This window comes from Lacerta agilis, chromosome 15 (genome assembly GCF_009819535.1).
Source record: "Lacerta agilis isolate rLacAgi1 chromosome 15, rLacAgi1.pri, whole genome shotgun sequence".
NCBI lineage: Eukaryota > Metazoa > Chordata > Lepidosauria > Squamata > Lacertidae > Lacerta > Lacerta agilis.
Window position 1 is genome coordinate 16,636,333 of NC_046326.1, and position 144,179 is coordinate 16,780,511.

General features: G+C 44.3%; 1 protein-coding gene across 1 annotated transcript; it reads left to right on the forward strand.

Moving 5' to 3' along the window:
* Positions 1-17,970: 17,970 nt before the first annotated feature.
* Positions 17,971-85,099, forward strand: CADM1 (cell adhesion molecule 1; the record flags this gene model as incomplete). The annotated part of the gene is made up of 11 exons (XM_033171471.1): positions 17,971-18,118; positions 19,906-20,058; positions 24,522-24,659; positions 26,360-26,515; positions 39,288-39,387; positions 40,881-41,053; positions 46,587-46,652; positions 58,563-58,595; positions 69,504-69,557; positions 82,748-82,879; positions 83,886-85,099. Coding segments are annotated over 11 exons (1,272 nt in total), but the record flags the coding sequence as incomplete, so codon positions are not given.
* Between the last annotated feature and the right edge of the window lie 59,080 nt (positions 85,100-144,179).

Sequence of the window (144,179 nt, forward strand, 5' to 3'; positions counted from 1 at the left end):
TCCTTTCAGCCTTGTGGCCTTGGGAGCTCTGCAGCCATCAATTTTATTGCCTGCGTTTAGCTAACAGTTTGAGGTCACATCTGAAAAGAAAGTTGCAAGAATTGGCCCTTCCTATTAACAGTTTCTGCATTTTTGAGTGGCAGCTGGTGGAATGAGTAAGCCATCACAATAGACTTGCAGGACTGAGTCACAGAAACCTAATTTTCAGGTAAGAAATTGCCCCTTCACATAATAATCCAGACCCACTCGGCTTCTTCATGAGAAGTGTGAGTAATTTTCACCTTGCAGTATTATTCAGCATGATTATTATCATCTGTTTACAACTGTCTTGTGAACGAAATGTATTCTTTTCTGCCCCCTCAGAGTGTTTTCGTTCTCTCTCTCTCATACACACAGTGTGAGTGCTTGTTGAGTATCCCTTTCCTATTTTCCTCCCCTCCCCCCACTTCTCTAGCAATGTCAATGGATGGTGACACACTCTCCAAGAGCGTATCTGATGTGTTCCAACACAGATCCTTCCTGCTCATCATGTCAGATCTAAGCTTCAATTTGGAAGGCTTTCAGCATCTCTCGTTGGCAGGAGAAATGAATTGGGAGATGCAGAGAGACTGCTCTTGCAGCCAAATTTCAGTCACGCAGGCTGTCGGTCCTAATGAATGCCCTTGAAGCAGGTACGGTAAACATCTGAGGCTGGGGTTTTGCTGCTTTCAGAAGGCAAAATCATTGAGCTGAATGCAGCCCTTTCTGACTCCACTGAAAACATTGAAGACCCCACCCCTCCCCCAACACATCTACTTTATTACTAGTGCTTATTAGGGGGACTCTTGAATGCTAACATGCAGAGAGCCTTTAGTGGTCTGCACTTGAAGTAGCTGCTGTATATTTATTATGGTTCATAAAATACATTCTGCATTGTTTAGTAGTCCCTTCCCTATATTTTACCCTTTGACGAACACTTCTGACTTCACACATTTCCAGTTTTAAAATGGGTTTTCCCCCCAAATATCTGCAAGGCACTGGTGCAAAAATTTGCAACACTTGAGGCAGACACAAAAGCCATGTTTGACACAGTTTCCAAGACCATCTCAGGAGCTCAAATGTCACGACAAACTGGGTTACCAAATGTTGTTTTTATGAGTGGTTCTTGGCTCACTCTGTCTGTTTTTGTACTGCTTGGTTCTCAGGCTCAGATGAAACGAGGGTGGGAGGAACAATTGAGGTATATGTTGCACCTCTTAAATCAAGGGTCACCCAACATGGTGGTCATGGGTGCAGTGGCCTTCCTCTGCTGCCTACAAAGCCTTTGAGTCCCCTCGCTTCCTGCCGCATTGGTCATGAGGGTAGTGAGGGTGGTTCTTTTTCAAGGGAGAAAATTTTATACTGCTACTACACAACTCTATATCTGTGTGGCATGTGACCATACATGTCCTGCCTAGATGCAGTCATGGGCTGTGTGGGGTTCAGTAAGATAAAGTGTAATCCTTAGAACAGGGGTCAGTAAACCTTTTCAGCAGGGGGCCGGTCCACTGTCCCTCAGACCTTGTGGGGGGCCGGACTATATTTTGAAGGGGGGAAAAGGAACAAATTTCTATGCCCCACAAATAACCCAGAGATGCATTTTAAATAAAAGCACACATTCTACCCATGTAAAAACACCAGGCAGGCCCCACAAATAACCCAGAGATGCATTTTAAATAAAAGGACACATTCTACTCATGTAAAAACAGCGCTGATTCCCAGACTTTCTGCGGGCTGGATTTAGAACACGATTGGGCCGGATCTGGCCCCCTGGCCTTAGTTTGCCTACCCATGCCTTAGAAGGTGGAGGTCTTGTGAATGGGTGGGTTCCAGGAGATGCAGAATCTATCTGTTTTCTTCTAGAAAGGGTTGTACTTCCTGCAAGGGAGCAGCTGTGTAGTCTGGGGGTACTGCTTGGGACTTCAGTGTCAGATGGGTGAAGTGGCTAGGAACACCTTTTACCAGCTATGACTGTTCCAGAACAGAAACAGCCTTGCCAATGTGGCCAATGCATTGGTCACATCATGATTGAATTATTGTAATGTGCTCTGTGTGGGGTTGCCCTTAAGTCAGGTCCAGAAACTGCAGCTGGTGCAGAATGCAGCAGTTGGGATGTTGTGCAGGGCATCCTTCTTCCCACATGCAATAATACCACTCTGCAAAGAACTGTACTGGTTGCCAGTATGATGCTGGGCCAGGTTGAAGGTATTAATTTTGCACTGTAAAGCGTTAAGTGGTTTGTGACAGGGCTACGTGAAGGAGCACCTTTTCTGTTGTGGCCACCTCTCAGTGGAATCAACTCCCCTCTGAACTGCAGTAAGCACCAGCAGTTATGTCATTCCGACACATGCTAAAAAATTTCCCATCCTTTATTTTCCCAGGCCTTTGTTGGAAACTGTTGCCAGTTGCTTTGAATTAATTAATGTTATTGCTCTGCTGGCTTTTGTATGCTGCTGTTTCATTTTGTGGCTACAGTTTTAACGTATTGTTTATTGTATGCTGCCTTGCAATTTCAATGCATTATAAAAAAAATCTTTTCAATAAACAAGTATTTTGGACTTTCCATGCTGCACACTTTTCCTCCTGGCCCTCAGTCACCACCCCTTTTTATCCAGCCTTGTGCCTCCTCCTCCTTTCTGTGCTGACAAAAGTTCCATCTTGTGTAAAGGCAACCAATATAGATTATATACAGTATGTGAGTGTATGCTGAAAATATTGGGGTTAATTGCCTTGCAGAACTTGGAAGACCAGCACAGCATTTTGATTCCAGAAACATCCTGTCTTTCTTCGTATTCTTACTGCTGCGTGTTTGAAAAGGCTGCTGTCATGTGCAAGGCGTGTTTGTTCCCCTTTTCTTAGTATATTGCAATGATTTTGGCCGGAAGAGGCTAATCGAAGCCACCCAGTGTTGATGTTTTCTTGCTGACAGCCTCATCTTAAATAGTCCCTTTTATTCTCTTGGCCATGAACAGATGTCACTAAATTAACTCCATTGAAAGTAAATGTCTTACATTGTCAGCACAATTAACATACATTGTCCATTCTTCTCAAAAGTTTCTAGCGTGTTTTTTTTTCTAATTGAGCATCTTTTTAAAAGAGTCTGACAATTTTCCATCCAGATGTGGAGTGTTCCAGCATCTTGTCGTGATAATATTAAACAAAACTCACAAGAGTAAAATGGTGCTGGCCTTATTCTGCTTTGGAAGCAATGCTTTCTTTCCCCTCACTCTTTTCTCTGTTCAGTCTGTTGGATCAGTCCCATTTGATCATCTCATGAATAAAGGCTGCAAAGGAAACACTACTTGAGTTGATTGCTGTATTTTGGCACTACAGAGACCATGGAATTACAAAGATTCAGGGGAGGTTTAAAAAGTTAGAGCCTCTAGTTTTAACAAACAAACATATGCATGAATATTTGGGGAAAGAAAGTGGTGGAAACTTGAACTTGAAGTAGCTTTTCCACTGGTTGTGTGTGTATACTTGGAGGACTAAATAGAGCTCATAACTCAGTAGTAAAATTACTGTCATTCTGATCCCATTAGTGATCAGTACTAACTGTTGTGGACTTTCTTCCGAACCATGATAAGCAAATTGGCACATCATCATTGGCTACTGGGTGTGTATATGAAAAGCTGTCATGCATAATGAAAGACCACTCCTTTGAGGGACACATGCTTTTTCTTTCTCATTCCTGCCCATCTAAGATCAAATGTGAGATCTCTGAGAAAGGGTTGTGTAGCAAGTCTTTCTTGGTTTTCTTCTAACACTGACGTTCCATATTGGGGTAAGACATTATTTTCATTGCATAGAGACCTATTAGTGTAAGCAACAGGTCAGAAGGGCTAAAATGTTTAATGTAAAAATACCTCTTCATACACAGAGAAATATGGATTCCTCTCTGTTACAAGGAGAAGAACTGATTGATTTATGAGCTGGGATTCGGTAATTTCCAAGAGTTGTTTCCCCTTTCTTTTACCATGGGTGAGTGTGAGTGGTATATCTGCATTTTGCCAGAGCATCAAAAACCTCAAATGTGTTTCTTTGTTTTATAATTGTATTGGGAAGGAGGAACATTTGGTTAGAAGAGGAACTGAAAGCAAGAAAGGTTACATTGCTTTCAGTAATGGTGGATGATGAGTGCCTAAAATAGTGGTTTTCAATCAGTGTGCCGTGTCACCCTGGGGTGCCTTGAATGATGGTCAGGGGTGCCGCGGGCAACACTGACCTGTCCTTCTTTCCTTCCCTCCCTCCTCTGATACCTTCTCATGTCTGCCTCCTAAGGGCTTGCACAACTGTTTGTTGCAGCAGCCCTGGCTACAAGCTCCTCAGGCAAATGGTGCCTCTGGGTCTGGCCAGGGGGTGCTTCCCAGGCCCCTATGGAGCAGTGTGGGGAGGCACCTCTCTGAGACCAGGGATGGCAGCTGCGGCTGCCCAAAGGACTCTCAAGGAGAGGGGAGAGGAGAGGAGGCTGAGGGAATACTCCACAAGGGAGGGTGTTTGAATAAAGTTGAGAGACTGCCAGCTCTGCAGGCAAGGGGTGACATAACTGGCTCCTGAGCTCCACAGGGGTACCACTGAAAGAATGTAGTTGGTCAAGGGAGTCGTGGACCCAAAAAAGGTTGAAAACCTCTGGCCTAAGAAATCTTCTCCTCAGTCATCCTGAGGTAGCTCCCCTTCCACTGCTCTCTTCTTAATTGGTAAGTCCAGTGTCTTAACTGCTGTAACTCATAAAACTTGGAAAACAAAACTTTTGCAATTGCTTCAACACTTCCTGGCTGTATTTTATAAAAGCCTGTCTCATTGACTCATATTTCAACAACAACATACTGCAATTGCAGATGTGTATCCTTCTTTTCCGTTTCTTCAGTATTTGGGGATGGTGGGAGAGGAAGGCCATACAAAATGTTGAAACCATGCATAGAAAAAGGAGTACTGAGGTGGTTCATGTAACTCCTACTTTCCTTCTGCTCTCATTACCCTGTGGGCATTTTGGTGGTCGGAGATTTTCCACACCTCTAACTTTATATAGCCATGCCTATAATTCTGATTTTGAATAAAGGCATTATATAAAACAATATATGAATAGGTAAATGCATTTGCTACATGAAGTCTCCCCAGCAGTGCATTGTCACATTGCCCACTGGTAATAGCTTTGCAAGCTACCCTCAAACTTGCCATTGATTTATCCCATGATTTGAGAACCTGCAGAGCTATTCAAGAGAAACGGGAGCCATGGAGTTTGAGGATCAGTTCAGGTGCATCAAAAGCCATTGGTCTCCCAGCAGCCAATAAAGAAGGGTTGTAAATCACTTGAGGCTCTATTTTTAGTTCTGCTATATAAACAAAACCTTTAGTTTCTCCAACTGTTTAAGTTCGCAACCCATCTCAGTCATAATATGCCAAGCAAGATAAGTGCACAGGCCTTTTAAAACATAGCAGCTATACTGCATTTGACAGTAATTTACATTAATTTATTTCATTTAGTGATTAGAGTTTCTGGAATATAAACTGCATCGTTTTACCAAATAGTGCTTTGGAATACATAGGGCTTCTCTTCTGAAACTAATGGGATTAGATTAGAATGGGATTCTTGCAGCTCAAAGTACATAAAACGAATACTTTTGAAGTGTTCGATACCTCACAATTCAGCATTTGATGGACTAATTAAGCATCTAAACATGTCTTTGCCATTTTTCTTGGCTCTAAAAATATCTTCTTTTTACTGCTGAAACTGAAACGTCTCTCAGTAAAATTGCATAAAATAGACTTAAATACATGAACCATCTGCCAAATAAATTCCATCTTCCCAGGGTGTGCTGGCATGTAAGGCACAGGAGCAAAATAGACTTATTTATTTAGCATATGTGTACCCCAGTCTTTGGCCCAAGGGCGCTCAGAGCAGCTAGTAGTCATTAAAACACAATAAAACAATATACTAAAACAGCAGAAGGGCATAACATGACATGAAAGAAACAACAAACCTAAAACCAGAAGATTAAAAAAAAAAAAGACCAGGGCAGATAAAGAGTTGCCCAGTGCTGAAAAGACATCAGATGGGGTGGCAGCGATTCTCTCTGGGGAGGACATCACCTGGCTCAGGTTGCTGCCCTCCTCACCTCTGAATGCACAGGGTCTCATTCTTAACTTCTGGGCATGATCATGGGGGAGAATGCTGCCTTTAAGTTACATGAGTCCCAAGCCATGTTGAGATTTAAAGTGAGGTCCAGCACTTTGAATTTTACCCAGAAAAGAACTAGAAGCCAGTGCTTCCTGGGAACATATGTTTCACACACCTGGTCGCAGTCAGTAACCCAGCTGTATTTGGAATCAGCTGTAGTCTGCAAAGCCTTCAAAGGCAAACCCAGGTACGTTGCATACCAGGGAAACTGTTTCCCTTTGAAACATCTCCCATAGTACGGAGTTTATGCTGAACAAACAGGTATTCCAGGACCCATTGTTCTCATTTTTTAAAGAAACGTTAGAAAGAAGGCGTGCATTTGTCTTGCATTGAGGCCGAACCATGAGTGCAGCCCGCATTGCCAGCTACTGATTGATGGTAGCAATCCAAAATCTTAAGACTATCTCTCTTAGCTATGTCTAAGATCCTTTGTGTCTATGCCAAGGACCGAGTCTGGCACCTTCTGTATGTAAAACAGAGGTGAATAGATAAACAGCTCTGTTCTACTTTTGATAAGATGTCATTCTGGTTTCTAGAATTTGATGTTGTGAATGGTCTGAAAGTTGCATGTGTAGATTGCTCTTTAAAGCTAAGCAGATCTAGTTGTGATTTTAATTTGTTTTAAACTGTTTTTATTGCTATCGTTTATATTGTTGCAATCCACACTGGAACCTTCTGTTGCAGGGCAGGTAATAAATTTAACCATAGTAATAGTAGTCATTGTTGTTGCCATCTTGACCCTTCCCAAACTAATGAAGGATTGCTTGGAGCTCTCATATTCTCTGAGCTTCTTGGGAAACACATAAGCATAATAACAAAATCCTTGATTTCCTGTCACTCTGACACTATGAATTTTGAGTCGTGTTTGATTTGAAGCAATCTGTATCGGTGTAAACTCTCCATACCAGTCAGGTGTGCCATAACTTGCTGGGCAGACATAGAGTATACAAATTATTTTTCCCATTGATGGAGCCAAATGCTTTTGAAACCCCCTTGTTGATGCTTTAGCTAGGATGCTTTAGCTATGGTGATGCTACCGTAAAGGGAAATTTATAAGAAGAAAAAACCTATGTTAAATTTCAATTTGATTATGAGCAACTGAAGAAGCATCAAGGATCAGCATTTGTCCCTGAAATGAAAAGTTTTAGAAGGCCCTAAGAAGTGTCGAGAGGAGACTTTCTCATTGGTTTTCCCCAGCATTTTGTGTGCATTATAGAATAAGGAGTGGTATTTCATCCACTCAGTGCTGAGTTCTCCAAGATTTGGCAGCTTCCTGCGTTTATTTTAACATCACTTATTTTGTATTATTTTGTCCCATTGTTTTGAGCACCATACCCAACCAAGAAGATTCCTGAGCCAATAAATTGAGACAATAGACCTTAACTGTTGTCAAGGAGATATTATTATGATCTATATGTAAGTGCCCATTTAGCAGATAGAATGCAAAGTATCCACTTGTTACAAAGCTATCATCTGAGTGTGTATTTAAACTATTGTCATTCTGCATCGTATTTACTATGTGTTCTAATGATTCCAAAGGAGCCATTATGGTCTATTATGTGGCTTACATATTTAAACTGCATAGTTAAAAAGCTTTTGGAATTTAAAACTAATCAGAAAGCCTATATAGTGGATATCTAAGCTTGCAAGATAGGATTCTAACTTAACATTAAACATCACAATAGCAGATTAATAATAAAAAAGAAGAAAGCACACAGATTATTATGTGTTCCATTTGTGGGTAATTAACTTTAATTGAGGAAAAATCTGTGCATCATGAATATCAATCAGAAACATTTCAGTTCTCTCCCCAAATTTGCTTCTCTTACAAGTTTGTTATAATTCTCTAGAGACACCAAGACATTTCATGCTCCCATTTCTTCTCTTCCTCTTTTGCCCACAGTTACTCTCTAGCTCAGGTTAGATGTTGCAGGTATGGACTAAAGACCATCTAAAAGGCTTTGGTTCAATGCTACAGCTCCTTCTTTGTATGCAAAAAGTCCCAGTGCTCTGAATCTCTGGCGAGCTGCTGCTGGTCAGTGTAGAGTAGAGGATATGGAGCTAGATGACCCAATGGTATCATTCAGTACAAGACAGGCGCTTCTGTTCCTGAATCATTAGGCTGAGAGGCAAGAGCAGGGGTCAGCAACCTTTTTCAGCCATGGGCCGGTCCACCATCCCTCAGGCCATGTGGTGGGCTGGACTATATTGGGGGGGGGGATGAACAAATTCCTATGCCCCACAGATAACCCAGAGATGCATTTTAAATAAAAGCACACATTCTACTCATATAAAAACATGCTGATTCCTGGACAGTCCGTGGGCCGGATTGAGAAGGCGATTGGGCCGCATCCGGCCCACAGGCCTTAGGTTGCCTACCCCTGGGCAAGAGTTTAGAAACCTTTAGCTGGCAATCAAGATGGTTTACCAAGCTGGATCGCAGAACCTAGAAAATGCTGGTACAGAATTCCATGTTGGTTAATTAGACTCTTTCTGACACACTGACTTTACATGTTTATTGCCAGCTCTTCCTCTAATTGCTCCCATACCCTTGACTGAATGTGTGAAATCTGCTCACGTGAATGCCTTTGATGTGCTTAGCAAACACAGATGCTAAATGCTACATCAAAGATACCAGTTTGGGCAGAAGACTTTGCATGTTTCCTTATGGCACAGAAGTGTTAGTCTGCTAGTGGGAGAGGATAGAGGACAAACAAGAGTCAGTAGTAGACTGGTGGTTGTGGTTTTAAGAAAGAAGGGTGGGTAAAAATCATGCCAAGCAGTCTGCTGTGTGGAATTATTGTTCATAGTATGGCTGCAAATGTTATTGTGTGTTGTTGTCTGAATCTACTCAGTTCCAGCTATTTTAGCTGAAGGCCAAGTCTACATCTGGGAACTATGAAGTGTTGGGAATTACCTTTAGACTTCAAATCCCTTGAGTTTCCTCTGATCCAGCAAATATTTACTTGTGAATTTATTCGCTGCAGGTAGGTAAATTCTGAAGTGCAGGAGCTCATTATGATGTCCACCTTAGCCATTCCTCTAAGGTGATCCCAAAAATCCAAACAGCTGTGTTGAACTATATACAGCAAACATGCAATACCCCTCTTACAGAGCAGCAGTACCATGCATGAAACCCAGTTTATTAGGCTCACCTGACAATAGAAGAGTAAAATATTCACAGAATAAATTCAAGTTGTAAAACAGATTAAGCTTTAACAAAAGATCTTCAGTAAGCAGATATGCAATTTTCCCCTTTCAATTAAGAAGCCCAACAATCCTGCAGAAGGAGTGTTACCATTTGAAGTAGGGACCCCACCAAAGAAAAGAAGGGGAAGGATTTAGTCTTTCCTAAGCCATTTTTCACTCACTGGCATCCTCTCTCTTAATCTGTCATGTACAATAGGAATTCCAGAGCTCCAGAGAGCCAGTGTGGTGTAGTGGTTAAGAGCGGTAGTCTCGTAATCTGGTGAACTGGGTTCGTGTCTCCGCTCCTCCACATGCAGCTGCTGGGTGACCTTGGGCTAGTCACACTTCTCTGAATTCTCTCAGCCCCACTCACCTCACAGAGTGTTTGTTGTGGGGGAGGAAGGGAAAGGAGAATGTTAGCCGCTTTGAGACTCCTTCGGGTAGTGATAAAGCAGAATATCAAATCCAAACTCCTCCTCCTCCTCCTCCTCCTTCCCTCTTTCTCTTCCTCTTCCTTCACTGCACCACTAGCTACAGGTCCCAAAGGAAGTGGTGAAAAGGGCAGGGTTCCCTTGGCCTATCTACCCATATCCCAGCCCCTATCCCTCAGTGCCTGACACCTAGTCTTCAGGATATGAAACTCAATTTTCTGTTAGGTATGGTTTCTCTATATTGCAGTTAAGTGAAATGTTAACAGAGTTAAATGAAAATGTGGCCCAGTTGACAATATTATTTACCATGATTACATTGTCTGTTTAATAATACTGATTTTTCCTTTAGCAAGTAGCACCCATAAGAGAGTGCTGTTGGCTGTAATGTTGGCTGTCTGGTTCAGATCTGTCTAATACAATTTAATCATTTTTAATTTTGACAAAGTGGCTGCAGGTTTTAATTTGATGCTTAGAGTGCAGGCTGGGAACAACAGATTCCATGGAAGCAAGCAAGGCTTTTTAATTCCTATTCAGTTTCCCAGTGTACCTATGAAGGTAGAATGCTCTGCCTTTGTGGGCTAAATGAGAACCTGAAGACCTCTCCTGCATCCTGACATGTGCCATGCCATCGCATTGGTGATCCACATCTTTCATTGTGAGGGTCCTGCAGAAATCCTTTGGTTAGTTTTAACCGTACAGTATTTCATAATCAAAAGCTTCAGTGGTTTGAACCTCAGATCATTTATTTCTAAATTACTTTTCCCCATAATTCTTATTAATTCAAATAGGATTTTGATTTGATATAGAACTTCGTAAATGGGAGAATGAGCTTAATGAATTGAAAGATAGGATTGTCTTAAAGTAAATGTTAAAAAGAATATGCTGATAATTGCTGAGATGGAAATCAAATCTTAATGACTTTAATTTGTCGTGAGTGCCGTGTTTATGAAAAAAATATGGAATATGTTTCCAGCAGACATTTTCCTTCTGCAGTAGTCAGTATTTTTAATTTGATAGTGCTTGCTCTGCTCAAGAATGTGTCTATGGGTTCTGCAGCCTTATATTGAATAAATTATTTCCTCTCCATTTGTGAACAATAAGAGCATAAGTATTGCTGTAGTGGATCAGACCAAAGGTCAGTCTGGTTCAGCATTCTAACACTGACCAGCTAGTTCCCCCCGCCCCCCAAGTTCACAAATTAGGCAGATAATAGTGATTCCCATCTTTGGCCCCTGCCATCCGGTTATCAGTTCTGCGTTGCTTCCCAAAACAAATGTGATTTTCTTTTTAGGTTCTATGCAGCCCTACATATGTGAGAGTACTATGGAACTTGGTTAGTTTTGCCACAGCCTGAAAATCATTGGCTTGTGGGAACACAGAGGTGGGCTTTTTCACTGGGGACTTCAGTGCTGTGGAATGCTCCCCCTGCTGAAATAAAAGAGGTCCCATTATTGTTGGCATTCCACCAGCTCCTGAAGACACACCCATTTAGGCAAGCATTCCACTGAACCAAACTTGCAGTTTTGTTAACTGTTTTAATTGTTAAACTTTTTAATAGCTCCTTTTAATCATGCATTTTAATTAAGGATTGGTTTTAAAGTTGAAAAATGTTCTGATGCCATTTTGGCATATAAGCAATATATAAATGAATTATTGTTGTTGTTGAGTTGGCTACAGAGATAGGACATTTTAGAAAATTCTGTGTCATTATGAGTGCTGGCTTCCATTACATTAAGAGGCCTCCTGGGTCATGTCAGTGGCCCATCTAGTCCAGCTTCCTGTTCTCACAGTGACCACCCATTTTCCCCAGTGGGAAGCCTACAAGCAGGACCTTTCTCCTGTGGTTTCTAGCAACTGGCATTCAAGAGCATACTGACTCCAATTATGCAGGTAGTATCTTAACTAATAGGCTTCAGCAAACCTCTCTTCCATAAATTTGTGAAGTATTTTGTTTTGTTTAACAGTTATACTATTAAACCACACAAAATCCCATGACAGCAAATTCCATCAATTAATAGAAGCTTTGTGTGGAGTACTTCTTTTTATTAGCTCTAGACATTCGTGGCCTGGAATATTGATGGCATGCAGATTAATATCTGCTCACAGTAGTTTGGGTGCCTTTGCAAAGTCTTTCTGTACGTTTCAGTCTCCATACTACTTTGGCTTGGTTGATCTAAGAGAGATTGGCCTAAATCAAGTGTAGAATTAAAACTGGTGCTCTGCTTAAACGTTACATGATGTTTATTTTTATTTTTTTAAGCCAGAGGTTTGTTCTGGTTGACCAAACATTTGCCCTTAATGTATAAAATATGAGTCATTAAAATGTTTTCCTTGTTGACATGTAAAAGTCAACTGAAATGATACAGTCTTCTGTTTCCGAAAATGTTCTTAGCTTTTGGCGAGTCTCCAAGTGAAGGAAATCCCGCAAGTGTGAAACAGGTTCCAAAAACATACCAGGGCATTCATTAGTGGGCAGGTTGAGTTCTGTCTCTTCTTGATGACTTCAGGCCATTTGGCTCAAACCAATCCTCTACTGAGGCACAATATTTGAGGAGAGAGGGTTGTCCGTTCCCCGCCCCCATATAGCTGAAGAGGGTGCATTCATTTTGTTCTATTTCTTTCATCTGCCAATGTTGAGTTTGCAATGCTGCCAGTGCTTAACAGTATCTTTAACTGAAAAAAGTGTAGTAGGTGCTGCAAGACCAGGGGTCAGCAAAACTTTTTAGCCGCAGACCGGTCCACCCACTGTCCCTCATACCTTGTGGCAGGCTGGAAAAGCGGCACCAGGGAGGGAGCTGGAAGAAAAGGCGAGGGGGGCAAGTAGTCCTCCTCCCCAGCCCCAGCCACTGTACTTACCTTCCCAGGGGCTGCCACTACTGCCGCTGCTGCTGCTGCTGCTTCTTGTGGGTAGGCAGAGTGAGCTCGTCTACTCCGCTCTCTGGCCCACAGGAGCACCAGCAGGGAAGGTGAGCAGCGCGAAAGGGCTGGCTCCGGAGAGGGGCTGCTTAAAATGGCACCCAGCCAGCTCAGCCCAGCTGCCTTCCTCCTCTAGGCAGGGTGGGGAGAATCCAGGAGGAGGGAGGGAGGAGGTGCCGCCACGGTGTGTCTGTGTGTGGGGGGGGGGGAATGGCGCAGGGAAAAAATGGTGCAACCCAAATGAACAGAATCCCCACTCTGATCCACACACAGTCCGCGGGCCGGATCCTGAAGGCAGTTGGGCCTGATCCGGCCCGCGGACCTTAGTTTGCCGACCCCTGTGCAAGAGAAACACCAGCAAGGACTCAAATGCTTTCCTGTATAATCCTAAAACAAAGCTAGACAAAGGGTGAGAGCCCATAATCATAGAGGTTCCTTGTTGTTTTAAAAGTGGCCTGGGAGTGTGGGGAATTGGATTGGGGCTATGGCACTCGGAGAGTAGGCTTTTAACCTTTTCCTCTGCATTGTGTTCCTGATTTAAAATCGCTTTTTAAAGAGCAAAGCTGCCATTTGCTTCGTGGAAGGAGGGAATTAGAGGACACCTGTGAGAAGAAATTAGTGAAGACATAGTTTCCTCCTTTATATAGGCACAGGAATGGATGGATGGATGGATGGATGGATGGATGGATGGATGGATAGATGGTGTTTTCAGCCAAGTGTTGCCTTACTTTGTTTGAGGGACCTTTTATCTACTTTCCATCTCTCACCTGCCCCAATATAGTCATCACTCTGCTTACCTTTTCCCTCCTCAACTCCTAGTTGTTTATACTTTTTTTTTCTCTTCATGCCATGAACAAGTGAAAGACGATTGCACTTGGTGTGTTTGAACTGGCTCAAAAGCCACACTGGAGCGAGAGAAGCAGAAGCAACAGTATGCAGAACGTAGAATGCAGAGCTGTGCTTCTCTTCCCCCGCCCTACCCCCCATTTCTGCATTGTTTAATACTCTAACCTAGATATTGCTGCTGACACACTGGCTTCAGTTCATTAAAAGATGTAGGAGGGGGGAATTCAGAGCTTCTGACAGTAAAATATTACCTAGCTCACTGGGTAACTGAATGGAAGAATTTATTTTGTTCTCTGCTTTTGGACTATCAAAGCATCACCTGCTGATTTAAATATAGTAAGTAGAAGTTGGGCTCTGAAAACAAGTGCAATCAGATGGAGCTACCTTTTTTACTCTGTTTTAGGCAAATGTCTTGTGATAAGTTTTCCCTCAAATATTTTGCACGTTCTTCCTCGGTGCCCGCCTGCTGCCAGCAAAGTATAAATTTAATCTTGGTTCCTTTGATTTGAGAATTTGCTTGGCTTTGATGTACTGGGTAGCCTGGTACCAACTACACGCCAACCGTTGTGCTCAGTGCAATTGCTACATCGGTGGTGGTGATTCCTCAGCTGTGTACGGGGAGGGAGGCTGGAGTAGGGAAGTGCCTTGGAAAATTAAGCTGTCACATTGAATGTATCTATTGCACTTGGCCTCTAAGAGCAGGAAGACCCCGTGCTTTACTGATCCCACCCACTCCTTCCTGATAGTAAGTGCACCATAACACCTTTCCAAGTTGTCTTAAAAAAGCTTGGGGGTGTCCAGATTTTTACTTCTTGAAATACGGCAACTCTAGAAAACTCCACTGGGGTTATGCATCTCCCCCCAACTGCCTCCAGTGTTATAACCAATGTACGGGGAAATTAAGCTATCAAGGACTGTACGCCTCTTCTTGTGTCCTTAGCTGTTGCTTGGGATGATCGTTGAAAGAAAATTAAATGTTTCCGCTCTAGGGAATTCTTTGTAATCTTGGATTTTGCGGCATTGTTGCCATCGAAACTAGTAGCCATTATAGCTGTTTTCTCCATGAATTTGTCTGATCCTCTTCTAAAACCATCCAAGTTAGTGGCCATCATGGTCTCCTATGGGAAATTAGTTCCATAGTTTTAACTATGTGCTGCTTGGTGAGTAAAGGTAAAGGTAAAGGGACCCCTGACCATTAGGTCCAGTCGTGGACGACTCTGGGGTTGTGGCACTCATCTCGCTTTATTGGCCGAGGGAGCCGGCGTATAGCTTCCAGGTCATGTGGCCAGCATGACTAAGCCGCTTCTGGCAAACCAGAGCAGCGCATGGAAACGCTGTTTACCTTCCCGTAGCAGCGGTAACTATTTATCTATTTGCACTTCGTGCTTTCGAACTGCTATGTTTACAGGAACAGGGACCGAGCAACAGGAGCTCACCCCGTTGCAGGGATTCGAACTGCTGACCTTCTGATTGGCAAGCCCTAGGCCAGGGGTCCCTCAGACTGTCCCTCAGACCTTGTGGGGGGTCGGACTATATTTTGCAAAAAAAATGAACAAATTCTTATGCCCTACAAATAACCCAGAGATGCATTTGAAATAAAAGGACACATTCTACTCATGTAAAAACACCGGGCAGGCCCCACAAATAACCCAGAGATGCATTTGAAATAAAAGGACACATTCTACTCATGTAAAAACACCAGGCAGGCCCCACAAATAACCCAGAGATGCATTTGAAATAAAAGGACACATTCTACTCATGTAAAAACACGCTGATTCCCGGACCGTCCGCAGGCCGGATTTAGAAGGCGATTGGGCCGCATCCGGCCCCTGGGCCTTAGTTTGGGGACCCCTGCCCTAGGCTCTGTGGTTTAACCCACAGCGCCACCCGCATCCCTATTGATGAGTACTTCCTTTTGTTTGTCCTGCATCTTGCAATAATCAGCTTCATTGGATGCTAGTGTTAGGAGAGGGAGAAAAACGATCAACTTCCCCCATGCAGTTTCCTATGCATACCTGACCCCTTTTTATTTGAAAATCTTACTCAGTGACTACATAAGGCCCATTGCCAACAGGCAGGTGGTGGCTGTTGAGTTTTTTGACTTGACAGATTCCTGCCGTGAACACAGAGTTGGGCTTCTGCAGCAAAATGTGCAGAGCTTTCAGGAGAGAAGGGAGCCGTAAGCAGGGTACTTAATAGTCAGTGCAGTTTCTGCTAGGTCTAGAAGTGCATAATTGGGTCCTCGATAAACTGCTGGAATGAAAAAATAAAATAAAGGAATGTACCCAGTGTAAAAGCACATTTACATAAAGGTCTATGTTCCATAGTAAAGGAAATGAGGCACAGACAATGAAGACTGCGGTAACTAAAAGAGACCAACCAAAAATGCTTTGTGGGGTGCAACCTTCTGCCTTTTAGCCCATCGCTGAGACACACAGTTAAAAGCTGTGGCACCCTGGAAATGAGGTCTGTACTCTTCTGCCCCTTCCTTAGCCTTGATTTGTGTTTTGCTGCAACTTTGTTAATCAGTTTGTTTTAGATCTTTCAGTCTGTGGTGCTTGAGATATTTGTGTATGTGTGTGTGTGTGTGTGCAGATATGTGTTCTCATATGCATAGGAGCCAACTACTAGGGGCCAAGGTCCCTTGAACCCCCCAGTAAAATATTTGAGGGGGCTGGGCCCCCAAAAGTTGGTGGGCATTGCCATTCAAATGGTGTGTGCTTACCCATGCCCCCCTATTTTATTCAAGTTGGCACCCCTGCTCATATGCATGTATTGTTGGGTTTTTTTTGTTTTTATGTCTTAGAATCAAGAAGAGAACTATCCTCCTCACACCCACCCCTCTGAGGTCTCTCCCAGGGGTTATGTTTTCACAGCCAGATGGGATTACCTTTCAGGTGCTTCCAGATATAGCCTGTCTGCAGAAGCAGCATCTCCTATTTTTAGCAAAATAATTATGGTATCTGTGTCTGTCTTTCCACTCATCCTTCTAATGAAGCTTTTCCAGCTATATCTGCGGTGTCCAATGCATTTAATAGGTCTGTCCTTGAGAATATGGGTTTTATTAGAAAGGCCCATACATGCACATCCCCAGTTTTAACATGTTCATCTTTGATTTACTGAGCTGCTTTTCTGCTCAAACAGCAGGTGTTGCTCTGTCACAGGTGACTAGTGTGTCATCAGCGCCCCTGGCATGTGCAACAGGAGGGGTCCCAATTGCCCCCATCCTCTTTAAAGCAGAAGAGCTGCCTTGGGATGCTGTTGTTGCACACAAGGTACTTATCAGGTGTGTAATGTATGCATCTGCTGAAAGGAAAGTACCAAATAATAAACTGAATTTGTGTTCCGTGAGCTACTTTGAACTCCATTTTTGTGTGGTTAAGTGGTGTATAAATTAAATTTTTATCTAAAATCAATAGTGAATCAGAATATGAATCTTTAATCAGCAGTCTATTATGAAAGGGTGCTACTTGCTGTTTTAAGATTTCTAACTTCCAACGGATAAAATGGCTGTAATCATTTAGCTGGGAGAAGCTTTTAATATCCAAAATGTTGAAGGTGATAATCCTTATAGTAAGACACTATGATAATTTGTCCTTGGCGTGTTTAGGTTGTTTGGTATAATGCAAGAGATAATAAGTTTTCAATGAGTTTTGATTTACTGGCAGCCTTAAAATACCAATATGATAAAGTATTGCACAGTTCCACTACTTCCTTAGCATGTTGTTAGTCTAAGACCATTGCAGAGGGAATGGCTGCAGGGAGAGGTGGTGCCAGACGGGGCTGTCTTAAGCATATGCGGCACCGGGGTGCAAAGATCCCCCCCCCACAGGTTGCCCAGTCCCAGGCACGCAGGAGGGTGGAGCCAGCCGGCCGCCTCAGCGTCTCGCTGGCTCGGGCACCCCTGAACTCGCGGCACAGAGCTGCCCACAGCAGAAGAGCCCATCGCGGCACTCTGACTGACGGGCAGGCTCTTCCCCGGACTCAACTTTTGGGCCCCAGACTCTCGGCCTGGTGCCCCTGAAAGCCCGGCGCCCAGGTGCCCCACACCCCTAGCACCTATGGGTAAGACAGCCCTGGTGCCAGACATGAGAGGCAAGCATTCCTGCCACACATTTCCCTAAGGCACTTGCTGTTCACCCCATCCAGCAAAAGAGAGAGTGTGTGTGTGCGCATGTGTGCGCACGCACACATAAGGTTAAGAAATGCAACTGACAAATCAGTGTTAGTCAGGGGTACTGTGCACCAGGTCTTCATTTAACCACAGGTCTTCATGTGTCCAATTCACAACCAATTTGCTGCATTTGCGGGGGGTGAGCGGGTATTTGGCTTCCATATTGACTGAATGTGAGTTGACCTGTCCTGTCTTTTTCTTTTTCTTTAACATCTTAAGGTGATGGACAGAATTTGGTTACAGAAGATGTGACCGTCGTAGAGGGGGAAGTTGCCACCATCAGCTGCAAAGTCAGAAACAGTGATGACTCCGTGATTCAGCTCTTGAATCCCAATAGACAGACGATTTATTTCAGAGACTTCAGACGTGAGTTCCGTGTTGTTTGGCAAATCTTGATAAAGAGGTTGCTGAGGGCTCCTTTTAATTTAATGTCAGACATTTTAAAGGTTTAGTCAATTCTTCAGTAAGTAGGCAAAGGCAGGCAATCATAATCACTTGCTTTAATGGAAAGACTAGCTATAGACCTTTTTAAGAGTCAGACCATCTTGCAATGCAAGAGGAATTGACCACAGTAATTCACTCTGAATTGCAATTAAGTGCCAAAATATTTAGTTGACACAAACAAATCGAATAGGGCAAAGCAGGGTGTGCTTACCATTGGATAAGGAGATGTGTTTGGCTCAGTGGTTGGAATGTTCAAGCCAATCCTTCCTTAATCCAACAGAAGAATGATGTTAAGATGGTCTTGAACATGTGTTTAAAACCTTATCAATAAGAGACGCTGTTATAATTCAAATTGAGTGCTCTTGGAATCTTTGCCTACTCTCTAGGAAAATATAACTAAGATATGTGGAGTCGTTTATAATCCAAGGTTAGTAGACATGAGCCATCTTTCTCCTGGGACTGCTCTGTCTCCCATCCTTTTTAAAATGACATTTAAAGTTAGGAACAATATGGTCCCTAATATTTTGGTGCAAATTGACATGGATATGTCAGTAGGCCACAAAACTTGGTTCTTCTGAGTGCTTCTTTTTTCAGGGACACATTTTTTTCAAAATTGGAAATCATGCATTAGGTGAGGCCAGGAATAATGGGACAGAGATATCCTTCTGCAAACAGCCATGTGCCCTAAGCAAGGAGGGGAAATGTAGAGAAATTTTCGTAATTTGTCTGGAGACTAACGGAAGGGCTGATAGTGAAACATGGCATCATGGAAGAGCTGGTGAGGTATATTACCTAGTTCTTGGAATGAAGAGCTAAGGAACCAATGAATGGTGCTCTTCTCCCCCCCCCCCCTCTCTTTATTCTTTTGATATGTTGGAATAGGTGGGGGAGATGTAGGTAGTAGATCTGTTAGGGTTTAGTAGAAGTAGGAATGTTCCTGTGTTTGAACTGATGCATGTTCTTCTGGTCCAAGAAATTACTTGTTGTTGTATTTAAAAAATCAGAAAACTTCCAAGAATTTATTTGATTAATATTTTTTATCTAACTTTATAAACTTCTGGACCTCAGAAGAGGCTTCAATGCATCTCTCCAGATTTGTGTTGGTTGATTAAATGTTTCCAATGAATTGGCAAAACCAAAGATTTTAGGACTTCTGCTGGAAGTTGTTTGCTGAAACCTTCTCCCCACATGTCCTAAACCTTCTCAAGTTTATTTTGTGAAATCTCTGTTCATGGGATTTCCATCCATCTATCCTTTGCCAGCCTGGAACCCTCCAGATATTGCTCCCCACCCAATTTGACATTGGTCATGCTGGTTGGGGCAGATGGACCTTGCAGTCAAAGATATCTGGAGGGCATCAGATTGGGAATGCCTGGGATAAGGGGCCCTGTATGTTGTAGAAGCTCATTTGTTAAAGGCTTTCTGCAGCTTTGAGCAAGTAAACAGGAAGGGGGAGAGTAATTATCAGTACTTGATACGGGGCTTTTGTTTAGATTATTTGTACTGATTGATGAGTACTAGTATTGTTTATATCCAAATTGTAACATAATGAGCCAAAATAACAGGATGTGAAAAAGAGGGTGGTATTGCTACTGCATGTCAACACTGCTGCCACCTCTCCAGGCTTCTGGTTTTCACTGTTTTCTCTGGGAGGGAAGCACTGTATGCCTCATAACATTGCAGTTTCTAATTGTCACTTTGTTCCACAGCTTTGAAGGACAGCAGGTTTCAGTTAGTGAATTTCTCTAGCAGTGAGCTCAGAGTGTCACTGACGAATGTCTCCATTTCGGATGAAGGAAGATACTTCTGCCAACTCTACACGGACCCCCCACAGGAATACTTTATGACGATTACAGTGCTTGGTAAGGACCAGTCAGCCCCAGACTCCATCTTTAGTTCACTTGGGAGTGGCAAGGTGGTGGGAAGAAAAAGCAGATCCTTGGACATTTTTAAAACCTTCATTGTAGCCATCTCACCCTCAACACAGGCACTGAAATAAATGCTCCTTACTGGGGCTGTTTCTCATGCAATGTTCTGCACACAGTGGCACACATTTTCATGTCTTGGGATAGTGTCAGAAGGAGAAAAACCCACAAGATTTGTTTGTTAAAATCTTAGGGCCCTGATCCACAGAATTGTACGTGGGAAAGTCAGCATGTAGACACACATTAAGATTTCTTGGCTTCTCACCCCCAAAGTGTACTACTTCATCATGTGTTCCAAGTTTCCTTCATCTACCACACACTTGTATTGCCATGCATGCATGTACATAAGGCATTCTCCAGACATGTGGAGGAGAATGGCAGGAGGGGGGCAAACCCATAAATTCTGGAGGAAGCTGTTGCAAATAACTGTTCCCCTGGCAACAGCTGTCTGGAGTGTCATTTGTGGTTTCCCAGGCAATTACATTAGCTCATATTCTTCTGTGCTCCCCCAAACCCTTACATTTGCACCCATGAATCCAAGCTTCTATTAAAACCCATTACAGAAGTTAGAAATATTTGCCAATTAGGGTGCGAGTATTTAGTCCCTTGCCAAAACACTCTTGGCTGCACTCGTTGCTTTATTCCAAACCTCTCTGTTTATTTTAAGAGATCTGAGACTATCTAATAAAGGGCATGATGGGTAATATAACAGCTTCTGTGTTGCAGTCTGTGCTACAATGTGAAAATCGAGCATTGTGTGCATGTGCAGGAAGTTACACCTCTTGGCAGGGTGATGATGCTTCTAAGGATCTCTGTGTGCTTAATTGTAGTCCACAAATGCTGGACCATATTCTCAGTGTAAAATAATGGGCAATATTTATATTGTTCTTAGTTCTGTTTTTTCCCAACTGGGTATGAAATCATATTGCCCCCATATATACCATTGCACACTTCCATCTTTTGCCGAAGTGTTAAAATTATTAGATGCAAAATGTGTTTACTCAAAGCTGTTTTTCACTAAAGGTTGTATTTCATATTCTTGCTGAAATTAACAGGAAGGAAAACTGAGGTTGCAGTCATCTTGCTTGGAAGGGAATATCACTGAACACAGGCTCCTTACTTCTGAGTAAACGTGCATTGGATTGCACTGTAAATCTGTATTGTTACTAATTACAGTCGTACCTTGGAAGTCGAAAGGAATCTGTTCCGGAAGTTCGTTTGATTTCCAAAACATTCGAAAATCAAATTGTGGTTTCTGATTGGCTGCAGGAAGCTTCTGCAGCCAATCAGAAGCCGCAGAAGCCCTGTCGGACGTTTGGGTTCCAAAAGAACGTTTGCAAACTGGAACAATCACTTCCGGGTTTGCGCCGTTCGGGAGCCAAAACGTCCGAGTTCCAGGGCATTCGGAATCCAAGGTACGACTGTATAGTTATTATTAGTTTCATTTATGAATTGCTTCCTATAAGGCATCTTGAAGCAATTTACAATACAATAAAAATAGACTTATAACAATTGTATATATAAAAATAATTTTGAAAATCCAAATTACAAATGAAACGATCTCTGAAAACCAGCTATTGCAAATGTAAAATCATTTTCAAATCCAAAACTGATACCAAGTAGTATAACAATCACCACTTGTTTGTTGAAAGAGGAGAGTCTTAAGCAAGTGCCTAAAAGACAATAGAGATGGTTCCAAAGGGCAGAAATATCTATGTTACAACAATCTGGTTTCCTGCAGGTACTGTTGAACTGCAGTTCCCATAAGCTTCGGCCAGCATGGCCAGTAGTAAGGGTTGATGGGAGCTGTAGTCTAGCCACATCCAGATTCTGGAGGGTGCTTTAGCACATACCCATCTTAGGTGAGGATGCCAAACTCTGGTATGGATGGCAACCCCTTTGGGTGCTTCTTTGTATGCCTGGTACCCTAAACCCCCACCCTGTTTTGTTGTGTTCCCTGTTGCCCAGTTGGGGCTGGGATGGTAACAGGTTTGGCACTGAAGCTTTCAGTGTTATAAGGAGCTCAGTACAGATGTACATTTGTTTGGATGGATGGATAGAATCAAGCCCCATGTCTCCTCCATTCCTACTCTGTGTAATTCATGGAGCATCAACTCTCCAGCATATGAAGCAGGAAAGGGTTTTCCAGTCGAAGCTTTTGAAGATATTCAGGTGATAAAGTGGGATAAACCCAAATGCAGCCAAATTGTTGCTTCAACCCCTACTGCAAATTATACTTGAGAAACACCCCCCCTCCCCTCTTCTTTGTGGCATATGGCGTCTTTAAGTTTGGTGTGTGTGTGTGTGTGTGTGTGTGTGTGTGTCTCATTCCATTTCTCATAGTTCAGAAGATTACAGAACAGGCATAACTATGGGATTATCATATCCACTGATAATAGTTGCTAATACCATAACAGCCGTAGCTCCAGATTAATGCTGTCTCCTAACATTCCAGTAACGAACCTGAATTGCAACAAGCAATCACCAAGTGAGATCACACTTGCTGATTAGGTATATAGGTTCTCCGCTCTTACTCATCCATCTCCACCCTCCACCCCCACAATTTAATGAGTTCCAGTTTGTAGTATGTTAATATGTGTTGAAAAGGTATTTAAAATTAGCCTTTAATGTGAATTTCAAGTTCGGCTACCTTCACTCTTGAGAGTTGTTTCCTAACACCGCTGCATTAAGAGAGCTTTTTATTCTCATGTTTCCCAAACTAAGATAGCAAGTGTGTATGTGCATGTGTACACACACACACACACACACACACACACTCATTTCTGCTGAGGTGCTTCCAGGGATACTGTTGTGTTACTCCTTTCCTGTCTGAAAGACTCAGGCAGAGGGAGGAGCAACATGGCAGTGTATATATGTGTAGTGCACACACACATACACACTTGGGCTGACCTGTCCAGCATGTATCACATGGCTTTGAGTTTCACCTACATTCTTGGGGGTAGGAACTTATTTGCAAGTGGGGGGCAAGGGGGAGACCAGACATAACCTGATATTCCACAGGGGACTTGTATGTCTTGTTGACTTTTGTGCTTCCTCCTCCCTTTGTTTTTTGAAGACGCCCTGCCATTCACTTGTTTATGGACCAGAAACAACTAATTTATTATCCGCACAATTCATTTTGTGCACACTTCCTTACCTGCATTGGGGTGGGTGGGGAGAGAACAGAACATATTATTCACACCTGAATCGCACAATTGCTTTGTTAGTACAATAACAGCAAAAACAATGAAGAAAATGTGTCCACTCATTTATAAACAATATCAATTTAAATCTTTATTTTTATGCTTGATTTAATAAACACAATACCAGCAGGCAAGTGTGTTAACATTGTCTTTACTGATTATAAAATAGAAGGTGGGGGAAAACACCTATCCCATCCATTCCCACCCACCCATCCTGTTTGCAGGGAGGTGGGGAAGAGGATAATGGAAAAGTCTTCACATTTTGGTGGACTTTGTGAGGATCCTCAGGGGCAGCAGATCCAGCCTTCAATGAATGTTTTGCTCCCTGCTGCTCCCACTGCCACAGTGGCAGCAATGGCTGTGGTGTGCTTCTTGGAGGCCAGATCTGCCACCTCCTCAGTATTCCCCTCATACCACCTCTACAAGGGTCTCTCGATGAATAGGATATGCTGCTGGTCTACTCCCACCCTTGTTTCCGATGTAGATATTTATTCCCCCCTTCTTCCTGGTGTAGATCTCTTCTTCCCTGGCAGGGGTGGGGGTATCCATTTTGTGGTTCACCTCAGGTGCCAAAATGTCTTGGGCAGGCCCTGCTTATGCTTCAGATTCTCTTCTGCTCCAGACTCTACCGGATTATATTTCATTGATCAATTCAACCCCCTGGCTTTGGATTTCACACACACACACAAACTATATATGACAGAGCTGTGCTGAACACATGCCTGAAAGGAAGGAAAGATGCTCTCTGTAATAATGCTCTCTAATGCAAGAAGCTATTATTCGTGTCAAACCAACTTACTGGGTTGCATTTCATTTATTTTCTTTGGGAAACGACCCTCTTCTTTCCCTCTCTGTCTGAAAATCCTGAATCTCCCTTAGTTTGTTTTACTCTATTTTTTGCTAATTATTTTTGGAATAGCAAATGTGGAATTTAAATTCAAATGGAGGGTGAAAGCAGGGCGCTACTTCAAAGATGTGTTTATAATATGTTTGTTCTGTTAGAATTCTTGCAGATGGTGATGCATTTACAAAATGTTCCCTTAATCAAAATTGTATGTTGAAGAGGACCTTCTGTGAGGCAGATGACCCACCTCTAATCCGTCCAGCAGCTATCCCACATGTTCAGTTTCTTGGAGGTGTCATGAAAGACAACAACATGCTGAGATCTTTATATATCTGTATGCTGTTTCATTCTAGTCCCACCACGTAACTTGAGGATCGAAGCCCAGAAGGAGACCACAGTGGAAGGAGAAGAAATTGAGCTGAATTGCACATCGTTGGCCAGCAGACCACCCACAGTGATCAGATGGTTTAAAGGCAACAAGGAGCTATTTGGTAGACCCCATTCTCCCTCAATCAACTTAATCGTGTGGTTGTTGTTTTTAGAGATGGTTTTGCTGATAAGCAGGATACCCTCTTGATGATGTGAGAGAATAACTCAAAACAGCAGAAGGGAATCTTTTTCAGCCTGAGAGCTGCATTTCATTATGGGCAACCTTCTGCAGGCTGCATGCCAGAGGTGGGTGGGGCCAGAGACTGCAAGTGGGTGGAGCAACAGGTGCAACTCTTACCCCCCAGTAGGTCACATTCAAACCACACAAAAGCCAGAGATTCCTATGGCCCCCCTCCGCTAACACACATACACCATCTCCATCTTCCAGGCAAGCAAGAGGCACTGTCATAGCAAAGGACACATTCCAGCCAGGCAAAATCAGTTCAGAAGGGTGCAGAGCAGTGAATGGTGTGGTCTTTTTATAATGTGGAGTAGCTTTGTCAGTTGATCTGGAGCACGAGTTGAGGTTTCATGATAGACTCCTCCTTGACAAAATAAGCCAGGTGTCTCAAATTTTTGGGAAGCCTTTCCACTTCAATCCCAGGCATTTCCCTGCTCTCCCTTACCTTTCGCTGCCTGTTGAAATTGGCTTCCCTTTGGCAGGATGCCCCGCACAGGCTGCTTCTGCTTCTGTTTCAGCCCATTGCTGCTGTATTTTGCTGGGTCTTCAACAGTACCACTGTTTAAATATTTTAATTACTACTTTTAATTATGTAAATCCATGGAGTCACTTTCCCTCTTAATTATTGATGATGGCTTTTGGCAGTGGCATTGGAGGAAGAGGGTGGAGGATTTCTGGCTCCATTGACTTAAGTGTTTGGAAGGCATCCTGGAATTCCTAATCCTCGCTGCCGAGCACTGTAGATATTGTGTTTAATATCATGAGCTGGAGGTAGGGGCCCCCTTTAAATCTGGAAGCCAATAAGAGAATAAGGACTCACAGGCTTCCTTTCCTTGTGATTGACTTGCCAACCCTACTCCACTGCAAAATTGTTTGCTTAACTTTGATACCAGCCCTCCTCTTTTCCCTCTGTATCCCATTTATATACCAGATGTGGGAAACCTGTGGCCTTTCAGATGTTTCTGGAATCCAACGCCTATCAGCCCCAGCTAGCATGGCCAGTGATCTGGGATGATGGGAGTTTGCTATCTGTGGGACCATAGGTTCCCCTCTCCTGCTGTATATGGCAGGTAAACAACCACTCACCTGGACACCTTTGCCAACTAAGAATTTCCTCCTGACCACCAGGCAGAGAAGCTGCTTGTCAGCTAAAAAAGGAGTTGTTTCCCTTTATTTTGTGCAGGTCATCAGTGTGCCAAAAATTATTCCAATAAGTATGTAGGTAGGAAAGTAACAATGAAATGCAGGTGTGTCCACCTTACAAACACCCACAGATTATTGGAATGTGCAAATAAAAACAGAGAGAATAAAGTTGCAAGAATATGCCTGCTGAAGGGTTATGAATAGGTCAGCATATGCATAGTTGAACTATTTAAGAATTGTAGAAGTGGAGAGAAGCTCTGGAATAGATAAACTAAGCGTGGCAAGTCACTACTAGATAAGTACAGATTGCAGAAGTGACTTCAGTTGAAAATGACAACACGAATGCAGCAATGGAGCATTCTTGGATGGATATGGCATGGGTCTATTCATTTGCCATTTACCTGCTCTTTTTCCTCCCCTTTCACGTCCATTATGCAGGTAAAACAGAAGAGGAGCAGTGGTCAGACATGTTTACAGTGACCAGTCGCCTTTCATTGAAGGTCAAGCGAGAGGATGATGGGGTTGCTGTTGTCTGTCAGGTAGACCATCCTGCCGTCAAAGACTTGCAGACCAAGTACTACCTAGATGTAATGTGTGAGTACCAGAGTCACAACCCTCCCCCCCCCTTGCCCCACACATGGAAGTGGCTTGACCAAAGTGATTGATTAGACAATTATGGTTTATTGTAGCATACAAAAGTTGTTTATCTGATTTGATTAAATGAGAGGTTTAAAGTATTGAATTTGGGTTTAAGGCTTTCTTTCCCTGCTCTTTTTGAAGACAAAGTATTTCTCATCATCTGTTCTTGTGCTATCAGTGCAGAGCTGCTTCAAGACATGTGAACTAAGCATTTAAATATTAACATGGAAGTGTGTCAATGTTTATTATTATTATTATTATTATTATTATTATTATTACTACTACTACTACAAAAACCAAACCAACACACATATCAACGCCATCTACAAAGACATGGAATCCTAGAACAGATTGGAGTGCCGGTAGAGTCAGCAGGTCTAACCAGCAGAATAAGAGAACAAGAAGATAGAGTATATAAGGAGAATTGGAAAATGCATGTAGAGTATCTGAAAAATTACAGCAAACAGGTTAAAACGTTAGCAGGATTAGAATAAATTCAGCAGTATAAAATACGTGGAGATAAAGTGAGAAAGAAGAAGTATGGAGGGACTGCAATATGCAGGAATAAATAGAAAGCTAGAAGGAAACCATGGAAAGGTGGAAGGGAAGTCAAAGTTTAAATAATTTGTCAAATAATGTTATAGTGAATTGGAAAAAAATGTATTGATGAAAAATACAATTATTTTAAAAATGGAGTGCCTGTAGAGTGTAGTTACTATGGCTCAGTTCTGCACACTTCATCTACTCTAGAAGCTGTGAGGCAGAAACCCCTGTGTTTAGGTCTTACCTCAGCCATGAACTACCCAGGTGACATTTAGGTAAGCCATTGTGGTTCTGGTTATGAGCTGTGTCAAGCGTTGTGCAGCAGCAAGTACAAGTTAGCAACCAAATTATGCTGGAGTGGGACCAGCTGTCATTCCATCTGAGAAGATGAATATGTCTCCCTTTTTAGGTGTTCCACAGAACTCCACTTTTGGAAGCTCTGGGCATGTCAATCCTGCCCTATCTTACAGGGCTATCGTAGGGATTGTTGATAGTGTATGTGCCGTTATGTAAGAATTGTTACTACAGGAGGCTTTAAAGTAGATCCCACTGGCTGGATTGTTGATCTGCTTAAGCTGTGTTTTTCAGTTTCAGTAGGAGCGCCAGAGGTCTCTTACCGTTCCGGAGTGCCTTGGCATCTGCATATTCCTTGTTTGTTTCTTATGCTGAAGTAATGCTGAGAATTATGGCAGAAATGGCTGGCCTCTTTCTGGGATGGGAAGGGACCCATGCAGTGTGACATCATTCATTTGAAAACAAGGAAGAGCAGCAACCTGGCAGCAGTCCCCCAGAACCTCTTCTTGTTCACAGAGGAGCAGAAATGAAGCAGGGCGATCAGGAGATGGTGATTCAAAATGTCTTTTGTATATGCAGCTCAACCATAACATTACACAAAGAAGCCCCTGTGTTAATTTATTTCCTCTACTTCATTATGTTGTTCCATTATGAGCATTCTGCTTACAATTTTCATATCGCCCAAAAGTATTGGGGGAGTAATGTCCCCATAATGGGAAAACAAAAACCATCAGATACTGCCTAAATTGGCAGATTGTAGCTGTCTTGCTACTGTGCTAATGTGTAATTCATTTATGCAAACTTAATGTCCATTAACATTTCTTGTAGAGCTCCATTAGCTTTAATAATACATTAGCACCTTTGTTAGGTCTGATCAAAAAAGCTTAACCACACACACAGACAGAGACAGACGTACTTACCGGCGCGCACAGGCAAAAAAGGGAGATGGGCAAAGTTGCTTGAACTGTTGCAAGGTTGCCTGCTTGCTTAGGAACAAGGCTGGTGAGTTTTGTGAACAAATGTTATGACAAACCAGCTGCCCCAGGTGACAGCTTTTGGGTGCTACGGAGGCACCCAAGGGAGAGATACATAGATGTGATGCAAGCGACCAGGAGGGTGGACAGAGAAGGTATGTGATTGAACCATCTACCAATGGAGAATGTTCTGCCAGTTTCTGACACAACAAGAGAAGTTGACTCCCAATTTAGTCTGTTTAGAATCCCTGGTCTTATAATAACTCATGATGTAGGTTTTGTTTATGTAAGCCTATCCAGAGACATAGATGTCGGTGTATTTTTAATCCCTTTCACTGTTAATTTTAATTATTATTTTTAATATTTTGAATTGCTTTAGCGGTTTTATGCTGATAATTTTAACATCTCTTGTAAACCTCTTAAAGATCTCACTGCAGTTAGACGGTATATAGATTTAGTTAAATAGATCTTTTAAAATAAGATTTCTCTACCGCTTCTTATTTGCAGAAAGCAGTACCAAAGTGGTTCACGCAACAATAATAAAACACAATAAATCCAAACAAAATAAGCATCAAAATGACCAGTGTGAATCCTATTAAAGAAAGCCTGGATCAACAAGTATGTCTTCTGTTGCTGGTGAAACCTCTGCCCAGAGGGCGGCATATACCACTTGCATTTTCTAACTGTGGGATTAGAATATATTTGGCACCCCTGTTACCGAGGAAAGTGTGATCTTGGAGCATAGCAATACGTTCTCTTGTTTTCTTTTTCACAACCGACACTAAGCTTCGAGCCTTGGCTTAGGTTTCCCCCTCCTTTGGTACCGCCAGTGCAATGGGGCTACAGAAGAAATTGCACAGCCCACTCATCTGCTGCCTGATGTCCAGATTACAGCAGCCTTTTGAGTCCACGCCATGCCTTTCAGAGAAGTAGCACTTGTAAAATCAGGTGTAATTGTCTTACTCTCTCAATAGCTTTTTGGACTCGCAATCAGAACAAGGTGTAGCCCTCCCAATCACCGTTTCAAACACACCAGCTGACCGTTCTGTTAGGTTGCAGGCAGGCAGAGGCCTGAAGTGGTGCTGAGCAAGGGGTACCTAAGCATTGGCATCTCAGTGGTGTATCAGAGGCCACATCTCCTCCAATATGCCTCCGTGGAGAGGATGAGGAGAGGCAGTCCTCGAGGAAGGGGGACGTTAAAGAACTGGAATGTTATCCGCCGCTTCGCAGTTCACGCGTGACCTGACCCGGCCATTTCCTTTCCAGCACCTGCCTCTGTGATCAAGAGAGCCGCGCCAATGAATGCACAGTCACAGCGAACGATTTTCTCACTTTGGTGTACTTAGTATGAGATGGAATTCAGCAGGAAGTGGCTTGTAATAAAAGAGAAGGTATTAGCAGGAAAAATTCAAATTATCTACAGAGGTATTTCAAGGCAGTGAGCTAATTATTGTTTGCTCAAAGTCCTGAATATGCAGACACGCTAACGTTTCTACAAAAGAGAGGCGGGGGAAGGGGGAAAGCTAAATCGGGAAGAGACCTTTATTATGGCAACATAGCAAATTTGGCTCCCTTTTTTGGAGTCTCTCCCCACCCCCCGGCTTAGACACTATGAAGAGCAGAGGCCAGCCTTAGGCTCACCCCCCCCCTCCATGCAGGACGGCAGTGGCGTAGCGAAGGCGGGGCGTAGGGGGCGGGGCACCCCGGTTTCCAGGGGAGGGGGTGACACTTGGGCTGGCCTGGAAGCAGCAGAGCCGGCCCAGACGGAGCGCGCATGCGTGAAATCCGGCACATGCTCACTCCGCCGCCGGGCCGCCGCCGCTGCTCCCGCGGTGACCTTGCGAGCCGCTGAGCGATCGGCAGCTCGTGGGGCTGCTGTGCGCGAAAAGCAGCATGGCCTTACGCCCGCTGCTCATACTCAGCAGCCCCACGAGCCGCTGATCACTCACTGGTCACCACGGAAATACCGGCGGTGGAGCGCGCATGTGCCAGATTTTGCGCATGCGCACTCCGTCCTGACGTTGTGTTGTGACGTCACGATGCAACGTCATGGCGCCTGCCCCCAGGGGGTGCATCCGTTCGCCGCCCCGGGTAGCGAGGAGGCTTCCTCCGCGCCTGCATGACGGGGAGGAAATCAGAAGCTTCCATTTGGAGTTTGCAGCAATATAGCAGATGTTTGTTTTGACCCTACCATAGTTCTCCAACCAGGATAAATTGCATACCGGAAGTCGAAGCTCACAGTCTTCTTCCTTGCATATGAAGGAAATGGGAGGAAGGAGCACGCCAAGTTTCATGTCTGCTCATTCTCAAAACAGCCATCAAATCATCAGGACCCGTTGCCTTGTGTCACAGAGAACTGATCCCTTCCAACATGTCTTGTCATATCTGCAAAACGCTGCACTGCCACCTGTGGCTTGTTCCTCTCCAACTTTGCTATAATTTCAGGAATGCCTGTTTTGTGTTGAGAGACAAATAAGCCGCATATTAACTTTTCTGTGCAGGGTAAATTCCAGGCATCAGAGAAAAATCTACTGTAAGGGCAATGATCAAACAAGACAGGATAAGGAGAGGGAGGAAAGGAAAGTTATGTGCTGAATTTGCAAGCCAGTAAGGATGTTTCTAACTCATGCGCACATTGGGGAGCAAAGTGGGGGGGGGAGGGAACTTTAAATTGGTACAGTAAACCTTTCCTTAGATGACTGAGCTTTGTGTCTGCCACAGCCCCTTGAATGTGGTAATCGCAGTGTTGCAAGGAGAGATTTTGTCCGCATACCTGCCTTAGCTATTGTTCTGTACCCGTCAGTAATTCCATTAGAAGCAGAGCCTCCTGCTGCGCAATTTCACTTTGTTGGAAGTTAGCATGCGAGATCTCCGCCTGACAAGTCTGACCTATTTAACTTAAGGTTTTATGAGCATTTCATTTAAGCTGAGCTTTTTGTGCAGCTGCTCAACTGAAATTATGGATTTGGGTTTTGTTTTATTATTCGCATTGACGCCACTGTGAGAACTTTGAGAACTTAGTGAGTGGTTTCGTTGGCTGTTTCACTGAATTGCTGCCTAGTGGAAACCAAAAGATGGCTAAACATGCCCACTCCAGGCTGGGTGGTGGGTTGCTGGAACACGGTGCCAGCATGCCTGTGAAACTGAAGACAAATGTCTCTTACCAGCATAGTCGAAGCCTATGAGCATCTGGGTTGTTGTTGTTGTTGTTGTTGTTGTTGCTGCTGCTGCTGTTGGCCTTAACTAATCATGTCTAGGATATGGGAGGCGGGACATTGGCTTGTAAACAATCCTGAAGACACCTTTTCTGTATGCCCCTTAGAGGGGTTATTTTTAACAAGCGGTATAAAATGTTGTAATATGTAAGCTATACAATGCAAGGAAACCTGTGAGCTAAACGAATAGACCTGCAGTTATTTTTAATCTCCTCTTGCTCTCTTGTCTGGAAGCTGTTAAAATATGCCCTTCTCAGCAGCAAACTGTCTGGATGTTTGTGGGTTTCCCCTTTTGTCACGAGTTGCTTCACATAGAAGGAGAAGTGGGATGCAAATTACTTTAAAAAAAAAAAATGTGCCAAGACTGTCCTTACCTCATGAACAAGCCCCATCAAAGTCTGAGAATTGCACAGGCTGATGGTTCCCATCCAGTTCATCCAGACTTGTGCTGAAGATGTTCCTGGTTGAGTAGGCATACCTTGTCTCCCTGGTTTTGACCTCTGATGCTCCTAGGTAGGACCTCAGTCACACATTCCTAAACATGACTATCTTGCCATGGTTATGGATGGTACTTTGCTATGGTGGAAATCTGGCTTTCTCTTTTCTCTCTCTCTCTCTCTCTCTCTCTCTCTCTCTCTCTCTCTCTGTGTGTGTGTGTGTGTGTGTCACCAAGCACCCCTGTAATGTGAAATGGAATATCGCCTTAATACCAGGAGAACAAAGCTAAAACTGATGAGTGTCTACTGGAAGGGCACATAGCCCTAGCTGCCTTTACACTTGGGTGGCAGTCACAAGCCAGTTAGTTATGCCATGGGATTGGACTGGTGCAGCATATTGAAGAGATGGTTTGCCCCCAATGGTGGCTGATCCACTATATACTCCCAACTCCTTGTGTTGCTTGAGAAGGAAGCTGTGGGTAAATGTAATTTTAAAAGGGGAAATGGAGCATCAAAATACATTAAGGCATCATTAAGGGCTTGAGCTAAACAAACAGGAGAAGGGGAAAGCTCAGCCTTGCATGCTTGTGTGTGTGTGTGTGTGTGTGTGTGTGTGTGTGTGTGTAATCCCCTTCTCTTGCCTTTGTAGTACCTTCCTCCTTCCTTTGTTATGTAACACTAAGGGGAAGGCAGACAGGCACAGCTGAATTTTTAAGCCCCAGGAGAAGTAATGCAGAGTTAAGTCATAATTAATGGAACACAGATATTTATAATGTCTACATGCATGTTTATAAAAATATATACCCAGGGAAACTGCTGTAACCTCTGTTTGTTGTTCATAACCAAGAGAATTCCCTGTGCTCAATTATGTTTAACAAAAAAACAAAGAGAGAGAGAGAGAGAGAGAAATAGAGGGAGGGAGGAGGCTAGCCATATGCGGGTGCCTCGTGCTTTAATAATCTGTGTGCTTCTGGTGAGTGCAAATATTAATTGCAATAGTATGCAGTGAAGTGATTAACATCAATATAATTTATCATCTGGAGATTTCTGAACATAAATAAATGAGTTGTTTTGTTCAGCGAGGTGTTGACCCTTTCAGAATATGTGATTTAAAGGGGTTTTATATTATTATTACTATTATTGCAAATATGAAAGGCACTACGATCAGCCGAGTGTTCAGTTATTTGATTTTCTGGAGCATTAGCCACTCTTGTTTGTGACATTTCCCAGTTGGGTGCTCGTTTGCGAGCTCATTAATAAGGCTTTCTCTGAGGAATGTTGCTGCAAATGAAGAACAGTATAGCAGAGTCTGGCCCTGTGAGCATAACTCCCAGTCACAGCGAGTGTGCTGTTAAAGGGTTTAAAATGGGAAATAATTACACCCTGGCCCAAACCCAGAGGCCCCTGTTCTTTGCTGTGAATAAAAAGGCAAGCTTTTGTGCTTTGGAACAAAAAGAAAGAAAGAAAAAAGAAATAAACCTAACATTTTGGTGCAATCTTTTTTTCGGTACCAAAATGGATTCTTTCATGATTTGGGCCTCTCCCTTTGTTGGCTGTGTTTGGTTTCCCCCTTCTCTCAGCTATTTTACACCAAACTGTAATGCAAAGTATAATTGGTAGCAAAAGGCTATAAGATTTATAGTTCCTAACAGACTGTTTTAACAAGAACATCCAAACAAAAAGAGAGAACATGAAAACTCATTCTGTACATAGCGATTCAGGATTTACTCTTTTTTTTCATCTTGAAACGTGTATCACTGTGCGAGAGAATAAGAAAACGGTGCAATTGTGTAAGAGGGATGTGGTGCTTCCTAGCCTTTACGTTTCATACCTGAATAGTAATGCCAAGTTAAATTATTTTTATTTCCTTTTTCATCTACCCACTGCAGCCTGTTGTTCATTCTAGGTCTGAACTGGAAGCGGCACTAGCCCAAAGCATGCCTCTCTGTCAAGTGGTTGCAGTGAGTAATCTCTGGCCCCGCCACAGAGGACTTGGGAACACATCTCATGGCTCAAGTGACTAGTTGAGTTGCCTTTGCAGTCTGGCTGTCCTTCCTTGGGAGGTTCCATCCCAGGTTGGCACAGCTTCCTTGGCCACCGAGGAAATGGCACAACTTAGGGAAGGATTGTAGCTCAGTAGCAGAACATCTTGCATGCGGAAGGTCTCAAGTTCAGTCGCTGGCTTTCCCAAGTAGGACTGGGTCTGCCCCCGTCTGAAATCCTGGAGAGCCACCTGCCAGTCGGTTTGGGTCATCAGGTATCTGTTGCAAGCACCACATGGCACTTGAACCTCAGAATAATCAATCCAGCTGCCCGCATAGGATGAGAGGTCAGCCATGGTTCTATTTCCTGAGCAACTGCAGCATTGTTGTCCTTGCTTCCAAATGAATTTGTTACTTCTCATTGCTAAGTGACTTGCTGTGAGTGTCATGGAGTGTTGGGCATAGCATCCTGGCACAAGCAAGCTGCCTTGGGGCCCCATAGATTACTCTGAGATCCCATAGGTTGCTATGGGATCCTTGGTCTGCTAACATTCCATAAAAATCCGCGAGATCCACAGCTCGGTCTTTAGGTTCCACTGATTTCAGTGGGGCATTTGTGAGCCTGTTTTCTCTGGTTTTTTCCACTTCCCAGCGCTGTGTGCATTAGAAATTGTGCCTTTTCAGAAAAGCAGGCAGGCAACATGCTCATAACAGTGAAAGAAATGTCCTTAACAGGGTTCTGAGGGTAGCCAGAACTGCAAGACTGCCCACCGTCTGACACGCCTCCCCAGGAGTCATCAGATCCCAAGCATGCCTGCATGCAGAGCCAGTGTGGTATAGTGGTTAAGAGTGGTAGACTCATAATCTGGGGAACCGGGTTCGCTTCTCCGCTCCTCCACATGCAACTGCTGGGTGACCTTGGGCTAGTCATGCTTATTTGAAGTCTCTCAGCCCCACTCACCTCACAGAGTGTTTGTTGTGGGGGAGGAAGGGAAAGGAGAATGTTAGCCGCTTTGAGATTCCTTCGGGTAGTGATAAAGCGGGATATCAAATCCAAACTCTTCTAATTGAATAGGCTGCCATATTTCCTTATGGTATTGTACAGGCCTATGCAGCTGCATGGACATCGAAAGAAAGTCTGCACTGGGGCAGAGGCAAGAGAGAGACACAGAGAAAGCTGCAATGGGAGGCAGAGGCTTAGAGGACTGGTTAGGAGGCTGTGGTGCGTTCCTCTGGCCATCTATTGGAAGACGTGTTTCTGTAGCTTAATACAGTCAGCTGCCCCCTAGGCGGTACATGGGTTATTCACCTTGTCCTCTGTCCCACCCAAACAAAGCCCCTGGGAAAGAGAATATCCACTGAGGCAATTTTGATGTAGTGACATGTGCCATGGGTTGTTCTGTAATATGGGGCAAGGACTAAAGCCAGGAAATCACAGTGACTTTACCCCTTTCTGTAAAGAAACTTTTAATGTGCAATTCGAACTAGCCTTACCTGGGAGTAAGCCCCATTTAATTCAATAAGACTTGCTTCTTGCTAGGATTGTGCTGTAATTCACTGAAACCAATTTTCTCTGCCTAAAAAGCAGTAGCGATATTCAGTTTTCCTGATGTATCCTCATAGGAAAAACATCAGAAGTGCCCTTCTATTGAGTCAGACCATTGGTTCACCTAGTCCAGTAATGGGGGTCTGGGAGAGGATTTTCTCTGTGGCCTCCCGTAATTGTTGAATGCCCTCCCCATAGAGCTGTGTCTAGCTAGACTCTATCACTGTCATTATTCAGCTTCCATTATATGCTGAATATTGACCCTTTTTACCCTGGCATTGGACATATAACATATTTTTGTGGGAACAATCTCTTCTGTTTTGGTTGACCTGCACTGTGCTGCTTTGGTTGGGAATTGTTTGGCTTGGTTTTAATTGCATGAATATATTTGTTGTAATCCACTCTAGGACCTTCTGTTGAAAGGTAAGAAATCATATAAATAAGCAATATTGCCTGCACTGACTGGCAGCAACTGTCCTCTGCTTCAGACAGGGTCTCTCCCAACCCTACCTGGAGATGCTGGGCACTGAACCTGGGACCTTTTGCAGGTGCTCTAACCCTGAGCTATGGTGGTTCTGCTTTCGATTCCATTTATCACTCTCTTTCCCCTTGCCTTCCCCCAATGGTCTTGGTTTTCTTAGTTCTGTTCTTCCTTGGTTTCCCTCTTATTTTTTGAACTGTAGTTACCTTGTATTGGTTAATGGTTCTTTTTCTTTTTTTTCTTTCCCCAACTGGGGTTCCACGAGTTTCAGCGTTGGACCCTTTGCTTCTCATTCCCATTCCTTCATGGTCTCTTATTCAGTCCTTTGGTATGTTGCCATGTCTATGCTGATGATATTCAGTTATTCTTTACTATCTCTGATCTGTCGTCTTGTTTAAATCTTTGATCTTGTCTTGCTATTTCTTCACAGCTGTCTGCTTGTTCTTTAAAGCTAAATCTTTCAAGGACAAAATTTCTTATTTCTTTTTCCTCTGGACTCTTCCCTTCCCGTCTGTTTTTGTCAATGATGCAACAATTTTTCTTTCCTTTCAAATCAAAGATATTGCTCCTCTTTTTTTTCCTTCTGCGATCCCATCTTTAGCCAAGCCTTTTCAAGCCTTTTTCAGTTGTCTAATATTGATAAGATCCTCCCCCACCCCTGTTATTTCTGCCCATTGTTCCATCTGTGTTCTCATTTTGCCCAGATTGGGTGATTGTAAGACTCCTTAGGTAGTCTTCCCATTTTAAGCTTCTTGTTTCTTAATTTGATTTTTTCTTCCCCTGCCCCGTCTTATTTATTTTTTTCGACATGCAAATACGATCATGCATCTCCGCTTATGATGTTGCCTTTTTTCCCTTTTCACATTCAATTTAAGATTATGTTACTTCCCTCTAGCGCCTTTCATTTCTGATTTCTCTGTAGTCTCTTTTGGGGTCTTTGTTGCTTCTTACATCACATCTCTTCCTTTGATTCATGCTTTGGTTCTTCTTTTCCTTATCTACGAAACTCTTTACCAGCTGATATGTGATTAATTTATTCTCTTCTCTTTTTTTAGCAAATGCCTTAGGACTCGCTTATTTTTGCATTTGGCCTGCTCCGGTTTTTTAGGGTTTAAAAAGTACAGTACCAGTGCCTCTGTGTGTGTGGTGTGTGTGTGTGTGTGTTTTGGTTTGGGCGCGCCAGTTGAGCACTTCACAATTAATCAATATTATTTTCTCTCCTCTTCCTTTATTTGTGGTTGGTAACTGTGCAGGAGTAAAGGGCAACAGGACCAGCATGACATTCCTGTTGAAGGGGAAAGAGGGAGGGTTTGACTTTCATTTGCTCATGAAATTCAAATACGGGTTATAAGGCTATGAGGTACAGGGAAGGGGGGAAACCATTCCTCATCTAATATTCTGACATGAAACATGAAAAGTTTTATGTGGTCAAGCCAGCACAGGTTGATATTGACTGTTATCTCCCAAGAATGTGGAGAGAGCAGGCTTGTTCCTTGCCTCTGGAAATGTGTGCTGCACAGCCTTAGCCTATACTGTAAATATGTGCAATTTTATTTTGTGCTAAAAAAGAGAGGGAGAGTTCATCAAGCCCCCAGTGGGCTCTACCCTAACTCCCACCCCCCACCCCCCAAAAAACCTGGTTGTTGCTATTTAATCTTGTGTATGTCACTCTTTCTAGACCATATGAGAAAATAAAGGTACTATGTCAGATTGTGCTGTTAACTTTCTGGGTCTATGGATTTGTGTTTTGTCTTAACGTGTGTGGCTAACCCAAGACTCACGGGCATGCAAGGGAGAAAATCCAGATAGCATTCGTCTATGTCAGTAACCAACGGCCCACAAGTCGTGTCATTATTTCTTATCTGTGGGGATTGCATAATGATTGGCCCTATTGAACTCCCACTGCCTTCTAAGAAGGCAAATAAATTTTGTTTTCTGAAAGCATTCTATGAATTTTGTTTTCTGAAGGCAGCCCTGTATAGGGAAGTTTTAAATGTTTGATGACTTACTGTGTTTTTATATTTTGTTGGAAGCCACCAAGAGTGGCTGGGGAAACCCAATCAGATGGGCGGGTTGCTGTTGTTGTTGTTGTCATTATTTTCCAGTCTGTTCCCTCTGTCTTAATAATAAAATAATCAGTCATTCCTATTGTAAAATAATTCTAAACATTATAAAATAATACTTGTTGAGTATATAGTAATTATTGCATATATCTTCTTAACCTTGTTTATATCACAGGATGAGAAGCAATGGTAATATCACTAGCAAAATAGATAAATTAATAAGTAATATAAACATGTATTATTAGCCATTTATTTCAGATTTTTGAGGGTTTTGTTTTTTTGCCGTTAGATGTAACTAACTTCTCTTACCTGCCACCACCTTCAGATATTACAGTCTTGCATTGAGTTCTTTCATTTAGTGCAGATTTGCTGCCAATTCCAGGAATTGGATGTGGGATTGTGTGGAAATCAAAATGGATAAAGCGGCGCTCAATTGGCTGCCTTGAGCTGATAGCATTCTGGTTAGATTGTTTGTTGCTCCGCATGTGCCGTTGTTGAAGGCAATGGACTTTGTAACTGCGGACTTGGGCTCTTGTTCCTACAGGGTCTTTCCAAAGGATTTCTGAGCTGCCTCCCTGAGTGCAAAATGCCTTTAATCCCTCAGTGTGTTTGTGTTTGGGGATTTACGAGATTCATCGGCACGAGCAGAAGTCTCCGCTTTGTTCCAACAAAAGGCAGCGGCCTGGCATTTCTTCCCTTAAGCTTTTCCTAGCACAAATGCACCCACCGGAGCCTCGGCGTATTAATATGCCACGGCACAAAGTATTGTCAGCCCATAAAATATGATACATGATAAAATGTATCAATTCTGAGCGCCACAAATCTGCCGTTTCACCTCAGCATGAAGGCAAATGAGTTTCCTTTAGCTCGAGTGAGTTCAGAGATAAACTTCAATTTAACAAAATTTCATTTTGCAAGAACCAGTGGGGCTGCTGCCCTTGGTGTGCGGATTCCTTATCAGTGCGTTAGGCTTTGGAGGCTATTAGTCAACTTAATTTGGGAAAATGCCAGGATAATTTGCTGATTAGACGGGTGCAGTGGAGAGGGGCAGGAGGGTGAAGCCGTGTCAGTACAAAGTTTTTGTTTCACGATCTGTTTAAATGCACGCACACGCGGTTGCTTGATATCGTTCGTATGTTGTTTTGTATGCAGACGTATAAATTGATGTTTGTATTGTGTGTTTGATGTGCAGATAAGCCTGAAGTGCAAGTCCTGCAGAATTCCCCTGCTCAGCCTCTAACGAGAGAAGGAGACCTCCTCGACCTTCTGTGCCAAGTGAAGGGCAAACCAGAGTAAGTGGAGGATCTGAGACTCGGTCAGGACGTGTCCATCCACGTAACTGGGCTGTTCAAGGAGAGTGCTTGCCTCCTTCTGGTCTTTTTCTTGAGCATGTGCTGTGCAGCACCCGGTCCTGTTCTCCTGCGTTGGTATGCCGTTGCACGCCTGAAGCACAAGGCCACGAGAAAGCACCTGCAGCCATGGTGGGGAACCTGGGGTGGTGGGAACCTGTGGCTCTCTAGGCATTGTTGGACTCTCTCCAACTCCCATCAGCCCCAGCCCATGTGGCCAGTGGTGATGGGAGCTGGCATCCAGCCACACCTAGAGGGCTGCAGATTCCCCACCCCTGGTCCACTTCCACTCTTCAACTAGCAGATAGGGTTGTGGGGCTGCAGAAACTTGGAAGTGCCCAAAGGAAACATTGGCTGCAGTCAGACTGCAGATAAAATGCTAAGGAAAGTTATCTATTTGAAAATGCTTGGGGTAAGATTCTAGAAAATATAGGTCTCTCCCCACCAATACAAAATAAGAAGGGCTTTGCCCTTACATTTTCCCTCTCCTCTGATTTTGTTTTCCATGGTGAACACAGCTTAGATTTTGCTCAGTTTTAAGTTGACCTTCCCCTCCAGTATTTTCCTTCTTTGCTCCTGGGCCTTTTCTTCAGTGTCTGTGTTAATGAGTGAACCCTAACAGAGACATTTCTGATCAATATGCTACTGTTTTGAATTTTTTAGCTACAGAAGACTTTCTTTTCCTCTCACACCAGGCTCTGTCACTTTTTATCCATCATCTTTTACTATGAATTCAGATCTAGGGCTGAAATCCTAATGCTTGCTTACGTGAGAGTAACTCCCCTTGAACTTAGTTGAGCTGACTTCCAAGTAAATGCATAGGATTGAACTGTGCACTGCTTTCCCTGAGCTTTTCTGTTTAACTGATGTATCTTGCAGAGCCCTTTTATTCCTGTGTGTGGTATATTATCCTTCACTTGGTATGTGTAAAGCTTTGCATATTGTGGCTTTAAACTTGTTTTTTCTAAATCCTGTGTGAGAAGAGGAAGAGAGAGGGGATGATTGCTCAGTTGGAAATTATGTCTCTGGTGTTCTCAGCCAAAGGAAATGGAGGACATTATGGACTGATTTACCTTAGTTATGTCTCTCTCCAACAAATGTTTTGCGTTGCTTCCAGAAGATGCTAAGACTTTGATGGAATAGAATTTCAAAGCTGAGAAATAATACCCAAGCATCCTCCTGTGTGTGCCCCCACAAAGAAAATTCTGAGCCTTCCTGCTTTTCCAATTGCATATTCTCTCTCTCTCTCTCTCTCTCTCTCTCTCTCTCTCTCTTTCTTTCTTTCTCCCTGCCCATTAAAGTTGGGTATTTGTTACTGAACTCAACTATATCACAGGAAGAAAGAAATGCTACTTATGACAGTGACTTAACATGCAAGTAAAAGGGTTAGTAATGCATTTTGGGTTATTGTTTTGTTTTATCTTCTCCCTGCTTAGGCCTACAGATGTGTCATGGTTAAGAGTAGACGACGAGATGCCTCAACACGTTATAGTGTCAGGTTCAAACCTCCACATTAACAGCCTAAACAAAAGCGATAACGGCACGTACCGCTGCAAGGCTTCCAATGAAGTGGGGATGTCCTTTTCCGATTACACACTTTATGTATACGGTACGTGAGACAAACACACCCTTCTTCCAGGTGTCTTTATGCTGAATTGCTGTCAAATATTCTGGGCGGGGGATGGAATAAGCAAGCAGTTTGATGGAGAAAGCAGCCTCTGATAACTGTTCAAACTCGGCACATTAAGTGAGTGGGTTGTTTAAAACACACACAAAAAAACCCCCCAAAAACCAAGCCTATTTACTTCTGTCTTCTTTCCCCCATCTGATTCAGACTGTGTTTTCTTCCCATGTCAAGTAAGCCATTACTGCCTGCACTATCATTAAGTGCTGGTTTAGAGAATGGGAGTTGCCAGATGCAATGAGGGGCAGGGCAATAAACATCTTGGAGTCATCCTGTTTCATTTCACAATTCAGGACAGCTTCAGCCATATTTCCATTTGTATTCCAGTGAAGTCTTTTCAGAAGCATCTGAAAAAATGAGCACGGGAGTTTTTATTTTATTTTTATTTTAAGCCAGGCCTTCTTAGCAAGTTAAATAACTGAAGATGTGTGCAGATAATGTAACCCAGCACACAGTCTGGAAAGGCAAGTCTCATTCTGCCTGTCTTCAGCTGCCAAAGAGGCACTAAAACATTTGCAAAGGCATTTTCTTAAAAGTGCCGTTTATGTACTTGCTTTAATTCTGTTTTCCTGAGTTTCTTTTTACTGTTCCTTAAAATGTTGTGGCATAAATAGCAATAATCCTAGCCTGCAAAAAGAAAAATTAAATAATTTCCCACCCACCCTGGAGCTACCGTTCAGAATGCGGTCCTTTCAGCCTTGGGAAGACTGGTGTGTTCTGTGTGACATGAACGCATTGCTGCTCTGTAGGCTGTGGTGCAGACAGTGTGGACAGATAAATCAAGGCATCTAATAATGAGAGCCAGTTGTTTTCAGATCACTGTGTTCCTGAATCCCCTCGGTTCCAGAAGACTCTTTCTAGGAAAACTTTAGGGGGTGATTGTTGGTTGCAGTCCCATTCCATGAAATGTCACTTCACATGTGTAGGGCATTCAATTTATATAGCAGGCTCTGTCGTAAATGTTGCAGCTTCAGAATGTTTAATGGGTAAGTTGCCTTCAGTCATTCCTTTCCCATGCATCCTCTCTAACCTCCCCGCAGCCCCCCAGCCTCCAAGTCTGCCCTCTCCAGCAGCTTAGTGTTGCTCTGCATATTGATGCTTGTTATGCAGCAGCTCAGTCTGGGCTTCTGACCCTGTGCACTGTTCCAAGTTGTTATAATCTGCCAACCGTCACGGGCCTCCATCCTTAACATTAGTTTGCAAGTGCAGAGTTGGAGCAGAGCAGTAGATTTGTTTGCTCGGGGCACAAAGCATGAAACCCACCAATTGCAGTCTTCACCCAGGGAGAGGCATTGTGAGATTCCCCTCTGTACTTGTAAAGGTCAGCTAACTGCGTACTTTATTCTTCCCCTGCCCATCCATCAAAATTGTGCGTACTTAAACAGGTAGGAACCTTTTAATGGTGTAGAGTGGGAAGGTGCCTTCCTGATGATGTTACCTTTGTGTGGTTGCTCCAGAGAAGGTGTTTTGACTTCCTTGTGTGATTATATACACCATAGCTGCCCCTAAGTCTAGTGCAAGAGAAGTGAAACTTTGTGAATGAAAGTTAATTGGGCTGGAAAGATTAGGAGGACAGTGCATATCTGATGATGTGTACAAGTCTTAGGAAATATTTGGGGGGGGGGGAAATCTTTTTAAAGTTAGGATTTAGAAAAGTAACATTTCCAAACAATCTGATCCTTCCTACAGAACAGCTTCGCATGGGTGAGTTGAACAGACGGTTGTCCTTGCCATCGTTACACTGAAAAATGTTTAAATAGTAGGATTTTCACTGAAAACAACCAAATGCTTTCAAAGAGAAGAGGAGAGATAAAATTAATAATGGAATAAAGCCCATACCTGAGTCCCTCAAATTCAAATGCACCATTCCACATATGTGCCACCATTTCCTCTTGCCTTGTATCTGAAAAACTTTGGACTGATACTTTCTCCCCTCAACCAAAAACCAAGGCTTTCAATCAAAACTGAAATATTTTACCGCCTATGCCCATTTTCAATGGGAACACCTCAGGGGAGGCTGACATACCTGCCAAATCTTGCAAGTTTAGTTGGTGAAAAAAGTGGTGAAGCTAAAAATTGAGAAGGCTCAGGAGACAACACCACGACCCCACGTTGGTCACCAGATCACTCAAAACCTGTTAGGTGTTTGCTATTGCTAATCAGGTTTTCTGTTGCATGAGCCAATTAGAGGTCCATGGATTTGAAGATATTGTGCCCTGGAAATGCATCAAATCAAAGTTTCTTTCAGTACCTGCCTAATACAGCCAAATGCACTGGCAGTGGAAGCTGGATATCTGGCAATGTACTCTGCATTATTTCTCTGACCCGGGGGGGGGGGGTGTTACCCGGAATCTCCTCTCCTGTGGAAAGTTACAGCAGAGGTCAACTTTGCTGACATCATCTGAAGGAAGGAGCAGCCCTCATTTTCTTGATGATCTCCTTGACCTGAATTGTATGTCAGTCTTGGCTAAGTTCCTGGTCTCAGGCTGAGGCCCATCAAACCTCTGCTTAAAAATTAACATGCAAATATATCTAAGCAACAAAGGATCTAAGAAATTATCAGCAGCGTAGCCAACCTTCGGCACCAAACTTGCAAAGCCCAGCTAACAGCTACTCCTCTGGTGGCATCTTAATTGCATATGGGAGAATGCCATCTATAAACACGCACCAGGCAAAACTGGTTTCCAGCTTCTTCGCCTGCTTGGAATCACCCATTTCAACACAGTCTCTGGCAGCAGGAAAAATAGGTAGTAAACCAACCACGCATTGTTCCCAGTCAAACATGACTCTGCGTGTAGAGTAGCCCCTGCCATGTACAGCTGAGTGGGAGACACAGAATCTAATGTACCAGGCACAATTGACCAATAGATTCTTCTGCATCTACCTCAGTTGAATAAGTAGGATCTGCAGGTAGCACTCATAGAATCATAGAGTTGGAAGGGACCCAAGGGTCATCTAGTCCAACCCCCTGCAATGCAGGCATCTCAGCTAAAGCATCCGTGACAGGTGGCCATCTAACCTCTGCTTAAAAACCTCCAAGTAAAGTTTGTGTGAAAGGGAACTGCATCCTTCATAAATGTGTTAGCAACAGGATTGCGGAGGCACCCGACATGTTGCTGTACATAAGTGTAAATTCATTGATGACATTTTGAAGCAGATTCATGGGGGAAGGGAGAGGTCTACATCAAAATGGCACCTCTGTGACGAGAGACCACCTGTCTCTGAGTATCAGACCCTGGACACAGAGATTGGGCATCACCCTCAGCATCTGACTGGCCCCATTTGAAGGGTAAATGCAGGATTAGATCAGTTGTTGTTTTTTAAAAAAAAGATCGACAAAAATAACTAGACTGCAAAAATTGTACTGGCCTGCTAGGAGGCTACGTACCTTATGTTTTTCATGCGTGCAACAGAGGAGAGGAAGCTTAACCGTGCTGGCTTCTATTAAGCTTAGCATACTAGTTTTAAAATGCCTTGGGCCAGATCTTTCTACCCCCTTATTTGGTGGCCTTCTCTGGTGTTTCTGTGCTGCTTTCAAAGGAGATAGCTCAGAAACCAAGTGGTCTGGTAGAGGACCCTTCCTATCTCTGCCAGCTAGCTCACTCTCCTGTGTGTAATCCCTGGCCACATTTGGCTTTCACGGAAATACCGGTACTTAAATACTTGACTGGACTAGATGAACCTCCAGTCTGATCAAGCAAGGCAATTCTTATCAAGTGTCAGGTGTTGTAGGCAAAGTTTTTGTGTCAGTTCCCGTAGTTATCTTCCAAGTTTTCCAACCTGAACATGCATTGGGGGACCCATTTTTTTTCTATTTTACCATATATGTGTGCATTGGTGGTAGTGCTACTGTTGCCACTCATCTCAGATCAGGCTGCGACCCAGGAGCGGATACTGACCTACCAGATGAAGACCAGTGCCATAGGGAGCACCCAACCCTTCTGATTCCTATTCCTAGACCACCGGCTCCTTTGATTTCATCACTTAAGTGAGCGCTGAATTGAGTGCCTGGAGGTTTTCCCAAATGGAGCCCTTGACCCCTTTGGTATTGCAGTTGATCCAGACATCTGAGTGGTTGCAAACATTTGCTCACTCAGTGATGCTGCACCCAAGTGATGTTTCCTATCTCCTGAGGAAGTTGTGCCAAACACAATAAAGGTGAAGCACATAATTAAAGTTTGGATGTATTAATTAGAAAATCTGAGAGCTCACTCGGAGATGAAAGAGTAGCAGATGTGTCAATGATGAGAAGTTTGACATGCTCGAGATAAAATTTAAAATCAAAAGCTTCCGAACTGTTTCATGCTCCATTATTGTGGATTCATTCCTGAGTTCAAAGTCTGGTGCTCTACTTAACACATTCAGTTTGATCATTTGGGCACAGATATGTGGTGGGTTCCCCCCCCCCTTCTCCCTTTTTCTTCCCTCCACCCAGTAACTTTTTATGAAGTCGTGATGCTGTCTCTTCTGGATAAATATTTGATGCTTCTTGAGATTGTTTGCTGTTGGCTTTTGCAGGTCAAGCGTCTTCTATACATGGTGCTCCCCCACCTACCTTTTTTTTTTTTTAATGGCGGAGGGAGAAATCCCCTTCATCTTTATCTGTTGGGACCATTAAGGGATGTGATATATTAAACAGGAGGAAAATCTGTGAGCCCAGACAGAGCATTAATATTTATAAGTCACAAAGACATTGACTTTATTTTAAAAGAAATCTCACTAAAATCTTCCATGCATCCAACTTGATATTTAGTCGTGACATTCTCGTTCCCTTTTGTATTTATTACTGGCTTAGAAGTAGTTTTATATCCTGCTGGGATGTATTGATGGAGGGAGAATAATGAAGTTAACTGCTCTGGAGAAAGGCAGAGGGAGAGACGTACTCATCTGCTGTTGATATTTAGTCTGTTAAGCGCAGCAGGGTCTCTCTCGCCTGCCCCACTCCTAGCCCCTAATTTTTAGATTATTATTTTTTTAAGACAGAATAAAGCATTATTGTTCTTAATACATTGCAAACCGTCCTCTTAGCCATAGAAAACATGCAACTTTTTTTTTACTTGCTTTGTGTTGTTGTTGTTTTTCATTTGTATTGGTTTTCCCCCCACCAGGCTTTTCCCATACCATGTCACTGGAGTATCAATGACTAATTTTGTGTTGTGTGTTGCTTCTCCCCACCCCACTGCCACCAATTTGTCCTTATGTTTGAGGGCAGGAAAATGTGTTGCTTTGCTTCAGTCATCCTAATCCAGAGCTTCTCCACCAAATTAATGGAGTCCCATCCTCACATTTTAGCCTGCCCTCTTCTCCCGATACTTAAGACCTACTTCATAAGGGTGGGCAAGAGGGTATAACCGCCATCCTTTATTTTTGCTTCTTTGTTAATTTATTGACCAGTTTTATGTTCTGCTCATATTTTTTAATTTGCTTTTTTCTGTTTCCCTTTTTATGTTTTATCTAGATCCCCCCACAACTCTCCCTCCACCCACAACAACCACAACCACTACCATCCCTGCCACCACCACAGGTACGGTACCTTCATAAACCATGGATAAAAACAGAAATGTGTGTTACTTTTTATGAATACCAGATGGGCAGAGGTTGGGGGAGGAGATAGAGGAGAGAAGGGGGGCTGTCACCCCATTTTTTACACTTACTGTTAATTTATTTTGTTTTGTTTTGCTAGCACTGTAAAGTGGGACCCACCAATAAATGATCCTCTGATAATGGAGGTCCCTGAAGTCTCAGACATCCTGCTCAGGGAGTCCATAAATCAGCATTGCCCAGCCCCCCAACCCCACCCCAGTTCAGTTTGAGTTATTCATGCTTTAAAACGTAAAGCACTGATTCTCACTTTGAACTTTGGCTTCAATAGTATATTTACAAGCATCTTTCTTTATATTAGGCAATTAATTTCGTTTTGATTTTCAGTTATCATAATCTGCTTCAGTATCCTGCAGCCATCAGCACAGCGTACACCAACAGAGTTCCTTCGTGCCACTTTCTAAACTAGTTCCCTCTGAATTTTAAACCCCTGCCCTGCCTTCCCACCCATCACTTTGAGCCAAGATACATCCTACACAGTCAACCACCATCAAACATCATTTGTACCACCCGCCCCTTCCTGTGAGCTGCTCTCTCCCTCTTCTGATAACCGGGCATGGTTGCCAAATCCATCTTCCATTATCATCACCACCCCCATGATGCTTCTGTTGCAGCTTTTTTAAATTTTGCTTTCGATAAGAAGAGATGCCAGACAAGAGTCCTGTACGGAAGGTGAGACTGCACTACTCTCTTCACAGGCAGCCTTTGATCCTGTTACAGTCTCTCCTTTGCTTAACGTGAAGGTTGCCATTCACCTTCCAGGCAGTTGTTGTGCCTTCACTCTCTTTATGTCCCTGTCTTCTGCTTTGCTTTCCCAGAGATTCAGAATTAATGGATCTGTACAAATAACAAAAACCTTTCCTTCCGGTGTGCCTTAGCTATCATTTTCTGTTGTCTTGTCTAGCCTTTTGCCTCATTACACTTTTCTCCTTCTAGGATCTTAAGAAACCAAAGCTCCTATAGGTTTCTGTGTATTCCCAGAGTGCCAGAGTGGTTTGCTTTGTCTGCAGCATTATGGAGTGGGCCTGCCCACCATTTACCTTCTAGCACTTTGTGGTGGGGGTCCACAGGTTAACCTCAACATGTGCCTTATAAACCTGTGCAAGGAGCAGACTGAAGACTCCAGATAAATGCAATTTGGAGGGTACCAGCAGATCTCATTTTCATGTGAAATGCCTTCCTGAGTTTAAACCGTCATGGTGAGGTGTATTAAGTTGTAGCAACTGTATTGCTTTTATAATCACTAATGTATGTTCAGACTCAACTAACTTTCCCCCGTACACTCTATAAGACTCTGCCTTCATAGGGGGTCTTGCCATGACCTCAGGGTAGAATATCCACTTCTGGGGGTTTGCAGTATGAGGTCTTTTTTCTGCATGGCTAGGTGTTTGCATCTGATGGGTTGGACCAGAAGACATTCATACTGCTTTATTTTTTCACCGCCTAAAAGTGAAAATGTAACTTTGATGGGAGAGGACATCTTAGAGCAACTGGGTATCGAGTTAAACTCTCCTTTGGGAATAAGTGTTCAAAGCAAAATATGTGTGCATTAAAAACTGCACCCAAGTTGGTGCTGGACAGCGAAGCAGAGTGCTCTTTAAAACTCAGAGTAAAAATATTTAAGTTGGAATGATAAAGAAGGATTATCTTGCTCACATGGGGAAGGACAGTAATAAAGCTCTGGCCAGCAGTATTTGGATGGGTGGGGGAATTGACTGTAAATTAGCTCTCTCTGCAGCACCATCCAACCTCTGAGGGACACCAGGAGGTAGGAGGAAGATGGCTAGTCACTGACAGCTTCTTATCCATCATTTTGTTGTTCCTCTTTGTTAGGCTCTGGCTCCTCAGTTTTTCTTTAAAACCAGCTGAAACCAATGGGATTCCAAAGTCCATGTTTCCATATAGGTGAACCATTGCACCCACTAATCTTTTAAAGAACTGATTTATCCCTCTTTTTCACCCCTCTGTTTGCTTCTGTGGTTGCTGTCATCTATTAATATAATGACTACTTCTTTATGCCATTTCCATGCCGATTCTGTGGATTTTAATTTCACAACGCTTCCCTCCAGGTGCTACTAATTTTGGTTGTAATTTTATTTTATTTTTTTAGAAAAAAAATTCCCCTTCTTTTTAAGCTTTAACAGTCTAATTCCACATAAGCTGATAATATGGCTCAGTTTCATTGCAGGAAATGTTGTGGACAAGATGCAATCTTCTGCGTGGTTGGCTGTGTGGGTGTCCTTCTCTTCCTCATTTTTCCACATCACTCTTTATATTACCTTCAGCCACAATCAGGAACCCAGCAGACCCTTTCCCCTGTAAGACTCTTCTGATGAATTGGAATCTTCTATCTCTTCCCAGAATCCACAGGCTCCTTGTGTGTGTGTTAATGTGTGTGTTTGTGTGTGTATGTGTTGAGATAGAGAGAGAAATATTAATTGATTACTCCTATGAGTTGTCCATTGATTAATGTTTCATAAACTCACATATGGGTAAAAACTATATTTATGAAGCAAAAAGCTCTTCCTTCCTAGATAACAAGTGTGTGTGTCACGGCACACATTTCCTCCTATATGTGTAAGAGAATGGACAGTGCCTCTTTTCAGGTGGTGTAATTGCCCTCTGCAGTTTTTATAAGCACTTACATTAAATATACAGTCGTACCTCTGGTTATGGTTGCTTCAGGTTGCGTTCATCACGGGATACGAACGCGCCGAACCTGGAAGTACCGGAACGGGTTACTTCCGGGTTCGGCAATTCGCACATGCGCAGAAGCGCCAAATTGCGCCGTGCACATGCGCAGACGCGGCGCTTCAGGTTGCGAACGGGGCTCCGGAACGGATCCCGTTTGCAACCAGAGGTACCACTGTATATGGTTCTTCCTTTTTTTTTAGCTGATGGCATTTTGGGCAATTATGAAGGTGTTTAAATACCGATTGATAAAAATGTTGCCATCCTTCTATACAAATGAGTTGGAGGGCTTCGGATCATTTGCATACTTCAAAGTAGATATAATGGTGCTAGCTCAGGGCCTATCAGCATAATGGGTCCTGGAACTCAGGTAAGTAGTAGACATCTTTGTTGAAATGTAGGTTTTGGTATCTTACTCATTGCTCTTTCAGCAGAAGATTAAAACAGTGAATGGAACCAATTGGGGCTCCTGATTGTGGCCACAGGTAATCCCTTGCTTTTAGTTGGATTTAGCATGGACTTTGCTTTTAAGCATCCGTTTCCCTCCACTCCTCTTCTTTAAGCCAATGTCAGGCCTCCTCAGAAGGTAATTCCGGACCCTTTGCTTTAACTCAAGGCGTTCCATCCACACACCAGCCATCTTATATCTTCTGCATACAGTTTCTCAAGAGCTACATCTTCCCTAGGCACAAAGTGCCCTTGTGGTGGTAACAAATGATCTGGCACTGAGGCATAGTTAAGCTGAGATTGCCACTAGGACAACTTTGTCAAATCCCTTCTTTCATTCTTTTCCCCCCTTTTCCGTGATGGATGGGATCTTACAGAGTTGCTGTGTCTTAGCAGACAAGCTGCGTGCGTATTTATCTTATCCTGAAGGCTTGATACCTTCCTGCATGGAATTTAACTTGGGCTCTCTCTCTTCAAACAGATGAAAGGTTAGAGAACCGAATGCCCCCCTCCTTCTCCTTTTCCGCAAGAGAGTAGGCTGCCTGCTTAAATTTGCCTTGTATATTATTGCCTGACAAATGGGTACAGAAATGAATTTCCGTTCTCTCGCTGCATTCTGTAGTACTTTAGAGCCACCCATTAGCCTTAAAAGCTTCAGCAGCCAAACACCAATGATTAAATGTCGGTATAAAACTCCAGGAATGTATTTTCTTCCTTCCGTGCTAAAGGTTTGTGTAACCGAAAACCATTCTCCAAATGAAATTAGCATAATTACCAACATTTTATGCAGTAGTCACAGGGAAAAATGCTTCCCTAAAAGCCTCAAGGGGCAACAGATCATTTCTGCTGTGGCTCTTACCCCTTCCCACATTGCCACCTGCTTAAAACCTATATACTGTATACAAACACATAGAGGCCTGCAAAGTCCAGTGGGTGTAAATTACCTCAGATTCAAGTTTGGGTGCTATGGGTGACCTTCATAAAGCCCCAAGCTCTTCAAATTAAGATGGGCAGGTGATAATGAGCCCACTGTTCTTGGCAGCCCCTTGTCATAGTCCCTGGAGTGGGGAAAATTTAACAGTATAGTTGCAATGTCATTTGTTGTATGCCAGAAGCCTGCAGTTATTAATCCCAAATGCCTTCTTTCAAGCCTGACCCCAGTTAGTTGTGCCTGCAAAGAAACTCCAGCACTGCTGATAAAGCACAACAAATTATTTTATTTCTTGCCCACATTGTAATTAAGAATGAGATTTTTCCATTGGCCTTTGATGGCTAGTCTCTGGATGCTTCATCCTCTCCCCACCAAGCTTCCCCTAACTAGAGATCCGTTTCCCAGCATGTCATGTGATAATTTGACTGGGTAACCCTTTGTCTATGATGGGTTCCAATCGTTTTGTGTTTGGCCCTCTCCCTGGCAAGCAGCACCGCTTTCCCCACCCCGCCCCCATAAAAAAACCCACCACCCTTTTATATCACTTCAAAAATGTCCTTGTGGCTTTATTCATTAAGACATACAATATGATATGGCAGAGCAAGCTGCATAATTTAAATTGCCCCTGGAGTCTTCCCTTGAAATGTTCCATTTGGACAGCTGTTATTTCCTGCGAGATAATTAAAAAGTTCTTAATATTTGTTTAAAAATAAACCCTTTTTTTCTTTGGGGCAAAGCACATTTTGTGTGTGTGTGTGTGTGTGTGTGTGTGTGTGTGTGTGTGTGTGTGTTCAGTTTATCTTTCCTCCTCCTCCTCTGATAGACCAATTGTTCTTCCACCCAAGTACATCAGTGCTTGTGCATGTGTTGCAACTGCAGGCATGGGCTTGCAGCCTCCCCTGTTTGTCTCTTGGTTTCTGTGCTAATAGAACAAAAGACATCTTCAGCATCTTCCCATGGAGTCCCTAGTGCTGGAACTGGCATGTTGGATCATGCCTAGGATGGAGATTCCATTATGTCTTCAGCAGGGGCACCAGCACAATCACAAGCAACTTCGTGATTCCTCCAAAACTCACTCTCACTCACAGCCTGAACATGTTATCCGTTTTCCTTCCTGTAAAACAACGTTATGGCTTAAAAAACAACAGCAACAGACTGAGATGGAGTGGTGTTAAGACAGCAAGAAGGTTACAAAAATGTTCATGTACTAGTCTTCCTCCCCCAACTTTAAACAACAGATGCAGTGGAATTAATGGGTAGTGGATTCAGACATTGCATCATTAATTTGTGGGATCTGCTGTTGCAAGATGAGCTTTAAAGGGAGAATTAGACAAATTCCTAGAGGACAATTGGTTTGTCATTGGGTATTGGGCATGGTGACAGAGGAGCACCAGTGGCAGAGAGTTATTGCTTTCATGAGCTTCTTGCAGGCTTTTGGGGAACTTCAGGTCTTCCACTGTGGGTAGCTTCCGGATGCTGGAATAGATGGGCCCACCTGGGTTTTGTCTTGAAGGCTTTTCCTATGTTTTTAGAGATGTACTTGAGCAAAGGATTTGAGGTATTTCACCCAAGGATCTAAAATAAGTATTTGAATGTCTTGTAAATCAAATTAGTGCCAGACTGTCTAAAATGGTATATTTGACCCAAGACAACCCCACATTTGAAAATTTAGCTAAGAGTCACTGGAGGCCCAAACGTGCTCACGTCACCTTTTAATTTGGTACTTACTGTCACAATATACAAGGGAAGAACCACATTAGCTTTTTCAAAACCTTGCTTCAGACATTTGACTCAAGCTTCTTCTTCTTTTTGGTTGTGAGACATGGATAAATTTGTCTTGAGAGTTTTTTGTGCACATTTGCACTACAAATATTTAATAGACGTAAATGTTTGGAATCACTTCTTCCCATTTTTCAGAAATTCAGAAGAAGCGACCACTGTTCTTCTACCAGACTGAATCTTGCGGTGTGGCACATGTTTCCTTCTCCACAGTAGGTTGGCCAAGCTTGTTTCCTCCAGATGGTTTGGTTTGTGGCTGCCATCAGCCCCAAGGTCATCTTATGCCCCTGCTGGCTGGGACTGATGGCTGTCGTAGTCCAAAACATCTGGAGGGCACCAGCTTGGTGAAGGCTGCAAAGGTGGCCTGCGTACATCCCCCGAGACAGGCGTTTGGTTCCCAGGAGCATTTCACAGACTGGCATAACCTTCAGTTCCCGCAAATTATTTATTGTATCATCTTGGCTTTCTGTGGAGGCTTCCTTGTGTCTGGTAAAATGTCAAGTTAATTTAGAGTTGATGTTGCGATCTCCTGACATTTTCATCCACTGTGTGACCACATTAAAAGGGAAGAGAGGAGGAGGTAGAGCCCCCTACACCTGGGAAGAAATAACTAGGAGAAGCTGTTTCTGCTGCCAGTGCACAGCCAAGGACCAGCAAGAGCATTTTTTTCCTTTTTATGGAACTAGGCCCGTGCTCTGAGGAAACCAGTTTCACTTATGCATTGAAAGAAAACTTCTCAAATTGAAGGGGAAAGGAGGCTTGAATAATATTAAGCTTCCATGTATTTTTGATGGCCTCTCATTTCATTCCTAGCATATCTGGAAGCTCATGGAGTTATAAAAGAAACGTACAGTTTACTTTGGCTGCTGCTACCCCACTTCTGGCCTGTCTGCTGTGTCGACAGCATTGGCCCCACCTGTCCTCTTGGATCAGCTGCTGAGGACAGCAAATGTTGGGTACACTGAACTGGCTTCCCCGAATCCCCCTCCCCTGCAAAAAAAAGGGGGGGGACGATTCTTCTAGGTTCATTGTGCAACTCATGTTTGCTGTGTTGGGACTTGCACAGGAGACATTCCAGGTGGGATTGGGTGACCTTTGATTAAAATTGCTTTTTGTTTCCCACAACACCAGCGCTAAGGTGCTTTTGCATGTTCACTCAAGGATGCAGCATTTCACTAGGCTGGAGGCCTGGATGGAGAGCTGTGTGGAATGAAGCGTTAAATCTCTGCCCAATATGCAGTTCCATGCTTCAAAAAATAATTTTCTATGCTACACAAAACTACTAAACGGATCCTGATTATTTTTGTGAAACATCTGGTCCGCAAATGAAGCTATCTCGTGGGTGTAGTACAAGCAGGACGCTATAGAAAACGCCACTTCCAACGCTCTCACTTGGAAGTGCTGTTCTGCATAGCGTGCTCTTGCTCCGGCAGCAGCGTGAGACAGGGCCTCTCCTGCCCCTTTCCTTTCAGGGTGGTTCTGCTCTCTCTCTCTAGGCCTGTTACATCCCTGCTTCTGTGTTCTTTCTGCCCTGCAAATCCTGCAGTTGTCTAGTTTAACTGAAACATAATGCAGATCGAAGGAGCAGAGGCAGGTGGGAATAAATGGAAGATTTTGACTATGTCCTGCTTTTTACAATCACCTATAGAATAGCATCCCAGGGGCAAATGACTGTGCAGCCATAGGGTGCTTGAGCTCAATAATCTTGACCCAGAATGGCAGCTCTTTCAGCTCTGTGTGCAAATTCAATGTCAAATTACCAGCTTTCTTCTTTTTAAAAAAATAAATGCAAGATTATGTCTAATAGCATGCTTTGATTGCAGCATGGCATCTCAGGTAGGTGATAATTATACAAACAGTTACTACTCTGGAGAAAGCATAGTTTCTCAAAGCAGGAACAGTTAAGTTGCCTAGATTCTATAGGTTGGAAACAAATTTGGGACTTATAAAAAAACAAACTCCTTGGATTTTCATTTACAGAACCCATTCTCTTAGAGACTGTGGACTAATTTTATGGATTAGTTTTTAAACCCCCCAGTCTGTCACACTCAGTGAACAATTTTAAGTTGGAGAGAAGCCATCTGAATGGATTAGAATGTGCAACCGAGGAGTTTGAATGCCACTGTTTCAACTTAATATTGCCCAGCTGTCTCAGAGGCTGGCTTGTTAGGGAGGGGGGGTAGTTCTTTTATATTGACCATGTTAAATGACTGATATCCAAAGGCATAGACAAATGCCACCTCCCCCCCCCCCCCACTTTGTAAGATAACACCATCCATGACAAAATATTTAATGTCTTTGGTATCTGGTTATCTTTATTTTTATTGTAAAGGGTTTCTTGAGATAAAAAGCAACTTGATACTTGGAATGCAGTTTTCCTGCAGCTGGGCCACTCTTTCCCCAGTTGCAATGTTTGGATTATATTTGAAAAGCAAACACATAGTTGGTACACATATAGATGGGGTAGTGGGAGGGAAAGAAGAGAGATGCAGATTACTTTTGATCTGTTCCTTAGTGTCTTTACCCCAAAGAGACTAAGCAGGTGGTAATTCCTCCTCCTTTCAAAGTGGGGTGGGGGAACCATTATTCTACTTCTCTGTGTTATTTTCTGCTTTTGAAAATGAAGCCATTTGTTCCTGGACATCACTGTAAAGTGCCTTAAGAAAGTTTTCCATATATATATATATATATATATATATATATATATATATATATATATATATATATCTCAACATAAATGCCATTGCTAAACCAGGAGCTCATTTGGGAAGATGGCCTAGACTGAGTTGGACTTCGAGGCATTGCACCTTTTAATCATTAACTGCTTTATTTCCCGCTGTGATCACCCAGCCCATCTGCTAATCATAACTTTGCCATTCCAGCTGCAGCCAACATGATGTTGTTTGACTTTGAATATTTGTTCGCCTTTTAACTGCTTGAGAACTTTGTGTTTCATTTTTGTTTGTTTGTTACCTGCTGATCTCTGTCCCTGGATGGGAAAAGCGAGCTGCACTGTCCACACGGAACAATGTTCCTTGACTAATAATCTTTTTCCAGCATATGAGCAGAAGTTCTGATTTCATCACGGTTTGATTTTTAACCGGAAGTTCACATAATTTCCCACATACATAAACAGACACACAGAGGAAACAGGTTAGTCGATTATTCTGGGGAGAGCATGAAATTTCAGGCGTTAACACACAGCTCATCCAGTTTAATCATAGCATCCCCTCTGACCATTCCTTTACACCTTTGAACCCCCCACCAATTAAAAATGAGACATTGTAGGCTATGTCATTGAGGATGAAAGGGACAGGCCTCAAACTTCTATTTCATTAACTGTGAAGCATTTTTGATGCTTTAATTTTGCCAAATCTCCCAATGTGAGAACAGGTCCTGGACTGTGTGTTAGATTGGATTGCAAAGTGGAAAACTATCTGTGTTAGAATGGATGATAAGATGTGCCATAGGTGAATTGCTGTCATATAAATATTGATAAATCACCTATTTCAATTGTGCAAGGGGGTGTTGCTTTTCCTTCAATATTTTAAAATGTGCCAGCCTGTATCATGTATTTCCCTCCCATGTGGATTATGTACCTGTATTATTATTATTATTATTATTATTATTATTATTATTATTGTCTAACCCTTGCTCTGGAAAGTTAAGTATGCATTGTCCTCTGTTTGATTGCAAAGGGGAAATGGGCCCTGCTTTCTATTAAGTGGAAAGTCTGGCCCTCTCTGGATTCTGAGGGTGGCATGTCAACTGTGGAGAAACACCTCCATGGGCTTGTCTTCTGTAATAATAAAAAAGCTCAAGTTCTAGGGTAGTTTATGAGCTCAATTACATGTTGTGGAGCCTTGCAGAAAGCTATTCTTTTGTTCATTTAAACATTGCCTGTGCAGAACTAAAGAGGGTCCTCCCAAACCTTCTTTTGAGGTAAATGGCCTTGTTTGTGCTGCTGCTGCAGAAACTCTGAACACTTAGCACTTTTCGAGCTGTTCCCAGAACAGCCGCCTCACCAATCCTATGGCCCCAACCCACATGTGTGCAGCTAAAGGTATATCAGTTTGTTGCTGAAATGGAAAGGGGGACAGGACCCTTTATGTCCAACTCCTCCAGCACAGATGGCAAAGCGCTAGCTCACAAGCTGGATCTGGCCCACAAGTCTTTCCTCCGCAGCCCCCTGCCCACTCTTCTGACCTTTAGGGTAGGGGCTGCATGTCCAGCACTGATCCTATGACCGGCGTGGCATAGCATTCTTCATCCCGCTCATCATGGAAGCCAAGCAAGCTGCCTGAAGAGAGACAGAGCGATCTGTCCATCCTTAGGCAGCCCACTTCGTTTCCGTGCTAGCCGTGTGCATAACCATATTTTCTGCACAGTGGTGGAAGTTGGGAGAGTAGAAAAGAAGTTGAAAGACTTTGCCTGAAACAACTTCAAGCATTTTTCTTCTAGTGAATTAACTTTCCTTCCAGGGTCTTTCCCTGTTGAAGGCAAGCCCCAGCCCCCCAGAGAGAGAATAGGGGGTGGGCCCACTCATGGGTGCTGGTTTACCCATGGAGGCAACCTTATTCTCCCTTCCCCCCCCCCCCCAAAAAAAATGTTCTCTACTCCCGCCCTCCTTAGGATTCTAATGTTGCTGAACAAGTGAAGACTTAGCTGATTTATGTGATAATTTTTGTTGTCATGGCTGAACCATGGGCAAAACTAGGTAAAAGCAATATGACTAACATATGTTTTGACATATACAAAATAGTCTTTGAATAAGAACTCTGTACACCCTTTGGGGATGCTTCAGAGGGTCCAGAAGCCCAAGGCTTTGGAAGGTAGGGAAGACCTTTTCCAGCGAGGTACAAGTAGAATACATAGCATCTTCTATACCCAAAGAGACACCTGAGACCGGGACTGGTCTCCCTCAGTAAAGTTTCAGAAGGCAAGGCTGCCAGAGGAGGTCCCATCTAGGAATGTTTCTCTCTCTGGCGCATTCACAGCCCCAAGGTAGGAGTACGTTTGACAACCCACTTAGTTCCACAAGCACTGGGGTCTGTCATGCTTGTAGCCTACATGCTGTTAAAATGAACTGAGAACGGCACAGTCTGCTAGAACTGGGGTGCCCTTTCATTTCTCTAGTTACATTCCAAGTAACGGGAAACTCGTGGAAACGTTCACAGTTCTTCTCAGTATCTGGTCCACAGAGCACTCTCTAGAGATTGAGATCTTTGCAGGAAGCATTTCTTCAGTTTGCAAAGATGGAATCTGTTCTGTCGTCTTTATATATGTATCTCTTTATCTCAGCTATGCATGACTTGCTAGAGGCAAGGCTACCTCCTCAATGATGACCTGTTTTGCAGCGTGAATGCAATGGCGTTGTATGCATTCATTCTTGGGAGACTTCCTATCATTGGTATTCCCCGGGATCAGGTGGATGCAGAATGTTGCATAGCATCCACAGGTATTATGTGCATGACAAAAGGGAAAGGAGATCCCAGCAGCCAGGTAATGCACTGACACCTCTGGCATTCCCACATAGGAGGGAATGTCTTTTGCAAAGGCAATGTTTGAATGTATGAAAGCTTCTTCAAGACTTGCCTCTGCTTTCATAGCCTGGAGCCCTTTGGTGTCCCTGTGCTCACTTCCCCACGGAGCAGGTGGCTCTGGTGTTTCTCCCCACTTTGCATGTCTCCCTAACTCTTGACCACCAGAAAGCATCCCTGCTGGCAAATCTCCAGAACCAAAGCAAACAAGGGTTCCCCCCCATCCCCCCTCAGGCTCACAGCTTTTAAGCTCAAGGCATGTCTCTTTAAAACAGTGCAACTCACTTCAAATGCTTTTTGCCTTTCATTTTATTATTGCTTGTCACGCAATGTTCTTTGAAAGCTTGCTCATATATTATCTGTTCCATTTTTTTCCATTTCCCTTTTTTTGCATGCTGTTCCTCCTGTTTCTTCCCTTCCTCCAAACCTCTGTTCCCGTGTGTAGACACAACGGCGACGACAGAACCGGCAGTTCACGGTTGGTATTGCATTCCTGTTTATCTTTTCTCTCAGCAGCGCAGTGCTGAGTGGCAAGGCAAGCCTGGGAGGAAAGGCAGGGGGCGGAGGGGGCGGGCAGAGAAATGAGGGAGCCAGAGATAAAGTTTTTTTCAGGGGGTGGGAGGACTAATGCTTCAAGTGGACTGATCTCATAAATATGCCATAATTTTTAAGGCTCGAAGGGATGTCTAGCCTTGTCGTTTCTGCTGCAAATTTAGCATTCAGTTGTTACAGGCCTGGGCATCCAGCTATTCCCCAAACTCAGTAAAAACAGCAGGCATATCAGAGCAGAACAAGAGGAGTGGCTGCATTTCTGCCGCCAGTCAGAATGAAACATTCCAGAGGAATCTGGCTTTGGAAATTGTGGCCCAAATGTTGTTTTAATTGTAATGCCTGCCATTCCCAGGGAATTTCTCAGGTGTGCAAGAGAGGCATAAGACATTTAGTATGCTGAGGCAGTTCCACGGAGTAATCTGCCGTGTCATAGGTCACTAAGAACTCTTTCATTAGCAAGCTTCCAAACACATGCTCTCCTGCAACAGGCTCTCCCTGGCCATGGTCAGAACAGACGAGCGAGCTCACGCCACTCACCTGTTTTGTGTCTCTTCCTTCAAACAGCTTGACAGCTTTCACATCCCCCAGATTTTAAAGTAGGATCCAGTATCACAGACTAGCAACTGGGTTAATAAAATAACTTTAATATACAAATTCCAGTTACCTGACTAAATTAAAATCCATAACCTTATTACTAAAAGTGCACCCTGTCTTTTTCTTAAGAAGCACAAGACTTGGTGAAATTTATTGGAATGATTGCCCTGAGTGAAAGAGTCGACATGGTGTCCTCTAGGTGTTGTTGGACTACAGCTCCCATCAACCCTGGCCATTTGCTTGGCTGATGGGGGCTGACGGGAGTGGTAGTTTAGTAACTTACACAAGGCTGTATATTGGCTTTGCTTGGTCTACAACTGTGAGCAGCTCTGAGTTTGAAACTGGGGTCTTCCCCGGCCTTTGCCACCCGATATCCTTTTAAAGTTCACCCACTCCCAATCTATTTTATCAGCCTTGAGGGAGACTTCTGTACCAAACATCACATTATAGTTATTGTGCAATTCGTCATTGGCTATCCAATTCATACATAATCCAAAGGTTAACAAGGGGTCTACTAGGTCAAATTCTAAATGACACCATAACTTTGGAATGCCCTCCCCAAGGAGGCTCGCCTAGCACCTTCGTTACATTTCTTTAGGTGCCAGGCGAAAGCATTCCTCTTCTCCCAGGCTTTTGGCTAATTAAACAATCTATGGACTTTTAAATGGGGAGGGTAATTGTTTTGCTTGTTAGTATGGTATTTGTCATTGTGTTTTTATATTGTGAACTGCCCTGTGATATTTGGATGAAGGGCGGTATAGAATCTAATAAATAACGATATTAGTTTAATGTAAAAAACAGATTTCCTTGTTACATAGGGTGCCAGGTCTTCCTTTGCAGTTGCCACTTGGGAATTACTTGAGCACGCCCAGTGTCTACACTCTGCATGCTCCTAATAGAGATGGACATAATTTGTTGAGGGTCTGTCATTACAGAGTCATGGAACTGGTATCTGGCTGCCTGGACATTTTTCAGGATAGCAGCCACTGTTATCAGACAGGGCTGTCACCATGTTGGAAGCCCCCAGACACATGCAGTAGGGCCACGCACCAAAGGAGTTAGAAGCATGGACATGAAACATTCCTGCACACGGGGCCTGCTGTCCTATTTCTCTGTATTTTACATGTATGGGAAGGAAGTCTTCGAATTCCAAAGTCAGCCTTCTCAAATCCTCAGTTTTCGGCAAATGCTGAAGGAAGAGATGACAAAACATATTAGACAAATACACATCTGCGGTCCTGGATGTCTATTTGGCCTAAGAGAGTCTGCATGTTGTATTTTCATACTCAGCAGTTGAGTTGCAGACTGGAGAGCCCACTATAAATTGATAAAATCCCACTGGAATTAGCTTGATTCTGTTTGCCTCTACATTTCCAATTATCATACTATTAGGAATTTTGGCGCAACGAGTAGACATTTTAACTGAAACCTTTTGACTGTCACTGAAGTGTTAAAGCTCTGTATGTCTGCCGCTTCAGGCCCAATAGTAGCAGCTAAAGCTACCTTCTGCTAATAAACAATTATTAGTGATGGGTTTATAATTGAGCATTAGTCCTGACTCACTTGCTACTGAAATAAATGATGAAGTCTGGAGAATTGGCTGATCCGCCCCCACCCCATTGTCCACTCTTATGTCAGCAACATTTCAGTCACAGAAGCCACAAGCTAGATTGGATTTGAGGGTGGAGAGTAGCAGCCTCAATGAACAAAGGGTCTCAGTTGTACTCAAGACTCATTAGGATTGACAGATGAACCATTATGAAGCACCTTGTATCCACTTGCCATGATTTCTAGCACTGTGTAAACAAAAAGATACTTAAGACTTACCAAGGTCCTCTTGGTTGTGTGGTTCCATTGAGACCACCATTAATGACAGAAGCATCTCAAAACTTGCAAAGAAACCATTATGGTAATGGGCAAAGAATTCCAGAACAAGAGTTTTACAAAAGTAAAAGCTGGGTAAAAACAAAACAAAACAATGAATTAGATGTTCAGTTGTTGCTGCCCAGAGAGGACACTGTACCTTTTGTTTTAAGGAAACAGAGGCATGAATGTTGTATGGATATCCCTAATCTTTAAAATAAATAAAACTAATATTTTGAGGTCATTGCACTTGAAGTCAACTCAGGTTGCATAAGTTAATTTCACTTAATAATTTAAGTGAAATTGCTAATATGTACACTTGAACACTATTCAGCCCATTCAGCTGATACTCATTAGAAAGATAGTTGGAAAATATTTTGGAAAGTGGACTATTAACGATGCAAGAACACACACATACATGCACACATTTTAGAGATATACAAGACCCACAAGTCAAGTCACCTATCCTTTTTAGCCTTAATGTAGCCCAAACTAAACTGGGGAACAGATCAGATATTTAGCCAGAAATGCCTTTCTTTGCTTTAAGATAACTTGTGCATTGAAAAGGTTCAGCATATTGACTGCAATTGCCCCATAACTTCCAAGCTGGAGATGAGAAAGTTGTCGAACAAATAAATTACTAGGCATGTCAGGCATATTGACCTATGATATGCTTTCTGCCTTAAAGTAATAATAAAAGATCCTGGTTCGTTTGGCGTCCCTTCTTTGTCAAGGTTGCCCTTCCCCCATTGAAGCTTCTTTGTGGTTTCCTTCCAAGCTTGCATTGCCAGCGTGTGTATGAAGTTGACCAGATATTTCTTGTGTGTTGGCCATTTTGTTCTGAGCAATGTCCAAATGAAAGTGTGCATGTCTGTGGATGGTGAGAAATGCATGACGGGCATGATGGGTAACCTGTCAAACCAGATGGATTGCCTCCAAAAATAAAAACAAAAAATTCAAATTAAAACACTAGTGGAAGGCCCAATACCCAAAGTCTCATTTGAGGACACAGGCTGCTTTTCGATATGAGGGAGGTGCTTGATCACTCCATGAATTTTTTGGAGTGTATCCGAAAGGACTGGAGGTGGGGGAAGGAGTTTGTCTGCATGCAAAACTATAGCAACCTCCCGCCATCTCTCTTCTCACAATGCAGGACTTAACAGCAGCTATGCATGGGCAAGTTTAAAGCACGAGCATTTAACTCTTCCAACTGCATATAAAGCTGAGATCTTTAACTTGCGGGTTTCCATGTGTGCTTCCCCCCCTTCCCCCACTCTTCTGCATTCATTGTCAGAATTCTAATAACAGCATGCTGTTCATGGCTGATGCTGGGGCTCTGGCTTTGGCTGCACTTCAGTGCCTTTTTTCAAGAATCCTATTTCCCTTGTTAACTTTCACCTTGCAGTGCAGATGCCTTTTGGAAAGTTTCTGTTCTCTAAATCAGTAGAACAAAGCAGGACAGCTGCACGTGCTGGAGAGGTGGACCAAATGATTCCTACAAGCCAACCCCTTGCTATTTTTGGAGATTTGAGTTTTATCCTTTCTAACATAAAAAAAAGTCATTCCAAGAATTTGTCCTACAAAGCTTGACTTGAGAGTACACCTACCCTATTTTGGCTAATGATGCTAACAATGGCCTTTATTCCCCAGTGAACCACTTACCAGAGAAAGGAGGAGCAGAAGAGTGTCTTTTTAAATCAGATATGCATTTCAGTAATGCAGTCCAGACAGAGTTAGGATGTTAAATGCTGCTCTCAAATATTTCCGAGCACGGTGCTAATTCCCCAGGACAAGTGCTTCTGAACAACTTCACAATAAGATCTCTAGTGGGTTGTAACCCCCCCCCCCCCAAGTTATGGCCACAATACAGTGCCACATTACACTGCCTCCTTTTTTTTAATGAAGTGGATGTCTATTTACTAGCACAGGGATAACCAACATAGTGCCCTGCAGAAGTTGGACCCCAGCTCCCTTCAGCCCCAGCCAGCATATCCAGTGGTCAGGGGTGATACAAGCGGTATTCCAACAGTACCTGGAGTGCGCCAGTGGCTATGTTGACCCTAATGCTAACATCTCCAGCAGAACACTTTGAACCCCCAGTTTCCTCCTCCTTCCTGGTTCATCTGAAACAGAAACCATATGCCAGTTGTTAAATGTATGCATTGCGTTGAAGTTCAGACATTGTGCAGCATTGCAATGCGCACACATGTGCTGTTACAAAAAAAGAGAGAGAATTATAGTGGCCTTCAGGTTATAGATGCAGTTGACCAGTTGTAGGGACATCTCAAAAGGAGCATCTTTTCAACAGCAATTCAGTCTGGAGATTGGGTTTCAGCAATCATATCATTTAAACTGGGAGCAACATATCCCAAGGGAGATATGGGCAATCCATGTCATTTTCAAAGCTGATAAAGCAGACCTACGGGCACAGGAAGTGAGTGGGATGCAGGATCCACGTGTTGAGTTAGACTGCACACCCACACAAACACAACCTAAAGTAGCGCTCTGTAGCTCCTCTGAAGTAAGCATGCTGCCCAACCATTCAAATGAAACAGAAAGCTATGTAGAGCAGCCTGCCCACATCTGATGATGTGCTAAAATATATAACTGTTATCACTTAAATAGGAAAAAAACCACAGCAGTATCAAAGGGGAACAGCATCGGCAGTCACTAAAGATCCTGAAAACTAGTATTTTGTGGAAGCAGCAATTATCCCAAGGCTTATAATTCCTTTGTCTTAGCCCAGAAGTCTGTGCTGTCTCTGCCCTTTTTTCACGTGGTCCAGGATTGGCTCAATAAGAAAATATTCACCAAGCAAAAATCTTGGCTAGCTACATTTGAAATCACAAGTGTGACAGCAATAGAATAAGAAATAAATCACAATGGCAATTTAGGATGGCAGGGTGATGGGTGTAATTTTTCCGCAGCATACACACACACACACACACACACACACACACACAAACATCTGCATGCTACTTTTCAGCCTGCAGTATGACTCACAACAACAAAACTTATAGTAAAATGACAAATGATAAAACAAAACAAAAAACACTACTAAAACAGTCATCAGATTAAAGAGACGCAGCAGCAGCAGCAAAACATTCAGCAACAATATCATGTGAACGAATTCTGGGACTGAACCAGCTTTTGGCACCCTGGCGACTCTGCTTCTGCTTCTTGATCTCAGTGACTTTTGATACCATTGACTATGGTATTTTCTGGGACTTGCTTTCTCTGTGGGATGGGTCTTATGGGCACTGTTATACAGTGGTTCAGTTCCTACCTCCAGGGTCATGTGCAGAGAATAGGACTGGGAGACTGTTTTGGCTCCGTGGTCTTTGTGTTGTGATGTACAGCTGGGTACAGTTTTGTCCTCAGTGCTGTTTTTAACTTCTATATGAAGACACTGGATGCAGACGTTCAGGGATGGAGGGCAAGTTGTCGTGAGTGCGCTCAGTGCTTATTTCTGACAGTACTCACACAGTACTGGCACCTCCCCCCCCTCCAAAAAAACTTGGCTTCTAAAGTGCACATGTGAGCAGGGCACAAGGTCTTAGTTTACAAGTCTTAAAGATTGTGTAGATTCATCTGGGAGAGCAATTACTCATCCTCTCATAATTGCTTTTTTATGGGTTTTAAGAGACATGAAAATTCAGGACAAAAGCCCTGCAAATTTTACTAGAAATACCCTTGCATACAAAAATTAGCAATAAAAAAACCATATTTTAAGCACAATAGTAGAAGAGAGGGGTGTGAAATTTAACAACCTAGTGCCTCCAAGCAATACCTTCCATTGCCACAGACCAAGACAAACCAGCTTCTAAACGACATAGTATGGTTCAGTATACAGGTACATTGCAAAACAGAGGGGGAAATGCATTTGTTTATTGTTATTTCTCCAGTTTGTAGACAGCCCTTCATCATGTCAATGTGATCTCAAGGCAGTTTCCAACAATGCACAAAATATAATACATAAAAGAAAATGATTATTAAAAACATCCCAATTAATAATAAGAAGCAGGGGAGCAACAGCCTGGTAACAATGTAATCAAAGAGAGGTTACTAATTTACTCCAAATTCCTTGGAGAATAGGATTGTTTTAAGGCAAATGCTCTTAAAAAATAAAGTTGTAAAATGATTTTATATTTGCATCTTACGTTGCTCTTTTATTTGGTTAGGCACTGGGTAGGGGATCTTATCAGCCATAATGTAGATTGAACTCACTGTATACCGGTAATTAGGGAAAATAATTATCCATATATTGAAATATAAATTAAAACAATTTTACTTGTGAGCTTAGACTATATAACCATGCATCTTATTTGAGCCCCTCGGTTATCAAATGTGGCAGTGGAATATCCATCCACCTTCAGAGAAAATGTATCCACTGTCCCACCCTGTTATCCTTCCGAAACCATCTTGAGTAACACAAGAAATGTGTTGTGAAAGACATGCCTAATCAAGGCTTCTGTGTAGAAGGGAACAGAATTTGTCTTGGGTGAATGCCCTCCACTCCTTAATATTCATATTGTAAATAAAGTAGGGGTGTTGCCACTCACAGCATTTATAGCAAACTTTAATGGACATAAACAACCGTGGATCACTGTCTGATTATTGTTTACAATTCAGTTTAGTCAATACTTAGATAATAACAAGGATTTCCAAAATGCCCCTCTGTCAGTTTCATTTTATTCAGATTTATATCCTGCCTTTTGACAGTTGTGTTGTGCAAATACAAGTCTAGGAAAGGAAAGCAGAGTGCCCGTTAGACGCAAGTACGTATTTAGATAGTTGCTGTTCTTATGCAACAGATTCCAGCTTCTTTAATTCCAAGTGAGTGAACGATTGCATGCAGTCGGAAAGTTAACTCTCATTTTTCACACACACACACACACAGAATCTGCAGGAAAATGGGAATGCTTCCTAATCAGAAATGAAAAATAAAATATTTTAAAAGCCAAGTGGGAAATATAATGAGAAGAAACCAAGACATAATTGTTCTCATGTTTCTTGACTACTAAGAATGCCATTCAGTGACATTTTTAAGTCTACCGGGATTCTGATATAAATGGACTAGTTGAACTGATCAGTTTCTTTTGTGGAGTGGGCGCGGGAAATAAAAGACCCTTTGCTTCATAAAAAATTCAGCATTGCCCTTTTTACTTTTCAGAAAACAAGGTTTTCTTTAAGTGAAAGAAGAAAATCCTCTGAAAAGAAACAGATTGGAGGAGATAAAAATAGCTTTCTAAATGATGCTTTTGAGGAGTCAGCTTGCATTCTTGTACTACAAGTGTGACCTTAGGGCCCAGAGATGCAGTCTTCTGAATTCCAGTAGTGGCTTCAAAGGCATGTTTGTTGTCACTAATCAGTAATATTTCTTCCTTCAGCATATAATTTTATCAGTAGTGTCCACTTGACTTGGTGATTATCAGCCAGCTGCAGTCTCTACACACAAATGAACAATCTAGTTACGATTTGGTTGGGTGCGGGGTGGGTTAGAAGCGCCTAATTCACATCAGATTGCTGCTGACACACTGCATTAGTGCAAATATTTTCTAGAGCCAAACTCACCCCAACCTGGACAAATACAGTGGCAACCTGTGAACACTGGCACACCTCGACTCCACAATGGGTGCAATTCACTGGGAGCAACACTTGCGTCAACTTGATTGGAAAGAGGTGTTGCAAGCGTCCATTTAATGGCACACTTGCGCTGTTAGCAAAATCCCATTTCTTTCACTGAGCTTGCACCCGAGACGTTTCCAGTGGATCATGTTCGTTAACCTTTACATTTGGATATTTATAATTGACTCCCTATGCATCTCTAATGTGGGACTTTCCAGGGTTATGGCTGCCTCCGTGAATACATCTCAACATAATTCTTTTCCAGTCAAGCTAAAGCAAACATTTATGCAAATATACTAACCAAATGCACTAATATACCAATTCAGGGTCCCCTTTATCTTTGTGCAGTGAGCTAAGCCTTTAGGGAAGTTCACAGCCTCGAGCTGCGATGTCTCCCTAAGAGACAGCAGTTATTCATTCCCACCTAAAGACTGCCAAGAGATGAAGTTGCAAAGGTATCCCCACAAGCCCCAGAGCTGCAGTGTGTGACAGTTTCATTAATGTGGCCGGCAGAAGCCAAAGCTTAGTCAGGGCCACTCACAGCTCAGGCATACAGGTAAATGTGTGCCTGAACACTTTTCACCTTACAGCTAGGCAAGGAAAGCCTACCGTGATTTAAAATAATTATACCTCCTCTGGCGCATGGAATTGCGCATCCTGGGGGAAACAAAAAACAAAACTTACCCACTCAGAGAGGGCAGCTTTGTACACACCTTTCTTTTACTTGCAAATGACATTCTCCATCAAAGTTTGCAAAGCTCTTCCTTTGCTATGAGAGTGTGCACAGTTTAGCTATTAACAGAAGCACCTGCAAGCTATTGTTTACAAGCTAAAGCAGCTGACACAATTGATAGTGGCCCCTTCACCGTAAAATGTCAGTGTGTTTTCTCCAGCATCACAGAAGCTGCGTTCCCAACTACCCACTGAGCCTTAACTATTTCAGACTAGCATTCAGACTCCTGTTCAATCTTAGCAAGGAAATTCGGCAACTGCAGCCCAGATGTTTTGGGAAAAAAAAGGTACCAGCTCAAATCTGGGCAAGTAGTAGCTTGCCACTCTGCATCTTAAAAATTAATTTTTTGACTGTGCTGTGTTGTATAACGGGTGGTTTTGGAAGCCGATTTTGCATTGGCAATCAGTCATTGGGTAGCAAGTATTCTTTAGAACAGCCTTTGCCAACCTGGTGCCTTCCAATCGTTTTGGACTATGTTACAGGTAGGTAGCCGTGTTGGTCTGCCATAGTCAAAACAAAATATTTTTTATTTTATTTTGTTTTGGACTATGACACTCATGCTGACTGGGGCTGATGGAAGTTGTCGTCCGAAACACCTGGAGGGCACTAGGTTGGCAAAAACTGTTTTAGAGCCAAGCTAGACATTACAAAGAGGAAAAAGTGTTCTCCTTCACATTTTTTTAAAAACCACAATTATCCTTTGCAGCCTGTCAGTCTGAGCAGTGTAAGGGGAGCATGCATCTACTACCCTCTGGTCATTTCCCAGTTCTAAAGCAGCCTCTCTAAATCTATGTTTCATACACTCCTTCCTCATGGTAGGAAAGAATTTGGGGGGCTGCCATTGGAAGGAGACAGCAAGTAGGAATGGGGTTAAGCAGTCTCTTCCCACGTTGTTGTTGTTGTTGCTGTTGCTGCTGCTGCTGCTCTTTTGTCTCCATTGCAGTTTTTCGGTATAAAAAACACACCATCAGAAGCAAAAGGCAATGGGACTTCATGTGACATCCAGCTTTTCTCTTAATTAAACAGGCTTCCATCAACTGCCACCGCCTTGCAGCCTTTGGCTGAGAAGCACCCAAACTGTCCCACAAATGAATCATTTAAAAAAAAAAATTGAAAAGTGGCAGCTGTAAAAACCAAACGTCAAGTTTTGCCAACAGATTTTGCCGAGAAGAAAGTTCCAGGCAGGGGTTTCTGCCTCACTGCATTGTCAGCTTTGAGATGGCTTTCCATAAAACAGATCATGCCAGAATATTTTTAAATAAAAATGCAACAACTCTCAATCTCCATGTGCTGCTGCTGTAGTTTTGAAAAGAGCACTTCAAGATAGTCCTAAATCTGACTCCCCAACCTGTTGCCCTTCAAATTTTGAATTTTAATTTTGGACTGCAACTCCCTGTGGCACCAGCCAGTATGACCATTTACGTGATAATGGGATTGATGGGAGCACAGCCATGCTGGTTGAGCCTCATGAGAGCTGACATCTAAAATATTTGGAGGGCACCAGTTTGGGGCAGGCTGCTGTACATTGACCAAAGACTGTCTTAGCCAGCATTGGCAAAATGTGCACCGAAAGCTGGAAAAATGTTTGCATCTTAAGTGTGTGTGTAATCAAAACAAGAACTGTAAACTAAAGTGATACAGAAAATTTAACAATTAATGTTTGGTGGGGGAGGGACTTGTTTTTGCATGCAGTTATGAATGAGTGATTTCTGAATGTTTTCGTTCATGTTTCATATGTTTTCAATGGTGCAGACCTAGACATCTTTCTGACAGTCTATTGGTTGGTTGGTTTAAAAGAGGCAAAAAAAACCCACCAAAAAACCACCCCAAAATATATTAACTGATTGGAGAGCCTCGTTTGCCAGCTAATCTGAGCAAAAAGCTTTTGTCAGATGCCGAGGGATTGACTTCTTTCGTTATTCTTTTCCCTGCGAAATTCATCCTCTGTTCTTAAGTGTTTTGTTTTCTCATCCCTTGAGGAACACAAAGAAAAATGAGTTTGTTTTTACTTGTAAGGCTTTACTCAGTTGCCAAATTCCGCCGAAGAGCTGGACTATGGGGATCTCTCAGGTAAGGGCCGGTTCTTAGGTTAAGCCAATGTGGTTGTTCAGTCTGTGGGTTTGTTTGCTTTCCACCTTGTTTGCATCCTGGCTGCTTTAAAACAAAACGAAACAAAAATCCATTGTGCAATTGCTGTGCAGCAGAATCGCAGCTAATCAGATGCAGAGGCCCATTATTCAGAATGGCTGCTCTTCTCCTCTCCCCTCTTGCCGTTGGGCTTGTCCTCCTCCCAATCGCTTGATAAGGACAAGAATTTACCAACGTGTGTAGCAGCACTCAAGAGGGGGTGTGTGTGATGGGAGCGTAGAGCGCCGCGAGTTATATTACAGGTTGTCTAGTAGCTGCTGTGAGCTCAGTTGCTGGAAATAATTTTTTTGAATCCTAATTAGAGAACGGTTCGGTTGAAATTTTGTTGCATTTGTAAAACACTTAAGGATGCCAGGTTTGTGTGGGGAAAGGGGTGAAGGGTTTGTGTGTCTCCAATACAACCTTGCTTGGAGTCTGGGTTGCCTGCTCTATCATGTGCTGCTATTAAATGGATGTGGCAGGATTCTCTTAAGTGCAGAGAGAAGAGGGAAATTATTTCATTGCATACCAGACTCTAAATGAATTATATGCCAACCTTACTTATTTTTTTACAGCAGATTGAATATCTTTGCCAGGAAAAGATGTAGTCCTTGCTATTTTACTATCCTATGTTGTATCCTGTCCCCCGCCCCTCCCATTAGACTCAAGGCAGTATTTGTGGGGGTTATCCCATTCTTACCTTCTCAGCAGCCCTTTGAGTTTGACTGGTGCCTTGTCCAAGAGCCCACAGCTGAGTGGAGATTTGCTCTCCACATTCCCAGCGTGGTGTAGTGGTTAAGAGCGGTAGACTCGTAATCTGGGGAACCGGGTTCGCGTCTCCGCTCCTCCACATGCAGCTGCTGGGTGACCTTGGGCTAGTCACACTTCTTTGAAGTCTCTCAGCCCCACTCACCTCACAGAGTTTTTGTTGTGGGGGAGGAAGGGAAAGGAGAATGTTAGCCACTTTGAGACTCCTTCGGGTAGTGATAAAGCGGGATATCAAATCCAAACTCTTCTTCTTCTTCCCACAGTGGAGATCTAATGGAGATTTAACTAATTCATGTTAAGACTCGGCCCTTTTTTCTGATTGAGAAGTTAGGGATAAGGCAACCGTAGTATTTGTTCAGATACGCCATTTTCTACGGGGAGTATACAGGACTGGTGTTTATATGGCCTTATATTTTATAATGGATAAAATGTGTTTCCATTTTGACATAAGAGATGTATACTGTACTAAGACGGAAATTACACTGTTGACTGGAGACATGGAGAGGAGTTTCTGCTATTAAAAAAAATCCATAGCTGTGTATTCCACTGATACTCACAGCATGAAATGAATCCTTTGTTGGCAGATCTGCTTTTTTGTTTTTTAGATAATCTTTAAAAATACCTATAGAACCAAAGGGGGGGGGGGATTGACAGAACTGATATTACTAATAAAAACTCATAAGTGGCAGAAATAATAAAAAAGATCAACAGTCACAACATAAATTATAAAGCTGAATAATATAAGAAATGTTAGATTTTACCTGTGTAGAAACCAATTGTTAAATGTTTTGATTGTTTTATCACACGTTTGTTTGCCATCCTGGTCTCCTTTGGGAGAATGGGCAGGATATAAATGTATTAGCAATATTAGTAGTAGTAGCAATAGTAGTAATTGATAGAAGCATCTAGTTGGTGGTATAAAATGAGAACAGAACCAATAATTGCATTCAAACGAAAATACAAAGCTGTATTTTTCCTTGAAATCTTTTGTTTAAATTATATCAACAGAGACCATTTTTTTTTTATCAAATCTTGCAGCAGCAAATAAATTAAATAACAGTTCTAAAGCAGCAGTTTCAAGCCATCCTCTTAAATATCCCTAAAGAATTATCTTTGGATTTAGCAAGGTACTATAAACTGCATTTTATTTAATTCTGTCCAGAACTGTGCTCTGAAATTTTAGTTGGTGCAGGCAGAAACAAAACATTTGCATAAAATCTGCCTTAACAGAGCTCTCAACAATTGATAACACTGGACAGGTTTTAAATAACCTCTGTGGTTTCTCTGATAAGGTATCTTGAAACAATTTTCTTTCAGGTCGCCTCTTACCAATCTGATAATAACACTGTCCCAAAAGGTTCAATCTTTTCCCCATTATTTACTGTTGTTTTTGTTGTTGTTGTCTTTTGTATACTACTTTTTTTGGGAGGGGATACCACAGCTGTTCACATATTAAAACCCTCAAATACAGTGGTACCTCGGGTTAAAAACTTAATTCGTTCTTGAGGTCCGTCCTTAACCTGAAACTGTTCTTAACCTGAGGTACCACTTTAGCTAATGGGGCCTTCTGCTTCCGCCGCACAATTTCTGTTCTCATCCTGAAGCAAAGTTCTTAATCTGAGGTACTATTTCTGGGTTAGCGGAGTCTGTAACCTGAAGCGTCTGTAACCCGAGGTACCACTGTACAGCAATAACAGCAGATAGGATAAAACTCACTCAGAGCTAAAATAGGCTTGCCATATGTCCAGAAAATTACTGACATGTCCTGTTTTTTTAGTGTAAAAATGGCGTCGGGGGAATTTTGCTGAACTGGCTGTATGTCAGTGCGATGGGAAAAGCAGTGGAAACAGCTCAAAAAGTTTAAAATCAGTATTTTTGCATTAGGTTTGCCCAAGAAGCTCAACAATCTGGGTTTGTTCCCCCCCCCAAAAAAGAGCCTAATTTTGGAGTTGGGAATTTTGCTTTTTGAAATATGGCAACCCTAATTGAAATATATGTTGAGAGTGGGGTATGTTTTGGCTGCATAAAATTGCAGATTGGGTCACGCACAATGCCAAACATGAGCAACCTTCCTGTTCATTATTTGACAGCAGGCTACAAATCCAGATTGTCTTGGCTTGATGGTTTGCTCATGAAATTCTTTCATGGCCCACCGAAGCACTTTATAAGACTCATGAACTGATTTCTCCCCTCCCCCAAGCAGTCAGAGGCCCAGAGTTCTTCCAAATTGAGGCCTCCTGTCGCTTGTTTTAACCTCTCTTTCTACAACACTGAACTGCTCTAACCAAGTGGTATGGGAGGGGTACAATCCAAAGGTTCAATTTGTGTACATGAAACAGATTGTGATTGTGTAAAAGCATGATGGCATTCTAGCATAATTCCCATTCCAAGGTTCCTCTTGGATTCTGACCAGTATTTCTACTGCTAAGTCTGTTTTAAACTCCTCTTCATAGCGTCAGTTTGAATGAGGAGGAAGAGAATTAAGACTACATCCCATCTCTTGCTCCCTGCCTGTGTTTATTTGGTAACGTGACAAGCCCATACATTTCTGCACAAGTGAAGCAATCTCTTTGCATTTATTCACCATGTTCCAGCCGATCGCATCCCATTTTTAAGATTGTACTCCTGCTAACATGTGTTGTAGAACACGGCACAATCAAAAAGGACCTGTGTAGCCCTTCCATGTAGTTTGATTAACTAATCAAAAACTGATTAGCACCTTTGTTCATGGGGGATGCTGATTAATCAATTACTATTGATTGTAAGCATGGCTTTGTTCTCTGGCAAAGGGATGCCTAGAGAAGCAGCCAATAAAAATTGAGCACCTGTCATAGCGATTAAATTTATTAAAACAAAATACATTATTTTTTATGAAGCTATCTTGAAATGGGTCACTGAAGGGGAACATATTGATTGAAGAAGGATGAACTTCTTGAATTTTGCTCACTTAAATTAGAGACCAAATTCAATTATAATGCAAGACAAACAGGTTAACACCAGCTTTAAATAGCCCATCAATAAATTAGGATAGGTGCAGTACACTTAACGCTAAACTAGGGCAATGAATAATATTGTCTGTCCCTGGCTCTTCCAGGCCTTGGTTTTAACCTTTCTGAGTTATTATGGACATAAACATGGCCTGCATTTCGCAGGCAGAGACACCAGCCCTTCTGCCACTTTGCGTGGCATGTGATTCTGATTCACACAGTGATTCTGATTCACCTGACCAGACCTGGGTGCCTTTTGAAGCTCTCGCATACCTGCTCAATATCACAGCCTCCTAAGTCAGTGTAAGGCCTTCTCCAAATTTCATAGATTGGGCTGTGATTTAATGTGCATATTTCCATAACCGCTAGTGCTGGAGAAACAAAAGTTTACCCCCACATGCCCTTTCTCTTTGTGGCTTGTGCTGATCTCCACCCCAAACCCAGCTACTTGTTGTGCACCTCCCATTCCTTTCAAAGGCAATTTGTGTTCTTGCAAAAAGCAAGTTGTGTTGCTCTGCTTGCAAATTAGCAGAGATAGCTTTGCTGTATAGCTATTTATGCTGAACAATGAGGTTGAATAGCTAAATGCTGTGCCCTTTAGATATTGTGTGTGTGGGGGGGGTGTAATTATCTAGGGATTTTGGCAGGGTGGGCTCATGATTATTGTAGAAGTGTAGAGTTGGAAGGGATCCTAAGGATCATCTCATCCAACTCCCTGCAATGCAGGAATATGCAGCATTCCCATATGGGGTTCAAACATCCAACCTTGGCGTTATTAATTTATGATGTCCAAAGTGGGCTTTACAAGAGGAGTTCCCAAGGGAGACAAGTCCTCATAGGGCAGGGGTGGCCAACTCCCAAGGGACTGCGATCTACTCAAGGAGTTAAAGTCAGGCAGGGGTTCAGGTCCAAGTTGTTGAGCTTTTTTTAGAGGGGCCAAACTTGTTGAGCTTCTTTGCGGGAGCCTGTTGGACATGCCCTAATGGTCTGTGGTTTCACAGGTAAATTCAGTTCCAATATAGGCAAAAGCTGATGCCAAGGTCCTTGAACCAACGCTTGATATCCATGGCTTCCCTTACAAATTTTGAAATAAAACACCTTCTCCACGGTGATGTCTGAAGATAAATCACCGGGCAGCATTAAGCAATGCATTTACAGATGCACACAGGCATGTGTGTGTATGTGGTGGAATCATCATAGTATTAAAGATTCATTCCCCTTTAGAAATGGTGGAGCTGTTAAAACTTATGTAGGAGGGAGCCTTAAATCGAAATGTGCCGAAATTAACAGTCATGCTGAGCCCACACAGAAGAGATCTATCAGCCCTTTGGTTTTATAGCGAAAATGTGCACGGCAGAAAATTCAGGCTTGCTAGTACAGCATTGCCCCCCTCCTTTCGCAAATAGAGTGTTTTATTACCTTTGTCTACATAACTTAGTCACACACACACACACACACACACAAAAGTTAAACAAGGAGCAAGAAAACAAGACCCCGTGGAGCAAATGTGTTAAATCATAGCAATAAAGCATCCGTGTCTGGAGTTCCTTAAGTACTTTTCTTATATTGTGCCCCAGGTATTAAAAAAAATAGAAGCTTCAATGTATAGTGTACCCTGCTGCCAGAACCAGAGCAGCCCACAAATAAGGAAGAGTAGAAAATTATTGAAAAGTTAAGAGTTCAGAGGAAGGCTTTGACCCAGCTGCTGAGCTCAACAGCTAGCTGCCCATCTAGCTTGTACTTTCTAACATGTCCATGAATGATCTAGACTTGGGGTGAGCAGGGAGGTAGCCAAGTTTTACTGGTAATAGTTTGGGGGGGCAAAATCAAAAAGGGATTTTGAAGAGGTCCAAAAGGATCTCTCCAAAGCGGGTCAATGGGCAGTAAAATAGCAATTGCTCTTCAGTGCAAGCAAGTCTAAAGTGATGCACATTGAGGCAAAAAATATCCTAATTTCACACATATGCTCATAGGATCTGAATTGGCCATGACTGACTAGAAATGAGACATTGGGGTCATAGTGGATAGCTGTTGGCTGCTGTGAAAAGGATGACTTCCATGTTAGGGATCATTAGGAAAGGAATTGAAAATAAAACTGTTGGTATCATAATGCTATTCTACAAATCTGTGGTGCACCCACGCTTGGAATACTATGTACAGTTCTGGTTGCTACTCCTGAGAAAGGATATTGAAGAGCTGGAAGAGGCTCAGGAAAGGACAGCAAAAATGATAACTGGAATGAAGCAACTCCCCTATGAGGAAAGCTTACAAGATTTGGGGCTTTTTGGTGTAGAGAAAAGGCAAGCAAGAGGGTACTTGCTAGAGGTGTGTATGACGATGCAGGGCGTGGCAAAATTGGATTTCATTATACTTAATGCAATGAAAGTGGGTGGTGGAAGATTCTGGACAGACATTAGAAAGTATTTCTTTAGACAGCACATAGTTAAAATGTGGAATTAGCTTCAACCAGATATAATGGCAGCTTTAAAAGAAGACTAGACAAATATGTTGAGGATAGAGCTATCAATGGCTATTAGCCACAGTGGCTAAGTTCTCCATCCACTGTTGGCTGCAATGGGCCTCTGAATACCACTTGGTGAGAATCACAGATGAGACGAGTGATGCTGCACTCAGGTCTTGCTCTGTGGGCTTCCCACAAACATGTGGTTGGCTGTTGTGAGAATAGGATGCTGCACTAGATGGATGTGGTCCAACAGGGCTGTTGTCTCTTGTATGCTTATCCCACCCCAATAAATACCCATTTCAGAAAGCGCTGGCTCTCTGAGGCCCATGTTCAATCTGCATGCTTTCGACTCCAGAGGGAACAAGAGCATTGAAACTTCATGTTGCATGACAGTGAGAGCTGTTCCGGCAGTGGAATTTGCTGCCAAGGAGTGTGGTGGGGTCTCCTTCTTTGGAGGTCTTTAAGTGGAGGCTTGACAGCCATCTGTCAGGAATGCTTTGATGGTGTTTCCTGCTTGGCAGGGGGTTGGACTGGATGGCCCTTGTGGTCTCTTCCAACTCTATGATTCTATGACCCCTGCCAAGCCTACAGCTTCCTTGGGAAGCACTTTGCATAATGGCTACTCTAGCCCTGTTCCCGAGGAAGATGCAAGTGTGAGGTTGTTCTCCATAATAGGCCATTAAGCCCACCCCAAAGCTTCATTCGCTCTCTCCTTTTTTGTATGTTATGTAATATTTTTATTTAGGTCAAGTCCCAGTCAGGCAGATCTGATGCGTATCTTAAAAAGTTGACATATAATCTGTTAGGATGTCTGCATCATTTGGAGCGTGCATAGTTAACTTCAGAACAGTTTGTTCTAAGCATCAAGTGTCTCTTTTATACAGGGTAATTGCCAGAATTTTATTTGCTAAAATATTGGGAAACCAAGTAAAGTTGAATGGCTAAATAAGATTAGGAACAGCTAATTTTCATTTAACTGCTTTTCAAATATCAACACTTACATCAGACCTGGAGATACACACCACACATGAATAAACTGTCAATGTCCCAAGTCAAATCAACATGCTATGAATTTATGGTGAATGTTGCTTCCTTCTGAATATATTTGGGGAAGTTGATGTATGAATTCTCTTTTTTAATTGAAGTGCCATTTAGTTTTAGTGTTCTCTCTCTCTCTCATTCTCTCTCTCTCTCTCTCTCTCAGCCTAACATTCTGTCAATCCACATTTTTTTGGAATTCCAGGCTTGTGTTGGCCTCTCATTGGCAGGAGATGAATTCACTTATTTCAAACATTTCTAGGGCAAATATAAAAGCAGCAGATAGGGTGCAAATGTTTAATGCAGGAATTTGCAAACTTCATTGCAGTGAGTCAAACTCAAAACACTCCTCTCATAGCAGCCAGTCAGGCCCACAAGCAGGACATGAGCACAGCAACACTCTCCCCACTTGTGAGTTCCAGGAACTGGTTTTCAGAGATGCATTGCTCCAACAGTGCAGGTAGCACTTCTGCAGCTGTGCTATTGCGATGAAAAAAAATCCTCTTTTGAGGAGCAGCAGCACTGAGTCTTGTTGCCAACACTGTACAGGCACTTCTGCTGGGATCATGACCACTTGCAGTACTGGCCAGTGTTCAGACTGCAGCAGCAAAGGTAGGGGGTCTCAGTGAAATCTACATCCCCCCCCCACCCAACCTGCCTATTCACTCTAGCCAAATCATTCCCAGCCTAGTAGGTTAAACACACACACACACACACACACACACACACACACACACACACACCAAAACAAAACAAAACAGTGTAGTTACAGGATCTTCAGAAAAGTTATGCGGAGAGTGAGCCCACTCTGCCCCCTGTAATTTGAGCACCTGTGCTACTTGACCCTATGCATTTGGGAACCAGCCTGCTTCTGCAGTTCCATTTCTCCTTCGCCCACCTTTCCGGAGGCTCCTTGGAGGAAAGGCCGGCGTGCCCCAATGTATATTAACATCTTAATGGAAAAGCTGTACATGTATATACGTTTACTGCTCTCTCTGACAAGAGGGAATTACATGTCAGAAGGATTTGTAGCATCTGTAATTGAATTGCTGCTGAGAAAAGCAAATCTTAAGGAAGAATAACACATTAGGATTAGCAAATAATGTGGCGTTTTGTCAGAGCCTGCCATCTAGCTTGTCCCTCTTCAGTACTGTACCGGTGACTCTCTCCCTCCCCCCCCCCCCTTTAACTAAAGAGACAATGTTAACTGGGGCAACCATTTCAGCTGACACTTACTTTTAAGGTCAATATTTGTTTGCAAAGCAAATCCATCAAACCCCCCCCCCCACTGGTTCTGGCACAGGTCGATAGTCAATGACACACACACACACACACACAAATACATGATGGGCTGAGTTGGTGCATGCTATAGCATCTAATGGTCACTGTGGTGCTTATTTTTACAATTAGCCGTTAACATTGCATACAGAATTTCTGCAAAGCAAAAAGATTATCTCCGCCATCAGAAAAGTGCACTATGCCGTCCTTTGCGTGTCTCTTCATTTCATGTCCTGCTTCACACGTGTCATTTCTGCAGGGCTGCTGGACGTCTGGGTTTGTAGATTGTAACTTTTAAATTGCCAGCTCGATAAGCAGATAGATCTCTATTTCAGCTGGGAATACTTTTTTTGTTTTGTTTTTTGCACTTGAAAGACTTCAAAGGAAAAGTGTTACATAAAGAAGTGAAAACGCCTGATCTAATATCTTGTGACACTTTGAAAAAAAAAAAATTGATTTGCTTCCAGAAGCATCTAAAAATAGCAAGGCTCATTCCAGTATTGCACCCCAGCCAGCAGAGACCACCAGCTGGTAGCACAGTGTTGTTGTTTTTGTTGGAGTTTTTTTTTTTAACTTTTCAGAAATCACTCGGGTATACGAAGTCAAATCTAATCTTTGCATTTTCCTTCCTTTCTTTTTTCTTTTTTAAATCTAAATCGCAAGCATAAAATGTCCCTGAGGCTTTTGCTTTTCTCCTAAAAATGGATAACCAACCAAAATGTGCTTAGAGACTGCAGAGAAGTAGAAGTCTAAGAAGAGATGCAGGTGGGTGCTTTTCTGCAGATGTGGCACCTCTTCTCCAGCTTCCAGCGCCCAAGAGAGATGGTTTGTGGAAGAGGATGTGGGAGCGTCACTAAAGAATCGGACAACTGGACAACTTCTGTTTGCAACACAAGTTTCCCTGCATTATGAATCCCCCACCATTAAGGTCAATAAGCCATAGACCACCACCCCTGCTATATACGTAGATTGAGTTTTCCTGCTCTCCTTTAATTACAGGAGATCTAAGAGTGCCTTTGAACAGTCTTTAAAAAGCAAGCGAATGACATAGAGTGGCATGTGGATGAGACCAGAGTTGGAATTGGTATCGGACCCTTGTGCCCCTCAAAGAGCGAAGAAGTCTTCTGTCTTCAGGGCAGAGGCTGTTGTAAAGGCACAAGTAAGGGGTCGATGTCCAGGGATCCTTCCCTAGGATGCAGTGCAGAAGTGGGGGCATTCAGACTGAAATGAGACTGAAACATTGATCAGTATTAGCAAGCTTTCTGCAGACTGACTTGAAAAGGAACGGCTCCCCTTGTTTGATGATCTAATAGAGGAAGAGACTCTTAACTGTCTTCCGCAGGTGCAATGCTCATTGGCTTGCAAGCACCGAGCATCCTCTACACACTGTAGTTAATTTTTAATTAACATGTACCCTCAAAGACGGGATACTTAGCCATGCACAAAATAAAATAAACTCGGAGCGTGCACTCTGCAAAGCTTCTGTTTTCGTAGAAACAATTAAGAAAAATGTGAGTGCAGATCCCAGCGGAAGGAATCACATTTAATAAACCCGGCTGGCCAAAAGCGTGTGGTAAGCGGCAACACAGGCTTCTTTGGGAAAGAACAAGCTAGATGAGGAGCTACTGCTGTTGACTTAATTGCAAATTGAACAGCAGCCACGAGAGCTTGGCAAGTGAGTGACATTGACACAATATTTCAGTTGGTCTGTTGCGGGACAGATGCTCAACTGGCGTAAATCAACCGAATGCCAGAAACTGTCACTTAAGCTGCGCCGGGTGTATATCAGCTGCGGTGCCCGTAGTTCCCCCCCCCCCCAATGTGTGTCCCATCTGCAGTGGACAACCTTGGCAGAAAAGGATGTATTCTCTCCAGGCACTGTGCAAAGAGCCTTGTATTGTTTCCCCTAACATCACTCAAGATCATCCTAATGTCAGAAGGGTCTCTAAACAATGCTTCTGTGTATTCTGTAGAGGGCTTTAGAATTGGTGGGAGCAACCACAGAAATGAAAGCCCTTTAAGTTTGGGGACATAGACCCACAGAGAAACCTGCAACTTCCCAGCTGGCAGGTCAGAGGTTGAATTTTTGCCTATGTGCTCCTCCCTCTGCCCTGCTTGTACCATTTTCCAGGAAATTTTGGCGAATCCACCTGAAAATCCATGGGGACAGGACTGGTGGAACTTCTAGATCTTACCAGAAAGTGATAGCATCTTTAATTTCACATGGACTTAGACCTTCCCATGGGAGCTCAGTAGCATAAAACAGCTATGACAAGATGCTGCCAACTGAGTCAAGCTGTGATCACAGAGACACTGGGAATGTGATTGTTGATCAAGCAACACGATAATTGTGGGAAGCATTTAAATACCTTTCTCATTTAAACATTTGTGGGCAAATTTTTAAAATAAATGTTTCCTTACTCCGGATCCTGGTATTATGGAAGAACTGCATTTTCCCTTGTGATCTGAAGCTACTCGGCCATTTGGGATTTGTTCACTCTCCTCCTTGAGAAACCTGTTCTTAAGAGCTGTCCTACTGAGGCAAATTTTTGTCGCTCTGTCTCTGTGCCACATTTCGACCCTCCATAAACACTTCTCCCCCAGGAAACGAGAGATAATCTGGAGTCTTCTTAGCGTATATTATGCAGCGTACCTGCCGTTTGCAGGAGATGGTAATGCAAACTTGTTTGCATCCTCTCCATGATTCGCCTTTTGGGCTTCCCTGGGGAATGGAGACTTGGGACCCTAGTTAAATGTCTGGCAGGCAAGTAACACAAGAGCTTTCCCAAAAGCATGTCCACTTAGCTATGGGAGAAACTCGTGATGTAGACCTGAACTCACGGGCTACGTTGCCAAAGAGCACTTTTACCCTGCTCCCAGCAGAGCAGTGGTTGCGGTCCTGTTTTGTGCAGACTTGCAAGCTTGCCAGATGCTGCTGATGCTCATCCTGAGCCGACAGTGCGCAGGGCACTTGAGTTGCATGGTAACCGTGTGTGGTGGACTGCTGCTGACCTTAGCCCACTTCTCGATGCCCCGATGTGAACCTTGGTTTTTCCTCTTTGCGATTTGAAAGGTGGTGGTGGCGGCGGCGGCGGCGAGGAACGCTCTGAAGAACCCTTCTCCTAATTGAAACTGTGTTTAATTAAACCGTTTTACAGCGCTCTCAGTCACGAGTTATTTACTTACATCCTTTGGTGCTTAATCTTGGAGCAGAATTGGAAATATCAATGGAAAGCATAAATTCCCAGCCCCTGCTGCAAGCATTGTATCAGGTCTCGCCTCCAAAGAGCACCATTACCTTTAGCTGTCACGGATCTGTACACTTGATCGATAAACTTCAAATATTATTAGAGGTGGAGGCTTCAGAGATTGACTCTGTTCTTTGGAGAGAGGCTGAGATAAATCTTTCTTAAAAAATTGACTGGAATTTGCACACTCGCTCTTCCTGGTGAAACGCATTTCTCTTAGGTGCCTGGGCAGCTGCAGGGGGTGGAGGGGCAGATTTATTGGCTGTATGCTTCTTGTAGTGAAAGATTTAAATGGTAAATCCTTCACATATGACTTCACAAATCATGTAAAGTTAAAAGAATTTTACCGTTTCTGTTGCTGCTGCTGTGCTTAAATTGTAAGGGATGGCCAGTAAATCATTTTAATGGAGGTGTCACAGTTGAACTCAATAAAAAAGGGGGGGGCGGCGACAATGGTTTTAGCTTCCATTCCAAAATGTTAATGTATTAATCAACGAGAGAATAATTGTTTTTTACTACATTATAAATCTCGGTTGCCATTGGAATTGCAGCGAGGGCTGTTGTAGCTGCATTCTTAAATTAAAATTGTTTACATTGCTATACATTAATTTTACACAGCCATCGCTCATTCTGGGTTTGTTGTGGAGTTTCTCCCCAGCCGTGCAAGTCCTTCTTCTCCAGGTGGTGGGAGGGAGGGAGCAGCTTATAAAAAAACAAATTAATTGTGTGGCAAGTTGTTAAATAAATAAAACAAGGAAGCATGTCATGATTGCTTGCTATCTTCATTTCAGAGAAATCTTGCGGCGGGGATCAACATCCTCAGAATTTGAAATTATCAGGCTAGGCTTCGGGAGTGTTTTCTCCTTGAGTCAGCCAGCAATTTGAGAACAGGGTCCCTTTTATCCTTTCCGTCCCTTTCCCCCCCCCCTTTTTTTGGCATGCACAATTTGGCTGTGTAAATGGATATTTGAGATGACATCATCTGGGTTAAATGCTAGGGACATCAGCGTGGAAGTTTTTGCAACAACAACAACAAAAATGATTCAGGGCTCCATGTGCTTCCTTCCTCTCTCTCCCCTTGTCCCAGCTTTGCCCATCTTGACTTGCCCCACTGCATTTGGAAATGTCTCTTATTGCTGCTCTTGGTAAGCCGACTAGGCTGGGTTGCTTGTTCTTCTGCCTGAGCTGACTTGCCTGGGTACTCCTATTCCCCCCCCCTTAAAAAAAAACAAAAACAAAAGGCCACACACACTCACATAAAAACCCAGATGGAAGTGGAGGAGGACTGTCCCGGTTTTCAAGTGGCAATTGTTACGGATATTAATACTTACTGTTTTCTAATTGTGGCAGATTCTCGAGCAGGTGAGGAAAGTGCCATCACCGCTGTGGACCATGCCGTGATCGGTGGAGTCGTGGCCGTGGTGGTCTTTGCGATGCTCTGTCTCCTTATCATTCTGGGACGATACTTCGCAAGACACAAAGGTAAATCGGCAAGAGTAGGGCTTAACTGAACTCCCCCTCCCCACCCTACAAAAATGGAGAGGAGGAGTCCATATGCACCTCACAGCCATCACCTGTTTAGAGTTTTGCATGCGAGAGAACGAGCCGCTTGGTGCCTGTTTGCATCTCCTGCTTTCCCTAATCTGTCACTTGGCTGCCATTTTTTAAAAAGGTGGCTCTTCCTGAAAAAGTCCAGCCAAACAGGAGTCACACAAGTTCAAATCAGAGTGAGGAACCAGGAACCAGTGCTCTCATTCTCTGAATGGGTTTGTCAGGAAGCAAATGACTTCACAAAGTTCAGAAGGAGGAGGCAGTGCCTTCACTCTGATTTGAACATGTTTTGCCTTTGTTCCTTAGGTGCTCCAATGAATGTTCATGGGGGTTCATTTCATGTGGACTATTTTTTTTTTAATTGCAAGATGTACCCTTGTTTTAGCTCGACAGGGGCTGTCTGCAACAGGAGTGGGACCCAGGTTCCAATTCTGATCCATGTCATTCTTTTTTAAATGCAAGAAATACACAGAGTTACCAAACTGGACATGCAAGTGTTACGTCTCTAGCAAATTGAAAAATTGAGAGCATTTGGGGGGCTATTGGATATGGAGAGGAGAGGACAACCCTCCGCCCATGGCAACCATGCGCCTCTCAAAGGCACAAAGGACCCTTTGCAATTAATGGAATTTGCAAATATCCAATTTCATAAACTGTTTTGCTTTGATTCTTATTGCAGTTATCACTGCAATAAGAATATCACCCTTCGGAGGCAGGGTGAATGGATAGGGAGGGCTCTTAAAACAGTGGCAGGGCACATGCTCTGCATGCAGGAGATTCTGGATTCAGTGCTCAGCATTTAAAGGGAACAGGTGGCAGTTTGGGGAAGAGACCTCTGCCCGCCGCTCTGCTGCCAACAAGTACCGTATATGATGCAATGCAGATTGTTGGTGCCACCACCATGGCTCAGCCCCTGCTGCTGCTCCTCTCTTTGCAGGTACATACTTCACTCACGAAGCCAAAGGAGCTGACGATGCGGCCGACGCAGACACAGCTATAATCAATGCAGAGGGAGGACAGAACAACTCTGAAGAGAAGAAAGAGTACTTCATCTAGATCCGTCTTGATTTCCATGAGGTGTCCAACTGCGGACAGTTACTGGCCCTGTGTAGAAGATACAGACTGTGATGTTGGAAGTTGCTACCAGCTTATGGTTTTGGGTTTTTTTTTAAAACTTTGTCTCTTTTCTGTCTTTTTCTTCCTTTTCCCTTCCAGTGCTGTTTATTTTTATTTTTATTTTATTTTTTATTGAATGGTTGGCAAAGTGTGTGGGGAGCGTCGAGGATTCCCCGTGTAATAGAGTTCTTTGTAAAGTACATTCTGCTGTTTGGCACCTCAGTTCCTTTGGGTTTTTAATTCTCGGGCCGAGTCCAACTTGGATTTAGTTTAGTTCCATCATTTGCAGAAAATTCTGTGCCTTGTTTTATTTCTTGTTTCGTTGGGAGGGGAGGGGTGGAGAGCAGATGGTTTCATATTCTTTTTTTCTTCCTAGCTTCTCTTGGAATTGCCTGCTGGGATCCCTTGAAAGTAGACTTGGTTTCTTTCTTTTCTTTTAAGTGTTTTACCTTCATTTTTTTAAAAAAAGAAACTCCTGGGTTGTTTTTGGTTGTTGTTGTTGTTGTTTGAAACTGTGTCATCAAAGGAGAACCGGCACACCTTAGATTCCATCGTTTGAAATTCAGTGTATTCATCATCCACCCTACTCCCTTGTCATGAGAGCTTGGAAGAACACACTTTTTAGGAGAATGGTTTGCAGCTGCCCAGGTTTCCAGCGCAGCGAAGACTAGCCAAAATAGGCTGAAACGTCCGGAATATGCTCTGCTTTTCATTGAGACCCAGAACCATGCTGAGTTACCTGCAAGCAAAGTGGACCCTGGGAGAGAGTGGAGTCTGTTCTTTATTCTAGGCCTATAGACTGACTCCTCTTTGCTGGACATACCCATATTGTCTGTACAGGAACAGGGTATTGAGTGCATTTCCCCGGTTCTCGCCCTAAACAGCCATGACAGATGAGGGCTGCTCCTTTCGTGCAAGTAGGCAAATTTGAGTTGTCGCAGAAGGGAAAGCGGGGAGGGAAGAAATGCGAAGTTCTGCTCTAATTATTTTCTGTTGCAAATGATCCCAACGCTGGCTCCCAATTGGCCTCGCATCGCTGTAATTTACAGGAAACAGGAAAAAGAAAAAACTTTGTGATGTGAAAGGAATATGAATCGGCCGACTTCTTTTTCTTTTTCTTCATTGTTACGTTATCTGTCTTGGTTTGTCCCTTCTTCTTCTTCTCTTCTCCTCTTTTGTATCTTGCTAAAGAGGGCACAGAGGGTGAGGCGCTGTGATTGCGGCCTGCAGGTACTGTACATTACAGGTATTGGTCATGCTGAGGTATCCATCCACAGACTGTGTGGAACTTTTCATTCCTTCAGATTTGACTTCACAAAAGGCAGGAGGGGAGAGAAGAAAAGAGGTCTTGTTTTCATGCTGGACTACCCTGCATCTCTGTTCCAGAAAGGTCAGAGCAGAGGTGGAGAAATCAGCATGGAAGGTTTTTTTTTTTCCTCCTTCCAGTTACTTAATCCAAACTCTTAAACGCTGAGTGTGTGTGAGGAAATCAAGAATACATACATATATATATATATATATATATATTCTTTATTTCCTTTTCCCTGACTCTGTACCTTCCAAACGCAGCCCCTGGCCTCCTTCCTCAGCCTTAAGAGCCATCTGCCAATAAATTACTGATCCTTGCATGATGGTAGTCATGGTGAAGAGATAACTAAAAATAAGTTTACCTTGTGAGTGTTGGAGATCTGAAGCCTCGGGAGGAAGAGAGCCAAGTCTGTGTGTCTGCCACTTCCTTTCCTTTCGTGGGGAGGGGGAAACGTGGCACATGCTGCTTCTAAAACCTTTTTCCAAAAGGAGAAAGAGACATGTGATGTGAATCAGGATTTTTTTTTTTTTTTAATGAAGCACCAGATAAAGGGTTGGCATTAAGAAGAAGCTAGCTCATGAGGGAACCCCTCAGTTCATTAAGGAATTAAGGAATTTGGAGGATTAATTTTAGCAACAGTCATGTTACGTACATGCGAAGTTTTATTAGGGGAGAATATCATCTCTAGATGTATTTTAAAAGGCTTTAAAAATAGTTATGTTTGTGGGTTTTAGGTTTGTTTAGTTGTTGGCAGAGCCATTCAGATGCTACCTTTACACACAAAATAAAACCCCTTCCCCCCTTCTTTTTCATACAGTATTTTCCTTCCCCGCCCCACCCCTCTCCTTTAGAACCATGAAAACGCAATTGACCTCTTGCAAAGTTTTGTAAGTGCCCCTCTTGTTTCTCTGCCTTCTGCACTGCTTGAGACAACAGGTCAACCACATGGAAGGGCAAAGACAGTGATTGAAAAATTGTGGGGGGTGGGTTTTGGGGAGGGGGCTTTTTTCTACTCATTGATCACAGAACTGGCATACCGTTCCCTGAGCAGCTCATATTTGTTTTGAAAAGTGTACAGTCGTGCAAGTGTTCCCAATGTAACTTTGACTTAATAATGTTGACATGTCTCAGGTTCATGTGTTTTGATTGGTGTTTTCCGTCTCAGGTAGATCGCGAAAAGTTTTTGGCCCCCACACGTTGGAAGAGAACACAACAAGCAACCACAACAGGAACTGATGGGTTTTAGTTGTATATCAAGTTTTAAAGGGTTTTTACTTTTCTTTCCCCCTGCCCCCCTGCAAGTATACAGTGCACTGTTTGAAATGTATTGTTAAGTATTGATTTGTACAGGGTTAGATTACAAGGATTTTGTTAAGAGTGGAGAAAGAACAAACTTGTTTCCCGGGGGTTTGCAGCTTGGAAATTTTTCTTGGGCTTTGTGGTTGGGGAGTTTATTTTTTATAACATCAGCAACATCAAAATAGGAATGTTGCCAAGAAAAATATGGGATGCATAACTGATGCCAAATAAGCTTGTTCTTTACTCACCGCCAGTGACATTTTGTTACTTCTGCCCCCTTAGGCCGATTCTGTTTTAAGGTGTCCATGGACAATGTTGCAGTGTAAGAAAACGCATATTCATATCTTCCCATTCACATTTTGTATTGGTTCATGTATACCATTTTTACAAAGAAAAAGAAGTACTATAAAGTATCTGTCTTCTTAATAAAAACAAATTAATGTTACAAAACTACTTTTCTGTCTCGTTTTGCACTCTTTTGCAGCAACATCTACAAGGGATGCTCCTAGGTAGGAGGCAGGCTGCCATGTCCTCAGCCCTGTTTTGGGTGTCCCACCAGACAGCATGTTTGTGTGCTCACCAGTCCTCCATCCCAAAACACACAACTTGGCGTCTCAGCTTTTCTTAAACTATCTGTGCCAGTCACAAGTGCTTCTCTGAGGTCTGCCATGGCTCCCATTCATCAGCTACTTACTGTGTGATGCAATGTGGCACCCTCCAAATGTAGACTACAACTCCCATCAGCCACAACCAGCATAACCAATGGAAGATGGGAGTTGTAGTCCGGCAACAGCTGCAGGGCCCCAGGTTGGCTAACCTTGGTGTGGGCTCACAAGCCCATCCCAAACACCACAGGCAGCTGGCCTTTCACAAATTAAACATACCTGGTCTGTGCCCGTCACTTTAGAATGGTGTTTTGCTTGTTTTTCTCTTGGTGAGACTGTGGGTTGTGTTCTTAATTTCTGGCCTCCCCAAATACCCAAGCACTGCTTACCTTCTTTTTCACCTTTCCTAATTGTAACAATTGCTTAAGGGCTAACTATGCAGCTTCCTGCCACTGATGCCAGAAAGGAAGCACTTATCCCTCCACCTGCCTGGTGGCTGTTGCGTTCTTGAGCACACCCTGGCAGGTAGGGAAATGTCTCTGTATTTTAGGCTGGCAGAATGGTGTTTGCTTTTTCTTGCTTGGCCTCGTAGTATTTTTAGAGTTTCCCATCCCTCAAAATTATTTGTGCAGAAATGCCCTCTGATGTAGCTGTTAGGGGAGGCTTTCCCCTGAAGCCCCAGTGGTTTCCTTCCCTTATTTGGAAAGAAAATAAAGGAAATCTGTTTCCTGAAGGGCAGACGATGGAGTTATTAGTTTTTCCACTATTGTTGTTGGCTGATGGCATCTCCCGGTACATTGGCGGGTGGCCCTAAGGTGGTGTGTGGGCTCTAATTGGTGCCATCGTTCACCATCCTGCACAAGCAAGAAAAGGAAAACCTTGCTCAATAGAAGAGGCTGTTTTCCTTGGAGAAATATTGTGCTTATGCTTTCTTCTGGAACACTAAAAACACAGCACCGTTGCTGTTCTCAACACCTTTTATTTTATTTTTTAAATTCTTGCTCTTCAGGCAGAAGAGGGGAGGGGGGAGCTGGCCATGGACTTCCCTAGCTCTCAGGAATTGGTCCTCTGCTCTGCCAACCTTGACTGAGGCACAGCTGGTGCTTTTGGGGTCTCTCTTTCCTTCTTGATTCCAGTCTCCCAGCCACTTCTGGGAATGACGACAGGAAGAGGTTGCTAGCAGGCTGCCGAGCAGTGCTTATTTTACCCAGGGTGGCTTGACAAGCCTGCTTTTTGACCCACATTTCTACTACCCCCTTTCCCTCAGCGAGCCATTATCCTGAGCCTTACTGTTGTGGGTAGGGGTGTATGTGTGTTTCTTGGGTTATATCCTGTCTTGCTTTTGGCCTGCATCTGATTACACCCTAGAACAGATTTTACTCCATCTTACCTTTCCAACCCACATTTAAAAATGTTGCTTATGTTCTGGCTAACCCTACTGCTGCAGCAGTGATAGGTGCATTTGACAATGGGGAGAGGCATAGAAATAGCCTTCCAGGGTCCCTCCAACCCTGCTAGTGGCCATTTCAATGAAATAGTCACTTGGTTCCCAACTGGTGGTTAGCAGACCCTAGGGGGTCCGTGGCACCATTCACATAACAAAAACCAACCCAGAGATATCAACATTTTCAAAAGTAAGAGGTCCAAGTCTTGGGTTTTGGAAAACGAGGTTTACAGTGTTTAGCTAACTGGGAACCACTGGTATTGTCTATTGTAGTACTTCAGCCTCCAAGGTTTGAGGGAGGCACTCTTAAGGATGATAATCTTCTGTAGCTCAGCAGTAGAGTATCTGGTTTGCATGCAGAGGGTCTAAGGTTCAATGACTGGGATCTTCAAGTAGGACTGGGGAAAACTCCTACATGAAACCCTGGAGAGCCACTGCCAGTCAGAACAGGCAGTACCAAAGTAGATGAACCAATGGCCTGACTCTGTATAAAACAGCTTCTTATATTGGGAGTGGAACCTCAGAGGGAGAATGCTAAATAATTTTCTTGGTGATCAGACAGCAATGTATTTCCACAGGCAATTAAAAACACTTTTGTTCACCCAGGCATTCGTGAATTGCTCTTGGTAGCTCATTTGCTCCATTTATTGTGTGAATTAGCCTTTAGATTTTTATTTGTTTGGATGAAAGTTGCGGTATGATTCTGTGGTGTTCTCTGGATTTTGCTGTACACTGCTTTGGATCTAGAAATTGCCAGTGAAAGAAAGAAGACAAGGAATGCTTGCACAAACTGAGGTAGTTCTTTGTCTCTGGTTTGTGTCCAAACTGCTAACCCTAGAATCATAGAGTAGGAAAGACCCCCCCCCCAAGGCAATGCAGAATCCTCTGCAATGCAGGAATCACAGGTGAAGAATCCCTGGCAGATGGGCAACCAACCCTCTGTTTAAAAACTTCCAATGAAGGGGAGGCCACCATCTTCTGTGGTAGCCCGTTCCATTGCTTTTCAGAGAGTTCTTCCTAATGTTAAGTTGGAATCTCCTTTCTTGGAATTTCAATCCATTGGTTCAGGTCCTATGCTCTGGAGCAGCAGAAGACAGGCTTGCTCCACCTTCCATGTTGTGACAGCCCTTTAGATATTTGAAGGTAGCTATCATATCACCATAGGGACGCGGGTGGCGCTGTGGTCTAAACCACTGAGCCTCTTGGGCTTGCCGATCGGAAGGTCGCCGGTTTAAATCCCCCGACAGGGTGAGCTCCCGTTGTTCGGTCCCTGCTCCTGCCAACCTAGCAATTCGAAAGCACGTCAAAGTCAAGTAGATAAATAGGTACCGCTCCGGCGGGAAGGTAAACGGTGTTTCCGTGCACTGCTCTGGTTCGCCACAAGCGGCATAGTCATGCTGGCCACATGACCCGGAAAAAACTGTCTGCGGACAAACGCCAGCTCCCTCGGCCTGTAAAGCGAGATGAGCGCCGCAACCCCAGAGTCGTCTGCGACTGGACCTAACGGTCATGGGTACCTTTACCTTTACCTTTTTATCACATCACCTCTCAGTCTTCTCTGTGCAAAGTATGTATAGGATCCCTGGTTACTACTCCAAAGAACCTGAAGCTGAGCCTCTCATTTCTGTGCGTTTCGGCTAAACAGAATTTAGGATGTTTCAAAAGAACGCCCCCAGTTTCCATACAATAGCAGCTGAACGATGAAAGTAAGTCGGAGGTCAAGAATGTCAGTCAGTCTGAGGAGCCGTGATGATTTCCCTGAGAAGAGATCTGTTATGTTTCCATCTCTCTCTGAAAGCAACTGGAGGTGGGTGGTGGGTTGCTCATCCTCTTCGCTATCTGTTGGCTCCACAATCTGTTTGTCAATGAGCGGAACAGCATGTTTTGGTATTGACCCAGAAGGAGAAAAACAATGGAACATGTGAGTCTGTTGCATAGTGCAGCCTTGCCTGCTCTTGGGCAGCTCCTGGGAGGATATCTAGCTGTCATTATTCCCACATGGACTCCGAATTCATGTTGGGTTTCTCAATTTTTTTTTGATTTACTACATTTATATACCACTTTCCAGATAATTTGCCAACCCAAACCAGTTTGCAACAAGAATTAATATGTTGAATACAGAGCAAAGCATGGTGCCCAGTTAGCATAAAAGTTGTGATTAATTCCTGGCCAGAGTTGAACCCCTGCTGGAAAAAAGTTTGTTTTTCCCTGTGGATAGCACCCTCCCTGTGGAACACCCTCCCATCACATGTCCAGGGGATTAAGAACTACACAGCTTTTAGAAGACATCTGAAGGCAGCCCTGTATCAGGAAGTTCTTAATGTTTGACGTTTTATTTATGTTTTTATATTCTGCTGGAAGCCGCCCAGAGTGGCTGGGGAAACCTCACCAGATGGGCGTGGTATAAATAATAAAAATTACTATTATTAGTATTATTAAAATTGGAGTCAGTCCCCATTTAGAATATATGTATCTGTTTTAGTAGCCTAAATCCGTGTCACCTAAAGGTTCCTTGGCCAAGCTGAAGGCTGGAAACCGGTGTGGGGAGATGAAATGACTGAAGTCCTAGCAAATGGAAGACCCCACAACTAATTTCAGTCAAGAAGTGGTCTGCATCAAATGGTGTCATGGTGTGGAAGCTTTTGAGGTCCCCACAACGATTCTAATCATGGACCAGAATTACTTTGGTGGCCTGCGGTTTTACAGTGGCTTAGCTATAAAAAGAGAATTCGCCCAGTTTCTGAATCTAATCCTTAAAGCTGTGTCGAATCGGTGCTGGGGAAAACAAGAACCTTAACCGTGGGGGGGGGGAAGGGAATCAAAGCTCGCTGCTCCTTTCTAGAACTCGCCTGCCTCCTCCTTAACATGCACGGCGCCTCGTTGCCTCATATTCCCAACCTGATAGCCTTAAATCTTCCTTAAGTGATATCTTCTCAGGTTAATTAATCTCCAGGCTTAAACTTGCTGTGAGCAGCAGGCAGTCTGTCCTGAAGTCAGCAATGTTACGATTGCATCTCCTAATACTGTTTATCCTGCATTAGTGTTTACTTAAGGAGAAAATTGATCTGTAATTGATATTTCAATCTTCCAGAGCTGATGTTGGGAGAGACTTAAAAGCAGCCTTTTAGCAGCAGACAAAATATTCAAATCTAGGAATTGGGCAGAGAATCGTTGCATGTGTCTCCTTCCTCCAGCTCACTTGCCCATCAAGGGATCGCTACTGGTATGGGGGCCTGGGGGTGCATGCATACTTTTACATGGCTTCAAAAAGGGATGCAACAAACGCAGAGAGGGAGAGAGGTTTATCAGTGGCAGCTGGTCATGACGATGATGTCAATTCTCCATGTTCAGGGACTGGGATTCCACTAGCATGCCAGTTGCTTAGGAGAAGGCCGATGTGCTCATGCTCTGTTTGGAGGCCCCTACTCTGACTCCTCTGGGAAACTAGGTGGATCCCCTTTGGTCTGATCCAGCATTGTGTGCTTTCTCCGCTTGCCACTGCCGATGCCTCTTTTCTCATTTTGAGCCTGCAACGGAGCAAAGCGGAATCCTAATTCAGAATTGCTTGCTTGGTTCAGCAAGTGCTTCCCTGCCCAGGAAGCTTTTCCACACTCGCAAACTCTTCCATTTAGTCGGATGTGATTCCTCCCCCCCCCCCTTTCAAACCTATTTCTTCAGAGCCCGCCTCTCTGCAAATCAAGCTCTGGGGAAGCTTGAGGAAAAGGGAGACGAAAGCCGTTTTCTGCCTACAGAGAGAAATGCGGGAAAGGGCTGCCACGCTTCTGAGATAGTCATTTAGAAATGGAATCAACAACAACAACAAATGTTGGCAAAAACAGATGGGGGAAAGAGACTGTGGATTGCCAGACTTCACAGGGCACCAGAACACACTGGACTGCTGGGGCCCATGAGCATGAAACTTCACTTCAAGGCTGTGGGAAAAGGAAGCGTCGGTGGAGGAATCCACTTGCAATCTTAGCATTAGGCAGCAAGGAGCAAGGAGCTGGAGCCTGTAAGCACAGGTGGCAAGTCCTGCTCTGTTAAATCAGGGCAGGGCAAAAGGATGCCTGGCTCATGCATACTTGCACCACACCATCCGGGCTTCTAATCACATCGGCTGAAGTTTCCCACCCCTTTTCTCTTGTGCTTCTCGCCACAAGCAGCTCCAGGCAGCTTGCTAGGCTGAGTTCCATTCTTTCCCCATGAGATTCCAAATGCAAGCCTTTCGCGTCTCTCGACACCTCAGCCCAGTTGATGCAGAAGTGCCCACGGAGCGATCATGCGCCTCTGCGCTTCCCTCTTTTCGTATGATCTCATGTCTTAATTGGCATTCTAGGATGATAGCTTGGCATTCCACAATTTAGACACGAGGTGTGTTGCATTGTGTAATCCTGTAATATAAAAGGTGGATTCAAATACCAGGGGACGGACGGCGGCAACGGCGCAGAGCTATTTCTGGGATAAAACAGACAAGAACTCCCAAATCCTCGTATAATGCACCAAATATGCAACAGTAAAGCAGGTTTGAGAAAATTAGCTGGATCAGAATTGCCTCTCGCCTGGAAGTTTTTCAGAGCTTGGCACAGCAGCCACATGGAGAAGTGTCAACTCCCTAAAACCACAAGAGCCAAGTGTATTATGATGATGCTATTCAAAGGGGGCCTGTGTTCTTTGGCAAAGCTACACGGTGCTTCTACTCTGAGCCCAGAATCTTAGAAATACCTGAAGCTTATGTGGCTGCCAGGCCTGAACTGGGGGGGGGGGGGAAACCTCTCTGTAATCTGATCTGTCTGCAATATATCTTCTTTGGATGACCTCCACCAGGGCTGTATAATTCCATTAAAGCATCCCTACAGATTGCAAAATCAGGAACAACAAAATAACAATTACTCCCTATAATGTCTCAGACTCTTGAATTTAGAAAGTTACTGCCCAAGAAGATTAAATCAGTGGTTCTCTGCTTGTTGGGAACCCTGGCAATCCTTGTTGACGGTTAACTAAAGGGCTGTCCTGCTGGTGACCTTCGCCTGCAATGTATGGCCATAGTTGGGACTACTTGGATGTCTCCCATAATGTGCAGTCAGGTTGTGTGGGTCTGTCCTGCACTCCATGTAAGCTGCACCCATGGTCATTCTCCTGGTTCTTCTACAAAAGAAGAAGAAGAGGAGTTTGGATTTGATATCCCGCTTTATCACTACCCGAAGGAGTCTCAAAGCGGCTAACATTCTCCTTTCCCTTCCTCCCCCACAACAAACACTCTGTGAGGTGAGTGGGGCTGAGAGACTTCAGAGAAGTGTGACTAGCCCAAGGTCACCCAGCAGCTGCATGAGGAGGAGCGGAGACGCAAAGCCGGTTCACCAGATTACGAGTCTACCGCTTTAACCACTACACCACATTGCAGACCAGTGTGATATGGAAAGGTTCTTCAAATACAGAGCGTTAGAAAGCCACTGGACCAAATGTCAATGATAGCATGGGTGTGCATTTTTCTGAAGAGTCCCTCTGAAAAACAGTGAAAAAGAGGTGTGGTTTTAAAACTCTTTCAGGGTGCTCTGTGTTTACCCCATCCAAGGACAAAGTAAGGTAAAACTGTGTCCAGTTTTGGGCACCACAGTTCAAGAAGGATACTGACAAGCTGGAACGTGTCCAGAGCAGGGCAACCAGAATGGTCAAAGGCCTGGAAACGATGCCTTATGAGGAATGGCTTAGGGAGCTGGGTATGTTTAGCCTGGAGAAGAGAAGGTTAAGGGGTGATACGATAGCCATGTTCAAATATATAAAAGGATGTCATCTAGAGGAGGGAGAAAGGTTTTTTTCTGCTGCTCCAGAGAAGCGGACATGGGGCAATGGATTCAAACTACAAGAAAGAATATTCCACCTAAACATTAGGAAGAACTTCCTGACAGTAAGAGCTGTTTGACAGTGGAATTTGCTGCCAAGGAGTGTGGTGGAGTCTCCTTCTTTGGAGGTCTTTAAGTGGAGGCTTGACAGCCATCTGTCAGGAATGCTTTGATGGTGTTTCCTGCTTGGCAGGGGGTTGGACTGGATGGTCCTTGTGGTCTCTTCCAAATCTCTGATTCTAAAGGACCCCTGGACGGTTAAGTCCAGTCAAAGGCAACTATCTCATCCCACTTTTAAGGCTGAGGGTGACTGCATTTGTCCACAGACAGCTTTCCGGGTCATGTGGCCAGCATGACTAAACCACTTCTGGTGCAATGGGACATGGTGATGGAAACTAGAGTGCATGGAAATGCCATTTACCTTCCCGCCACAGCAGCACCTATTTATCTACTTGCACTGGCATGCTTTCAAGCTGCTAGGTTGGTAGGAGCTGAGACAGAGCAATGGGAACTCACCCCGTCATGGGGATTCGAACCGCCAACCTTCTGATCGGCAAGCCCCAAAGGCTCAGTGGTTTAGACCACAGCGCCACCCGCGTCCCCTAAGGACCTTACCTAAGGACAAAGTGCAGCCATAAAAGGTGTTGTCTTTGCTGAGCTGAGCCACCCAAGGGACTTCACAACATCAGTACAGCATCTTAAGAAGTATTCTGCAGGGCAGGATCCAGGTTTGAGAGGCTTTGGGCAAAGTGGTGGGTGGCCTCCAATGTCAGTGGGATCCCTGGTGAGCTTGCCTGGGAGCAGCACTCCCGGGGTGGAGGAAGCCGCTTGACCCCCGGGGGCAGCCAACGTAGAGGCACCCCCGGGGGGCGGGGTGTTGCTCTGCAGCGTGCATGCATCCTGACACATGTGTTGTGATGTCACGACCCACATGTCAGGATGAATGTGCACAGGAGGCGAGGGGCAGGCTAGCGAGACGCTACCCACAAGCGTGACGCCTCCTCTCTGGCCCGCCCCTCGACTCTGCCCAGGGCCCAGCAGCAGGAAGGGAGAGCGCGCACCGGCCTAGAGGGAGCAAGCCAAGCCCCGCCGCCTGGCAAAAACCTTGCTCGGTGCTCTCCCGGCTCACACTTTCCTTTCCTTTTTTAATTTTTTTCTGGCGCTGGGGTGGGTTCTGGACGGATCTGCGCGCATAGGGTGACGCCCCTCCATGCTGGCCCACTTCTCGCCTCCGTGCACGGCTCCGCCAAGGGCCCACCCCAGCGCCAAAAAATACAAACAAACAAAAATAAAATAAAGGAAAGTGCAAGCTGGCTGAGTGAGAGAGAGAGAGAGAGAGCGAGCAGAAGCCAACCACTGCCGCGCACCGAGCGAGGTTTTGGGATCAGCTGGGAGTTGCCAGTCGTGAGGGCGGGGCCCCGAGTGTCATCCCCCCGGGGTGGTACCCAGGGCATACCGCCCCCCTACGCCCCTCCCTTGCTCTGCCCCTGAGCACTCCAATCATTGCTGGGCAGCAAACTGCTGTTCGGCTTCCCTACCAGGCTCCAGAAGGTCATGGGCAGGCATCAGTGGTGAGCCCTGCCACAGTCATAAGGCCCTGACAACTGCCTGAGGATGCCACCTGCTGATGTCAGACTTGGCTTCCTAGTGAGCTTTTCAACAGGATATGTTGTTGCCCTCTGGAGCAACTCTGGTTTCCGAGGGATCCCATGATATCTTCTAAAGGTCCTGTCTCTGTGTGTGCATACATGTGTGCACACAAAAGAGTGCACATCTGTTCACAACTCACATCTATTTTAAGGCAAAACATGTGCCAGGCCTGCATCCGATGCAGTGCAGGTCAAATCGGAACGGAAAATGGATCGTAGATAATAGAAAACAGAATTGTAGAGTTGAAAGGGACCCTGAGGGTCATCTAGTCCAATCCCCTGCAATGCAGGATTTTTCTGCCCAGTGTGGGGCTCGAACCCACAACCCTGAGATTAAGAGTCTCATGCTTTACCAACTAAGCCATGGGTGTAACTGCAGTGTTGACACAATGAGGAGTATCTGTCACAAGAGCAAAGTTGGCTGGGAGCAGTTGCATGCAGCGCCGTTCCTGCCACTTAAAGTATTGTTTTAAAAGTACATATATCTTCTCATTATGGCTGATGAACAAACTGCAGTTCGGCCTTCCACAGCTTCCTCTAAATGCTTTGGACTCCGGCTCCCATCAGCCCCTGCATCAAACAGCCATGTTGGCCGGGACTGGTGGGAATTGTGGCCCAGAACATGTGGAGGGAACTAGGTTGGCGAAGGCTGCTGTGGCCTGTGAAGACACAAATCCACCCTGAGGGACTTCTGTCCATCTACCTTGGTCAGTGCTGTGCACTTCCTTTATTCTGATCAAGCAAGCAACAGTTTGAAACTGGCCTGGCTCCATCCACCGCAGTCTAGCAGTGAACACTTTTTGAGTTTGCAGCTCGCTCTTTTGTATCTTCCTTTGTGTCTTGCACAATGCTTCCAGGGTTTGTGTGCTTTACTGCGGAGGCTGCTGCTCTTGTGTTTTCCACTCCACACACACACACACACACACACACACACACACACACCCTCGAGGTGTGCTTGCTTGCCCTACAAGGCTCTGGATCAATCTGCCAGAACTGGGAACTATGATTAGCACGGCAGCCTTTCTTCCACACAATTGTCCTGCTGCTTTTAAGCCGCAGATATTTTCATAATGTGGAGCTCAAAGAGGCCAGTGGATTCAATGCCTTTCCAAAATAAAAATAAAAAATGAGCGGGGACACACACACACACACACACACACACACACACCATCTAATAGGGGATGCAAACACATAACAACCTTCTGCTCTTAAAAGCCACTGTTTGCTTCCATAGCTTCACTGCTCAAAGTTGGATTTGGAGTATTAACTGTCCCATTAAGAATCCGGTATTTAGCACAAAGCACTCTGCCAAGCCTGGCTTTTGTGGGGGGAAATAGGAAGCATGATAGAGGATTTAGGATCTATTTATGGACTTGTCTTGTTCGTCCCACCCACCGTAGGGCTCTTTTGCCAACAATTCTGGCTAAGGGCGGCTTGCGCAGTATGTGTGTTCTTGGGCTGGCTCACCTTTCTGGAACTGTGGAGCCCTGGTCCTTGCCAGCATATGAGGGCTTGCTTCCCAAGTGCACAGATACTCCCTTTACTCCTGGCGGTTGCATCCTGCATGTGCCATCTGTTTTGTGCTGTTTGGAGGGGAAAACAAATGTCCTTGCAACAATGATGGTGATTGTATGGGCCTTTTTTTGGCTCAAAGGACGCTGCACAAAAGCCTTTGATGAAACATCCACCGGAATCATCGCTGAAATAACCAGTACTGTTGAGAATTACTTGCTCGCGGGGTTGCACATCCAACTATATGAAGCCCAACTACATTGGAAAGCGGCGCTGGAGCCATGTCATTAAGAAGATGTGCGCTAGCTGGGGTGTGCGCACACGCTGTGCTGTGCTTTGCAATATGAGACAATCTGCACACATGTTCACAACATCTTTATTTGTGCATGATAACATTTTGGGGGGGGGATACATTCATAGCATCATAGAATTGTAGAGTTGGAAGAGGTCCCAAGGCTCACCTAGTTCAAGGAAGGAATCACAGCTAAAGAATTATGGCCAGATGGCCAGCCAACCTATCTTAAAAAACCTCCGATGAAGGAGATGCCACCACTTCCTGAGGTGCTCCATCCCGCTGTCCAACAGCTCTTACCATCAGAAAGTTCTTCCTGATGTTTACTCAGAATCTTGTTTCTTCTCATAGGAGTACATTGGTCCAGGTCCTACCCTCTGGAGCAGCAGAAGACAAGCTTTGCTCCATCTTCCATGTGGCATCCCTTCGGATAGTTGAAGAGGACTACTGCATCACCTCTTGGTCTTCTTTTCTCTGGGCTAAATATACCCAACTCCCTCAACAGTTCCTCATAAGAGCAGAGTGCTTTTCTGATGTCATTATTCCTGAGCAATGGGGTTTCAGTTAACTACAGTATTTTTTCGCTCCATAGGATGCACTGGACCATAGGGCGCACCTCATTTTTAGAGGAGGAAACAAGGGGGAAAATATTTTTCTGGTTTTCCTCCTCTAAAAGCCCTGTTTTTTTGAGGATCAGCTAAAAGTTTTGCAGCTTTTTTGCAAAGGGAAAAGCCCTGGGTTTTTTTGAGGAGAAAAGCAAAGCTCCTTTTGCAAAGAGGAAAAGCCCCATTTTTATGGGGTTCAACTCACATTTCTGAAAAATCTTAAGGAAAGGGAGCAGTTTCTACTGTTTCCAGACAGATAATCTAATCAGCCAGTCACATGTCCTGGGGAAACAAACAACCTCCCTCTGCAGCACATTCAACAAAGGAGGGTGATCTCTCTCACCTGATCTCCTGCTGATCAGCTGCTAAGCGGAGTCCTTTCAACACCCCCTTTTCTCTTTGTAAAATTAAAAGCACAGTTTGCTTTTGGCCCCTGGGCAATTTAGCTCCAGGGACCACCGTTCGCTCCATAAGACGCACAGGTATTTCACCTTACTTTTTAGGAGGAAAAAAGTGTATCTTATGGAGCAAAAAATACGGTAGCAGCTTTAGGGAGAGGTTAAAGATTGCCAGACAGGGGTGTTAAGTTTCCAGATGCTGATGGGCTCCCAGCTTCCTTCGTCCCTGACCATTGGCCATTCTGGCTGGGGCTGATGAGAGCTGGAGTCCAACAACACCTGGAGAACCATGGATTAGCCAGCATTGACCTAAAGGAACAAACCCACCTTTGGAAAGCTTGCATCTTTATCATAAAGATTGTGCAAAACGGTATGCTTTATTATACAAATTTGGCTGCCCCAAAAGGAGCACACTACAAAACATTGCTATACTGGCTTTGGGATTGAGGAAAGGGCATGAAAGCATCTGATAACGAAAATGCAGACATGGCCCTGAAAGAGAAATGCCCAGCAACAGCCTTCACTAGTTGACCTCTGAGCACTTTTCTGATTATCTCCCGGTCTACCATATGGAAAGACACCGCTAGGTCTCATTAACTGGAAGCATATGATCTTTGATTTAAAATACATTGTTTGCAGTAAGTTGAGCACTTCTAAAAGAATAAGTAATTTGCTCCTAATTGTGCAATTATTTTATTATGCTAGTAATGGAATCCATGGAATCTTAACCGCGTCTGGTGAGGAATTACTTTAATTTACTAAATGATTTTGCCTCGCATAATTACTGCCTTGACTTTTCTGCAAACTTGATATTGCTAAAAGTCAAGGCTTCCATCTCTGGTGCCATGTGAAGTAATTGTGCAATTAGTGATAAATGTTGCTTTGACTTGTGGCATGTTAAAAAGAAAAAAGAAGGGGCCGTAATTTTTAATGCGCAAGTCAAATGTGTCATTGAAAGGAATCAGGAACAAACGCCACCTCTGAAGCACTGATCTGAGACAACTCATCAGTTATCAAGAGGAGAGCCTGACGGTGGATTAACAGCTTTCTCAGATGCTTCAGTCACAATTCCCAACTATTGGTTTGAGCTGCTCCTTGGGAGACATCATAACCCTCATACCATATTGATCCGACTCTGATCTGGGATTTCCCCCACTTCCCTGCTGCACCTTCTGGCTTTCTGGTAGGATTAGATCCAACAGAAAAATAAGCTGGACCCCATGTAGAACCAAACTGAGCAAATGTTCCCAAAGGCCTGTAATCGCCATCTTGGTAGTCAGTATAACCCAGGGACTAATTGGTGCGAGGTGTAAAATGGGATCGTTTATGCTTATCTGCTTGCTTTGAAGCATTCATTTGGGTTCAGCTAGTTGGGAGAAGGAAGACGTATCACACTGCCTGTCTGTCACAAACACCATGATGGAAACCAGAGCGCTCAGAAACGCTGTTTACCTTCCCACCGAAGCGGTACCTATTTATCTACTTGCACTGGTGTGCTTTCGAACTGCTAGGTTGGCAGGAGCTGGGACAGAGCAATGGGAGCTCACCCTGTTGCGGGAATTCGAATCTCTGACCTTCCAATCAGCAAGCCCAAGAGGCTCAGTGGTTTAGACCACAGTGCCACCCAAGTCCCTTAGTAGTACTAGTAGTAGTATGGAGTAGGTCACCCCTATTTTCATTGGAGAAATGTTGGAGGGTATGCTGTCAGCTACTCCCTTATCTGAGCGATGGATGGGAGTGGGGAACAGGACTCTGAGCCCGGGGGTGCATTAATTGGGCTATTGTTGCCAGCTTATGTAGCTTGCTTCCTGTATAAGTAACCCATAAATGATTAGCCCCTTGCGGACAAAGCCATGGTGCTTGTCACTTCAGTGTGTGTCCTTTGGTGTGGCGGCAAGGAAACCTGCATTGCATTGCTGTAGGTGTCTCTACAATAAATCACTAGAACTGGTTGCTCTGTCATTTGGGGTGTCTTTCTTTGGAATCCCTGCAACTGGGTCCTTTGCCCCAGACTATATTTGGACCTGTGGGTCAGAACATACCCTGAGAGATGTTTTGCTGTGTTGGAAGCCGGTATTCCTTCTCAGTCTAGCCTAGCATTAATGTCCCTTATAGGGACTGCCTGCTTCTTTCCTTTAGGTCCCTCAATAAGCATAAAGAAAACCTCCCTTTAGAGTTTGTGTCTTCAAAACCCAGCCGCTAACTGTTTTCAATTATACTTGAAATTATAGGCTGCCTTTCCACAAAACAAATCGCCTTCATGATGGCTCACAGTATACAAGGTAAATGATTACAGCAACACTGGACTGGCCCAGAACATTTCTCTGCCTGACTCTGAGGACCCCATCGCCCTCACCGTTCCACAAAGAGAAGTCGACCTGGGTAGCAGTTACCTCCTGTTCCAAAACTGGTGATGGGGCAGTGTCCCCCACAGCAGCTCTGTTCTCCAACACTTTATCAGTGCATCTGTTACTTAGGGTGGGTTTTCCACTGCACCTAACGGTAGGGCCGGTCTATATATAAGAATAATCACCAACAAGCATTTACATAACAATAAATTTCTAACATAATGTCAGCTTTTCAATAATCTCAGCATTTTAATAATCTGCTTAATAAACAATGCTTATTGAGAAAGAAATCAAACTAAAATATCTGCATAGATGAGGGCTTCCGGTTTGGTGCCGGATAATGGCGGAGCGGAGCTGAAGAGCTCCGGCCCCTGGGGGGTTTTAGGGGTCTCCTTGTCTGCGCCAAGGGCCCCTTAAAGCCACGGGAAGAGCGTCCCGTGGACCGCGGCCTCGTGGGTCCCAGACGTGCCGTCTCTGCTCTTGATTGACCCTCGTAAGGGGGGGAAATCAAGCGAGCGGAGCTCCGACACGGGACTGAAGAGGCGGATGCACCCCCCCCAGGAGATCAAAGCAGCGATTCTGCCAGACCTGAGCACCAAGCTTTTCCTGCTAACTTCAAAGAAAAAAGAAGAACCCCGGCTGCTGTAAGTACGGGACTAATTGGATTTACATTTGAATAACTGGCAACCGGGAGGGATGTTAAAAGGAAGCCCGTCCCTCTCCTTTGTTGTGCAGAGGAGGTAATTAAGTTTCAAGTGGCTGCAGCTGCATGACTAGATACAATGTTGTTACGAAGCATCTTGACAGAGAAGATGGATTAAATCCCTGTGAGGGGATTGAAGATTTTGGAAATATCTCTTCTGTGGCTTTTGGAATTGTTTTTGGCACCCTGTCTCAGGGAATATGGCGCTGGAAAACTAGTACGCAAGATGGAAAATTACTGACATTTGACACCCTTTGTCTTCTCCAACCATGCTTGCTTTCGCTTTTAAACTGATTCTAGATCCGGGTATTACCCAGGAACAAAGAACAATCCTTCTGCAATTGGAGCTGGTGAATCGGAAAATGGCCTGGATAGGGCGTAATTTCAAAGAAATTTGTTTTGGAGCAAGAGAAACCAGCCAGATTTGGGAGAATTTTGATAATTTGGAAGCAGACTTCTCCAGGGAGCTGGGGGAGGTTCTGGCGAAATGGGACGAATTGATTCAGCAACCCCAGGTAAATGGACGGCCCTGGCGTAGTGAGAGACACAGGGCTGATGTTTTGACTGGAGCTACAAGATCCTGTCTCTGGAGTGGGAGTCCAGAGGTGAAGGAGAGAAGATTTTTGAAGACACAAGTGGAAGAAAATCAAAATTGCGAAATGGAGTTGCTGGGAGAGGAGAGTTGGTGCCTCTTGAGGCTCCCAAGGAGGAGATTTATAAACTATAAGATGACACTGAACAAGGATAACAGAGGGGAATGTAAAGATGAATGGTGGGGGGGGCATGGGAGAGAGCAGAAAAATGGCAAGAAGGGGAATAGGGTGAAAATGATAAAAATTGAATTAGGACGGATTTATGGCACCCTGAAGACAGCGTGTTAAGACTTTAGGATTTTGATGTTAAGTTTTAAGACTTTGATGTTATGATTTTGGGAATTTTGAATTAGTGAAGAGATATGTAACTGACTAATAGCAGCAGCTTAAGTGAAAAGAAGTATAAGATTTATTTAAGAATTATTTTATGATACTATAAGATGTTAAGTTTCTATGATAGTATAAAAGGTTGGATAATGAATTGTAATGTTATAAATGGATGTTACCAAAGTATATTAGTATTGAAGGCAGAGGAGGGAAAGCGGGGGAGGTCCCTTTAGAAGATCAGAAACTAGATTTCGTTAAGTAGTAAGAGAGAGATTGGTGTTCCAGTTTAGGTATGTATTGGTTTTGTTTTTGTTTTAATTGTTCTCTTTGTTGATTGTGTTTATGTAACGTGTTTTTTATTGTGTTAATGTTGGTGTTTATGTTATGTTATGTTTTTCTCTCGTTTTATTGGAAAATAATAAAAATCTTATATAAAAAAAATAAAAAATAAAAATATCTGCATAGATATTTATACAAAGGCTCCACCAACCATCAGCACCCATCACTCCACTTACATTAGGAAATGTTTTCAAGCAGTTGATCAGCTGCAGAGTATGGAAACGCTAGCTTGCTTTCCCTGTGTACAGAAGCAATCTGTTAAAATACATGTAAACTAACTAAAACAGGTTATCGCCTGAGACATTTGTTTCTCCCCTTCCCCCTTGATGCTGCAAATTTCAGTAAGATTTGTTTAGCTACCATATGACATGCCAGGGAGAGAATGGATGCATTTCTGAGAACCAACTGCACAGAGAACACCCAGCACCCAGGAGAATATTTGGGTGCTGGGTGCTCTCTGTGCAGTTGGTTCTCAGAAATGCATAATCCATTCTCTCCCTGGCATGTCCCTAGCGCTTAGCATTACTTTGTTTGGGATGTGAAATCGGCCTTTGCTAATGCAACGTTATGGCAGGGCTTTGAGGAAGTTGGATCCCAAAGGGGCTGAGATTGGCAATGGCAGGGCAGATTTGCAATCTTTTTTTTGGCATGAAAGATACCCTTTGTCCCAAGACTGCTCCATAATGCTATCTTCCCTTCCCCCTGCTCCACAACCATTCTCAAGGGTGGCACGTAGGGGCAGGCATGAGGGCATTTTCCTAGTCCTGACATTCAGCTCACCACATTTCTGCATCTGTTTGAATGATTTTTAAAAATAAAATCCCCACCAAAATACGCCATCGCTTCAACGCACATTTCTCTTAATGAGCACGTATTTGCAAACTATTTCCCTAATCTCCCCCACACCCCGTATAATGCATTTTTTTTGGTATGGTTTCATTGCTGCATGAATTTTAATGCATGGAGAACTGTGTCACAACATTCAGAGAAGTGCGAGTTTCAAACGATGGCTGCGTTTTGGTTTGTGCATTGTTTTGGAAGGCAAAAGTTAGGTAGATCCACATTAAAATGTGAAGCGATTTGAATTCCTCTCTCTCCCTACTTATGCCCCAAATCAGGCACGAATCCTGCTGGTGTCCCTGATGTCTCCCTGATCTGATCTGCTCCTTCCTCTTCAATAAGTACATTGCCAGCCTCTTTTGGTTGCACTACTGCTTGTGAGAGAGCCTTGCTCTTCCAGTTTGTCTGCCGTACCTCCAGTTGTCCTAAACACTGGAAGATGGTTGTGTTTGCTTTCCTTTTCTCCCTCCCCCTGACCTTTCCAGCTCCGGATCCCCCCCACTGTTGCACAGGAAAGATGCATCTCTGCAGCAGGAAAGTAGAGGTGTCCCATCACTGTTGGAGCAGATGGTGGTGAATGGATCCGGCATGCAATATTTATGGAACGGCAGCTCCGAGTGAGTTGCGATTTTAACTTCAGGACTGAGCTAAGCAATTCAATGCAGTGCATCGAACATGATTGTAAGTGTGCCATTTCCAATTTACTAACAGCTGGCAAAAGAATTACTTCTCTTGCACATGTTATCCTCTTCTAATCTGCTTCTAATGAAACTGTCTCTTTCTGGCGGCTGAATCTGCAAGAAGCAGCAGAGAAACTATTCCGATCTTTGAAGGATTTATTTAATGTTTTAATATCTGACAAACTTCGGAACTGGCAAGGGTTTGACTCTGCAAAAAGGGGTTAAGGTATGTACACTTACCTGTGAATAATTCCCACTGAACACACTTTGTTGTGTAAGTATATGTGGGATTGCACTGCTTGAAAAGGTATTCGGGGTCAAAATAGTCTTGTTTCTATTTTGAATCAAACGAACCTGAAACAGATGTCAGACGCCCACTTGATTTTCTCTGAAGTGCAACATCTTTTCAAGTCTTTCCCCCCCTTTTTGTTATTTTATGCATTTGACAATTCTATAGCCTGCTTTTAAGATATTGTTCTCAAAGTGAGTTGCAATTAAGCTTAGGGTTTCTTTTCAACTGAAGTAATGATTTTGGCTGCAATTTTTTCACCTTTCGAAAGGAAGGCGAAGGTAATCCAAAAGGAGGAGGGTATTGAAGACACCTGAGGTGTAATGATGGTGACTCCTTGGCACAGCACATGTCTTCTTTTAAAATGAAGTAGCTTTGAAAAGCATCAAGCTGTTATCATGAGAAAGATGTTGCTATATATTGTACTGTAATACATTATGAAATACTGGTAGTGTTCAACTAAGTTTTAACTAGAGTAGACCTATTGAAATTTATGGACATAACTTGGTTATGTTCATTAATTTAAGTGGGCTTACTCTGAGTAAAACGTAGCTGAATACGACCTCTGGTCATTATGTAGAATATAATTTACCCGTGTGAGCTCCGTTTGTGGACCTTGGCAAGGAAGAGGTCCCGTTTCACTTCCAGCTGCCTGGGAAATCTGGGAGAGGGATGGGGAAACATGGGTCCTCCAAATGCCTTTGGGCTTCAACTCTTGTCATGCTCAGCAGCCAGTATGGCTAGTGGTCAGGACTGAGGAGGGATGAAGTCCAACATTTGGAGGGCCACAGGTTCCCCAACCCTGGTCTAGAAGGAGGTGACCAAAATAAGAGTTAACTAAGGTCCAGCTCCAAGGGCTTTCTGGTGGTTCCCTCACTGTGAGAAGTGAGGTTATAGGGAACCAGGCAGAGGGCCTTCTCAGTTGTGGTGCCCACCCTGTGGAATGCCCTCCCATCAGAAGTCAAGGAAATAAACAACTATCTGACTTTTAGAAGACATCTGAAGGCAGCCCTGCTTAAGGAAATTTTAAATGTTTGATCTTTTATCGCTATTATTATTATTATTATTCTGTTGGGAGCCGCTCAGAGTGGCTGGGGAAACCCAGCCAGATGGGCGGGGTATGTATAAATAAATAAATAAATAAATAAATAAATAAGTTGTTGTTGTTGTTGTTGTTGCTGCTGCTGCCAAAGGGACCCATCCTACCCCATTCATTCTGAAAACAATACGAGAACTCCAACTTTATTTTTTGTGAAACTGAACTTCAGTCATTTTAGATAGCTCCAGTATCAATGATCACTTATCCCTATACACATTAATCCTTGCAAAAGTCCTAAATGTGTGGTGCATATATTACTGCATGGCAAACGGCAGAGTTATTTCTGGGGTCCAGTCTCTGAGTCTTTATTCCCAGATGGTGGCTGTTCAAATTCTGTTAAGTGCAATTACCACACCATCATCTTCAGAGATGGACAATTACCCAAGAAGGCCCTGGACTCTTTATGGGTTCATCTCTTTAGCACTTTTTGAGAAGAGCAGCTGAGCAAAGACCAACAAATCGGCTGCCATATCATGCTTAAGAGATTGCTTTGGGGCCGATCTCTAGATCAATGGCTCAGCCTTCCTAGCAAGCTTAGAGTGGTCTTAAAGTATCCAGCTATTAAGTTATTTAGGGATTTGTACACCAATATAAGAACCTTGAACCTGGCCTAGTATGCAGCCTAGGCGCCCTGGAGTTTTTTGCCAGCACCGGTTTTCGAAGCTAGGTTTCACCCTTGGGAAATGTGATGTAGAAAGTGTCAGACCATCCTTCTTCCTTCTCAAGCTTAGGCAGAGTAGATCTGTTTTCAACGTGATTGATTTAATCAGTTCATTACATTTATGTCTTGCCGTCCATTCATGATGGAACTCGGGACAAAGCTCATGTGGTTTCCAGGTGGGCATGTTGAAATGAGGGTAGCAAAATCACAGCTAAGAAGCTCAAATTATATATATGACTGGCACCTCTCTTTGGAAATTAAACCAATGTCCAAACTTTAACATTCAAAAACTTTACTTGCAGAAACTTATAGTTACAGCTGAATTAAAGCATAATATTTACAGTCAAATGTTGATGCAAGCATGGGCTTACAGTCTCTTCTTCTAACTTCTAAACAACTGTATTTTCTCCTCTTTCCAGAGCTCAGCACTTTCATCCTTCTGTATCTCAATTAGGCCTTGCCTTGCAGCTCCTATGAGAGACTTCCACTTTTACCTTCTCTTGTGGTTTTGCTCTCTTTCTTCCAAGCAGAGAAGAAGCGCTCCAACAGTCTATTCAACTTAACAGTGTTCACAGTGGATTCTAAAACACAGCCATCTTGCTTCACATAAAAGGTGAAGCCCCTCCTTCACTAGATGCTTCCCATGTGACTAACGTTAGCCAATCACATGAGAACTACTAGGAAAATCTTTAGAATTCAGTTACCAACCAATCAAATTCAAGCACGTGCTAATGCAAAGAAGCATTTACAATTTCAGTGAATTAAATTACTACACTTAACAAGGCACTAATCCAGACCCAGCTTTAGCTTCAAGCCATTGGCCAACCTAGTCCAGCTTCCTGCTCTCACCAACCAGATGCTAGGGGGAAACGCACAAGGAGGACTGGAGCACAAGGGCACCTTCCCCTCCTGTGGCTTCCAGCAGCTGCTATTCAGAAGCATTACTGCCTTAAACCATGGATAGCAATCATGGCTAGTAGCCTTCTCCTCCATGAATTTGTGTGATCCTCTTTTAAAGCCACCCCAGGCCCTCACTGCCTCCTGTGGGGACGTGTTCCACAGTTTTGCTATTCACTGAGTGGAGAATTACTCTCTTCTGCCTGTCCTGAATTTTCCAACATTCGGCTTCACCGAATATCCCTGAGTTCTAGTGTTACGAGAGGAGAAAACCTTTCCTCTATCCGCTTTTCCCATGCCATGCCTAATTTTATAAGCTCCTATCAAGTTGATTCTTATTCTTTCTCTAAGCTGAAGAATTCCCAAGAAATGCAAGGTGCTGGCAGAATGTGCCCAGGTCCCTAAGCAACCAGAGGTAGCCAACCCTTTTGCTTTTCATCTCGGAGAGAGTGCAAATACAGCCGTCCATGCAACTGATAGCAGTAGCGACGATAAACGTCTCTGTAGCCCCGAGCAGGACTCTGTGAAGGGCTCCCACAAAGGTTTCTGTGCTTTCCAGCTCCGTTAATGTAGGGAAATAACAAGTGCCCAGGCCTCAGCTGTTCCCATTTGCCTCGCTGAGGCCCCCACGCCAATCTGTCCCTCTCAGCTGGTCTCCCTTTGCTATTATTATCAGATGGCATAGCTGCTGCTGCTGCTGCTGCTGCTGTTCCCCAATTCCTCAGAGTCCTGGCTAATTCTGCCAGAGCTGGCACTGGAGTGGACTGGACTCGGGGAGACTTGAAACAAGTGGAGGGGAAAGCTGAAAGCTGCTGGCAGTCAAAGGAATATTTGATCACAAGCTCTCCCTCCCATCTTCTCTGTGCTCTGCACTCCAGAGTCCCCTGGGGGCCGCCACCTTCCCAGATGCAAGGGCCGCCACGCTCCTCTCATCTGTACTCCGACAACTGCCTTGGCAGGCACCGCTCAAGATGGTGGCCGACAAGAATAGCAATCAGCCCAAGATGGCCACCTAACGCCGATTCACCTCCCAATCGGTTTGCAGCTACCCTCTTTCCCTCTTCTTTCTGCCTCTGCCTCCTGCTTCCTTCCCTCTTCTGCCTGGGGCTACTTCTGACTCTCCACTTCCACTTGCAGCTTTGTTGGCTGATAAAAAAGCCTAAATTTTCCTGGCAAAGGGGCATCATGCAAGGCTGTGACAGCAGCTGATGCAGAACCCTTTGGTCTTCCACTGTGGTGTAGCATGGGGTTGCCAGTGCTCGGGGACACGTTTAAGGGGGTGGGTCAGAGGGAAATGGATGGCGTACACATGTGCATTCAACTGCCTAATGAATGGGTAGGCAAACTAAGGCCTGGGGGCCAGATCCAGCCCAATCGCCTTCTAAATCTGGCCTGCAGACGGTTCGGGAATCAGTGTGTTTTTACATGAGTAGAATGTGTCCTTTTATTTAAAATGCATCCCTGGGTTATTTGTGGGGCATAGGAATCCATTCATTTCCCCCCCTCCAAAATATAGTCCGCCCCCCCTCAAAGGTCTGAGGGACAGTGGACCGGCCCCCTGCTGAGAAAGGTTTGCTGTCCCCTGATGGCATTCCCATCACCTGGGAGATTGCACTTGCAAAGATAATAATAGTTGTTCTGTTGTCTGGAGAAGTCACTTCTTGGTTCACATGGAGAAACAGTTTTCAACAGAGCCCAGCAACGGAAGCACACACAGCTGTATTGAGACAGTACCAGGTGTTGAAATTTTGCACCCCTAACAATTTTGCTCCCAGGGCAACTGCCCCTGTGCTCTCCCATGCTACACCACTGGTCTTCTTCCCATTGGGAGTGAGGCACTTGTCAGCTTGCGACTTCCAGTTTCTGTGGACTTCTGTGCATGCCCGTTGGAGGGGAGCACTGCTTTAAGCCCAGCACACCTTATTATACCCTGTTTCTTGCCTCTTCTTCCATCTGCCTTTCAAATATCGCTGGTGAGTGGTCTGTGCAGTAGCACTTGGTCACCACAGCTAAACAAAAGCGTGAGGAGGCTCCTTCTACCAAGTCAGATCTCCTGCTCTCATAACTCTAGAACTTGTGGAGATTCAGTGGAGATGAAGGTTGGAAGATTCAAGCTCGGCAAAAGGAAGGACTTCTTCACGCAATGCAGAGTTGAACTGAGGAACTTGCTTGCACAAGGGGGCAGTGAGGGCCACTAACCCAAATGGCTTTAAAACAGCATCAGACAAAAATTATGGTAGAGAGGAACTTTGGAAGGCTACTAGCCATGATGGCTCTGCCCTGCCTCCACAGCTGGGGGTAGCAATGCTTCTGAATTGGAAACCGCAGGAGGGGAGAGCTGCTCTTGTGCTCAGTTCCTGCTTGCAGGTTTCCCACAGGCATTTGGTTGTCGACTGTGAGAACAGGAAGCTGGACCAGATGGGTCATTGGCCGGATCCAGCAGGCTCCTCTTATGTTCAGCACACTCAGTATTGCCTACAATGATTGGCAATAGCTCTCCAGGATTCCAGGCAATGCGACTTCCCGGCCTTACCTGGAAACACTGGGGATTCAATTTGTGGCCTTCTGCATGCACTGAGCTATGGTTCCTTGTTCAATCACTGCTCCCACCACCTCCCACCTGCTGTGAGGGATATTCCTCCCCTGGAGATCTGCCAAAGGTTGTTGGGAGCTTTTATTTTCATTTAAGGGGCTGAATTAAGCTGGTTGAGTTCGGGGCTAGTTCTGTGTTTACCAGGATCTAAACTGAAAATATTTATATACTTAATTTTGTCTGCTCTACCACTCCTTCCTGCTTCCAGGGTGGGCAGGTTATTAACAATGGGCAAAGGGTCATGAACACACACCCAATTAATGATGGCCCATGAGTGATTGCTTGCTAGCCACCCCTGCCTTAAGCATTTTATGTGCCACCACAGAAGGACCTGCACCCAACCCTTAGTCCCAGGGAATCTTTGCCCATCTAGAGAGTGGGACTGGGAAGTGCTGTGCCCCTTTTTATCCCTGCTTAGAGAATGCCATGCTTTACTGGGGAAAGGTGCCCACCCAGTTGGAGTTGTGTGTTTTAAACCCTGCCCCCCTTCATTGGATTGCAGGATTTTTCCAGCCTTGTTAAACTGACAGCCCATTTTGCAGGGGAGCAGAAGGGGCCTAAGCTAAACATGTTCAGGTGGGGGGGAATAAAAATTAAATCCTAGCACTCGTCTGACAAGTACAGATTCCAGCCTCTGGGGTGCCTTAGCAAACAGTTACACCATAATAGGGAGTGAAATGAAGAGCTGGTCTGGAGAATCACTACGGACACTCAATTCTTTACTTATTCAACGGACCTGTTTTACGTTTTCATTACCAAGGTCGGCTGGTCTCCCTCCCGGGGCTGCCTTGGCCTGGAAAGTTACTTGCTCAAACTGTGTCAATCAGCAGTCCATGAGGTTTGAAGGGCTTGTTGTTAGCTTGCAGTGCAGAAGTAAATACATCTCATTCCAGTCTATTCTGGTCATTTCACTGGGCTTCAGGATTAGGATTGTCACTGAGGCTATGCAGGCTTCCTTTGTTTTCCAGGCTACATCAGCAGTTGAAGTGGATGCTGATTTTGGCCACCTTAGAGGCACAATTGGCTCTTGTCTGCTACTTGGACACTCCCACGAGCCAGTGGGCACCTCTTGGGGAAAGGGGCAGTCTGGCAACCAGTCATGGACACCACAAGCCCTTAGTTGGAGCTGACAGCTCTGAACTGAAATAGCTCCTAGGGATGAGAAGTCCCAAAGCAAAATTTGCTCCCACATCATCAAATGATGACCACCAGCTTGGGTAGCTTTAGAAGAGGTTTAGCCAATTCATGGAGGATAAAGCTATCGAACAACGACTGATCATGACGGCTATGTTCTCCCTCCACCATCAGAGTCAGGATGCTTCTGAATACCAGATTCTGAAACTGCAGGAAGGATGAATGTTGTTTTTCCTCATGTCCTGCTTGTGGACTACCCATTTGGGCATCTACTTGGTCAGAATACTGTACTAGATGGGCCCCCCTTTGGCTTGATCTACACCTGGAACTCTTCTATTGACTCTTCTTAACCTTCTGCAGTAAGATCTGTCTGAAGTTTCCTTTGGGCTTGGGAAGCTTGGACTGGTTTACACATGAATATAGACTGGCTGACGATGGCAGCAACCCACGTGGAAATAGAAGTGAAATGGAAAACCACAGATCAATAGCTATTTGGGCGAATTTGCTGGTCTAAACTTAAAGGAGGTCTGTGCAGAGCAATGGCATCATTAGTGGTGGCTGGACTGAATGGAACACACCATATTGCAAAGATCAGAACTAAATATGGGCCTCGGATGGCTCACTTCATGAACTGGGAGCCCTAGCATGTTGTGAAGCTAAGTAAGTGTGGAGACGGTGTGCAATCTGGAAAGAAGACAACTAGCAAAGCCATGGATTATATTGGTGGTGGGGACTGGGCATGGCATAACATGCCACTGGCAACACAAATTCTCCCTCTTCTTCTCAACAGGAGGAGTTCCTGAATTGCATGAGGTTGTCCTTTGAAGGAAGGACTGTAGATGAGAGGTGAAACATCTGCTTAGCCGGCAGAAGGTCCCAGGTTCAATCCCTGGTGTCTCCAGGTAGGGCTGGGACAGAACTCCTGGAGAGCCACTGCCAGTCAGTGCAGACAGTGCTAAGCTGCGTGGACCAGTTGGGCTGACTTGGTCTAAGGCAGCTTCCTATTGCTTCACCTCTGTCCTATATTATGGGCTGCTGCAAGGCAGAGCATCACAATGCACACAGTGCATCACAGTGCCAAGAGTGTATACAAGAACTGGATTCAGAACGCTGTTTTTGTGGGAAAGCTGCACTTGCCACCTCATCAAGTTTATTTTATTAAATGTATATGCCACCCTTTCTCTCAATGGAACCCTGGGCATTATGCTTCTCTCTAGCTAATGAATCTTCTGCTTACCTAGATTTCTTCTGCTTTGTCTTGTGTTGAGCAGCTGAGGCTAGTTAGCTCCTGAGCCAACCATATTTCCTAACATCAAAGGCCAACTCCCCAATTTCTCATCCATCTGTTTCATTATCTTGTGCTTCTGTTCCCTTCTAGTCTGGAAGTCTGAGGCTCTTTCCTTCTGCTAAATCTTTATTCATTGAAATGATTCCTGCAATACTTAACCCGTATCGGCAACTTGTAAGACTGGTATTTATTTTATGGGTCAGTCATTTGTCCTTCCTCCCCTTTCCTCTTGATGCATTTAGCTCGGGTTGGCAAAATGGGAGGGGAGGGGGGGGAATCTTCTTGCTTCTGCCCATCAACATTTGTCCAAATGACAGCCAAACAAATCAGCACTCTGAAGGCTAATAGCAGGAAGATAAATCTGGCAGGGACTAAATGGTTGCATGAAAGGGACATCAGCAAATTTTCATCCTGTATCCAAGGAGGACAAGAAGATTGCAATCCATTGTTGTGGGGTCAGGGTAGAGTGCTTCTCCATTTACATAATTTTGCCTGTCACCGAGAAACGAGAGGAAGATTCTGAGAGTGGAAGGCTTGAATCCTTAAGCCAAGGAGAGGCAAGGAAAGGCAAAGCGCGGGGGGGTGGTGGTTTGCTATCCAGAGCTCTTTGCTCACACCAGTCCATGGAAGGTGTTGAGCATAGCTTTGGGGCAACGTGTAAGAAGTGGCAGGATGCAGGCATCAAGCAGCCACCTGAGAGAATCAGTAGCAGGCCCTGCAGGACCTAGGACAGCTCCTGAGGAACACAGACATTACTCTGTCAAACAGTTGGCAGAACACAACCGAGTTTCTTAGGTATGGAGTAGATGAAGTCTCTTTCTAAGCCTTGCTCACCAGCTGTGATCTGAAGGGCTCACAACAGTCTCAAAGTATTATTGCTCTGGCTTCACTAGCTGACTCTCAAGTTGCCAGCCAAGGCAGACCCAGATTTGTGGCAGTGTTCTTGTTTGTTGTTTTAATTTATTACCCGCCCCTTACTCTTAAGGTCCCCAGGGTGAGTTACAGCAAAGCTTCTGACCATACCCCAATCAATTATGTGTGTGTGTGTGTGAGTGAGTGAGTGAGACATGCACACACTGATCTGCCTATATAGTTCACACACCCAAAGTCTCCCAATAGTGACCTTCTTTTCAGTCTGCTTTAATCTTACTGTCCCACAAGTCAACCCCATAAGAACTCAAGAAGAGCCTTGCTTGATCAGCAAGATCAGCCTTGCACATCCAGTCTAGCATCTTGCTCTCACAGTGGCCAACCAGATTGCCTGCAGGACACTTGCAAGCAGGATCTGAGCACAAGAGCACTCTTTCCTCTAATGGTTTCAAAAAAAGTGGTATTCATAAGCATTACTGCCTCCAACAGTAGGCAGAACATAGCTATCATGGCTAGCAGCCCCTGATAGTTTTCTCCTCTGTGAATTTGCCCAATCCTCTTTTAAACCCACCCAGGTTGGTCTCCATCATTGCCTCCTGTTCCAGTGAGTTCCATAGTTTAACGTGTGCTGCCCCACAATGCCCCAAAGACCACAATCCCCTCTTTCTTCTAAGGTTTGTGATCTTGCTGCATTGCCCTGTGGATTTCTGCACCATCAGCTTCATTTCACAATAATATAAAAGAGCGAAAATGTGGTGTCAACAATATACAACAGCTCATGCTATTTGCAAAGACACATTTGTAAATTTGTGCGCTTTTTAAAGTAACCTTCCCTCCCCCCCAAAAAACCCTTTTCCTAAGCTTTGCCCCTTCCCTCCCCCCCAAACCCCTTTTCCTAAGCTTTGCCCCTTCCCCCCCCAAAAAAAAACCCTTTTCCTAAGCTTTGTCCCTCTGGGAATGTGGCTAAGGTGGATTTCTAGGAGGCTGTACTGCTGAAAGAGAGAGAATGTAATGAATATTTCATACCTTTCAATGTAATCGCATCCTTGGAAGAGCTAGGGAGTTTCTCTGTGTGTCTTTCCAGAGTCGGGAAAATCAGTCAAAACATTTATCAGAAATCTGTATAAATGGGCTAAGCGCTGCTGAGAGCTAATCTGTGCAGAGCTAATAAGACTGAACAAAGTCACCGTGGACTTGCCATCGGCGGTTTTGATAAGGATTTGTCATAGGAATTGCAGGTGAGATCTGAGCCGCCTGTGAGAAGCTGGATGCAAATGTGTTGGTTTAAACACCCTTGGACCTTGAGGAGACCTGCTGCTGATTGGCTGAAAAGCCAGAGCAAGGAGACCCAACCCCTGGTTGTGTGCTCAGGTGGGGCCACGAGGAAAGGTCAGCTTCTGGGTCATGCCTGAGCAGCAGCGCTGCTCCAGCTGCCACCACCCCACTTGTAGTGTATATGCATTGAAGGAGAGAAGTATGGCGGAAAAAGATGCAGAACAATAAGGAGAAAAAGAATCGGAGGCAATTGATTGTGAAGGTATTGCTAGGCACCAAGGTCCATGACTGGGAGGCAGAGCACCTACTTGGCATGCAGAAAGTCCCAGCATCGATTCATGCCACGTCATGTAGGAGGGCTGAGAGAAATCTTGGTCTACATGAGCCCTTGGAAGTCCACTGCCAGTCCAAGGGCACTGAACAAGATGGACCACTGGGTCTACTCTGAGTAGCTAGTACTGGATACAACCCTGGACTCTGACACACACTGGCTGTGCTGACTGGGGTTGATGGGAGTCAGTGGTCTGACAGATTGAACAAGCCTTGGACTTGATGGCGTGTATAAGTAAGCTTCATAAGTTTGCAGGCATTTCTGTTAGATATCATAGAATGGTAGAGGGGGAAGGGACCCTCTGGATCATCTAGTCCAACCCTCTGAAGTGCAGGAATGATTCATATGGAATTCATTAATTATCAAAGAGTTTTTTTTTTAATCAGTGCAATATATTTTTTTTATTCTATCTTACTTTTATTGCTTTCAATGTTATATTGAGGCTGAGGGCAAGTGGCTTCTCAAGCATTTGCAGGGGCGCACGAGATTCTACAAAGTCTGGAATTATGGCTGCCTCCTGTGAAGAAGGCCATGAATCTGAGGCTAGTCCTCCTGACACCCACCATAGCTCTGAAGCCAGCTGACAGACACTCAGCTCCAGGCTGAATGAAGCCTAGATACCTTGGCCCTTGAGCAGTTCCAACAGTTTTGCCTTTACACCATGCCGCAGGCAGAGGCAGGAACTGGACTGAGTGGTGTGGAGGGATAGGTCGTTGTTCTTGGTAGTTATTCTGGCTTCACAGTAAATGAAACATAAGCTCCCTAGCCTGTGCCTTTATGGCGAGGTTTATTGTAAGCCTGATGTGTTTTTTATGGTGTCTCTTAAATGCAGCCACATTTCCATCCCTCTCCTGGAAATGCCTTGCATCTAATTCCCTACTTACCAAGGTTAGGTAAGCAGAGTAGAAGGTAATCTGGAGATGCAGCTGGGTCAGAGCTGGTGGGCCATGAATCTCCTTCCAGCTCAGTGGTGGCAGCATGGCTAAAAAGCAACAGAGTCTTTTTCTGCTGCCTCTGGCTGAGTCAAACCATTGCTCCATCTAGTCTGGTGGTGTCAGCTATGGCCAGCATCTGTTCTTCAAGGTCTTTCTGAGCCAGGCTGTCATCCTTGTCTAAGCAGAGCTTGTGACCTTCTACAGTTCGAACATGCAGGCTACTACTTACCTTGTTTTGCATAGGAACATGAGAAGAGTCTGCTGCATCAGGCCAATGGCTCATCCATCCAACCAAATGCCTGTGGGGAAACCCACAAGCAGGACACAGGCAATGGATTCAAACTACAAGAAAGAAGATTCCACCTAAACTTTAGGAAGAACTTCCTGACAGTAAGAGCTGTTCGACAGTGGAATTTGCTGCCAAGGAGTGTGGTGGAGTCTCCTTCTTTGGAGGTCTTTAAGCAAAGGCTTGACAGCCATTTGTCAGGAATGCTTTGATGGTGTTTCCTGCTTGGCAGGGGGTTGGACTGGATGGCCCTTGTGGTCTCTTCCAACTCTATGATTCTATGAGAGCCCTCTCCTCTCCTGCAGTTTCCAGCAAGCGTTATTGCCTCTGACCATGGAGGGGGAGCTAATAGCCACTGATAGCCTTGTTCTCCATGAATTCATCTAAAGTCATCCATGTTCTGCTGGGGATTGCAGCCAGCAGAGGAAGCATTAATCGTTATCAGGGCCACATTCAGTGTACAGGAAAGGAGATCTGGACAGCTCCTTGTGGCTGAGTTAGGAAGGATGTTCCATCAACCAGGGACCAGAATCACTGGAAAGTTTAAGAAGGCTGGCAAGGCTTGACCTTCCAATGGCTCCACCTCTTTGGTAGAGCAGGCGGCCATCTTTAAAGGGCCCACATTGCCTATTATTCAGTCATTGGCTAATGCATATTTGTGGAGCAGGAAAGGCTGCAGGGGAGTCCTCTTCAGATGCTGATTTGAGAGTCATGTCCTCAGGCAGGTTAGAAGGGGGTGCTGCGGGCTCCCCCTCAAGTGGGGTGGCTTGTGCATTATCTGAATCTGAGTCGCTGTCAGGAATCCTGACACAGGGGAAGCTCTAATAACCTTGCCCCCTTAGGGAGATACCTCAACATTTAGGTGAAGCTTGAAGCTGCTCCACCTTATTGCAGGGGTAGTCACTGTGGTGCCGTCTAGATGTTGTTGGATTCCAGCTCTGGCAAGCTCCCATTATAAAAGGTCAAGGGTCACTTGCAAGCCAGACTCCATCTAGAATTGAGAAGGTAGACCTGGGGTTATTTTGTGTCTGCCACCTCCTCCACTTAGCTCTCTCATTGTAGGCATTATTAGCCCTAGCTAATAATGGGAGCTTTGCATCTTGTGTCCTAGGAATTCTGCCTTGCCCTTTCCTTGCAAGCAAGATTACCCTCAATCATACACCTTGGGGGAATCTCCTTCAGGCTTCATATTCTAACTCAAAATGTAAATAGCCTAATTGGCATCCTATTAGTACTTGCTAAAAGGCCCATTGTTCTGGAGGAGAAATCTCCTGATCCCCTATCAATTAATCTTATGCTACAGGAGTCTGACGTGTGCAAGCATAGCGGTGGGGCGATTGGTAGATCAGAGAGCGCAATGCAAGAGGCATGAAAGAATGAAGCTGGTGGCTTGGAGGAAGCTCCATCTGATTAGCCCGAAGAATCTGGTGGTATTCTGTGGTGGTCCTGTATCACAACACCTCCCCGCACCCTTTCCTCTGTCATGGGGGTTATGACACAATTTTTGTTATTGCAAACATGTCCTTGTAGACAAGAATATGCAACATGCATAGGGTTGTCACCCTCCCCCTACTTTCCTCCTGATAATAATAATATAATAATAATAATAATAATAATAATAATAATAATAATAATATCACCATTTTTACACTCAAGTGCCTCCAAGTGACACACACCACAAAAAATAAAATAGCAAAGACATGAAAATCAGAGTTAAAATAAAAAATAATCATAGAATCATAGAATTATAGAGTTGGAAGGGACCCTGAGGACCATATAGTCCAATGCCTTTAAATGCAGGAATATGCAGCTGGCCCACACAGGGATCAAACCTGCAACCTTGGCATTATCAGCACCATGCTCTAGCCAACTGAGATATCTGAATATACATTGAAAAGGAACAAGTACTAAATCCTTTCCCGACCCTTTAGGGAGGAGGGGGAGTTGCAATCATCACGAGCCCAGCACGTGCGCAGGGGATGGTGGCATCCCCTGCGCCCACTGGCTGAGCCCTGGGCGCGGTGCCCAGCCAGCTGACCAACCGGCTCAGCTGGTGGGTGTGGCTGGCCCCATTTAAGCCGGTGCGCGTCCAGGGCTCACCCTCTTTCCTGCTCCCCTCAGCGCGATTTCCCACCCGCCCACCCTTTAGGCAGCGCCCCTTAGCGTCCCGTTAGGTAGGTTCGCTATGACCTTGCTATGGACCACGGTTGGTCGCCGTTAAGGGGCCTGGTAGGAATTTTCCCACTTGGCAAATTGGCTTCCGCTTGGTGGTTTTCGCCTACCTCGTAGCAACTCGTCACAACTTTGGTTTGGCGGTTAGGCATTGGATTATCCCAGTTAGGATCTCGGTGGGGGGGAGGTTCGGCCATCACCTCCCCCCCAAGGCTTTGAAGGGTACGTCAGTAAATGAGTCCGGGGGGCGTGTCCCTGTCCGAAACCACGGTGGGTGAGGGCCAAAGGCACGCCCCAATCTGGTGATCACTGGGTGAGGCCCTAGCTGATGTGCAGCAGCAGGGTCCCTCACCTATAGGTGGTTAACCCTTCCCGGACTGCCAGCACAACGTGCTGGAGTCGGATATTTGTTAGCTAGTTCCAATGCCTAAGCCAATACCGCTCAAATTCGTAACCAATAAAGTTGTGGCCTTTTATGCCCATTAACCTTATTTCTGGTGTCCTGTGTCATCATTTCACCTCGGGAGGGATCGGGTATTGATATGCAACTACTCAGCCCTTGGCCATTGTTTTATTTAAAGCACATCTTGAAGGTCTTCCTATGGGTTAGGGTACAGATCAGGCATGATCCTGGGAGGAGTAGGGCCATAGCTCAGTGCTCTAGTGTCTGCCTTGCATGCAGAAGGTCCCTGGTTCAATCCCCAGCATCTCTGGGTAAAGCTGGGAAAGTCCCCTGTCTGAAATCTGGTAAAGCATTGAGCTAGATGGACCCAATGGTCTGGCTCAATATAAGGCAGCTTCCTATGCTCATCTGGGCGCCCTGTGACTTGTCACTTGTATTCCCACCCCCCCTGCACAAGTAGCAACATCATGGAGCCAGAAGCAGTTCAGATAGTGTGCATATGAAATTCATTCCAACCTTTAGAATCCTTAACTTTGGAAAAGGCAACTGTAGGATTTCCTGGTATTACATTTCCTTGTCCCAGGACCACTGCCAGTTCAGACCCATCAGTGCATAAGCAAAATGAAGGTTTTTTATGTGGTGGTGGTGTTGTCCGAACGTGCAAAAAATGAGAAAGTATGTGCAGGTACATCCACTTTTATTGCCTTTAAAGTACCCTGTTTTTGAGAGATCTTTCTGGAGTTCCTCACACCCTACTTTGAATTTCTCCATCTGGAATATTTTGGTAGGCACCTCACTACTCACCCCTTATTCTATAGCACTTTAAGAGTGTTAAATAGCACTAGTTCCAATACAGGTCTTTTGGAGATCATAGTGTTTTCTTTCTATTTGTTTCTATCCCCTGCTTTCAGATAAATAAGAGGGCCCTATACTCTCATCCCATGACTTTTTGTTGTTGTTTTTTGACTTAGGCCCCTTGAATGACTTTCTCAAGAGGCCGTTGAAAGTCTCAGGAATCAGTGAACATACCAGTTCACCTCTCTCCATCAATGAATACTCTCAATCATTTTAAATGGCTGGTGAGGCATTTACTACTACCCTTTGTAGTAGCCATACTGATTCTTATTAAGCATGGCTTGTTCCTCTATTTGCTGAGGAATTTGGTTTTTTATTTTTTATAAAAAATGTTCCCTTTCTAGGACATACATTAGGCTAATGGGCTTATAAAAATAGGTTCCCTCCTTAATCCCTTTGAAATGAAAGGAAAATTAAGTTGTTCCATTGGATACTTTTTGTGTTCTCTAGTAAAGAGGTTGATATTGTTGGTAAAGTGTGCACACACAAAATTTGAAAATCAAGTGGTTTCATATTTGAGTATTTAAGAACTCCTGGATGTGTGGCATCTGGGCCCCATTTGTAATTTGTCAATAAGCTCTAAAAGCATCATCTTTTGTGGCCTGTTGTTGAAATATCTTCTCAGAAAACAATGGTTCATATGTGGGTATCTCTCCAAAATCTTCTGCAGTGAAGGCCTATGCAAAGGATTCATTCAGCCTCCAGATTCTTCCTCCTTCTCTGCTTACCAGGAGCAAGGCTGAGGCTAGCAGAGTGTGTTTCATTTTCTGACTAAATGAATCTCGCTCTTACAGTACCTGCTAGAGTGTTGTCTGGAGATACGACGTGGAGACAACATTTAAACCTCATTTAAGCTAACACAAAGAGAGGACTCTAGGGTGGATGGAGAATTAATTAATCTCACTCCGATGCAGATACTTTTAATTAAATGTAAGTGTATGTTCTTTTTAAAAAGTATCTAAAATAACCCAGGACCTCTATCTTTTGTGTTACTTTGTTGGATAGTAAGACACAGATTTAGGCAAATTATTTGGTGGGTGGGAGGGGGGGAGAGAGAAATTGAAATCCATTAAGGCAAGAGGAGAGATATTTGAAACAACTCAAATAGATTTTGCTTTTATGGATATGTGTGCTTTATAAGAAGAAGAAAAAAGCCTGAGTGGGGCTTGATTCCAACAAGATGGAGGCTCTGTTGGTAGATGGTTTGTCTGGCCAGAGCGATGGTGTTTCACATCTCCTGAGTAGGGCTGGCCCACCCCCAGGATCAGGTTCACCTTGATGCTTAAACTGTTTTTAGAGGAGTTTAGGCAGACTATTATTTTCGGGGGGGGGGGGGTACCAATATTCACCAGGTTCACAGCAATCCATCTTCTGCCACTGCTGCCCTTTTCACAGAGGGCACATTGCAGGACCCCCTCCCCAAATGTCCACTGCCCAAGCAGCCAGCCAGCCAGCAAGCCAGCAGCCCCGTCCTGTCCCCATCCTCTCACAGTGACTGGGCTGATCTGTGCCTACGCCGCTGCCCACAAATGCATCTTCTGCTCCCCATGTTACCCTTAAGAGGTAGGTTGGGCTGAGATGCAATAACAAGGTCACCCAGAGAACTTCATGGCTGAGTGAGGATTTGAACCCTGAGTCTCCCAGTTCCTAGTCCTACACTCTAGCCACTACACCACCCTGGCTCTCCTTATGTCAGGGAACATGCTGAGGAGGGCTGCACTGAGGAGGAATGGTGGGAGCCACCCCCCTCCCCCTGATCCTGAATCTTCCAGGAGCAGGAAATTTGGAACAGTATAGATTTGGAACAGTGGTTTGCAGAGGGACATAGTTCAGAAGGCAGAAGCTGGGAAATACTGGATGGGGAACAGCTAGCAGAAGAAACACTCGAAGAGAAAGAGTTAACAGATTCACAGTCTCCGGAAGGTATTCACACACCCCCTTCCCCAAAGTCCCAGAGAGCTCAGAAAGTGGCAAGAACAGAAAACACAGCGGCTCCAAACACAGATTACAAAATGTAGGAGTGATGTAGATTAATAGGGATGGGTGGGGGAGGGAACTTAATTGGGAGCACTGCCATTTCTAGGAGATGGGTTCTTTGTCTCTTGCTGTGATTATTAAAGTTTCTAACTGGTAAGAAGACTCCCTTTCCTTTTTCTGCTTATGTACTGCCATGGGGGGAGGAAGCGATTCCCGAAGACTGCCACATCCATTGCCTCACCCATTACTCCTTCTGACCCCACCTACCACTGATATACAACACCTGAACCAGTGTCAGTATTCAGGCAATATGGACCTTGGGCTGAAAGAAAGGTTCTCCGCCCAGGTTTCCTTGGATCAGAACTTGGGTATAACACAATCCTGCTTCCTATAGGAGAAGCAGCTGCTTTGATGTGCAGTGTTCCTTCTTCTCCCTCATTGTGTCTGCAGGCAAGGCTGTCTTGGAAGTGAGTACAAAGCTGTATTATGGCAGTGGGGAAGAACAGGCCCCATCCCTGCCCAAGCCAGTCAGCTCCACACCCTCCCCTGGAGGTCTCACACGTTCCGCATCGATTCTTCCGTGTTGCTGTCTTTGCTTCCTTGTTGAGGAAGCGGCTCCTATAATTTGAGCTGTGAAAATGCACTCGGCAGATCGAAGAGGCTGCTGGTGCTTGATTCCTCCCCACTCTCCACAGCCGGCAGCCCTTTTCTGATATTAAGTGGGTTTTGCAAACTAGTTTGGGCAAGCAGGAACGGCAGGACACCAAATGGAAATGGGAGCAGCGGGCAGGAGGGGGAGGGAGGGAGGGAGGGAGGGAGATATTAGGAGGACCAGGCCTCCATCCCAGCATCTTACACCTCTTGCAGTAAGTGGAGAATGTACATTTCCCAGCCGCTACTAAAACTGCAGAGGGTCTAGCCTCCAGTCTAACCCTTGTCCACACTTCCAGCAGGAATTTCTGCAGTCATGTCTTCTCCCCTTGGGTGTGTGATGATGGGAATTGCCAGTCTCAGCATCAAAGCATCTAGACCAAGGACACAGGAGATCTGGGGGTGACCCCCCCTTTGGCTCCCCCGTTCATTCTCTCTCTTTCTCTCTCTCCCACCTCTTCCCTGAGCAGTCAGATGTTCCATGGTGTAAAGCTACTTAGGTTAAGTTCTTGGTTTAACAATATATTGATGGAACAGAAGTGGAGGCAAATGGCAAGCACTCCTGCAAGGCAGGCAGGTCCAGTTCCTTATGTCTGACCTCCAGAGAGAGAGAATGAGAGAGATTCAGATTATAGGAAGTACTGTATTTTTCTGTGTAAAAGACTAGGTTTCCCCCCCTAAAACATAATGTCCAAAATTGGGGGGCATCTTATACACAAGGGCCATCTCCCCCCATTTTCTTAAATCGGAGTCATCTATACATGGGGGCGTCTTATGGACGGGAAAATACGGTAATCAATTTTTTGTGTGTTGGATGTTCTAGGTATGTGTGTGTGTGAGAGAGAGATTATAGCAGTGAATATGAATGTGTTGTGAATATAGGCAAACTTTAAACAAGAAACAAACAAACAAACAAACAAAAAACCCCTACAACTCCCAATATTAATGAAAAATCAGTTTGAGGAAGAAAGAATGCCCCTAGTGTCCTGTGCTGCCTGGGATTTATGGGAACTGTAATACAAAACCTCCTGAGAGCACCCAGTTGGGGAATGCTGATAGTGTATACAATAATAGTACCTCTGGAGTCAATGCCTATAATATCTGGGGAAGTCGGGAGATGCCATTTGTATTCTTCCCCCTGCCCTGCTATGCTGCTGGAATAGGGGCCTCTCTACCTTGAACTGCCTGGACAAACTATATCCATAAATGCTGGGCTGGGGGACCTCTGGCCCTCAAGAGGTTGCAGCTGGACTCCAACTAATAATAATAATAATAATAATAATAATAATAATATCATGCCTTTCACCCCAGAGGAGCTCAGGCAGGAAACACAGAGGCAATAAAGCATGAGAAAACAATTCCAATGCAGACGCAGGTTTGGGAAGATCTCTCCTTAAAGAGGCTTGTTATACAGTACTATGCTGAGTTGAGGGCTCTATGGAGCTTCGGCCCAGTCCTTTGGCTCAGTCTGTGTGATGGTAATAGTTCTCAAAGAAGAATCTAACCCTTCCTTGACAGACTGTTGACAGCAAAGAAAGTTCAGATATGGAATTGAAACACTAAAAGGTTCACTCTCATCAATATCCCCACTTCTCTGTTTCACACATTAATATTCCCACATCTCATTTTTCACACATTAACTGGACTTTGACTTTTGGGGATAGGCAACTTCTGCATTCGGCAGAAGGCAGGGTGGAAACTAACAGATAGCCAGGGGGAAGAAAAGACATACTTTGGTGGTTTCCTCCCAACTTCCCCATCTTCCCCTTCATCCCTCCCCACTCTCTCTCCTGCATGAGGCAACAATGAGAAACTAGCTCCTACCATGTAAGTTTAGAATGCAAAGGCACCCTTGTAAATATGAAAAACTGTAATAGAGAACCCTTTGTTCTCTTTACCAGTGAGACTTCTGTTGTGTTGTTGTTTATACTTATAAGCAATGAGACAGAAAGGGTTGGGATCGGACTGGGTAGCTGCAGCACCCAAGCTGCTAACTGCTGTATAAACCAATTTAAACCCAAGACTGGCAGCTATTTTGCATAACAACCAGTTGTTACTATACCTGTAGACAGTCTTTCCAAACTTTGGTGTCCTCCAGATGTTGCTGACTGCAGGGCCCATCAGCTCCAGGCAGCTCAAAAATTCTGGAAAGCACCAAGTTGGAAAGATTGATGTAGGCTCACAAGTTAACTTGCTCTGAATGTGAGGCTGCCTTTTGTATATTCACCAACATAGCTTGCTATTTTGTAAAATAATGTTCTACATATATTAATTAAATTCTCCCTCCATCTCTCTCTGTCTCTAAGCCAGCACAGATGCTGTTTCCTTTCATCATTCCAGTCCTAGAAGTAACTGTGATATTTAAAGCCATTTCTTCTGGGTGACCCCAAGGAATCGACTACTGAATTACAAATGGAGGCACATCTCATACTCTCCCCTGTTCACAAAGCAACCACGGTGACTCAATAGTGTAAGCTGAATGTCTAAAATGCATCTCATCCTTACTTCTGTTGCTTTACTGAACATCTCAGAGCACTTAGTAAAGGTAAGGGACCCCTCACCATTAGGTCCAGTTGTGTCTGACTCTGGGGTTGCGGGGCTCATCTCACGTTACTGGCCAAGGAACCGGCGTGCAGCTGGTCATGTGGCCAGCATGACTAAGCTGCTTCTGGCGAACCAGAGCAGCGCACGGAAACGCCGTTTACCGACTTCCGGCGGCGACGCCATTGCGGGTGGTCGTGGGCTGCTTCGGCTGCGAAGCGCCCTAGTCCATCCCGGGGGTTAGGAGCCCCGCTACCGCAAAGCGGGGCTCCGGTTGGGGTGCGGGAAGAGCGTCCCGCACCCTGGGCTCCCCGGCTGTGCCCGTTGTGGCTCCGAACCCTTCCCCCCGCTCCCCCTGTAAAGGGGGAGTGGGGGTGAAGGGACGACGGAGCCGGGCTATAGGGGACATGCCCCAACCGGGATGTAAATGCGGCGACAAAGCCTGTGGATGAGTGTCTAAGTTCTACCTGTCTTTAACGAGCTGATAAGAACCCAGTGGTTGTGAGTACTTGACTGACTTTTTTTCAATCTTGGAACGATCTGGGGAAAGAGGAAAGGCAGCCCGCCTCCCTTCCCTTCGGGAGATGAAAGAAACTAACCAGTTTAAGTGACTGCTGCTACAATAATCGATAGAAAGTATCTGGAATTTGAAACTGAGACTGCTGAGATTTCCCTTTGGGGATTAATTGGGGGGAAAATATCTCCATTTGAAGTTTTGGTCTTTACACTCCGGCTTCGGAAAAAATGGCGACGATTTGGGACTGTCGTGGGAAAAAATTGAAACAAAGGAAGGAAGAGACAGGAGCTGAAATTTGATACCCACCCTCCCTTTCAAAATGCTGGACTTTGTGCTCGCACTTGTATTGAACTCTGGTTTAAAAGATGAGGAAATGCTCACTGTCTTGAAGCTGGAACTGCTTGATCGGAAATTACAAGTCTTGTGTGGGATTTTAAAGAAAATGGACTTAACTTCCACAGAGGAGGCTTTTCAAAAGTTTTATACAATGGAATCGAACCTTGGCAAAGAGCTGGGAGGGGTGCTTGAAGGATGGTTTGAAATGGCTGGGCAACTCCGGGAAAAGGAACCGATTCCTGGGGGTGGCAGCCCCGGAACGGGAAAATTTATAATATCCAGACCCCGAGGTGGGAGCTCGGGGGCAAGGGACATGGAATTAAGATTTCTACAAGAAGAAGAAGTATGGTACAAAGAAACGGAGGAGCCCAAAAAAGAAGCGATGGACACCCTGAAGTCTGATGCAAGGTCTGTTGTGAATGCTGCCTGGATCTGTGGACATTTAGAAGAAGAGAATTGGAGATCCGGTTCTGGTGAAAGACAGAGAAAGACAATGGACAGAGGGGGAGTGGGTTGAAGTATTAAATGTATATTCCAAATGGTCTGTCATGGTATCTGAAATCGGAGAGTGAAGTCTGTTAATTATAAGTTTATTTTAAACAAGCAGGGAGATATTGAATTTTAAGTCAAAAGCAGCATGATAAAGGATAGAAGAAATAAGTTTAGTCTTTATAAGAATATTTGGTTAAGATTTTTGTTATAATAGAAAGATCAAGATAATTGTGTTATCTTTAATTAAAGTTAAAGTTTCTTTTTTTATATATAGAGAAAAGATGTTAGGAAAGTAGTATATCGATTTAAAACCGAAGGTGAAAAGGCGGGGGAAGTCAAAAGTCAAGATTCAGAACTAGAATTTTTTTTTTTTTTATGTAAGGTATACAAACAAGAAGAAGAATCCTGGCATTATGTGTATTGTATTTGTTTTTGTATTGTAGGTGTGGGTTTGGGTTTGTGTTATATTATGAAAACGCTAATAAACTCTGTTAAAAAAAAAAAAGGAAACGCCGTTTACCTTCCTGCTGGAGCGGTACCTATTTATCTACTTGCACTTTGATGTGCTTTCGAACTGCTAGGTGGGCAGGAGCTGGGACCGAGCAACGGGAGCTCACCCCATCGTGGGGATTCGAACTGCTGACCTTCTGATCAGCAAGCCCTGGGCTCTGTGGTTTAACCCACAGCACCACCCGCGTCCCTCTTAGCACTTAGCACTCAGAGCACTTAGAAGCTACTAAAAAAGAAAAAAGAAAAGGGAAAGGAATTTAATTCCACCAGGCATGTCGGGGATGGGGAGGTTACAAGATTATTTGGGGGTGGGGAAGCGATCCCATGCAATGAGACTGAGATATGTGGTCAGTATGACACTATAATGTTGGGCAACTGGGCAGCAGAGGCACAGGGAAGAGACCCCAGACAACCTCTCTTGCCTTGCATGTCCACACACCCATTTCTTTAGCCTGTGTTTCAACCTGATTTCAAGTTCCTGTGATTCCAATGATCATATGATCACAACCCCATTCCCCATGTTTAAAGGCATTAGTTGAGGAAAGCCCCATTTCACTGCCCCCAGTGAGCTCAGTATCGGGTGCCAGAGCGAATCAGCAGCCCACTAGGCTGAGAAGAGTTTGGCCCCCTTATGTGACTGCATCATCATGACTGTTGTGTGTGATGCAAGGGGGCAGGGGGCAGAGCTATCTTCAAGAGCCCCCCACCCCCAGTCTCACTCTATTTTCCTTCATGGTGGCACCTGCCCTCCCTCCCCGACTCTCAGTGTGATTCCTTGCATCTTCGGGGCCAAGTAGGAATTTCTACCCTACCCACTGATAGTTTATCCATCTACTTCACAATGAATAGCCAGCAGGAGGAGACAGTGGTCTGTCATATCTAAATAGGTTCATTTGCACCTTAGAGACCAACTGAGTTTGTTCTTGGTATGAGCTTTCGTGTGCATGCACACTTCTGTGTATCTGAAGAAGTGTGCATGCACACAAAAGCTCATACCAAGAACAAACTCAGTTGGTCTCTAAGGTGCTACTGGAAAGAATTTTCTATTTTGTTTCGACTATGGCAGACCAGCACGGCTACCCACCTGTAACTAGCTTCATTTGTTCACCTTTTTTGGTTAGGTGCAGGAAGCGGGACAGGAGGTTTCAGCTAGATGACTGCACCTTAGACACATTTCAGGGTGAGAGGTGGGCTCTTTGGACAATGGGAGCCTGGAGTTGGCTAGGTACTGCCTCCAAGGCCAACCTGCCACATCCACCTGGAGCTGGTGGTGTGAGGACAGCCACCTTCAAGGTGTGGTCTAGGAAGAGGGGTGGGCAGTACTCACGTTTTTCCAAGGCAGGGGTTTTGCTACCCCATTTGTCTGGCATTCAAAGTTAATTCCCACACTTAAAGAGCTTTTACCTCTGCACAGGCATTTGTTGGCTCAGTTTGTTCAAAATCAGTAAAGTGGGCCTAGTTCAGCCCAGCCCAATGCACCCGACTCTTTATTTGCCTATCAGGTTTCCAAGGAGAGAAGGATGCCAGAGTCTGTCAGTCCTGTTGCCTCTGCACCAGCCAGACACCCAACTGTGCTGAGTGCTCTGTTGCAAGCAGATGCTTCTCTTTTAAAGTGTAAAATGTGATTTGTGGTTTTTTTATTTATTAAAAAAGTGAATTTAATTTAATCACCCCAATCAGGACTCTTTGGTCTCTGGGCAGATGGGACCTAACTGCCCAGTGTTAACGCTGCAGTAGGGAGAAACACTTGATCAGTTTTGAGCCTTATTTTAATTCTATTACTCCCGGAGTGCGAATGATGCTAGAATTGTGACCTTCAGAAGCACGGGGCAAATACAGCAATAAAAGAGAGTGAGTAATCTCTTGTCACTGCAACCTTTTACAATATATATAATATGTGAGTATGTATGCATATGCGTGATATATGAATAATAATCTGCACTTCCAAACTCTCTGATGTTAATTGCTTGTACAGGGGCCTCTTATCTTCTTTTTCTTCTAGTCTGTCTTCAGTTTATTATCTGGAAAACATGCTGTTGGCATCATGTGAACTACCAATTCGTAATATAGCTTCAATTTGAAAGCAAGAACTTGGCTCGCAGTATTATAGAACACTTCGTATCCAGTTTTAGTTTAATTGATTTGGCTTGATTCGAGATAAGTGAACTTCGGTAGGAATATTTTGGTTTACTGCTGCTCTTCTTAACATAGCACACTGCTTAAAATAATTCATCAGGAATTCATCGGCGGATTTTTGTAGCTGACTTTCTGACAGAGGTTCACAGCCTATGAGGCCTGTGAAACTGGTGTTCTAGGCCCAAACTGGAAGAGGACTGAATGAAGATTACAGCTGGCATCAATATGGTAGCAGCACACAGGAAGAGACCCTGCAATCGTCATCTGAGGCCCTTCTTTGTGTCTTTCCTCCATGAGAGGTCCGGAGGGTGGCAACACAAGAATGGGCCTTTTCTGCAGTGGCTCCCCACTTGTGGAATGCTCTCTCCCCAGGGAAGCTTGCCTGGCACCATTATTATATATATTTAGGATCCAGGCATAAACTTTCCTCTATAACTATCTGGAGTCTTTTTAGAAGTGGATGGGATGTTTTAAATGTATTCTTTTTCTTATTGGTTTTAATGTATCTATGTTGGGTTGTTGTTGTTTTTTGTCCATTTGGTTGGTTGTAAGTTGGCATGGACAAGATAAAGCAACTAACAAATTCAAGAAATAATTATAATTAATAGTCTGCCTAGCTGAGTGTTGAAAACAGGTAAAAGAGCAGCATTGGAGCACTAACTACTCTGAATGAATGCAAGGCTATAGGGCTGAAGGAAGTGTCCTAGGATACTAAAGGGATTTGCATATACAATCTCAGAGCATCTGTCTATAATGTTTTTTTAAGAGTTTTTGGAGAGTCAGTGAGCTTTTGGGAGACTGGAAGCAGGAAAATGTTGTCTCCATCTTCAAAAAGGAGGGGGAATGGTTCTAGACAACTACTGACTGATGAGCATTACCTGAATACCTGGAAAGGTTCTAGAATAGGTTCCACAGGTCATATGGCAAGGAGGCTGATCCTTGGATCTCCTTGGCCTGCTTCTCTCCTCACTGGGGAGAACCACTGGGCCTGATACGTACAAAGCCCAAGGGAAGCAGGTATAAAATTATCTCAAGCATGTATTGTTGCCACCCAGCTCAGGCAAGTGTCCTTGATATGTTGACATCTTCAGCTGGCTTGACAGCCACTTTCCTGGTGTCGTCAGTTTGGTTTGAAAGTAGAAAAAGTTCCCAAAGTAGCTGGATGTTGAGAGCTGCCAGGACCTGTCCATCTGTCACCTTTCAGGATGTGTTGAATTAGATGGAACTTTGTCCAGGCGCCCACGCAGGTTTGCACTGGGAGTCTTCACCACAATTACTTGTTCATCATCTGTACGAATAACTGAGTTTTGCAGTGAAGGGAGAAGCTGTCAAGGCCATTAACTAGGATAGTGGAGGAGTTTGGAAGACAGAAGAGTTATAAAAAGCTGGATGTTTTCCCAGGAGGACCTCTCTACTTTTCACATTGTCTGGGTACGTCTACATATCTAGTCTAGGCTGGATTTGTATTAACCTTCCTTTCCAGAAAATTGCACATAACTCTGGGGATGGACAAACCAAATTGAGGCATTCCATCAACATTTCCATTTTCTCCACCTCACACAAGGGCTTCCTTCTGGAAAGTCTACTGACTGAGCCTGCATTTGCCGGATTCCCTCAGGGCTCCCCTTGCCCTGGCCTTCACTACCGGACAAAGAACTTGAACTCCTGTTTCAGATTCTGCAAAAGCCTTTAATTCATAAATCGGATTGGTGCATAGGCAAGGCACAGGTTATAAAGGTGCAGCAGGCAAATAAGAGGGGTCCATGCATGGCTAAGCACAAGCTAAGACACTGATCCAACAAGCAACACACACCCTGCACTGTCTTTGTGAAGAGCAGGGCAGGCATAGCTTTTTCCACAGCAAGTGGCCAGGGTCCTAGGACTGGGCAAGTAAACAGGCATTCTTTTGAGTGAGCTGGGTTTGCATAATTAAGGTTTGTTTGCATCCTCACTGACAGGAGGAGGCATCTGACTAGGGCTGTCTGATGCCAGAGGGCTGCAACACTCCTCTGCCAGCCCATTAGTTCCCTTCCCTGGATCCAGCTCTCCATTCTCTAGACTACTGGCCTCCTCTCCAGTTCTCCTGGGCAAATTGGTATGTTGTGAATGCGGGTTGACTAAGTCCAGGCAGTATTACACACACTTGCACACACACACACCATGCCCCATTCAACCCACCTATGTGGTTGCTGGCCAGGGATGCAATGTGGTCAGAGCTGGCCCTACCATTAGATACACCGAAGCAAGTGCCTCAGGTGGCAGATGCTATGGGGCGACAGCATTCTCCTAGACTAGTCTGCTGCTGTCAGGTGCCATGGAAGATGCTGTCCCATTGCCAGTGCTGAAGTAATGTTCAGCTGCCAGTCTAGTCATCATTTGTATATGGAATGGGGTTTGTGTGTTTGTGGTTGTGCTCTTTGCCTCAGGCAGCAGAATGTCTTGGACCAGCCCTGGATGCGGTTAAACTGAGGGTGCCGTTTGGCCGAAGGTGGATTGCAGCGAATGGTCATGCCTAGCACTAAGGAGTGGAAAGAATTCAATTGTTTCAACTGCTAATTACTGCCCAGCAGGACAAGGGCAAAGAATAACCACCTGCCAACTTAAAAATGCTACCTGAGTTGCCATAGCAACCATCCCTTTTGCAAAGGAGCCGAGTAGAGGCCTGCTGAGGTTTACGCTGTGTGGCTTAGCCTGCTGCTTCCCAAGTGCCTTTTGTTAGCGATTTATTAGCCATTTGTTGACCTTTCTCCACTTCTGGGATCTCTTCCTCCCTCCTCCCCTGCCCCCACTTGTGCTTGTCGCTGGAAGAAAGTTGGAATTTAACTATTTTTATGCTTTGGTTTAAAACACTCAAGAGCTGCTGGAAGGGGTGGTTCGTGCGCTGCAAATTTCTCCTGCAAAATGCACATGAGCCTGTGTCGAGATTGGCGTGGATGTTAAAAGGGCATACACAGTGGTTTTGCTGGTGCACCGCAAAGGCCCATATTGTACAATAGATGCAAAAAGACCAGAGTGCGGGGTTCAACTGAGTGATTGGAATGACAAGTCCCTCCAACAAGATTCTTTAGCAGAAGCAGCAAACACTTTTCTCCTCTGCTCCATTTTAAAGGGGATCTCATTATCTTGCAGAATATTTTCCTATACTATCCCACCTGGGTCATCAGTTCATCTTGGGAGGAGGGCCTTCTCTGGGTCTCCCCTCCAAGAGAGGAGGGCTACATGAATAAAAGGGCCTTCTGTGCTGTGGTTCCCCATCTTTGGAATGCTCTTCTCAAGGAGATGTGCTTGGCCCCAAGTCTTAACAATTTTTCTGCACTAGGCTAAGACTTAAAAAACAAAACAAAATAAAATACCCCCAATCATTTGGATATTGATATCTGTCTCTTGATTGCTCAGTGAATGGTTTTGAGCTACTTCCTGTTGTATGGCGATCATTTGTGGTAATGTTATGGTGGGAAGTGTGCTAACTGGGGAATATCTTTGGGGTTATCAGCGCTATTGTTGTATGTTAAACTATTTGTTTGCTATGTAAGTTGCCTTGAGACCTTTGAGTGTATGGCGATGCATCAAATTGAAACAACAACAACAAATTGGGGCTGCTAACGCAGCAGTTTAGCTTCACCCCCGGAGGCCAACAACAAAATTTATTAGGGAAAATGGAGAAAAGCTTGCTCTCTGCTGCTCCAGAGGGCAGGACCCCAACCAATGGCTTCAAATGGCAAGCAAGGAGATTCCAACAGAACATTAGGAATAATTTTCTGATGGTGAGAGCTGTTCAACAGTGGAATGGATGAGACAAATGCAACAGCTGTTAACTGTGATAGGTGAAAGGCACTGCCTCTGAACACAGAAGTCTGAAGACCACATGCAGAGGACCAGTAACAGGAGAGGGCTGTTCCCTCTATGCTCTGCTTGTTAGTGTCCCTGGAGCATCTTGCTTGGAGAGAGGATGTTGGGCCAAGGAGACGTTTTGGTCAAATCCAGTAGGGGCTATTCTGACATTTCCCTGTGTTGGCCTACCTTATAAAGATGGTGTGGATGTGGTTGAGATAATGTGTGTGAAGCACTTTCACCACCCCCTGCAGATTGTCTTGAAATTCAACTCCTACCTTCCCTAATAGTTGGCTGTGCCAGCGGGACTGATCGGAGCTGTGGTCTGCCAGCATATGGTGGGCCCGCCTGTTCCCCACTCCTGATTTAAGGGGGGGACAACAACATTGTGGCTTGCCAGGATTACCTGCTGTACTGAAGCTGCTTGTCACCAGGTTTTCAGACGGCCTTGTACCGAGCAACCCCCTCTCCCTGTGGTCTGATTCAGAGCTGCCATCCTGCCAATCATTGAGCTATAGTAGTAGTAGTAGTAGTATTTGTGTGTGTGTGTGTGTGTGTGTGTGTGTGTGTGTGTGTATCTCCATCCTTCTGTCCAGTGTAAAAATTGAAAGCCAGCCCTCGAATAGATCTCGGGGGCCCTGCTGTGATTTCCCCACTGCCACGGTGACCACACACACACACACCATCTCTAGCACAGTGTGTTCCCCAGCTGTGATCTGGCAGCCAGTTAAAAATAAACCCTCCTTTAATTTGTTAAAGAAGACAGCTCATGTGTAAGATTTGAGGCACTCTGGTCTCCAACACTTCCATGTTATATAACAGCTTCGAATTCTCACCCTGGACTCTGGAGGAGGGACTTTTAACGAGTCTCTCACTTTCTAAGGAGTTCTTATTAGACAGCTGGGTAAAAAAGGGTCGAACCTGTTATACTGAAACCATGCTGGAAAGGGGGCCGCTGGCTTGTGCAGCCTGTTTTTTCTTCTTTTCATATGCCAGGGCTGCTTTCTCTCTTTTTTATTTTTTTTCCTTTCTCCCTCTGCCACCTCCTTTTCCCCATTCTTTTGGAGCAGGGAAACGGTGGGGAGAGAAACAAATTTGTTGTACATGACATTGAACAAAGGAGGCAGAAGTTGCAGGGAAACAGCCTCAGGATGACTTTGATTCCTTTCCAAAAATGGTTTCTCTGTGTTTTTACCTGCTTCTGCTTTATTATTATTATTGTTTTAAATTCAATCTAATCAAATGTGGATTTGCTACAATCACATCTCCTGCTAACCTTCACCTGGAGACGATTAATATGCATGGTGTTCATTAGGGGCTTGTTTAATTCTTATTTATGGAAACGAGAATCTGATATAACTGGTGCTGAGATGGAGGCACTTAAAAGGCAATCTGAAGGAAGATGGCAGTTTGCGTGTCGAGGTCCCCAATCCACCCCTCAAGTAAAACACACTTCACACCAGTTATAAGTTTAAGGTTTTTGGCATTAATTTGGCCACAACTTTATTGAATACAAATTAAGTGAGTGGTTGCTTAGGCATTGGTTAAGACTATCTGTCCCGCTGGGGACAGAACTGACATCCACCCGCCTGTGGAGTCAGTATAGGGGAAAACGCTTTGGGGAGAGAATGTGCGCCTGTTCTCCCCAAATGCTCCCAGGGGCTCTTGCGTGGGCCCTGTCCCCCGACCGGGGAGAAACGGACAAGCATGGTGAGCCCCTGGATTCCTTTAACGGAATTCCCCTCACCGCCGCAGCCTTGAAGGGGCAACCACAGCCAACCTGCCCCTTCGCAGCATAGGAGGGGCAACCACAGCCAACTCTGCCCCTCCTAAACCAATTTATAACCAATGCCTAACCGCCAACCTTACAAGTTGTGACTAATTGCTACGCAGTAGGCGAAAACCAAATGGCACCAGCCAATCAGCCAAGTGGAAAAATTCCTACCAGGCCCCTGCTACAACGCAGACGAACCCATGACAGGCATAGCAAGGTCAACGCAGAAGCCTAATAACAGGGCGGGAGGGCGGGCGATCCGATGCACGAAGCCAGGAGGGCTCCGACGCTGAGTGCAGGGTCATTTATAGGCTCTGGACTGTCCATCAACAAGTTGCAACATAGAAATCTCCCCAACGACAGCCAGAGCCCAATCGCAGTAGTGGCCATCCATACAAACCCGCCCAGCAGCAGAGGGGTGACTTGCTAGCCCCCACCGCAACACGTGCTCTCCATGAAGGAGAACATGCTTCCCCAATGTGGAAGAAACACAAGTCTTCACGCTGTGGTTAGAGTAAAGGTCTGTCCAAGAATTGGTTTACCAAGATGAGGCCATGCCATTGGAGAAGACCCCACCAGCCAGAATATCTTCCAAACTGATCAATAGGGTGTTCTGCCTACATACAGATCTAGCAGCTTCTAATAGGGATGACAAAATTGTTGCATCCTAGTTAATAACAAACCACGAGAAAGCAGCTTTGCAGGAAAAACAGCACTGTAAAAGTCAAAGCCACCGACATTCCCTACTTCCTTCATTCTTCCACCTTCTCTCCCAGCTTCATGGCCTTAAGAGAGAAACCTATAACAGGCCCATTACAGACCCATACATTCTGCTTCCACCCCAAATAGATGTCAACAACCTAATCCACAAATTTGCTCATCTGGACCACTTCAGGAAACATCTGAAGGCAGCCCTGTATAGGGAAGCTTTTTTAAGGTTTAATGTTTGACTGTGTTTTTATATATCCTGGAAGCTGCCCAGAGTGGCTGGGGCAACCTCACCATATGGGTGGGGTACAAACAATATCAGAGGATGAGATGGTTGGACAGTGTTCTCGAAGCTACTAACATGAGTTTGGCCAAACTGCGAGAGGCAGTGAAGGATAGGCGTGCCTGGCGTGCTCTGGTCCATGGGGTCACGAAGAGTCGGACACGACTGAACGACTGAACAACAACAACAACAACAAACAATATCATCATCATCATCATCATCATCATCATCATCATCATCATCATTACTATATTCTAGGGCCCAGTTGACGTCCAAATCCACCCCCTCCCTGCCCAGATGATTCTGGGTAGCTCATAAATACTGGTAGCTACTACTACCAAGGGATTCCTCTACAGCTGCTGAGTAAGTAAGTAAGACCTAAGACATGATGCTTTGGGGGTATGAGCAGAATGGAATGTGTTGTTAGAGCAGATAAACAACACAATTCCAGGCCAAAAGAAGTTCATTGAGAGCCAGTGTGGTGTAGTGGTTAAGAGCGGTAGACTCGTAATCTGGTGAACTCAGTTCGCGTCCCCGCTCCTCCACATGCAGCTGCTGGGTGACCATGGGCTAGTCACACTTCTCTGAAGTCTCTCAGCCCCACTCACCTCACAGAGTGTTTGTTGTGGGGGAGGAAGGGAAAGGAGAATGTTAGCCGCTTTGAGACTCCTTCGGGTAGTGATAAAGCGGGATATCAAATCCAAACTCCTTCTCCTCCTCCTCCATTTCTGGAACCACAACAATGTAAAAATTCTCGAGAGGAGTCCCTGCCTCCTTGGTCCTTAGTCCAAGTCTTGGGCAGTCATCATGCAACTCCCATGTTTGGACACCCCAATGGAGAAAGGCACGGGGAGATGCTTGAGTGGCAAACCGAGGCCGTTCTCTCTGACAAGCCCCTTGAGATCCTTCGGGATGAGAGGTGCTGATGGGAATGGGAAATGTTATAAAAATATCATGCATTCCCCAGCGGTTGTGCTGGTATTTGAAAGCGGAGCGCTGAATTAAACAGCCTCCCTCCCCCCCACACCCAAAAGGCTTTCCCTCCACATTTTTCCAAAGGTCAGCTGCACCAGTCACCTCCCCTTCTGTATTCACCGCTTGCCTCTATCATCCCATCGTTCCTCTACCTCATTATCTTCCTTTCTCTCTTATCTTTCCATCGAGCTCGGTCTCTCCCTTCCTTCCTGTTTGAAAGAAAGGAGAGAATAGAAAAAGAAAGGGTACTCGATTAGCGATGCAGTTTGAGCTGACTTTGGATCTCTCCTCCTCCTCTCTTAAATATTAAGCAGTGCTTAGAGCAGGGGTCAGTAACCTTTTTCAGCCGTGGGCCGTTCCACCGTCTCTCAGACTATGTGGTGGGATGGACTATATTTGGGGGTGGGGGGGATGAACGAATTTCTATGCCTCACAAATAACCCAGAGATGCATTTTAAATAAAAGCACACATTCTACTTATGTAAAAACACCAGGCAGGCCCCACAAATAACCCAGAGGTGCATTTTAAATAAAAGGACACATTCTACTCATGTAAAAACACGCTGATTTCCGGAACATCCGTGGGCCGGATTGAGAAGGCGATTGGACCGCATCCGGCCCACGGGCCTTAGGTTGCCTACCCCTGGTTAGAGTATCCATGGAGATCTGTAGACAGCAGCCTTCTCAGAAAGGTTACTTGAAGTTGTGTGTTGTTGTTGTTGTTGTTTGGAGAAGGAGTCAAGCGGTCAATAAAAAGTACAAATAGTCGTGTTGTGGGTGACAATGAAGGGGGGAGGGAACCCGTCCAGGAAGAGATGCCTGTTTTGATGATGGCCTGCACATTCTCAGCATCAGCTCTTCAGACACCTTCTCTGCCTCCTTGAGTGATTGGGTCAGGAGGTCCTCCTTTCAGGTGACCCATCCCGGCGAGTTTGTGGCAAAGGATGATTGGAAGGTGACAGCCTCTGCTTTGTGCCGCCTTCCCGGCAGCCTGAGAGATTTGCTAGCAGAGCGGCGGTAAACTCTGGGTAACAGATGAGGTGTTTTGCATCCTCAGTGGGCGACTGTGGCAGGAATGGCCACGGGGGCTGTTCAGATCATCATCTGCAGATGCAGTGTTTACATTGTGCTGCCGCGTGGAGGTCCCGCAGGAATACGGACTAGGCATAGTTTGGCTTTGCAGCTTCAAAATAGCTTTTGTGAGAACAGAGAGAATAAATATCCTTGGTGGAGGCAAGAGGCCCAAGCCGCCACCGCTGAAACAGAAAGGAGCAGTCTGATACCACCCTGAGACCTGCGGATATAGGGCAGTATATAAATTCAACAACAACAACACCACTACAGGCCCTTCCAGGATGGGTAGTGGGGTCCATGAGAAGAAGCCTCCTTCAGCACAAAAAAATCTGCAAAACAGAAGACCTTCCCCAGTCTGCAAACAAGACATAATTGATTACAAGTCATCTCCCCAACCCCAATTCTGAATGTGATTTCAATTCTGGGCATAGGATGAATAAGCGAACACTGGCAATTTCTGCTCCCATTTCCACTTCTCCAACATCCCTACTATATCTTGACCTGAGGTTTTTAAAATAAAAAGGGCATTATAGGGCAAAGATGGCCTTTCTATGAAATCTGATATAAGACTTCTTCCTGCATTGCGGTACCACCTGTCTTGTCTTTGCTGCATATTAAAATGAATGTTCCCACATAATTTTGCAAAAAGAGGAACTGAACTTGAAACCTGCAGTTGTGGGTTTTTGTAGTTTTTTTTAAATAAAAAAGCATAATACAGTTATGAAACAGCTGGTGGACATAACTGAAACTTGCCATTTAACGGGAATGTGCCAACTGTTGATTCTGCCTCCACATTCACCCATCCATCCAGAAAACATTCTCTCTGTTTTCCCATGCCATGACAATGACTATTCTGTAGTATTGCAATTCCATGATAGGTGTATATTGTGCCAAGCTGATTCCTGCAATCTCACTGAATTGTGATAGCTCTTCAGACTCGTTCAGTGTATGTTTGTTGATGTGCTTAGTCTTAACGAGCGCCCTCTGCAGCACAGCAGTAGAGCAAAACACAACTACATAGCCCATGGTGCAGTGTGCGCGTGAAAATAAACGAAAGGCAGGACATATTGAAATGGCTGCCATTAGAATGGGCAGCTGGACTTTTGTCCCCTGGAAACCCACTTGCCAAGGGATGGAAAAGCGATTTCAAAATGAAATTCCTCCCTCAAGCTTTGGACACTCTAGGAATAAAAAGGGACATTTCCTGCATCTTTCATGTTTTCAACTCCACTTTTCTGTAAGATCCTTCCCTTTCTCTGTTGCCACTCTGAAAAGAGCCCCCACCCCACCCTCCATGGCAGCAGATAGAATGTTACGGCTCCTTAAGTGAGCTGGGGGATCATATTCAATAGATTAAAAGGACGGGATACAAGGTGTGGATCATTAAACACTAATCCAAGGCCAGAAGTCAGCCATTTCTCTTTAACAACCTCCTCTGGTTGCAGGCTCCCTTTGCTTGCCTGCCTGCCCAAGAGATCCTGGTGGGTGCCACTTTTCGAGGAAGGTGGCTTAAAAAAAAAAAAAAAGATTAAATAAATAAATAAATGTGTTTCTTCTTCCTCTTCTTCCTCTGGCAGCTGCCTTTCATTATTAAGATGAGATTTCTGCATTGCCACCCCCCATGCCGTATTAGCGATGTCCCTCAACCGGTACACTTGATGTCACAACAGTACATTAAACCATTGTAAATGCTGTCCAATTAAAACTGAGGTGGCTCAAGCATAACCCTGCCATCTCTGTCAGAAGCTAGCAAGAATTAAGAAGAGTCATGCAATACTTCTGAAATATGCTCCAGTTAGGATTTTGGAGAGCAGGTTCACCAGGGTTCACCAAGGTGGGTTCACCCCTGGGAGCCATGAAGCGTCTCTGTGTGTGTGTCCCACCCCATTCACTGCCCTCTTTTCTCCCTGGAAATTACTTAAGAGCTGAAGGAGGAAGTTGGAAGAGTGACGCTCTTTCCCACTTCCTCTTTCAGCTCTATGCACTTTATAAGGCTCAGATTAATTCTACTGGATTTGTCTTTTATCCCGATTCTTTGGGAAAGCGATGTGTGTGTTTGTGTGTGTTTGTGTGAATGTGTGAAGGGGTTCCTCTTTGCAAATAGATGTTGCAGGTTGCTAAAGGATACAACAGAACCATAACAGCTTCTCTTGTCTTCCAGACCTTCAAAACTCCTGCTTATGGAATCTGACTGGGGTGTATCTGGAGTGGCTTCTCCATGGCAAAGTGGGGAAGGCCAGTGACTGCTCCCCTCATCAGCCACTGCACTCTTTGTCCCAGAGTACTTTACTGTGTCCTCAACTATCCCTCATTTAGAGAGATCCCATCCCCTTCTTGTTGGTTTTTTTTAAGACTTGAGACTGAACAGGGACGGTACTTTGCAGTAGGCACTGTCTGTCTTGTGCTCCTTGGAAGAAGTAGACTTGGCCAATAGGCTTCCCTCTGGCTGAAGGTGAGAGCTAGGATGATGCCCAAGGCATGGGGCAGCTACTCTTTCTCTGCTGCTCCTGTGTGATCTGAAGAGCCACGGAAACAGTGTGCAAATTAATCATCCGTAATCCCTACAAGGAAACACACAAGGAGGTGTGGGAGATGCTGTGCAGTGAGCCACCAGCACTTGTGACCTGGGGAGATACTTCCATCAATGTATTCTGGAATTCTGTGTTTTTTTAGGGGCTTATGCAATTTAGCAACCTGGCTCTCATCAAAATGGAGGCTGAAGGCTGGAGCTGCTATGTGCATGTCTTTTATTACATGGTTGCCTTCCACCCCATTAGATGCGCACAGGAATCCATGTGTCAGCTTTTGCCCAAAGAAAGGTTCTGTGCATTTCCCTCTGTGTGGCTAGGAGAGACAGGAGGAGGCTCTCTCTGTGTGTCTCTGTCTCACTCACTCACTTGATACATGCTACGGAGCCCCTCTCCTGACGTTTTATTTGGTTTCGTGCATCCCTTGTCTTAAGAACATAGAACTCTACTGAATCAGGCCTAAAGTCTATCTAGAGCAGCAAAGAGACCTCTGCTGCCCCTGATCCTGGATGTAGCTTATAACTATAATGGCTAGTAACTGATAGCCTGACCCCATTCCATGAATTTGCTTAACCCTTTTGTAACAAACACAGGGTCCAATCGCCCTGTTTATCTTCAGAGTCTCCCTTTCCTCCCCAAAGATTCATAGTCCTCAGTGCAACCCCTCCTGTGCACACTGTGTGTGGAAAAGAAACAACTCCTAATCTTTACACTTTTAAGAGTTTCTTGCATGAACTCAGCAACGAGCTGGGCATTTGCCTCCAGAGGTGCATATATGTGAATCCTGAGACAGACAGAATCTTATCTTCTCGAATCCTTGGCACTCTATGGTGGGGAGGAAGCATTCATTCATTCATTCAGCAGTTTGTCTCAGTCTTCAGTAACTCAGGGAACATTTGTCTTTCCTCTTCCACCAGGAGAACCCAAGCTTAGCCCACAAGAAGGCTCTACCACATTGAGTGATGCAGCTATTGTAGGATTTTAGTTAAGTAAGTGCTAGCCTCCTGATAGTGCCTTTATTTTTTCTTTCAAAAGCAACATCACATTTCTTCTCTCACTGTCTTAACACTTTAATAAGAATACCCTAATTGGAAGCACCTGGTGGATTACAACTCAGAAGCTGTCTTAACCATTACCCATCCACACTTTGAAACTGGAAAGGAGTGGTGCTGGAGAAACCACCATTTAAGCTCTGACTGCTTATAAATAGGTGAGAGTTTAGTAGGAATGTTTCCCGCTGGAATTTTACCAACACTGCAAGGTTTGGATGTCTTGTTTGCCTAGGTGGCTTCCTGATGAAGTAGGGAAGGGCTGTAGCCCAGTGACCAAGGATTTGCTTTTATGCAAAAGGTCCCAGAGTCCCCCAACAGCATCTCCAGGTAGGCTGAAACACTAGAGAACTGTTGCCAGTTGGTGTATACAATAGTTAGCTAAATGGAGCAAAGGTCAGACTCAGGATAAAGCAGCTCCCTATGAAGTAGTAGTAGCAGGAATATGATATAAGTGCACAAATGATTCTCTCTCTTTCAGAATGCTAGAACCAAATGGGGGGTCATCCAGTGAAACAGAGCATTGAGAGATTCAGGACAGATAAAAGGAAGGGCTTCTTTTTACGCAGAAAGCCAAGGATATAAATCAGGGATGGGGAACTGGTGGCTTTCAAGTTGTTGAGGGATTACAACTCCCATAATCTCTGGCAATTTGATGTGTTGGGTGCTGGGGCTGGTAAGTTTGGGGAGGGGTGGCAGTGGTGTTGGTGACCCATCAGCCCTGCCTGCCTGTGTCTGTGGATACACTTCCTTCCACATCTCTTCCAAGTGTACTGGAGAATTTGCTCCTCTGGAGGTAGAAGACGTATCTTGCATGCAATTTAATGATTTAGCATGCTGGTGGGATCAACACTTGCTTGTTGTTGTTGTTGTTGTTGTTTTTAATCATGTGTGACTGCTACAAGGAAGACCATTCTGGAACCAAGTTTTAATACACAAGTCCATTTGTCAAAGTCATTGGAATTCCCAAACAATCAAGTTGGAAACACAATTGGTGTGGGTCACATGCTGGCTAAAGTGATTGCAAGCATCAAAAAAAAATTGTCCCCTATAAGCCCATCTGCCTGGTTATATTAATTAGTGGGGCTTTTGTAGAGTGGATCCCGCCTCCAGCCCATTAATTACATTAATAAATATGTTATTTAGGGTAGACTCAAGGCTTCCACCTCCTAGGAAGAGCCTTTTATGTTCGAAGGGAATAATTGACTGAATTGAAATGGACCAGAACTCATTGGGTGTTGGTCATGGGCCTACACATGCCCCTTTGAGCCTATTGACTGTTCATTTTTTTAGCTTATTAAAAGCTATCTCATATATATATATATATATATATATATATATATATATATATATAATGCTAACCTGGATGCTCTGCCAAAGCCGATCCTGAATGTACAATTGATTATATAGTCAATATTTGCCGCACATTTCTATATTGTTATTTATTTAAGAAATATGCTCCAAGAAACTGGTGTGTGGCATTAACTTCTAATGCTATTGTGTCCCCTCACCAATACTAAGTAAACTTTACCCTCACATAATAGTGGCTTTTGTGAGTGGACGCAGTATCTGCCTCTCTCACTCCAAATCTTCCAAGCTGTCTCCTAGATACCCATAACAGATTCATAACCCCAGTATTTATGTAAAGAAAGGGAAGAGAAAAGCTCTTTTCTTTGGAGGGAAAGGGGGGCATGAGGGGAAGAGAAAGAGGGCAGCAGAGAGATGCATTTGCGAGAGGGAAGGGAGAAGATCCGTGGTGATTAAAGACAGTTCTCTTCATATGAGCGGCATTAAATACAACTGGCATAATGACGACTCTGTGATCTGATAGAATATAGAGGGCTGGAAATAAAAGGGCTTGTATTTTTCCCTGATGCCTCATAATGGTCACATTTTTCTTGCACAATGGTTTTTCTGAGATAAAGAACAAATTAAACTGATTTTGATTGCTACTTAGAAATACTTAAAATTGAAAAAGGCAGCAGGTGGGCCTAGCTGGGAGCGATGGTTACTTTAGCATAACAGATGCTTGCATAAAACATCAGAGACCTTTTTTTCCCTTCTTCATCCCTCTTCTTCCAAAGGGCCTAAACCTCTCAGGCTCCAGATGAGTCGAGGGCAAAAAAATGTTCAATGCGCCACGCCTGGGAATGATCAGGGGGTTTGTGGGGAGATGGGATGCCCCTCGCTTGCCAAATGTTCTTCACAGCTTCTCCTTTCCATGGTGGCAGCCTACATACAGCAGGAGGAGCGGCTGTGTTTAATGTACACCGAGGTGTTAATTGCCTCTCTTTCCCTGTGTGCGTCTGCCATGCTTCAGCTGGGAGGATGGAACATCTCTCATAACAAAATGCAAAGAACCTTGTCATGGAAAGGCAAGCTGATTCACGACACCACCTTTATCTGGGGACTCTGCAACGAAACTGACGTTGAGCTGGTGGCTGTCCATGGAGGAGCCGGTTGGAGAGGGCAATTGAGGTGATGGAATCAACAGATCACTTAAACTGCCTTGCCCCTCTGTCTACAGACCATCTTTGAAGAGGGGGTTAGGAATGGAGATGTTGGGTGGCTATGCTGTCCCTGCTATGGTTCTTAGGTAGTGTGGCGCTTCATCAAGGTAGTCACCCCGTTTCAGCCTGTCACACTGCACACTCTCCAAAATTTCTCTGGTAGAAATAGGGACGTCCTATTCAATAATGACAACAATAATTTTATTATTTATATCCTGCCCATCTGACTGGGTTGCCCCAGCCACTCTGGGTCGGCTTCCAACATATATAAAAACAAAATAAAACATTTAACATTAAAAAAAACCCTTCCCCATACAGGGCTGCCTTCAGGTGTCTTCGAAAGGTTGTATCT